At 42.7% G+C, this 144179-nt stretch overlaps 5 protein-coding genes across 6 annotated transcripts in view; all 5 read left to right on the forward strand.

The window, feature by feature from the left end:
- Nucleotides 1–38073: 38073 nt before the first annotated feature.
- Nucleotides 38074–55238, forward strand: LOC147302407 (sodium- and chloride-dependent GABA transporter 2-like). The gene is made up of 15 exons (XM_086284570.1): nucleotides 38074–38197; nucleotides 38327–38571; nucleotides 38737–38871; nucleotides 43427–43567; nucleotides 43674–43764; nucleotides 43844–43976; nucleotides 45269–45403; nucleotides 45994–46097; nucleotides 46894–47018; nucleotides 47835–47947; nucleotides 48046–48183; nucleotides 48264–48366; nucleotides 51467–51567; nucleotides 52991–53161; nucleotides 53262–55238. Coding segments are annotated over exons 1-15 (1875 nt in total). The 5' UTR covers nucleotides 38074–38195; the 3' UTR covers nucleotides 53400–55238.
- Nucleotides 55239–58079: 2841 nt separating this feature from the next.
- On the forward strand, nucleotides 58080–76152 carry adamts5 (ADAM metallopeptidase with thrombospondin type 1 motif, 5 (aggrecanase-2)). Its single transcript, XM_086281950.1, has 8 exons — nucleotides 58080–59514; nucleotides 67474–67606; nucleotides 67844–68011; nucleotides 68527–68810; nucleotides 70116–70299; nucleotides 70397–70572; nucleotides 70658–70833; nucleotides 71692–76152. Exons 1-8 carry the CDS (start codon nucleotides 58435–58437, stop codon nucleotides 72371–72373), a joined length of 2883 nt encoding a protein of 960 aa, XP_086138076.1. The 5' UTR covers nucleotides 58080–58434; the 3' UTR covers nucleotides 72374–76152.
- A 2978-nt stretch (nucleotides 76153–79130) lies between these two features.
- adamts1 (ADAM metallopeptidase with thrombospondin type 1 motif, 1) lies at nucleotides 79131–85145 on the forward strand. The gene is made up of 8 exons (XM_086281951.1): nucleotides 79131–80256; nucleotides 81091–81431; nucleotides 81532–81664; nucleotides 81757–82214; nucleotides 82309–82495; nucleotides 82615–82793; nucleotides 83022–83197; nucleotides 83295–85145. The coding sequence occupies exons 1-8, from the start codon at nucleotides 79632–79634 to the stop codon at nucleotides 84040–84042; spliced, it is 2847 nt and encodes a 948-aa protein (XP_086138077.1). The 5' UTR covers nucleotides 79131–79631; the 3' UTR covers nucleotides 84043–85145.
- A 14571-nt stretch (nucleotides 85146–99716) lies between these two features.
- Nucleotides 99717–109735, forward strand: cyyr1 (cysteine/tyrosine-rich 1). Its single transcript, XM_086283963.1, has 4 exons — nucleotides 99717–100109; nucleotides 103769–103868; nucleotides 105753–105916; nucleotides 108605–109735. Exons 1-4 carry the CDS (start codon nucleotides 100034–100036, stop codon nucleotides 108736–108738), a joined length of 474 nt encoding a protein of 157 aa, XP_086140089.1. The 5' UTR covers nucleotides 99717–100033; the 3' UTR covers nucleotides 108739–109735.
- Nucleotides 109736–110136: 401 nt separating this feature from the next.
- Nucleotides 110137–144179, forward strand: part of appa (amyloid beta (A4) precursor protein a) — a 35297-nt gene continuing 1254 nt past the window's right edge. The window contains exons 1-17 of one of the 2 annotated variants that reach the window (XM_086281942.1): nucleotides 110137–110382; nucleotides 128041–128208; nucleotides 129962–130091; nucleotides 130694–130806; nucleotides 130889–131079; nucleotides 131400–131713; nucleotides 132288–132455; nucleotides 135969–136102; nucleotides 136728–136802; nucleotides 136895–137053; nucleotides 137454–137582; nucleotides 137736–137835; nucleotides 138674–138886; nucleotides 139039–139092; nucleotides 140122–140213; nucleotides 143169–143315; nucleotides 143780–144179. The exon at nucleotides 143780–144179 is cut by the window's right edge and continues 1254 nt beyond it. In XM_086281942.1, coding sequence (XP_086138068.1) covers nucleotides 110323–110382; nucleotides 128041–128208; nucleotides 129962–130091; nucleotides 130694–130806; nucleotides 130889–131079; nucleotides 131400–131713; nucleotides 132288–132455; nucleotides 135969–136102; nucleotides 136728–136802; nucleotides 136895–137053; nucleotides 137454–137582; nucleotides 137736–137835; nucleotides 138674–138886; nucleotides 139039–139092; nucleotides 140122–140213; nucleotides 143169–143315; nucleotides 143780–143881 — 2349 coding nt within the window. In that variant the 5' untranslated portion in view covers nucleotides 110137–110322 and the 3' untranslated portion in view covers nucleotides 143882–144179. The remainder of the gene's footprint in view (nucleotides 110383–128040; nucleotides 128209–129961; nucleotides 130092–130693; nucleotides 130807–130888; nucleotides 131080–131399; nucleotides 131714–132287; nucleotides 132456–135968; nucleotides 136103–136727; nucleotides 136803–136894; nucleotides 137054–137453; nucleotides 137583–137735; nucleotides 137836–138673; nucleotides 138887–139038; nucleotides 139093–140121; nucleotides 140214–143168; nucleotides 143316–143779) is intronic. The other variant, XM_086281943.1, reaches the window with a different exon arrangement.

The following is a 144179-nucleotide window of genomic DNA, read 5'->3' on the forward strand; positions in this document are numbered from 1 at the left end:
TGAACTGGTGTGATAGGGTTCTTCCTTCTGGCGTATTCACGGTATTTTTATTTATTTTTTTGGTCTCATATTCCACTTGGCTAAAATCCTCTTTAACAGATTCAATTACACCGCAGTCTCTAACTCCTGATAACCTGAGGTGACTGTGGATGTTTTCTTGGGGTGACGCCGCGTTTGTTTCTCCCAGGGTTAAGCAGCATTTTTGTGGAGTGTGCATCCCCTATCTGCACCCACTGTCTGGCTCCGTGTCTCGTCTGCTCAAGGCGAGACTTTACTTCGGCGGTTTTGGGTCAAGCAATTTCTCTCACACGGCATTCCAGACAGATCTCCTTACATCCACACATTTTATCTTTTTTTTCCCTCCTCCCACAACCTCTGTTGTTACCCTTTGCCTCTGAGGGCAGCATACCACAAAATGACTGGCTGGCACACAAATAGATCGTGTTTTTTAGCCATTAATCAAAGAGAACGTACACATTCAAAGTAGCTATATGTGGGGTTTACGGGGTGACACATAAAGAGACGGAGCAAAACATCGCCCATTTTCAAAGCTGCGAAGCCTCCAATCGCAACATGATTGCTGTAATTAGAAGCTCCATTTGGAGGCCAACCCTTCATATGTAGGCTGCAGTGCTAACACCAACGAGCACAAGGGAGCTACAGCGCGATCCACAAGGAAAACCATTTTTTTCGGAGGTGTTTTATGAGGTGTTAACGTTGTGGAATGCTTTTCGACTGAGTCTTATGAGCTTAGATAGGAAAGAGGCCCTTGGTTTCAGGAAAAGAAAAGTGAAGAGCTGTATCCATCTGTGCTGTGCTAAAAAAGTATGGGGACACTTTTCACCATTCTTTGACAGATTTCTGGCTAAAGCAGCAGCCCAAAAAGAGAATCTGAGAACGACATGTATAAACCTGCATATTTCACATTGCATTCTCAAAAGTCCTAGTTTTCCTGGCCTTTAAAAGTGCCATAATTTTGGGGAAAGAAATGCGTCAGTGGACAACCTGTGCCTTGCTCTCAAAGCTGGTGAAAGAGAGTCTGAGTGAGAGAACCTGATCTTTCTTCTTATTAAGAATATGCCAAACATTTAACTTGACTACTTCTGAGGTTTTCGCTATCCCTTTATCTTAGGTTTATTTGGTTTTTCAGCCTAATGATAGCCTGCTTCACTCACATTAGCATCTGTTTGGAACATATATTCAGAGTTTCTCCCATCGTCTGTGGAACCAGCCCCCAGTTTGGGAGACAGACGCCCTCTCTACTTTTTGGATTAGGCTTAAAACTTTACTTTTTGATAAAACATATTGTTAGGGCTGGAAAAGATGACCCTCAATCTTCCTTTAGATACATATGTAATAGGCCTAAGCTGCTGGGGGCTTCCCATAATGCACCGAGTGTTTCTTCCTTACTCACCTGTTCATGGAGGGGCAGCTGGGGGTCGTGGTAAATGGCTGCCCTTTCCTCGGCCTGGTTCCGGTTTCTTCTGTTAAAAGGTAGTTTTTCCTTCCCATTATTGCCAAGTGCTCTCTCAAAGGGGGTAGTTTGATTTTGGGGGGGGGTTTCTCTATTATTGTAGGGTCTTTACCTTACAATATAAAGCTCCTTGAGGTGACTACTATTGCAATTTTGGTGCTATATAAATAAAACTGAATTGAACTAATCTGAACTGAACACTTTGATTCAATTTCAGATTTTTCGTATGTCTAATTTGTAAAAGGGTAGCAAGAAAATTGCTTTTCAGTCAACTAATTATTTTTGAACCTCTGAAAACAGCTATAAAAAAAACGTCAGCAAAACATAATTCCAAATCCTATTCTTTGATTATACACCCTTGTATTGCAGTATAAAGTCAGCACTTCAGTCACATTTGAATTGTTTTGGACCTAACTGTATGTGCAAAAATACAAGTGTGAACAACAGTAAATGAGAAGCTGAGGATAAAACATTGCTCAGGGTAGGGCAGTGTGTTGCTTGGCCCCCATTAGTCATATATTAATTAGCTTAATATAAATGTCTCATGTAAGCCTTAAACTATATGTTGTTTGCTGTTGTATTAAACGTATTATCCCACATCTTCCTTTCTCTCTCCTCCTCAGCTTGTAACAATTACTCACATGTAGCCTCCATCCTGAACGATTACATCCTGTGGGTTTGGCACTTTGATCCTTACATATTGATGTGTTTGCCCAGGTGTTTGCATTGCTCACTGAGGATATAGGGATGACAAAGGGTTCTCAGCCTGACTCAGTCCGTGGAGAATATGTTTCTTTTTTTGATGTTGGATAAAAGGCCTCGATTGCACCACCAAAGAGTTTTATAATGCAGGCAGCATGCAGGAGGTTATGGTTTTATTATGGAGTCCCTTTTGAAATGAAACACTTGGTCTTTTTATGAACCAGAACTCTGACTTGGATTAAGGCAAAAGGACAGAAACCACACAAAGGTTCTTAAAAATGAGGTCCCAGAGGATAATGAGGTTATGTGCCTAGATTTGGACCAGAGGCATGGGCCCACCCTTCAGCCCTCTAAAATGTTTCCTCTGACAGTTTGCTGCTTTGACACACTGTGGATGGGTCACAAATCCTATGTTTTCTTGGGGGAACTTTCTGCACGACAAAGTCAGTAAAATATGCAGGGGATTAAAAACACATACAGTCTGCAAACACAGCGTTGCCCTTGCCAAAGAAGTATAAACACATGCCTCACTCCATGACACAACCACCCACCCTGCTCTCTTCGGCTCTTCTTACCATCAGCAGATTTTTCCAGAAGAATGTTAAAACGCTGGAGTCGTGTCCTGGCAGCGCGACCGTGCTTGTTGATCACAGCCCTTTTGTTTACTGCCCAGGAATCCAAATGTGTCATTACAAGACGAGGCTCTGCTCCTCGCAGAAACCCTATCCACTGTCAGACTGTTCTCCCTCACCGCCTCTGTTAAATAAGTGTTTGGTGAAAGACGGAGGGCGTAATGAAGGAATCTCAGCTTGTGTTTCTTCAGATGAGGACTTATAAACATTTCACCATCAACGAGTTACTTATGAGCGGGTTTACAGGTGCTCTTGTGTTCTTCTCCTCTCGTTTTATTAGCAACAAATCAATCCTCACAATCTGTAAATGACAAGGAGGAAACTTTAATGCTTAAAGTTCCATTCAAGGCACAGCAAACATGCTACAAAACAACAGCAGTGTGGTAAATCTTGATTAACTGGTGTGAAGCTGACTTTTTTTGGTGTTAGCAATCATATCAAAGTTCAAGACACCATGTCAGTCATGGATCTCATGAAGTTGTGTTTGCCTAATTTAACTCTGTAAGCAGCACTTACGTAGTGTCCCCATTATCACAGAGAATTAAATATTTAGATACGATGGGATTGAACTAAATGAACTTTTTCCGCATTCTGCATTTGCATTCATGCAAACATGATGGAAGCACAGTCTGAACTCTCTCAGGCAGCTTTCATGTCATTTCTTTAAGGAGTCTTCAGGAATAGTTCTCGAGGCTTCTTGAAGGACATTCAAAGCTCTTCTCTGGATGTTTCTGCCTGTTGTTATCTGCCTGTTCATCAGAAATGTTCTCAGTGGAAGGGTATCTGTCAAGGAGGCCATTCTTAAGGAAGGGAAACAGGGACAAAAGTCTAAGGTATGCCACACTGCACAACCTCAAGTGAAAATTTGAGGCAATGGGCCTTAAGAGGTGATAACTATATATGAAATCTTTAGTTCAAATAGTCAATATGTAAAGAGGAGGTCAGGAGAGAGATCAGAGATCTGTAAAAGAAATTTTAGAGAAACTCAAAAAGTTTAAGTTGGTAAAAGTCAGATTAAGTTTCTACTTTTTAATGTTTAAGTTTATATTATGTGTTTCTGCTAAACTTCAAATAGACCTGAAGGTTTCATTTCAAGGGTTAACAATTGACATGATTGCATTTTACATTTGCCTAGGCATAGCTAATCAACAGGCTCGAAATAAAATGGGTTTTAAGCACTTAATAAAACTGCTGATTGAGACACGAATGCCATGCAGGATTTTCTGCCAAATCTTTGGCTGATTTGGAGACTGTCTTTCAGCACTAATGCTGATACCTAAGAGCAAGTGTGAAAAACCATTTGTCTCTGCTTTGTCAAACCTGTCATTACATTTGTATGTGCTTGCAGGCATGAAGGTGTGCGTGTCTTTTTCTAAGGAGCAACTCCTGAAATTCACCTGTGGGCACCGTGGTTTTCTGTTTTTGTCTCACTCTGGCTGACAGAAGGAGACTACACCATCAGATAAGCGTGACAGCATGTCAGAGTGTAGTAAACGCTCAGAGCAAAGATGCCTGGAATGCATTTCCTCCTGTCAGAAGGGAAAAGGGTGTGGGTGTAATTACACCACAAATGACCGTATCTCTTTTTAATAATACAGGAATTACAGCTGACAGATTAGCGCAGACACGTGTGTTTTGCGGGGGGATTTCTTTTTTTACTTTTTTTTTCTGTCGTTCTTTAATTTGTCTCTTTTTCCGCTCTGCCCCGCCCAGAAGAGAGGAGGAGAGGAAGGCAAAAGAGTTCGAGACACAACATTTGTATGTAGAACAGAGAGTGTGGTCCGCACTGAAAACTTCGTAGTTTCAGGCCTCAGAATCTGGTTTGGCTGCTTTCACTGTGCTCTTGGACAGTTCGCCACTGCTTTGTTTAGGACATTGATTTGAAATTGCCTCTACAATACATACTTCAGTTTTATTGTCATTGTATGATGCAAACTATTTAAAACCACACAATTATTGCTACAGTGTCCCCCTCTTTGCTTCCTCTCTGCCTTTTATTGACCAACCCAGTTTCTTTGCATATTTTTCCTCATGTCTGGCTCTGTGATCACAGCGCTGTGCCAAGTAGGTTTCGGCATCGTTGTCAGTCCGCCCTCATTCCAGCTCGGTGACCCTAAACAAGGAGAGACAGGGACAAATAAAAATGAGGTGACGCTGATTTCAGAGACTGGAGTTGAACCAAAAAGCTTAAACACTTAGAATCATTGACTTATTCATATTTTCCTGCATTACAAGGGACTTGCAATAGTGAGGATTTCGCTCATTTTAGAATACAGTACCTCATGTATGAACATAAGGCAAGTATGCATCTGCCTTGGCCTTAAAAAACAAGTGAAAAATCTAATTTACTGCCATCAGCACACAGTGAGCGGGTAAAATAACAGCTGTTTAATACGCCAGTCCATTACAGCCACAAATTATGGTTTCAAGTATCACAGTATAAGCAGATTAGTGCAATTCTCTGTTGCCGTGGAAAAAAAGTTTGGGAAATACCGCTGACAGGAACAAGTGTCTGTGTTGCACAGAAGTCTAACCTCTGGTTCAGAGTCTGGGAATGTCCTGAATAATTTAGTGTTGACACCAAATAATGAGACAGTCCCAGATACCAACCCTGAGCGGAGGTCACAGGATATGGTCCTGCAGGAATAAGGCAACGTGTGATGAGCGACACATGGAAAAAGACGCGGGGAAGGAAGTGTCATGGTCCTGAGTCTGCCGACTCCATGTTTTGTGTCTCTTTATGCTCTTGTTTTGTTTATTCTGAGTATGTATTCTGTTGTGATTTGCCATTTGTTAGGTTTCTGTTCTGTGCTTACCCTGGTCCCACTTCTGTGTTCTGTCTGTCTATGGTGTCACACTGTCTGTTTGTGAATCTGTCTGTTTAGTTCAGTGTCTTGTCTGGTTCTCTGTGTCTGAGTTTCCTGTTTTATTCTGAAGGTCCCCGTCTCATGTGAGTGTGTTCAGGTTACGTTTCCCCTAACCCGTCAGCTCTGACTTCTCCCAGCTGTGTTGCCCTCCTGTCTCTCGTCCCCTGATTACTGCTGTGTGTATTTAAACCCTGTGTGTTCTCCTGCTTGTTGCCGGTTCGTCTGTGTTCCATGGTGTTTTGTTCCCCTCTCTGCCCCATGTGTTCTCGGGTTTGTTATTTAGTTTTCCCAGTTTAGGTTTCTTTAGTTACTTGTCATCCCTCACTGCCTGTTTGCCATTACACCACCTTGTAAATAAATGTCACTCGAATCATCAGTCATCGCCTGCATTTTGGGTCCTCCTTTCCTCCAACACCACACGGCTCGCCTCGGCAGCCGTGACAGGAAGAGTGTCTGACAGTGTTACTAGCATATACAGGGAGTGCAGAATTATTAGGCAAGTTGTATTTTTGAGGAATAATTTTATTATTGAACAACAACCATGTTCTCAATGAACCCAAAAAACTCATTAATATCAAAGCTGAATGTTTTTGGAAGTAGTTTTTAGTTTGTTTTTAGTTTTAGCTATTTTAGGGGGATATCTGTGTGTGCAGGTGACTATTACTGTGCATAATTATTAGGCAACTTAACAAAAAACAAATATATACCCATTTCAATTATTTATTTTTACCAGAGAAAACAATATAATATCTCCACATTCACAAATATACATTTCTGACATTCAAAAACAAAACAAAAACAAATCAGCGACCAATATAGCCACCTTTCTTTGCAAGGACACTCAAAAGCCTGCCATCCATGGATTCTGTCAGTGTTTTGATCTGTTCACCATCAACATTGCGTGCAGCAGCAACCACAGCCTCCCAGACACTGTTCAGAGAGGTGTACTGTTTTCCCTCCTTGTAAATCTCACATTTGATGATGGACCACAGGTTCTCAATGGGGTTCAGATCAGGTGAACAAGGTGGCCATGTCATTAGTTTTTCTTCTTTTATACCCTTTCTTGCCAGCCACGCTGTGGCGTACTTGGACGCGTGTGATGGAGCATTGTCCTGCATGAAAATCATGTTTTTCTTGAAGGATGCAGACTTCTTCCTGTACCACTGCTTGAAGAAGGTGTCTTCCAGAAACTGGCAGTAGGACTGGGAGTTGAGCTTGACTCCATCCTCAACCCGAAAAGGCCCCACAAGCTCATCTTTGATGATACCAGCCCAAACCAGTACTCCACCTCCACCTTGCTGGCGTCTGAGTCAGACTGGAGCTCTCTGCCCTTTACCAATCCAGCCACGGGCCCATCCATCTGGCCCATCAAGACTCACTCTCATTTCATCAGTCCATAAAACCTTAGAAAAACCAGTCTTGAGATATTTCTTGGCCCAGTCTTGACGTTTCAGCTTGTGTGTCTTGTTCAGTGGTGGTCGTCTTTCAGCCTTTCTTACCTTGGCCATGTCTCTGAGTATTGCACACCTTGTGCTTTTGGGCACTCCAGTGATGTTGCAGCTCTGAAATATGGCCAAACTGGTGGCAAGTGGCATCTTGGCAGCTGCATGCTTGACTTTTCTTAGTTCATGGGCAGTTATTTTGCGCCTTGGTTTTTCCACACGCTTCTTGTGACCCTGTTGACTATTTTGAATGAAACGCTTGATTGTTCGATGATCACGCTTCAGAAGCTTTGCAGTTTTGAGACTGCTGCATCCCTCTGCAAGATATCTCACTATTTTTGACTTTTCTGAGCCTGTCAAGTCCTTCTTTTGACCCATTTTGCCAAAGGAAAGGACGTTGCCTAATAATTATGCACACCTGATATAGGGTGTTGATGTCATTAGACCACACCCCTTCTCATTACAGAGATGCACATCACCTAATATGCTTAATTGGTAGTGGGCTTTCAAGCCTATACAGCTTGGAGTAAGACAACATGCATGAAGAGGATGATGTGGACAAAATAAGATAAGATAAGATAAGATAAGATAACCTTTATTAGTCCCACACGTGGGAAATTTGTTTTGTCACAGCAGGAAGTGGACAGTGCAAAAGTTATGAGGCAAAAATTAGAATACAATAAGAATAAATACAGTACACAACTGTACAGAATAGAATAAAATAATATACTATATACAGTAGAATAAAATAAAATAAATATACAATAAGATAAAAATAGAATATAAATACAAATACTATATACAACTGAGTAAAAATACAACGATGACAGAAAGGATTATTGCACTTAGTATTATTGCATATGTATGGATGTGTGTGCTTGATCAGTTAAAGTCTTTATTATGGAGTCTGACAGCAGTGGGGAGGAAAGACCTGCGAAATCTCTCCGTCCCACACCGTGGGTGCCGCAGTCTCCCACTGAAGGAGCTGCTCAGTGCTGTCACAGTCTGCTGCATGGGGTGGGAGATGTTGTCCAACAGGGATGACAGCTTAGCCGCCGTTCTCCTGTCACTCACCACCTCCACTGGGTCCAGAGGGCATCCTAGAACAGAGCTGGCCCTTCGGATCACCCTGTTCAGTCTCTTCCTGTCCCCAGCAGAGATGCTGCCGCCCCAGCAGACCACACCATAAAAGATAGCAGAAGCCACAACAGAGTCATAGAAGGTCTTCAGGAGTGGGCCCTCCACTCCAAACGACCTGAGTCTCCGCAGCAGGTACAGCCTGCTCTGCCCTTTCCTGTAGAGGGCGTCTGAGTTATGAGTCCAGTCCAGTCTATTGTTCAGATGAACACCAAGGTACCTGTAGCTGTCCACAGCCTCAATGTCCATACCTTGGATGTTCAGTGGTTGCAGTGGAGAATGCTTGTGCCTGCGGAAGTCTACCACCAGTTCCTTGGTTTTACTGGCGTTGATCTGGAGGTAGTTCAGCTGGCACCAGTCCACAAAGTCTTGGGTCAGACCTCTGTACTCCTTGTCGTCCCCATCAGTGATGAGGCCGACTATTGCAGAGTCATCAGAGAACTTCTGCAGGAAGCACTGGGTGGAATTGTGGGAGAAGTCTGCAGTGTAGATGGTGAAGAGGAACGGAGCCAGAACCGTTCCCTGTGGGGCCCCCGTACTGCAGACGACCCTGTCCGACACACAGCCCTGAGTCCTCACATACTGTGGTCGGTCGGTGAGGTAGTCCAGGATCCAGGTAGTGAGGTGATGGTCCACTCCAGAGTTCACCAGCTTGTCCTTTAGAACCGAGGGAAGAATGGTGTTGAAGGCACTGGAGAAATCAAAGAACATGATTCTCACAGTGCTTCCAGCGGTCTCCAGGTGAGCGAGGGAACGATGTAGGAGGTGAATGACGGCATCATCCGCTCCAATGCCAGGCTGGTAGGCAAACTGAAGTGGGTCCAGTGATGAGCTTATTAGGCGCCGAAGCTGAGCCAGGACCAACCGCTCCAGGGTCTTCATCAGGTGGGATGTCAGAGCCACCGGCCTGTAGCTGTTGAGGTCCTTGGGGCGTGAAGTCTTTGGCACTGGTACAACACAGGAGGTTTTCCAGAGCTGTGGGACTCTTCCCAACCTCAGGCTCAGGTTGAAGAGGTGCTCCATCACCCCACACAGTTGGTCCGCGCAGGACCTGACGACCCTCGAGCTGATGCCATCTGGACCCGCTGCCTTCTTGCCATTAATCCTCCTCAGTTCCCTCCTAACCTGGGTGGTTGAGAGAGACAGGCTGGAGCCTTGTGTTGAGTGTGTATTGGATGCTGCAGTTGGGGGTGGGGGGGAGTGAGCAGGGTGAATAGAGGAGGTGTGAAGTGTCTGAGGCGGAACAGCAGCAGTGGGGGTGGGTGAGTCTGCAGCCGATGTTGCAGACTGCCTCATGGCTGAGTCAAATCTGTTGAAGAAATGATTCAGTTCATTTGCCCATCTCACATCCCTCCCAGGCAGAGAGTTCTGCTGTTTGTGGCCCGAGATGGCTCTGAGGCCTCTCCAGACTTCACCAACGTTGTTTTGTTGAAGCTGGTTCTCCATCTTCTGCCTGTAGCTCTCCTTCCCATTCCTTATCAGTCCCCTCAGCTCTCTCTGCACCCTTTTCAACTCCTCTTTGTCTCTGGATTTGAAGGCCCTCCTCTTCTGCTTGAGGACGGTTTTAATTTCTGGGGTAATCCAAGGTTTGTTGTTGGAGAAACACCGTACAGTCCTGGTAGGTACGGTGTTATCCACACAGAAGTTTATATAGTCAGTAATGCATGTAGTAAGGCTGTCGATGTCCTCTCCGTGGTCATCACAAATCACCTCCCACACAGTCGACTCAAAACAATCCTTAAGAGCCTCCTCGCTCTCCTCTGACCATCTCTGTACTGTGCGGGTGGCTGGTGGCTCCCTGCGCACTAAGGGCTCATACACAGGGACAAGGTGCACCAGGTTGTGATCAGATCTGCCCAGGGGAGGGAGAGGTGATGAACTGTATGCCTCTTCTGCATTGGCATACAGTAAGTCCAGTGTTTTATTGACTCTGGTTGGGCAGGTCACATACTGGGTGAAGGTGGGCAGTGTGGAGTCCAGTGAGGCATGATTGAAGTCCCCTGATATTATGAGAAGGGCTCTCGGTGATTGTGTTTGCAGTCTGCTGACCACAGAGTGGAGAGAGTCACAGGCTGCATCCGCGTTGGCCGAGGGGGGGACATACGCTGTTATCGCGATAACATGCGAGAACTCCCGGGGCAGGTAGTACGGACGCATGCTAACGGCTAACAGCTCAATGTCTCTGCTGCAGAGTTGCTCTTTTACAGTGATGTGCCCAGGGTTACACCATCTGTCGTTCACAAAATACTCATTTGCCTAATAATTCTGCACTCCCTGTATAATACTTTATTTACCTTATATAGCAATAAGGAGGTCAAATACAGTGATAACGAGGTAAAATGAGGTCAGGTTATAAGGGTGCACAGTTCAGTTAAGTCCATAACATCACATGTTTTGCTATCTCATGTGTGTGTTATGGTTCCAATGTCCACTGGAAAAATTTCAGGCCATTTCCAAGCAGCCTGCCCTACATACATAATGTTGTTGATTGTTTTTCTGATTTTAGGGATTTTCATGCCATTTGGTCACTTTAGTGTCTGAAGTGGTTTGGTTTAAGGCCAAATAGCAGCCACGTAGTCTTCCTGTTTGTTGTATGTGCTAGTACATGTTCAGTTGATAACAGACTAAGTTAAGATGCTGACCTTTGCAAATGCTTCAAGTTTTTACTTATGTAAACATTTAGCTCGACGCCCTAGCCGCTAGCAGAGCTGTACACTTTAACACCAATTCACAGGAACACCTTGACATCAATTAAACCCTCTTATTATGTAAGGGGGAAAGCGCAGTTTATTTATTTCTGATTTCAGACAAAGTTATTTATATTATATACATGGTATATAATATAAATAACAATGGCTACATTGTATATTGCAGACTTTCCCAAATTGTGGGGCCCAGGGCCATTGCAGGGGGGGCGTGGTTTGAAAAGGAAAAAACAAAACAAAAAAACAACGCTTGGACACTGCTAGCACAGGGCTCCCACACAAACGCAAAGCAGGAGATGAAGCATCGCTGAATATGTTTCCAAACCAACTTCATTCTAAGCCAAAGACTAGAAAATATGGTGAAGCGAACATTTTTCTTGTAAAACAAAGGGGGGCCTAGCAAAAAAAGTTTGGGAACTACTGGTATATTGTATATACCTTACCTTATTTAATCCTTTTTCACATTCTGAGTCGAAAATGTGGCTGGATATTGGCTGAAGAGATCAAAACTGGCTTTTCAAGCAGTTTTTTGTGTAAAACCAGTTATCTGGAAGAGTGGGTCCCATTAGCTTACTTAATAATCGTCACAAAGTGTGAATACCTCTATGAAAAACAGCTTTTTACACTTTATGCTCTACAGGCTTCAGTTAGCGTGTTAAATGTTAAAGTTCTTGAAAGCACTATTAGAAAAAGGCTGAACAACTATAGTTTGTGTAGAAGGTTTGACAGGAGAAAGCCTCTTCTCTTTAAAAAGAACATGGCTGCATGACTTGAGTTTACAAAGTTGCACCTGAACAAACCACAAGAATTCTTGAACAATGTCCTTTGGACAGACCAGAACAAAGTGGAGATGTTTTTTCATAATGCACAGCACCATTTTTAGCAAAAAACTAACAAATGCTATTGCCGCAAACAACACATTCCAGCTGCTACGCATGGTGGTGGAGGGGTGATGATTTGGGCTTGTTTTACAGCTGCAGGACCCTGAGCATCTTGCAGGCACTAAGTGGACCATGAACACCTTTCCTAAAGTGAAATGCAAGGCCATCTGTCTAACAGCTAAAGCTTGGACAAGCACAGCAACAGATCTACAACAGTATGACTGGAACAAAAGGGAACAAAATGTTGCAATGGTCCAGTCAAAGTCGAAGTTTCAATCTGGTTGAAATGTTGTGGTAGGACCTTAAAAGAGCTGCGCATATAAAAATGTCCACAACCCTCAATTAAATGATGCAATGTTGTAGAGAAGATTGGGCCAAAATTCCTCTGCAGTTATGTGAGAGACTGATAAAGTCATACAGGAAACAACTGCCTCATGTTTTTTGTTGTTATGTGGTTCTACAAGCTTTTGAATCATAGCATGATTTGAAGAAGCAATAGAATGGAATAGAAGCAATAGGCAGAAGCTGAGAAGGAAGGAGAGAGAAAGATCACAAAGGGGAGTTTTTATTAGACTCTGTTGGGCTTGTTTTGATGGGGCTAGTAAAAAGACAGACTGTCCATCAATCAGCATTTTTGTCCTTCTTGCTCTTCTAGAAAATCACAGAAGTGAAACAGAGGCCTTATCGTGGTTTTATAATCACATATGGCATGTGTGCACATGTGCATAACGTTTCCACATTCTAGAGAAAGGCTTGTCAGACAGGCGAGGCTTGATGACAGAGTGTTCTTCCAACAAAGCCACCAATTAAGAATCACAACTTTAACTGCTCGACACATAAAAATGGATATCAGTGGTGTTATACAACGACCGATCCATGATTGAGTTACACATGAAGCCGGAGACACACAGTTGTGTAACACATCTGTGTTTACAGAAGCACAGACAGCCTGTGAGCACTGAGATTAGCAGGCTGTAGGAGGGAGATGAACATGCCACAACAGTTTGGGATGACGTGCTAATAAGCGACAGGAGCAACCATCCAATCTAATGCGGAAGTCCTCACAGAGAGAGTTTGAATTGTTGTTTGTCGCCTCTGCCTGGCTTCCTTTGTGTATCATTTCTGTTTTCACTTTTAACATATTATTTGCTGCAGCAAGACTTCTGACCAAAACATCTAAGTATTCACATGTGACACCGTTGCTAATACAGCTGCACTGACTCCCCATTGAATTCAGTCCTTTCAAGATTCTCGTACTGACTTCTAGAGCTCTTCATGGACAAGCACCTGCCTACATCATTGAACTTCTTGTCCCCAGCAGGCTCTTAGGTCATGTAATCAGGGTCTACTTGTCATTCATCATACAAGGCTGAGAACTAAGGGAGACAGAGCTTTTGCCACTGTGGCTCCCAGACTGTGGAACTCTCTCCCACTGAGCTTAAGATCTCTGGACTCAGTAGCTTCTTTTAAAACACATCTTTTTAGAATTATGTGATCTTTTATCTAGAAAGGTGTTATATAAATAAAGTTTTACTTATTTACTATTTCTTTCAGTTCTTTGGAACAGTATTTTGTCCTAGCTACTGTTGACGTACTATTTGAATTAGTCATGACATATTTGTTTTGAGGTCCTTAAAATGACAGGTTTCCTCTGTGCATGCCAGACAACAGCATATTAACATGATGTACAGGTTTGGAGACATGCCGGGCTTCACTTGGCCAACTGACCTAGAACAGAGGCTAAAGATATGATTTGAGTGGAATAAATATCTTTTTTTTTTTTTGTGGAATGAAGAATCTCTATATACTTAACTTTGACATTTGTTTTATTAAAATTGATTCGGGATACATTCAATGATTGTGCAGTTTTTTTTGCAGATTCGTGGGGTAAGATTTGAACCCAGGCCAGCCGCCCACTCATCCCAGTGAGCTAATCCGGTGCTACGCTTTTGCAGTTTTAATTAGAATGTGTGACATGCAACAAACCGTCGATCAGATGAATTGTGCTGTGAACTAACAGTACCTTCGGCTTTACCTTCTGGATCCGCATGTTTACACCAGGTGGCCTTCCTGACGTAAAGCTGCCATTCCTCAGGGCTTGGGCCTGGCACTAGCTCATGATCCCCGAGACCTCACAGTTTCAGACCGGGGGATCTGTCACGTGTAGGGTAAATGTGTTAACCACTATAAACTGTAGTGTGAAGGAGTTAGTGTTTATTTTATGAGGAGTGTGACAAGCCACGCGGACTGGTTCTACTTCTGCTTTTTCCCAATCTTTGTTTAATCAGCCACTTACTCACCTCAGTATATTTACTCTGTGTCGTTTCCCCCTGTAGTCCCCAGATTGTCTATTTATCACTGACTTGTTGAGTAGTCCAGTAATTCCATGTGGTCATTAGGATTCTTCACCTCTGACTATTTCCTGTTCATGACCTCTATGTTTGCCTGAGCATTCTGGTGTTTTTGAGGTTTTGTATGTTTTCTTGTATTTCTGACTCATCCCTGCCTGTTCTAGTTGCCTCACCTGGCATAAGAACATCTTTCATTCATCTCTAGTTGGCTTCTAAATCCAAAATACACAAAACTAAAAATGTTTTTTCTTTCACACTGTAGTCTGTTATTTGAGTCTTTGCTATGGGCCTGGTCATAACCAACATTTTACTCCTTTACATATCATGATCTGATCTCAACCAGTTTACACCACAAAACACACCACAACAACAGCAAGTGAGAGACACAAACATATACCATGCATCACCTCTTCCTCATAACAGCTCTTAGCTGTGGCTGCTGGCAGGACTGTTTTTATTGTCGGTGGGGAGGAAACAATGCAACGTTTTGACAGTAAGTTAATATTGTCTCAGAGATAGTGAGAGAAGAGCTGAAAAAAGTGACTAGTCACAGAGACAAGTCGTTTGACTGCAACATTAAACAAGAGCAGCCTTTGACTCCAGTTCTCTACCAAGGTTGAAACTTTTACAGAAATTTACTTATAAATATGAAAGTTAGAAATTATAAACTACATATTCAATTCAATTCAATTTTATTTATATAGCGCCAAATCACAACAAAGGTCGCCTCAAGGCGCTTCATAGATACAGAGAAAAACCCAACAATCATATGACCCCCTATGAGCAAGCACTTTGGCGACAGTGACATAAAAACAATACTTTGTAAAAACCTAGACTGGATACAGACAAGATATACTGTAGATATCTATTAGAGATCATATGGCGTCCAACTTTGCCTAGTGACAATTCACAGGGGCCCCTCTAATCAGCATTTGTCAGTAACAGGTTATATGCAACTGTTGCTACATAGTGTAGTGGTTAACACATTCAGTTGGCAAGTGAAAGGTCTTTAATGTAATTCCAGCTGGATACAAATCCCCTGTGGTTTTGCATCAGGAAGGACATCGAGGTAAAACTCTGCCAAATCAAACATGTTGACGTACAAGTTGTGGTGACTCCTTATGACAAGGAAGCAGTCACAATAATTTTTTTCTACCTTATATGTAATCTGAGAACAACAGTAGGTGAAACATTACCTTGTATATATCTGAAACCACCTTTATTTCAGGAACAATGCTCAACATCAAGACAGCTGTAGTCCCCAACTACTAACGAGGTGAGATTATCTGACTCCTGGCCACGTGCCCTCGACTTGGCCACATGTCAGCCAGCAGAGTGGGATATTAATTAAAGCTGAATTTCAAAGGAAAGGAAAGAAATAATATGATGCTCGTGGACATCACATGATTCAAGTGTTTCTCCTCCATTGTTAAGGCTTGACTAGTAGCTTTTAGCTATTTAGTCCCTGTATTGCTTTTCGATATCCTCTTTCTCTTTTCAGTTTTCTTTTTGTCAGAAGTCTGAAGGAAAAAAATCATCTTACACAGAATCAGTGAGAGAGAATGGAGTTGAAGCTAGCTTCAGGGAGTTTTTTAAGTAACAGCAGTAAAGCTGCCTCCTTTAGTTAGTCCCTTGTCTCTCAGTCCGGCAGTTAGGTCCTATTTTGCATCCCACACAGCTGGCAGAGCAGGACATACCTGACAATTCATCACCTCTTCCTCATAACAATACAGTTTCATCAGTGATTTAATTTTGTCTCATAGCTAGTGAGTGACAAGCTGAAAAAGTGTCTAGTCATGGTGACAAGTCGTTTGAGAAAAGATGAAAAGCAATGGCATGCAAAATAAGAAAGAATACTCTGTAACATTAAACCAGAGCTGTTTGCGATTGCTTTCCTCTGCCAAGGCTGAAACTTCCCTCTAATATGCATTACTTGGACTTGTAGTTAGAACCTGGTCTAATGTCCATTTCTTGTGTTTCTTGGCCCAAACAAATACAAAAACAAAACAAACTCGTTGCTTTTCCTTAGTAGTTTTTTCTTAGCAGCTGTTTGACCATAGAGGCCTGATTCACACAGTGTCCTTTGAACAGTCGGTGTAGAGAAGCGTCTGGGCTCTGGGCTCTAATCTGAGGTGCTGCTAACTTGCGAGTTCTGAGGCTGCTGACTCAGATGAATTTATCCTCAGCAGCAGAGGTGACTCTTGGTCTTCCTTTCCTGAGAGTCCTCGTGTCATCCAGTTTCCACGTAGCAACTGCACTTGGGGACACATTCAGAGTTTCAGCTATTTTCTGAACTGACTGAGCTTCAGTTCTTAAAATATTGATGGTCTGTCGTTGCTCTTTACTTAGCTGATTGGTTCTTGCCATAATATGATTTCTAACAGCTGTCAAATAGAGCTGTCAGCTGTGTACCAACCTGACCAGTGTTGGGCAAGTAATCAGTTATAGTTATTTCTTCAAGTAACTGAGTTACAATATTATAAAAGTAACAATTACCATGAAAAGTAACTATTGTGTTACTTTAAAAATGTTTAAAGAACTTGAATCTCCTCTTAATGGAACTTGCTAAAATACTAAATTATAAATTACTAAACATACTTGAACATACTAAAATATATATTCAACTGTTTGTTATAAAACTGAATATATAGCTGAAGTAAATGGCCACAGAAGGAACTAACAGGAAACTATTAACTATTCAAATGTTGCTTTGTGATAATGTGAAATAAAACACCAATCAGATCAATTTTAATAATTGTAGATAGAATTAATTTTCTATTTGTAATAAATAATACAATAAAACATGTTGTTTTAGAACATTCGATATTATTGCACATCAACAGGATGCAACTGGCTATCAATGGTTGTTAAATTAAATTATGCTTTTAAGCAATGTAAACTGTCACAGCTTCAGACATCAGTGGCTGAACAAGGATTTTCTTCCACACAAAAGTAAAATAGCTGAAGTGATTTCAATGTAATACTGAGAAAGTACGTGCACTGTATAACATAACCAAGGTATAAAAATGTAAACAGGTAATACAAATGTAAACTCCATGGCTGTCGTTTGCCATTGGCAGTCCAACACAAGTCACACAAGTGTTGTTCTCACAGTAGATGTCTGTTAAAGTGACCTGTTTTAATGTCCTCTATTTTTTTTAATATAAAGAATTCTTATTTGTCACATCCCCAACCCTTTACAGCTATTCATTAAACCAGTGGTTATGTCTCAAAACAATGAGCTTCTCAAACTTCTCATCAGAGAGCCTGTTCCACTTTGGAGAGAAGACAAGCTTCCCAAGGCTAAACAGTCTCTCTGCCGAGGCACTGGAAAGCGTGGCTGCGCTGTATCTTAGTGAAATTTTCTTTATCAGTATCAAATAATATTATCTTTTACCAGTAGCAGAAGTGTCAGTCATCTCATCTTCAAAGGAAAAAAAGTCTCTGTGGCTGAGACTGTGCTAAGTTGGCGTGTTGAAACACCCTAAAGGTGGTTGAAAATGACCAAACTTCCAGATACAGATGGACAAACTGGTGATAGCTAGATATAGTGGTGGTGGACAAGAAGAGAAAGACGACCGTAATGATGAATGTAGCTACAGTATACCGAGTGACAGCAACATCTGGAAATGGTGACATGAGAAGAAATACCAAGGGATGAAGGACGAGCTAGAGAAGAGATGGGAAGATGTGGAAACTGAAAGCAACAGTGGTAACAGCTCTCAGGGCAGTAACGTCCAAACTGGGAGAGTGGCTCCAGCAGATTCCAGGATCTTTGTCCAGGAGACCGCAGTCCTAGGACCCTAACCCTATAGAGAAAAAGTTAAGCCACTTTACCTCAAGGTTTTAAAATACAGACCAATCTGAATTAAGCAAGTTTTGACCCTAGGTTTTTAATTTTGCTCGTTTGTGGTAGGAATAATGTTCTTTTCATTTAAAAAGTTCACTGCTGAGAAATAACACTGAACAGGTACACTTGCTCATCCTTAATTTGAAAAGTTAACTAAAAAAAAATCATAAAATCATCAAACAGAAAGCTAACTAACTCCTGGAGTCTCATTTTAATGTAAACCTGTCAAATTATCACCAAATATCTGATTCATCTCATATTAAGTAACTCTGATGATCCAAAAGCCTAAACATGGCATGAAGGATTTAAAGTAGGTTGAACATGACAAACAGGAGGAATTACGGCCAAAATGTCATCACGCAACCCTGTATTATAAAAATTAATGGCATTACTTAGCAATACAAAAGACCGTTCCACTGACTGAAGAATGAACACATGTAGTTTCAAAAGGAATTAATGGAAATAAATTTACTTGCTGACATATAGATATGCCTTCACACAGGAAAAGCTCATGAAAATCTCTAAAGGGCTTAGAAAGTAATGCCGCACCCAAATCCACTGCAGCAAGTTCACACAAGACACAGGTCACATATACAGATCAACTCAAAATCATAACTCACAAAGCATACTGCAGTCTCATTTATTAATATAAATCTATCAAATCACTCGTGATTTCAAGGAAGTTATAATGTGTCAAACAGAAGGAATTACGGCCATTTTTAGCTACAAAATGCCACAGGAAAAATATCGTTAGAGAAACCCATTTTATAAAAAAAACATGCGTTACTTAGGAATACAAAAGCCTCTTCAATTGAAATTGCACAATGAACATCATTGTGCAATTTCAAAAGGCTTTAATGGTATTAACCCTCTCAAGGCAGGCTTGCAGATTTGCAACAAGTAAAAATTAACAACCTGATTACCCCACATACATATTTTATGAGTTTTTTTTACTCAGAAGTACCACTGCAGGTAGTCTTTTGTGCATTAGCAACAAAAACTTAATTTGAGCCTGAGAGGGTTAAACATGCTTTCTGATATATCGTCTCCCCTTTGCACATGAAAAACTCACAAAAATCTTAAAGCCTGAGAAAACAGTGTGCCACTGTTTTTCCAGAACATCGAATCCAACACATACAAGACGAAGATCTATACGTCACATATACGCACCAGCGAAAAATCTTAAGGTCACAAAAAATACAGCTAACTAGCCGGTGCAGTCTCATATTTTACTATAAATCTATCAAATCATAATCACATAGCTCAAATTAAGTAGCAATCTAAAGGTCCAAAAGCGTAAATTTGCATTTAAGATTTCAAGGACGTGAAAATACCGTGCAGTGAAAGTTAACTACAAAATGCTACAGGCAAAATGTCGTTACGCAACCCTGTTTGAAAATATAAATGATGTTCCTTAGCAATACAAAAGACCCTTCCACTGACTGAAGAATGAGTGTCAATGCCTAGTTTCAAAGGGATTCATTACATTTAATTGCTGACATATTGCCACACCTTGACACATAAGAAGCTGATGAAAACCTCTAAGTCTTAGAAAACAGTGGCACACCCTAAAACCACTACATCAATTCCCATACATACATGACGCAGACGCATATGCAGATTATTTGTTCCAAGCCTTCTTCCCCCACAGTGACTGCTTCTCATCTGCTGCTCCACCTCCTGCACCTACACCTGTGATGTCCTCAGTATCCTCAGTGTACCGGAGGACAGGATGAGAGTTTAACTGTGAACTGGGAGCCTGCAAAACTCATATGGTGTTTCTACGTTTTGTGGCTCTTTATTCAGATTAATTGCTCAGGACAACGACAAACAGCAGAGGTCTAGTGCACCTGAATGATAGAAGCTCCGCCCACTTGATCCCTGAGTATATTTTGTCGCTCTCAGGCTGCTTTTTACAGTTCAGCACCTGGCAAGACTACAGAGAGACGCGTGTCAAGTTACAACCGGTAGGTACAAGACATTTATTCTCCTGTGCAGGTGTATCTGTGTGTGTGTGACTACATAGTTTCACTTGGAATAAATGATACTCTGATTTTGAAGCATTTTAAATATTGTGTTAGTTTTAGTCATGTTTTAAGGCACATCTCTAAGTCTTTGCGTATATCATATTTTAAAAAATTAGATGCAGAATAATTTAAAATGATGTTTAACGTGTGTTGAAAATTTTTTGATTTAATCTCAGGTGAAGCAAGGATATTAAACCCAATATTTCCATTTCCATTTCCTTGTGATATGTAAAAGAAACAGTGCAGCCTTATGAAAAGAAAAAAAGCTGAGTCATTCTCAGCACAAAGGCATGCTTTGCATACCCCGTCTCTGTCTTATAACTTTGGATCACATGTCCTGATGTGGCTTTATACTAAAAGTGTTCATGAAAAAGTCTTTCATGGAGTGGCCACATGTAAAGCAGGTTGGTTTACACACATGCTTCCAGCACTCGGATTTTTCATGCTTCTTTTGTTGACGGCTTCCGTCTGCTGCTCAACCACAATCCCCACGCCCACATGACACAGCAAAATATCCAATTATAAGGTGTCAGATTCCCAGCAACAGTAATGTGATGGAATTATACAAAATCAGCACCTGAAGTTTGACGCAGATACAAAGAAACATCTTTGAAAAGAGGTTTGAGGGATTTTGATGCTATGCTAGTTAGCATGTTGTTTTTAACTCTGTGCTTTAACAAAGTTAAGCAGCTTAGCCATGCAAAGGGGTTTTAACACCTATAACTGATCTGTCTAACATCCATGTCACTGAGGTCTCACACTTCAGCATGTTAATGTTAAAAATTAACCCTCACCACCAGCCTCCCTCCCATAAAAAAGAAAGAAATAGCTGTTTCCACAATATTCAGCTTATTTGTATCTATCTAGGAGTCGGTTAACAACAGCAACAACATGCTATTGTTTTTCTGTTCAAACACTGCCATAAATGGCATGGCCACCTGCGTGGTCTATACATCAGTCTATAGAAGCACATCTCTGTGTGCTTCTATAGACTGATGTCATTTGCGTTAAAGTGTGTATGTTATTTGCAGCCCCTATTTAGCTGGATGGATTTTATAAAGCCTGCCAAAGGTGACCACAAGCCTTTCTTGTGATCCTACCACAGTGCTGAGGCAGCTACTTGGATTTGGCACATGTGGTTTTCTGTCATCACCATTTGGAACTTTGGCTTGCATTAAGTCCTTTTGATGTGTTGTTGGCAAGAAAATTAAAAAGAATAACTGAAACCAGTAATGCGGGTTGAGTCCAACCCACCCACCCACCCTGAACTGTATCAAACAATGGCCAAGATCCCCGTGGTTCAACTGGATGTCAATGACAGGAGGACAACACTGATGCTGTTACGTGTTTACGAACCTTGGCTCTGTTAAGAGTGACTTCTGTAACTAAAGGGAGGCTGTTATGCGTTGTTCTTAATCATGTCCCATCACAGAAATGTGGAAAATTTCAAACACGTCTAATATTGTGTAATATAGGTAGCTTTTTATTAGCATGTTAGTTTTTCATTTTGTCAATCGCGCCAATGAAGTGTGCTTGCCCAGTGTTTGCAACCATATGCTTTATTACAAGTAGTTGTAACAACCAACTGGTCACAAAGAGGCTGGTCATGCAACACCCTCCCAACCTCTGTGCAAACACTTTCTATTGTACGGTCCACATAGGAGGCAATCTGTCACCAAACAAAGCAACTCGACCTGAACGCACTCCCAGCCAGACATTGTCATATAATTGCCATCTTATTTATAAACCCAGACAGATTTCTAACACAGTGCAATTAGTCTGAGTCAGTCTGCACTGATAAGCACAACTCACGCGTCTTGGCTATAGGGCACTCAACTCAACTGCCTGCCAGCTGGTTGCATTCGGACTTTAATCTTATATAAAATAATATTTTACAGTTAAATTGTCCTGCATCAACTACATCACTATTTGTGGGGAAATTCTGGTTTCTGTTTCGAACTTTAGATATAACTACGTTCATCCAGATTTCTGAAATCTGTAAGTAGTTAATGTGAATTACTGTTTATGCAGATGGTAGCAGAATTGCAATTTTTGCTGATTTATCACAGTTAATTGCAGTATTATCACAAACAGATTGCAACCATCAACTTGAACCCTTTCAATTTCACACCAGTAGCAGACTGGCTCTACCTTATTGCCATTTTCCTTGCCATCTTTGAAAGAACCACTTGAAAGACAACGAGAATACAAGTTCATTGCATTCAGTGTCAGTAATTTTGGTCGTGCTGTGACCTCCGACCACTGTTTTCCTGACTATAGCATTAGGTTGTTGCGCCACATTCCCTCATGTGGCACTAAAGGGAACTATAGCTGCAACTATGATTTTAACCATCTCACGTCAGATCAACAACTTGCTCTAACAAACAAAATCAGCATGGCAATTGTCCCAAATGTTTCTGTCCAAACGCCTCCTCGCTCTGCCCTGTTTTCCTGTACTCTGGTTGGTCAGAGACTTAAAGGGCCTCTTCACAAACTTCCCAGTGCAGCAGTGTGGCACTCCAAACCCCTTGACCAAGGTGCTTAACCTCAATTAAGTCTCTTTGCGTCCAGGCGTATAAAACGGTCGTCGATGGAATTCAAACCCCTCGCCAAGTCAGCAAAGAAAAGAGTAATAAAATAATAAAAAATCAGGTTGCAATGGAAGCAATGGCCTGTGATGATATAATTACTTCGCTGGTACCCTGCAACTTTTCATGTGCACAATAGCGAAGACATGTCGGGTGCAAGTCACCAGGAATTAATCAAGCTATTAATTTTTTGCAGGCTTTAAATAGCAGCCTCCATCCAGTCAATTCATGAACCTGCCGCCAAAGTTAGATCCCCACAGAGTTTTCTTCATATCTTTAATTCTTCACAGGGATGGAAAATCCGGGCCTTTTCATTTGCTGTCAGTGGTGTCAGAAGGGGGGCTTATTATTTGATGTTTTGAGATAATCCATCGCTACATTCCTCTCTGGGGCAAACTCGGTCCAGAGTGTGAAGGTCTGGCAGCCTCAGCCAGATTAGATGGATTAATTACTCTATAGCTGACTTGGTGGCTGAAGGCTTTGCTTCCACACTCACATCTATCCTCCTTTTGCAAAGGAAAAATAAACAATAACCCATTACCTTCAAACTAGTTCAGCTGTATCACATGTTATCCAGGCATCTTGTATAAAGTGTAATGTATGATGTAGTGGCTACTCTGTCTTTGCTCCCTCAGTGTTGCATTTAGTTTCCTGGATGTCACACTGGCAAACCAAAGTGTTAAAATATTCAGTTTACACATAAAGCCTACTGTTCTGGATGCTTGAGGCCATTTAAAGTAAATAAGTCATTATGAGTCCAACATCCTGACTTATAAAAGTCCCATGATATGATCATTTAGCCCCTGGTTTCAGGCTCAGTGCACAACAGGAATCCGGGTTTGTTTAGCTCTCCTAGATTTCCCTGCGAGCCCAGTTCATCCCAGGCAAAGGGCTGGATGGGGGAAAGAGAGACAGGGTCGTACTCAGTTCTCTGTAAAATTATCCACACGAACAGCGAATTAATTAATCAAGTACCATTAAGGCGCTACCTCGAAGGCTTAGTGAGACTTCACATCTGCAAAACAGGTAAGCACAGCACGAGGAGGAAGTGATGTTTGCCTGAGAATCATATGTCAAAATTATTTTGGAAAGTCATTAACAAATGAATTTATCAACCTTTTTAGCAAATAACTGCTTTTAACTAGATGGCTTTATCTTGCTGAGGGCTTATTTGACTATTTGGGATATCATAGGTGTAGGTGTTCCCCTGCTGCTATTCAACTATTCTGGGGCTACATGCAACACTTTGAATTGTTTTTCTGGATAAAATGTCTGAAAATGTGGGCCACAATCCTCAGTTTTAGATGAAGCACACTCTCTCAGATCTGACTAAGGTTTGCAAATTAATGTCTAATTTTTACACAGTGGACTCAGTCTGAGTCAGTCTGCAGTAATGAGCACAACTTGCATCTCTTGGCAATAAGTCAACTGGTTGCCAACATGTGTTGTGTTTATACTCCCGTATAACTAGGAAATGCCTGTGTTATTTTGCTGGTATCTGTTCTGTAGCAACTACACCACTGTTCATGGAGAAATGTCAGATTTCTGCTTCAAATCTATGAGATTCTGGCTGGAATCTCAATGTCAAAAGTTAATGTGAATTTTTGTGTATGCGGGTGTCAACAGATGGCAACAGATTTGCAGTTTTGGAACTAATTGCCAATTTGACCCCGTCTGAAACTAATAGCTGACTGATAGCCAACTGCCTCTGTCAAGATGCACCAAAGTCCCTTTGAAGGCAGGAATTCACTGAGTGGTTACAGACCTGGTCCTCGTCTTTGACGTAGCCATTTCAGAGGCGACAAGATCAGAAGTCCATTGCACAAGTTAGTAATAATTTTGTCTCCAACCACTATTTCCCCCAACTTTACTGTAGCATTGACTGACTGCACAAATGTTCTTGTTTACTGTAGACGTTAAATAAAATGGTTAATTTAATCTAAAGGCTAATTAACTGTAAGTAAGTACTGCGGAAACCTCTGGTTCTAACGTTGTCTTGTTATTCCTAGCAATGATTCTTAAAATGTTAGCTGAAGAGAAGTTTGTTTGCATTTGAACCTCACAAAAACACCAAAATATATAAAAAATATTTCCAGAAGCAGTTATTTAAATCCAAGAGGCTCTTGATTACATATTTTCGGTCAGTGGAGTGTTGCTGCCAGTGGTGAAGCAGAGCCATCTCTGCATTGTTGCTTTTTTAAAGCCAGACCACATTTCAGCAGGTTTGAGAAAGAAGGTCAGACGGTATTATGAAGCAGAAGCTGGGATAATTTACATAAGAAGAAAAACAATATGGAAAAAATCTGCAGGTTGCATATGTTAAATCAGCTATAATAGCCACTGCTGTCAGTGATCCCAACTCTGGGCCCAATTGTTTTGTGCTGCTGTTTCGCACAACTGTCCTCTCAGACAAGAAACTCTCAGGAGACGGATACCCTCTCTACTTTTAAGGTTGGGCTTAAAACGTTCTTTTTTGATAAAGCTTATAGTTAGGGTTGGATCAGGTGATCAGTTTTTTTAATCCTGTTCTTGGCAGCTTTTGCAAATACATTAATACAATGTCTAAGGCAGGACAGGCGGGGAAAAAAAGGGGGGGAGCAAAGAAAAGCAAAATGTATTGCCAAGTGCACCTGTGAGAAAACAAACATACAACAACTCAATTGCAAACATTCAAAAATGCATACATATGTTACATAAATCAACAGTCTTCTTGTGGTGCATGTGAGAGAGAGAGTGTGGAGTGTTTGTATGTGTGTGTCTTTATCACGAAATGCACTTGAAAATAAGGTTGGGAAGACACAATAACGCCCCCTAGGAGCCAGAGGCAGGTGGAATAGGATCTGGGAAAACCGGGCCATCCACAGCCCCCAAGAGTACTAATGACCTAAGACCACTACTCTCTGTGATGCCTGTGCACCCATCTCAGCAGAAGAAGGAGGGAGGCCCTAGATGGGGTGCCCACGTCCAAGGGGTGGGCGTCCCAGAGGACCCCAGGTGATGGGCAACCAGCCCCGCTATAGGCCTGCCACCCTGGTAAAAGCCAAGATCATGGTCCCAGGGCTCCAGGCGCCCAAAAACTGCCCGGTGCCCAGCATAGCCACCCCCCGTCAACACGGAAGAGGTAAAGCCACCCTGGACCACCAAAGGACTGGGTCAACAACCACGCCAGAACATCCAGCCACGCATCCCAGTACCAACAAGTACCTGCATTCCACTGAGGGGGTAGCAGCACCCAGCGGGGAGTAGTGGGGAGGAACACCACCTAACACCAGTCATCCACTCAAGTGCAACAGACACACACAGCAAAGTGACAAGAAAGACTGGCCTGGATCTGGGACAAGCTGCACCTAGCAATGGATACTCCCTCACCTGGACACCCCACCCAATGAGCCTGTGGGCAACAAGGAGCACCCAAGGCGCAGACTAGACTTCCCAGCTTCATGATTCATCAATTTTAAATAATAGCTTATACATTTTTGTATTGCAGATATTTAATAATTTTGTTATCCAGTATATTTCCAGACTCAGTTGATTGTGACTGAATTTTTCCTGTATGCATGATTTAAGTTGCTGATATTCAAAAGATGTGTTGTTGCTGATTCCTGCCTTGTATAACTTGCTTTAGGTTTTTTTGTCCCTTTTAAATGCCATGATTAAAAATTTAGTATTTCCTTTTTCTGACAAATATCTGGAAGCGTTCAAATTTGGCCATGATAGGTCTGGGTCTGTTGATTTCCCAAACGATGGACACAATGGAAGCAGATGATTTTAATTCCATCCTCTGGGAGTTTCAAGTGGACGCAGTGCTCCAGGACAGATTTCAAAACACAGACTGGAATATGTTCACCCACACAGACCTGGACCAGTACGCCTCATCTGTACTGGATTACATCTCCAAAACCACAGACAGTGTCACCACCCAGAAACGGATCACCATGTACCCCAACCAGAAGCCTTGGATGAACCGGGATGTTCGTCTCCTCCTGAAGGCCCGCAACACCGCCTTTAGGTCAGGAGATGCACACGCCTACAGTACAGCCAGGGCTAATCTAAAGAAGGGCATCAAAAAAGCCAAACACCATTACAAAAAGAAGGTAGAAGAACACTTCTCTAACTCCAACCCCCGACGCATGTGGCAAGGACTCCAGACCATTACAGACTACAGGACCACCAAACCCTCCCCCGCATCCTCTGATGTCTCCTTCCTCAACGAGCTCAACAACTTTTATGCTCGTTTTGAGTGAGGGAACCCCACAACCACAACCAAAGCAGACATGACACCAGACCACCAACCTCTGACTCTCTCCCCCACCGATGTAGGAGCAGTGCTGAGCAGGATCAATGTCCACAAGGGTGCAGGTCCTGATGGCATCCCCGGGTGTGTTCTCAGAGCGTGTTCTGGGGAGCTTGCAGGAGTGCTGACAGACATATTCAACCTGTCCTTGGCCCACGCTGTGGTACCGGCCTGATTCAAATCCACCTCCATCGTCCCGATACCCAAAAACTCCAACCCATCTAGCCTCAATGACTACCGCCCAGTAGCACTCACCCCCATCATCACTAAGTGCTTAGAGCAGCTGGTCCTAGCACACTTCAAATCCTGTCTCCCCCCCACCCTGGACCCCCACCAATTCGCATACCGCCAGAACAGGAGCACAGAGGATGCAGTCTCCATCGCACTGCACTCTGTCCTCTCACACCTGGACAACAACAACACCTACGCCAGAATGCTGTTTATAGACTTCAGTTCAGCATTCAATACAATCCACCCCTCACAACTCATCAGGAAACTGACAGACCTGGGCATCAGTTCCCTCATCTGCAAATGGTTACTGGACTTCCTGACCAACCGCCCCCAACATGTCCGGCTGGATAACTGCTGCTCATCTACAATCAAGATGAACACCGGTGTACCACAAGGCTGTGTGATGAGCCCTTTCCTCTACTCCCTCTTCACCCACGACTGCAGACCTGCTGATGGTTCCAACACCATCATTAAGTTTGCAGATGACACCACGGTGATTGGCCTCATCAGTGACAACGATGAGGCCGCCTACAGGGAGGAGGTGGTTCGTCTGGCTGAGTGGTGTGACAGAAACAACCTGCTGCTTAACACCGAGAAGACCAAGGAGCTCATCGTGGACTACAGGAGGAATGCTGACCCACATCCACCCATCCACATTAAGGGGACGGCTGTGGAGCGTGTGAGCAGCTTCAAGTTCCTGGGAGTCCACATCTCCGAGGATCTCACCTGGACGACCAACTGCTCCAAGCTGGTCAAGAAGGCTCACCAGCGCCTCTTCTTCTTGAGGACTCTGAGGAAGAACCACCTGTCCTCAGACATCCTGGTGAACTTCTATCGTTGCACCATCGAGAGCATCCTGACCAACTGTATAACAGTCTGGTACGGGAACTGCTCTGCCTCGGACCGGAAGGCGTTGCAGAGGGTCGTGAAAACTGCGCAGCGCAGCGCCGGAGCACCACTTCCTGCCATGAAAGACATCTACAGGAAGCGGTGTCTGAAAAGGGCTGGGAAAATCATCAAAGACCCCAGTCACCCATCACATGGACTCTTCACCCTCCTGCGCTCTGGGAGGCGCTACAGGAGCCTCCGGACTAAGACCACCGGGTACCGGAACAGCTTCTTCCCCACAGCTGTCAGACTCCTAAACTCTGCCTCCTGACATCTGACCCACGTTAAACTCATGGACTGAACATACACACACACACAATGGACAACCGTACCCTCAAACACACAATAATAACATGGACTGAACCACCACTCACAACCACTAGCACTTTATATAGCCTCTGTAGGAATTATATCTCACTTATCTTAACTGCACTACTGTATAGCTCTGTGTAAATAATCATTCTGTACATTCGATCATTTTTAACCCTACAACTGTTTACAACTTGCACAGTTCCCATTTCTGTATAGCTGTATATCTCAGATTTCTGTAAAGTTATTTATTTCATATTCTGTATAGTTTTTCATATTTATATCCTGTTCATAGCCTGTACATAGCTTGTACTCACTACAGCCTGTACATACTTATAGTTATAGAATATTCACAACATACTTCATACCGTGTACATTATAACATACCATAATAGACCCATTTCTGTAATATACTCACATATCTATATTATTGCTAATATATATTGTAATATATCTATATCACTAAAGCACTTCTGGATGGATGCAAACTGCATTTCGTTGCCCTGTACCTGTGCATGTGCAATGACAATAAAGTTGAATTCTATTCTATTCTATCTGGGTGAAGTGACTCATAAGGATCTTCTTCTGCCTTTGCTGGTATTCCTTAAAGCACCAAGTTCTCCCTCATGCTGCGGGCCTGGAGCTTGATGACAGCTTCCTTGAGTTTTTCGTTTGCTTCTGAGAGTCGGGTCCCTCATTGAGGGATTTTCATTGACTCTTTGAGGGTGGCGTTTTGAGCGTGTTTCCAACTGCTGCTAGCTGAACTCAATGGACTCATGCAGATCCTGAAAATCTTTATGCAGGATTTCCAGGAGGGACAGGCGTGCGTCAAAACTGGACTATTTTTTTTATCTATGGACACCAAAATGTCAACTATGTCACTGTTTTGTGGAGAAGCTGGCTCCAGTGAGTCTTTGAGGTGGCTTAATTTCGAGGACGGCTTTCCTTTGCTGCTGGAGGGAATCGGCGCCTTGTTATCTGGTTTCCCCATAACAACATGCTCAAAACACTCGTCAATATACTGCTGCAAACTGTCCAGGTCTTCTTTGCGATCCTCCGGAGTGGTAAAGTTGGTTAGAATGTGAGCATAGCTCTTCTCACTTACCTGACTCACTTATCTGTGACCCTTGCTTAGTTATACTGCAGTAGACCTAGATTACTGGGGACTTACCATGAAGGACTGAGTGTTTCTTCCTCTGTCAGCTCTTTTCACTTAGTATGAGTTTATACACCACTCGCCATTTAATCATTAGTTATTCTCAAACGGGCTCTCTTCTGCAGCCATGTGCTGTCTCTGGTCACAGCAGATGGTTGCCCCCATATGAGCTTGGTTCTGACAGAAGTTTCTTTCTGTTACAAGAGATGTTTTCCTTCCTGCTGTCACCAAGTGCTTGCTCATATAGGTCTGTCTGACTGTTGGGATTTCTCTAGTTTGTTGGGTCATCACCTTACAATATAAACCGCCTTATGGTGACTGTTGTTGGGATTTGACGCTATATAAATAATTTGATTCTTAGAGGGAACTACTTTAAGCGCTTAGAAATCTCCAGGAACAATTATGAGCACCAAATAATCCAGCCCACCACCAACCTCAGAGGAACCCACTATAGTGTAGACATAAGGCCATATGTTACACTCAAATGATCCCTCTTTTATGAGGTGTGTTTTTAACACAGGTTAAAGAGGAAAGGGTATCAGCCACAGGAATGCTTACCTATTTAAAACATGGGGGAGCAGAAGATCTCGACCGCATCGAGTCCTTGAAAATTCCACTTTGACAGGGTTCAAATGAGGCGAGATCACCGTTTTAACTTCTTCCACTGTGAGTGACCTGAAGGTTAAAGCGTTTGTTAACGCGTCAGACTGGAATGCCTCGGAAAAATAGAATCACTCTCAAAAAAAAAGAATTACACTCACCTTTCTGGTCTGCTAGCTGGAAGACTGTAATCACATAGATGGACTTGTGTTGTAAAACATTCGGATTAAGAAAATGGATCAGTTACAAAGAAATTCTGTCAAGAAAAACCTCATTATTTTAACTAAATTTGGTTTATTAAATGTTTTGTAAGCTGTCAAAGTCAATCTGCATTGGTTTTATTTATGGAAGCAAGTGATTATATCTCGACTTTATTTGACCAATCAAGAGGCACAGTAGAGATGGTGCTATTCATGTCTGCAGGCAGGAAGTGTTCAGTATATATATATATACATTATAATTTTATATATGAGATTTTATTTTTGGTTTTTTGTAGCTTGTATCTACCTTTAGCCAAGGCTTTGTGAACATTAATCCTTTATCAGATCTACCAAAAATCCAATCTTAACCCTATTACATTACAAACATACAGCAAACTTAATAAGCTGTATTTATACCAACCATTTATAATAACCTAATTCAAGAGTTCTTCTAGAGTATGTTTGTAACTGTTTCTCTGAGCCAATGGTGAACACACATAGTGTATTTGTACATCACCATGTGACCGACACCGTAATTTAGCTCCAGTGAATGAGCAGTCAGATATTAGTCAGATACCTGTATAGGGCACCTTTTGCAGGCACTACGTCAGCAGTGACTACAGCTGGGAAGCCCAGCGAATCTGACACCTTACATTATCAAAGGATCTCTGTTTACACTCACAATATGCGCATCAGTTACACACCCAACACAAACGTACCTGAAACTTCAATACCCATAATTCTTTTGTATTTGCCTGCCATGCAGTCCAAGTTTTGTTATTTGTCTTCTGTCAGTGTACGGGACATTTCCAGGCTGCAAGCTTTTCACACAGAGGTGTTTATTTGTGCTTTGCATGGAACTGTTGTGAGAAAAAAATCATCCTAAAATATTACTTTTTTCTTTCAGTCAATGCTCCCACTCACACCAGTTTAGGTATCTTTAATACCAGTAGCTACCTCTTTATATCTTTAACTTTTAGTTTTACATATCTAACACTGGCCCTGAATTAGGTCCCAAAATGTTTTAATTATTTTTTTAGTTGCTGTTTTTGTTGTTTTTGAAGTTGTTACCTGTGCTGCATGCGTGTAATATGAGCAACCACTTTACAGTACTTGTGAGTAACGTGAGCAACTGTCTCACTGTAATTATGATTGCATGTGTTTTGGACAGTTACCAGGTTTATATGAGTGCTCGGATTGTGTTCATAGGAAGGGCTCAAAGCAGACGGACCCGATAATCAAATTGTGTAATGTGAGCAACTACTTTCCTGTAAAGCCCAGGCTTGTGATGCGCATACACACACACTAACACACACACACACAAAGTGGCTGTGTATGGGTTCACTCTGACTGTGTTTAGTGGAAGGGCTCTAATCAGATGCCCCACAGTCACGATGAATCTGTGAATTTTTCATCCTTTCTTTAATCAGCCTTTTAAAAAAGCCTGGAAGTAAGCTGCAAGAGTTTCACAACGCCTACCACTGTACACTATATCAGTGACCTAGTGCCCTGGATACAAGACAGCAATAAAATGAGCTATAAAGCATTTAGAGCACCTGTATGAGTTGCATACCTGGGCTCCACATTCTCAGAGGCCACAGGTTTGCCGGTGACTGTATTGAAGGACCCTTAACTCTGGGCTTTTATTTGTCCCCTTGGACGCAAAGAATCTGGAGGCTGTGTGAGGGGTGCAAGCATGTAGTTAAGGATTTTCTACATTGTGTATGATTGCCATGCTTTTTTTACCACTTCCTAACTCTTGACCTTTGACTTTGCAATTTTCTTCAGGGAATTTCTTTAACTAATGAGGGAGACTGAAGTAAACTGTCAGTGCATTATTGTGCTTTTTATGTTTTACTTTTTATAATTGTAGCTGAAAACACAGTGATTCTGAAACGGGGTTAAATGTTTGAGTAAGAACTTTATTAGGTGCACCTTGCTTGTACTTTATTGGACTGTCTGTTCCTTCAGAACAGCCTTAACTCCTCATGGCATAGATTCAACAAGCTGCTGGAATCATTCCTCAGGGATTTTGGCCCATTTTGGTATCATAGCATCACACTATCATGATGCAGTTTTCTCAGCTGCACATCCGTGATGTGAATCTCTAGTTCTACAACATCCCAGAGGTGTTTTATTTGATTTAAATCTGGTGTCTGTGGAGGCTGTTTGAGTACAGAGAACTCATTGTCATTTTCAACAAACCAGTTTGAAATGATCGGAGCTTTGCAATAAGGTGTTTCTCTTGCTGGAAGCAGCCATCAGAAGATGGGTATACTGTGGTCATAATGGGATGAACATGGTCAGGAACAAGCAAGGTAGGCTGTGGCATTTTTAAAATGCTCACTTGGTACAGAGGGGCCAAGAAAATATCTCCACACCATTACACCACCAGCAGCCTGAACTGTTAATACAAGGCAGGATGGATCCATGTTTCATGTTGTTCACACTCTATCATCCAAATGTTGCAGCAGAAATGAAATATCATCAGAATCTGTTGCCCAATTTTGGTGAGCCCACTTAAGCTGTTGCCTCAGTTTCTTGTTCTCAGTGACCCAGTGTGGTTTTTGCTGCGGTGGCTGGGCAGATGGCACATTATGATGCTCTTCTCCATACAGTGCTTGTAACGACAGGTAATTTGAGTCCTATCTGCTCAAAGCTGTCCGCACATGTACCTCTGACCTCCAGCATTTTCACCCAGAGAACTGCACTCCCTGAATGTTTCCTCTTTTTGACCATTTTATAAAAACTCTGGAGTTGTTTGTGTGGGAAAATACCAGCAGATCAGCAGTTTCCAAATTACTCAGACCAGCCCCCCTGGCACCAACAACCACGCCACATTCGAAGACACTTAAATCACCTTTTTTCTCCATTCTGATGCTCAGGTTGAACTTCAGCACGTCTAGATGCCAAATTTCACTGATTTGCTGCAGTGTGATTGTCTGATCAGATATTTGCATTAACGAGTGACTGAACATGTGTACCTAACAAAGTGAGTGTAGCTGTATTTAGACAGCTTTATTTGGTTCATGTGGACAGTAGAGAACAGAAGACCTTCATATGTGTCTACTACTGTCTAATGATTAACCTTTATCAACATAATCATACAATTCCACAAGACGTAAACAAGATAAGATGTCCTGTTCTTGCCCTTAAATAACCTGGATTATTGCATTCAACAGCAACACTGGGAACAAAAAAAATGTGATGACTCAAACAACACATTTGTTACTGTTGTTGCACGTAACTAGGTGACTCTGTTATCTTGATCTGTTTTGAAATGCGTACATTTTTTTACTCCCACTTCAGAGTAAACCAAGCAGTGACTGTTCAGTAAACGTAAACTCTGTTTGCTAATCTGACCTTTAAAACACATATAATCTAAACCTTTGAAAAGTACACAGTCATGATCATTATGGCCACTCTAAAAGGTCTATGGATGTGATGTAGTCAGTTTGAAATGTAGTCTTCATATCTTGTGGTACGTTGATTGCATTCAGTCAAAATCACCTTGTATTCATTACGGCGTTCTATATTTGCAGTAATTAGTTAGTATAGGCTGTCTCATCACAACTCCCAGTGTTGTAATAGGTATGCAGCATAATGGAGTCTTTCGTATTTCTACAAATTGGTAGAAAGTTTGTTAAGATTTGCCCGAGCTCAGTCAGGCTTTACATCAGGTAATGGAGAAGAATCCAGTCGTTCCACCATAATACGCAGAAACCCCCTTTAAAAGACCTGAAACAGACTTCTCCCCGTCAGCTGATTGAATCAGCTGATCTGACTTCCAGCAGATCCTTTCCCTGACTGACCGATGTTTGCTTTCATCAACGCTGCAACACTTCACAAGTTCCAGATGCAACTCTCTACTTTATTTCATCTCTTGGAAAAATTTCCTTTCAGCAAATGTCAAATTATTATATTGAGCTTGCACTCCTAAATTTATTCTTCAAACTCAATAAATATGAAGCAATAGTTTGGGGTAAAATGTAACTGAAATATATCAAATCAAAGGTGTATACGTTCAAATAATTCATCCTTAAGGCAAATGCTTGGTTTAAACTTAATATATACCAGTCAAGTAAATTCTATTTGACCAGATTTCATTAAATTATTACTTATGTTACAGAATTCCAGGGAAAATTCATAGCTAATTAAGTTACATACATCAAGTTAAAATCTTTTTGTCTCATCTGATTATTCTGCTTTTTTTAAATTACCCTCCTTTCTCAGGGATGGTGTTATCTGTCTTCATTTTCATCTTATTGACTTTCTCTTTGGTTCATAAAAGTGTCTGTATAAAAGTCCAGTGGCACTACTGTTTATTGTTCATAGTTCAGTCCCTAATTCACATCTTATTGTAGTCCATAGTTTTTAAACTTAAAGATGTGCGTATGTCCTCCATTTATAATATCCACCAATTCTGCATATGATTTATACACCTTGTGTAACCTAATATGTCTCAGGAGGCAAATGTTATTCTTTTGAATGAAAAAGCAAAAAAGACAGATATTTTTTCTAAGTGAGGCTATATTTGTTCAGCTGAGTGAGCAGTGAGCCAGTGATGCAGCCAATTAAATGTGCTGACAGCTACTTCAGGTACCCTACACTGTTAGGGTTAGTTTAAATTTTGACATCCAAATTCTGAATAAATTGAACTGCTTAGAAAATCCGACTGCACTCAGACTGCTAGAATGAAGTTGCTTAAAAATGCGATGGTGGACATTGTTGACTGCAGAAAGTATGTAATCGATGCTTCACCCCATGTGTTCTCATTCTTTTGCTTAGTAGACATGTACAGCAGATTGAAAAATACCACCTCATGAACAAGAATAGAGAATTTTAAAAGAATCAAGCTAATCAGTCACAACAGTAAAATGGCCTGTATTTGTATAGCGCTTTACTAGTCCCTAAGGACCCCAAAGCGCTTTACACATCCAGTCATCCATCCATTCACACACACATTCACACACTGGTGATGGCAAGCTACATTGTAGCCCCAGCCACCCTGGGGTGCACTGACAGAGGCGAGGCAACGGGTGAAGTGTCTTGCCCAAGGACACAACGACCGAGACTGTCCAAGCCGGGGCTCGAACTGGCAACCGTCCAATTACAAGGCGAACTCCCAACTCTTGAGCCACGATCGCCCACAGTGAAATGAATGAGTCCTGTCTACTCCATCCACTGTAACTCTAGCCTTTATTAAGCCCTTCAGGTTCTCTGAGGTCTAATTAATTATTGATAATCCAAAGACTGGCAATACGGCAACGCCCAAAATGAGGACATCGTGAATGCAGACTGACCGTTTACACTGCAACCCTCACTTTGTTTATTTAAATATAGCTAATTATATTAGCTAAGTTGGAATACTCAAAGTTTCCTTTTGTGCTTCTCTAATTGTTGAAAGTCTAAAACATATTCATATAGTAGAAAGTTAGTTTAGTTAGGTTAGTTTAACTTTGTGTATAGTATTCATATCAAGAAAACAAGAGCAAAGAAAAGCCTAAGTACTATCCCTGAATATTACAGTCCATGTGATATATGAAGGCAACATAACAATAATTTTACATTTGGCACACTATGCACATACTACACCTTTACAGGAGCAGGTAGAAGTTGAACACTTAGCAAGGTCTACTCTTTTTTTCATAAAAAAGGAGAAACCTAAGGAAGTTATAGAATAGGATGGAAAACACAGCCTCGACTGACACTGACTGTTTTCAAGAACAAACACTCACTGAACATCCCAGTGTTACCTGTGCTTCTTCCTCTTTTGGCCGCTCGCTTTAGAGGTTCTCACAGTGGTTGCTCCATCCCACCCTAACCCTAGCATCCTCCTCTGTCACACCAACCGTCTACATGTCCTCCCTCTGTGTTCTTCCTCTTTCTCTCCTCTATCAAAAGAGGTAATACAACTGATGAACCTTTCCTCTTTAAAAAATTCAGCCAGCTCTAATTATGACATCACTTAGGTAGGAATCTCCCTAAGCCCTACTGTGAGCGACAGCAAGTAGTACAGCGCGAGATAAGGGTGTGGCAGATGATAGATGTGGTGAAATCAGTGCATTGCCAGAAACCCTCATTGCTGCTATTTCAGCTTATGCCATCACACAGAATGCAAATTTCATCAAGGAAAGAAAAAGCAGCTACAGTGTGGAAGGATGTGGATAATAGCCGCTCATTTGACTAGTTTTGGTGCTGTTATCATTATTATGAATTGCATAACCCATTCTTATGCATCACTCAAATATTATGGATAAATAAAACTAAGTGACTTCTAAGGGTGATCACATCTAAATTTGAGGTGGGTGGCAGCAAAATGAAAGCCTGACATAATGAAGACACAATCACTACTATATGTTAAATAGCTTAATAAATGTTAGCTTTTTTAATGGCCTACAAGCAACACTACTAAGGATGTAACAGCAGGAAAGACCAGTTTTCTGACTGATACAGGTAGCAAAAGAACATAGTGGGAAACAGGTTTCTGAGAAACGACCTAACATGACTCATATTCATCAGAAAATAACCCAAAATACTTGGAGGAAAGAGCGGGTTTAGTACACGCGATAGATTCTTAAGGTTGATAAGGAAGTGGAGAGCAGGTACCCAATAACAGTGTTGTAAGTCTTTTGTTGTGCAACGCTAAATTACACTACTCATTATCCATGATGCTTTGTGTTTCATTTTGTAACCTGCATCTTGCGGGTTAACATCCCCTCGCCACACCAGACCCAAACATAGTGCCTGTATAAATTTGGATTGAGACGCTGCACCGGCCAGCAGTCTCTCACACAGCAGCTCGTGCCCGGAACAAACCATTTCCCTGCCGGTATACAGGGGTGGTCGCGGTATTAAGAAGTACTGGAAACGTAGAGGTAGGCAATATCACCGTGAATTCTCTGACACATTTTTAAAATTATATGTGAAATAACAAGCGAGCGTAACGACACATGTTCGGGGAAATAATTACAGCCATTATTCGTTGAGCATCCTGAGTGTTAATCCCGCCTTTAACGCTCAGGTCCCCGCCGTTAGCTTAACCTCAGCATGGAACTGTTACACGGAAAGCATTCACTTCAAGGATAACCGAAGCTACACATGTGTTGTTACATTGTCAGCGTTTCTGCTTTTATGTTCGGTGTTATAAGCGGGCCAGTCGTGGTGGAAGGTTAAAAAAAGAAGTGATTATAAAAGAAAAGATGCTGTGTTAGGTGTGTTTGTTATATCAGTATTTGGTGGTCACGTGGCCTGACAATGTTTATGAAAGGAAGAGGGATCTAGGTTACGCAAAGTAAACGAGGAAGTGTCTCCGACACGTTACGAAACCTTAGCTATTGTAACCCTCACTGCTTTTGCTGGGATTTAACAGTTAATTCATATTTAAGAAATGTTCTAAAGTTTAGAGGCTCTACTTCAATTAATACTACATGAAAGAATAATAAAGAATATCATCATAAACTCTGGTGAGTCACAATAGTCTGAATATCAGAGATTTTTAACATAACAAGGAGCAGAGTGTCTTATTGCTGCTGTAATAACTTTATTAATTTACTAAAGGACAAATTAATAAAGAGTTTTACAAGTCAATGGATGGAGTTAAGGTAAAAGGTAGACATAGTTATTGAATGTTGGATGTCCTTCACCGTGTGTACATTTACAAAACACCTAAATGTATGAAGTAGTTCCCAGTTATGTTGAAACTGACACATTTAGTAAGGGGTAGTCCTGCAGTCCACAGATAAAGTACACACACCCACATTAGTTTGTCCTTGACACAAGCATCGTAGATAAGTGAGGCAGCCAAACCAACTGCCAGCAGACACACTCGGCTTCCTGTCGTTCAGGCTTGGCTGCGAAGATGTGAGATCTTTCGTGCCCCCTTCTTTTACTTTCTTGTACTTTATTTTTGCTCCAAATAGTCCGAACTAGTTGTGAGCTGTTATTTGCTTTCATCCTGATCGTCTCCGTTATCTTTTCCACCTTATTCAGGGTTGTGTTCGTATCACTGCCAGAACCTGCAATGCCCGATCAACTGCCTCCAAATCCTGCTGGGACACTGCTAAACAAGTTCCCCCAGGGGAGCCTGCCAATGGGAAAAGAAGCTACCAAAGACGGCCTACAAGCCAGAGGCCAGTGGGCCTCCAAGGCTGAGTTCCTCCTGGCCGTAGCCGGGCAGATCATCGGTCTGGGAAACGTCTGGAGGTTCCCTTACCTCTGCTACAAAAATGGTGGAGGTAAAGAGAGGAAGTAAAACTGGCATTGTCTAAAGTGTCTTTGTCTCTTTTTTCTCCTTTCCCTGTCCTATTTTTCCAGTCTCATTCTCAGAATCATTGTGACTTGAAATTAAGATTAAGCTGGTCTGGTTTGCTCCTTAAAAGCACCTTTTATGTTTGGCACAGGTGTGTTTTTTGTACCTTACCTGTTGTTCCTGGTGTTGTGCGGCATCCCCCTCTTCCTCCTGGAGACCTCACTGGGACAGTACACCAGCCTGGGAGGGGTCAGTGCCTGGAGGAATATGTGCCCATTATTTGGAGGTACTTTTATTTCCTTTTGTTTTATGTAGCCAACAGTAATATCAGCCAATATTTTTTTCCTCATTATTTAATCAAATATGTATTATTGTTACTATTAGATGCATATCAAATTCAGTCTTCCAAAGACAAATGTTTGTATAACTGCATGCACGAGTTTGTGCTTGCACCTCTTTAAAATAGATGTGTGTGCGTCTTTTCAGTCCAGTATGTTTTATTTACACAGAACTATACAGTAGTGCAGTTAAGATAAGTGAGATATGTGGATAATTTCTACAGAGGCTATATAAAGTGCTAGTGGTTGTGAGTGGTGGTTCAGTCCATGTTATTATTGTGTGTTTGAGGGTACAGTTGTCCATTGTGTGTGTAGGTGGTTGTGGGTGTGTGTGTATGTTCAGTCCATGAGTTTAACGTGGGTCAGATGTCAGGAGGCAGAGTTCAGGAGTCTGACAGCTGTGGGGAAGAAGCTGTTCCGGTACCTGGTGGTCTTAGTCCGGAGGCTCCTGTAGCGCCTCCCAGAGGGCAGGAGGGTGAAGAGTCCATGTGATGGGTGTCTGGGGTCTTTGATGATTTTCCCAGCCCTTTTCAGACACCGCTTCCTATAGATGTCCTTTATGGCAGGAAGTGGTGCTCCGGCGATGCGCTGCACAGTTTTCACGACCGTCTGCAACGCCTTCCGGTCCGAGGTAGAGCAGTTCCCGTACCAGACTGTTATACAGTTGGTCAGGATGCTCTCGATGGTGCAGCGATAGAAGTTCACCAGGATGTCTGAGGACAGGTGGTTCTTCCTCAGAGTCCTCAAGAAGAAGAGGCGCTGGTGAGCCTTCTTGACCAGCTTGGAGCAGTTGGTCGTCCAGGTGAGATCCTCGGAGATGTGGACTCCCAGGAACTTGAAGCTGCTCACACGCTCCACAGCCGTCCGCTTAATGTGGATGGGTGGATGTGGGTCAGCATTCCTCCTGTAGTCCACGATGAGCTCCTTAGTCTTCTCGGTGTTAAGCAGCAGGTTGTCTCTGTCGCACCACTCAGCCAGACGATCCACCTCCTCCCTGTAGGCGGCCTCATCGTTGTCACTGATGAGGCCAATCACCGTGGCCTCATCAGTGCAAACTTAATGATGGTGTTGGAACCATCAGCAGGTCTGCAGTCGTGGGTGAAGAGGGAGTAGAGGAAAGGGCTCATCACACAGCCTTGTGGTACACCGGTGTTCATCGTGATTGTAGATGAGCAGCAGTTATCCAGCCGGACATGTTGGGGGCGGTTGGTCAGGAAGTCCAGTAACCATTTGCAGATGAGGGAACTGATGCCCAGGTCTGTCAGTTTCCTGATGAGTTGTGAGGGGTGGATTGTATTGAATGCTGAACTGAAGTCTATAAACAGCATTCTGGCGTAGGTGTTGTTGTTGTCCAGGTGTCCAGGCATCCTCTGTGCTCCTGTTCTGGCGGTATGCGAATTGGTGGGGGTCCAGGGTGAGGGGGGAGACAGGATTTGAAGTGTGCTAGGACCAGCTGCTCTAAGCACTTAGTGATGATGGGGGTGAGTGCTACTGGGCGGTGGTAATTGAGGCTAGATGGGTTGGAGTTTTTGGGTATCGGGACGATGGAGGTGAATTTGAAGCAGGCCGGTACCACAGCGTGGGCCAAGGACAGATTGAATATGTCTGTCAGCACTCCTGCAAGCTCCCCAGAACACGCTCTGAGAACACACCCGGGGATGCCATCAGGACCTGCAGCCTTGTGGACATTGATCCTGCTCAGCACCGCTCCTACATCGGTGGGGGAGAGAGTCAGAGGTTGGTGGTCTGGTGTCATGTCTGCTTTGGTTGTGGTTGTGGGGTTCCCTCACTCAAAATGAGCATAAAAGTTATTGAGCTCGTTGAGGAAGGAGACATCAGAGGATGCGGGGGAGGGTTTGGTGGTCCTGTAGTCTGTAATGGTCTGGAGTCCTTGCCACATGCGTCGGGGGTTGGAGTTAGAGAAGTGTTCTTCTACCTTCTTTTTGTAATGGTGTTTGTCTTTTTTGATGCCCTTCTTTAGATTAGCCCTGGCTGTGCTGTAGGCGTGTGCATCTCCTGACCTAAAGGCGGTGTTGCGGGCCTTCAGGAGGAGACGAACATCCCGGTTCATCCAAGGCTTCTGGTTGGGGTACATGGTGATCCGTTTCTGGGTGGTGACACTGTCTGTGGTTTTGGAGATGTAATCCAGTACAGATGAGGCGTACTGGTCCAGGTCTGTGTGGGTGAACATATTCCAGTCTGTGTTTTGAAATCTGTCCTGGAGCACTGCGTCTGTCCCCTCTGGCCACATTTTAATTGTCCTCACAGCAGGTTTCACACGTTGGATGAGTGGTGAATACCTAGGTGTGAGGAACGGGGAGAGATGGTCCGATTGTCCAATGTGGGGGAGGGGTGTGGCTTTGTAGGCTCCAGCCAGGTTGGAATACACATGGTCTAAAGTCTTGTCTCCTCTGGTGTGGCAGGAGACATGTTGGTGGAATCTGGGGAGGACTGTCTTTAAGTTGGTGTGGTTGAAGTCGCCAGCAACAATAAAAGCAGCCTCGGGGTGTTTATTCTGGTGTTTGTTAATGGCTGCAGAAAGTTCTTTCATGGCCAACCTAGCATTAGCGTCGGGGGGGATATACACTGCTGTGAGTATGATCGAAGTGAGTTCTCTGGGGAGATAATAAGGTCTGCATTTGACCATTAAAAACTCCGCATTAGGTGAGCAGTGACTCTCAGTAGTAGTGAAACAATGAGTGAAAAAGCAGCCAATGTCCAAGGAAAAACTTTGAAAGATCTTCAGAAAGTTTGGAGAACTATTGCTAAAGACCACTTTAAAAAAATTACCAGAAAGTCTGACTCCTTGGAACCAACTTATAAAGAAGTTGAGGGGTAGCTCAAGATTTTTGCCCAGTGCTGTTTTCTGGTTTTACCCCTTGCCTTTTTTTCTCATTCTTCATCCATATTGGCACAAGCATTCAAAGCTCCCACGTTAATACAAAACCTGTACAAACAGTGTGTCTGCAATCAGAAAATGCCAGCTGTGTGCATGTGCAGTGGAGAGTGGAGCTCAGCTTGTGCTTTAAAACAGCTCAAGAGTGCAAAAGGCACCACGTTCCCTGCCGACCAAGAACAGCATGCAGTGTCTTGTTTTCTTTGTATCTCGCTGTCCAAGAGAGGAGTTTCAGATAAGTATTAACCAAACACACAATCACAACCCAACAAGTTCATCTTTCACCTTTAACACAGCAGTTGAAAAAAACCACGGGACAGATGGTGTGAGGGATAGAGCAAGTCTATGTTATATGAAGGGACCCTGTGATGAGACTGCTCTCATCTCCAGTGTCACATGGACACATCACGTTTTTCAAGGTGTAGTGTTGATCTTGTAAAGAACCATAACTAAACTCATTTTCTTTTTCTCCATAACCTACCCAAGCAGGTTTTAGTGCTGCGACCTTACCAAACACTAAGAGAAACTGCAAAAAAAAAAAAATAATAATAATGCTTAACTGGACACGAGGCTTTTGTCATTCACAGCTTTGTGTTCAGCACTGCCAGTTGACACCTTGTGGGCATTTTTGTGACAGCAGAGGCTTCTTACAAAACAAAACAGTCATATATTTCTTTCTCAGATTTAGACAAGCCCCGGAGCTGTTTCTGTGTTTGCTCAACACTTTAGCAGGGTGTGCAACTTTGGCATGCATGGGGAAAAAAAACAAAAAATACTTAACCTGCCACACAGATTCCAACCAGTAGTTAGCAAAGCAATGCAGCCCTGAGGGTAACTGCCATGTTTCTAGAGAAAGTGTGAAAGTTGCTGAAAGGGACAAAGAGCGTGTAGAAGAGACGAGACCCAAATGTTCCAGTTACGCTTGTTCATCTCAGCTAATGCTAGTAGCATGCTAGCTGCTGGACCGCCTCTGAAATTGGTGTATGTGTGTGTTTGTGTCAGTGGAGCTATGTTTGTTTTTTTTTATTTAATGAAAAATTATTCTTGTTCCAACATTTGCCACTCTGGCCCATATGGCCTGCAGATGCATGCGTGCACAAACAGACACACACACACACACATATCTGCGCACACTCTGTTTTTGTTGACAGCTAGCTGCATGAAGGCCATGTGTTTAGCACTGGAATAAACTCCTGCACTTCCTCGGGCACATGTCCTCGTACTTATTGCAAACTTGGACAAAGAAAAGCTTCTGTTGGAATTCCTCGCTGGTTTGTGCAGTTAGCGTGCCCGTCGTCAGATGCGGCCTGAATTTCATTAGCGGATACCACAGACAGCTATTTGTCTAGCCAAACAGCCTACACTTTGTAACCCACTCAGGGCCTCATAAGACTATCATTCATATCTAATGAAGATGTACTCAGTGTGGGCTGCAAGTCGAGTGTCTGAGTAACGGGATGCTTTCATCTCAAACTCAAGTGACTTGGAACTGATAACAGAGGGCGTGTTCATGGAGGCTTTGAAGCTCATTTATGCCACTCTTCATGCTCACATAACTCACCACACGTGTCCGCTTGTCTTCTCTGCAACTTGTTGTGTCTCCTTAGGTCTCGGCTACGCTAGCCAGGTGATGATCCTGCACGGCTGTGTTTACTACATAGTCATCCTGGCTTGGGCTCTCTTATACCTGTCCTACAGCTTCCAGGCGGAGCTGCCGTGGTCGCACTGTAACAACACGTGGAACACGAGTCAGTAAAAACAGGAAATCAGAAGCTGTCATCCTTGCAATTTGACGCTACCATGCAAAAGACTTTAAGAGGCAAACTGGGGTCTGTTGTGTGTGTCCTCCTGCAGAAGCGTGTTTCTCATATGACTCCTACAACCAAACGGCCAACGCGAGCAGCCTGCCGGAGAACGCCACTTCCCCTGTCATGGAGTTTTGGGAGTGAGTGTAACATCTTTAGAGTATTGATTATGAGGCTTGAAACAGTTTTGGTGCTAACACCTGCTGCGTGTGTTCTAAGGCGGGAGGTGCTCCGCCTGTCCAGCACTTTGGACGGGCTCGGCCCGATCAGCTGGAAGCTGGCTCTGTGTCTGGCCGCCGTCTGGCTTATCTGCTACTTCTGCGTCTGGAAGGGAGTCAAGTCTACCGGAAAGGTGAGGAGTCGACACATCAGCTTCATCAAGTTCCCTCTCTGTCTCAGCTACATGTCTAAGCTGCCACCATAGACAGTGTAAAAGATGGATGCATCCATCTTTGGTGTAAGATGTGACGAGTGCACGCTCATTGACTAACAACTTGTGACCAACAAGTTTTGGGAGTCTGGCCGAAATGAGGGACTGAGCCCATAAGCTCAGCAGTAAAGTGTTCAGCAGTCATGTCAGAAAAGCGTTAGTCTTCTGTAGCACCAGAAAACTTTTAGGTAACCATACTGAATGCAAGTTTTTAGACATAGCATTAGCATCACAGTTCCATCTGTGGTTTCCAGGTGCTCACCCACATCAAGTGATAGAAACAAGTGTTTGAGCTCTTGCGAATGTTCCACTTCTGACACTTTTTCTAGTTTTAGTGTTTGAATTTTAAAGTCAGCATTTTGTGCCCACAAAAATGGATATCATGAGAACTGCTTTGACCTCTGTGTGAAAACTGTTTTTACAATCCCCCAGAGCACAGGGTCAGATAAATATAGGTGTCACTGGAGGTGGTCGCGTCTCGGTAACTATTTATATGGTGTGCAGCAGAGCCAGCGCTTGCTCACTTGTCAAAAACAGGGCTTCTCTGCTAAAATATGAAGAAACTAGGCCTGTCCTGAATACTACTTTATGTACTTTATGTACTATTTAAGAGTGAATATTGGTGGATGTTGTCCAGCATGGGTAGGGAAAAGGTTAGGGGATTTTATAACTCTGCCTGGCTGATTTTGGACATATTTCCAAATCAAAAGGTCGCTTAGAAAGAAAGGTAGAAGCAGGAGAATGTGTGTGACTTTCTCCCTCTTACACAGTGCATAGCCAACATGCATTTTTGAGAAGAAAAAAGTTTCCAAAGGAACTATGAAAAAGTAATAAAAAACCAAATGCCTACCTCATAAACAAAACATGCTTACATATAATTTAATGGCACCCATTTATTTATAAAATTTTAAAAATATCTACGGCAGGAGCATTTTTATGGTGACATAAAGTCTTTTAAACAGAACCTCGAGGAGCAGTAAAGTCCAAAACATAATTCTCCTTTCATGTAGCAGATGAGAAATAAGGGCCACGACACTGCAGCCACTTTGTCGGACTTATTTGCTGTGCCTCCGCCGCCGTCAGTCAACAGATTTTAAGACTCCAACTTTCCTTCTTGTAGTATTTTCTTTCTTTTTTTTTAAAGAACATCACAGTCACATCCTCCCTGTTTGTCTCTGCGACCACATCCCTGCACGCTCTTGTGTACATTCTAGGTGGTGTACCTGACGGCCACCTTTCCATATGTAATGCTGTTTGTGCTGCTGGTGCGTGGTGCCACCCTGCCCGGAGCCACCCAGGGAATCATCTACTACCTCAAACCCAACGTTACCCGCCTGGCTGACCCACAGGTACAGCAACACAAACGCGCACTCGCTTTATGTGTCCGTAAACGGTGGCAGATTTTGAAAAGCATCACGTCGGAGGACATTTTTCTAGTCGTTCTTGCAGGTCATACGGCAGCTCCTACAGGTAGGAGAGCCGCACTGTCAGGTGAGTAAATGTCAGATCTGCCATACAGCAGGAAGGAGATTGGATTATTGTTGTGAAGCTGAATGTAGTTTACAACGTGACATCTGATTTGTTGCTCTGTGCCACATTTTCATCACTAGATCATTAGATCTTATTGTCGCTGTGGTTTTGCGCTCTATCAATTCAGAAGCGACTTTCAAACTCTTCTTCACTGGTGTGAAAAAGTGTTTGTTATTATCGTGTGGGTACGGTTTGACAGCATCAGTATCTATTTGTTTCTGTTAATTAGCCAAGTTTGTGTCATGTTACCTGTAAACTGTGTAATATAGAACATCTTGTACGGTGTACCTTTGACCCCAAAACAGCAGCCAAGGCTGATAAAGTATATCAGTCAGTTAGATATGAGCTTGTGGGCTAACATGTCCTTTCACTTTCTCCTCTCGCTCTCTGTTTCTCTTTGTTTCTGTAGGTATGGATGGATGCAGGTACCCAAATATTTTTCTCTTATGGAATCTGCTTGGGAAGTCTCACAGCTCTGGGCAGTTACAACAAATACAACAATGACTGCTATAAGTGAGACACTATGTCAGACACACACAGACATGTATGCATACAACCACGTAAAAACAGAGTCGGCCACACGGCTTCTCCTTCTTCCACTTGACTTGAGACAAACTGTAGTTGCTGAAATGTAAGATGTAAGCTCCCACTGGTCAGATGGCTTCCAGCAGGAATGGCTGGAATGGACAGAGAAAACACACTGATACAGCCACACCTTAAAGAAAAGCCCTCGCTGCCATGTTTCCCACACTGTAGGACTCCCCCACACACACACACACACACACACACACACACACACACACAGATCAAGTCCTCAGTGGGGTTGTGTTCTGTCTTTCAGTTTTCACAGGGTGTTTTTTGTGTTCAGCGCAGTGCTGTGCTAAACTCTTGAGACACCCTCTGTATATACTGCTTACCAGGAGCCAGACTGTTGTGCAGTTTTTTGAGTAATAGTTCTCCAGACTTCTGAAGGTCTTTCACGGTTCTTTCTTTGGACATTGGCTGCTTTTTCACCTACTTTCAGTCCAGTCCTAGTACCCGACCATTTTCACTATTAGACCTATTAGCCAAAAACTTCCATCTTCACATAAAGAATTAAGGTGGTCGTATCAAATATCGACTTTCAAGCTTGTCAGAATTGTACAAACTCCCTTTTTGTCTCATATCCTGGATTTTCATGTATGTTTGCATGATTTTACCACTCAAATATAAGGAAATGAGGGGTGGCTCAAGACTTTTGGGCAGCACTGTATTGAAATCTAATTAGTTAACTCAGATTAATTTTGTGTGTATTTATGTATTTTTCCAGGGACTCTTTTATGCTGTGCCTCCTGAACAGCGCCACCAGTTTCCTGGCAGGATTCGCCATCTTCTCGGTGCTGGGATTCATGGCTGAGGAACAAGGCGTGGACATAGGCACCGTAGCCCAATCAGGTGAGAGACTGTTTTCCTTCAGGACACAGAACTGTCAGCATAAGTCAGCAGACTTTGACTTTGTGGTGTTTTGTGCCACAGGCTAATTTAACTCTTAATTTAACTGTTAAAGCATGAGGAGGAAGTGTGAAACAATCAGAAGTGATAGTGATCCCAAACCAGATTTTATCAAGATGCCCTTGTGGTGAAAATAATAATGAAGCATAAAATTAGTCACACATACCAATCCGGTCTTTACGTCCGACGTCATTAGCCTGCTCCGGGTCCAAACTCTGCTTCAGGTCCCAAAGTCATAAGAACACTGCGGCGTCACTGAGAGTTACAAACTGTCTAAATTCTTTCATCTTCAATAAAATGATTAGTGTGGCTCCTCTATCAGGTGTAACAATGAAGTTTAACATCCAGGCATCCGTGAAAACAGAATTTATGAAGTTTAACGGAGTTAGCAGGGAGTTAGCTCGCTAGTTTCCATCTAAAGATGATATAGCATGTTCTGACTGAGGGATTTCTGCTATCACTTCCAGCATAAATGAAGACAGAAAACTAAACAGCAGTGACGTTTGTAGGGTTACTGAAGTTGGCCCAGCTGGTATTTAATGATGTGCTTCGTGGTGGCTACACAGACAACCCACCCATTAATAATCACTTGGCAACAGTGGGAAGGGAAAACTCTCTTTGAAGGAAGAAACTTCCGACAAAACCGAGCTCAGCTCTAAATGATAATGTGATAAAAATAGTAAATATTTTCCATTATTTTATGTCAGAAGAAACTTATATTAATTGTTTGTAATATCTTTGGTCTCATGGTCTTCTCAGGACCCGGGCTTGCCTTCATCGCCTACCCGAGAGCTGTAGCCATGATGCCCGTACCCCAACTCTGGGCTGTCTGCTTCTTCCTCATGATCATCATGCTGGGGTTGGACACACAGGTAGATGCAGACTAACACCCTCGACAAACTTTGAATTTCTCTCCACTGGCGTTGCGTTCGGTGTCATGGAAACACGCCGACATATGTGTCTCGTGCAGTTTGTGAGCCTGGAGGCCCTGATGACATCAGTGACTGACCTGTACCCTCACCTGATCAGACGAGGTCACCGCAGAGAGCTGCTGTTGCTGTTTGTCTGCATCGTCTGCTTCCTGGTTGGACTGGTCATGGTCACACCGGTAAGTCACACCGGTGGATGGATGTGTTGTGTTGGAGAAGTAGCCTGTTTTTAATGAGTCGTCTCTTCTGTGTGGTGCAGGGCGGTCTGTATGTGTTCCAGATCTATGACCATTTCTCCTGCAGTGGAGCCAGTCTGCTGCTTCTCTCCATCTTCCAGTCTCTGGCCATCGGCTGGGTCTACGGTACAAATCCCAACTCTAGCCTGCTCCTTGCCCTTTCATCACCTGTTTTCTGTCCTCATGATTCTTCCCTCCACTCTATATTTCCCATTCCTTTTTCTCTTCTTCCCCCTTTCCTTTTCCTTCCTTTTCTGATCATCTCCCTTTTTCCTCATCTCTTCTGTTTTGTGTGCCCTTTTACTTCTTTTTTCCTTCTCCTTCCCTTTCCTCTCCTCCTTTTCCGTCTTTATCTAATCTCCTTGTCAATCTAATCATTCATTTCCTTTCAATTTTAATCTTTTCCTTGTCTTCCCCTTTTTTCTCCTCGCCACACTGCTCTTTCTGATCCTTCGCAAACTGACTCTTCCGGTGTAACATTTCATTTCCCTAACCCCTCTTCCCCTTTTTCTTTTAAATACTTTTTTCAATGTTCTTATATTTTTTGCCATCCTATTTTCCTGGTTCTTTCCTTTATCTTGTTTCCACTCTTGTTTTGAATTCTCTTTTCTTTCCATTTTTTAGCTTATTTTCAATTTTCTTTGATTTTCTCTCTCTCCACTACTTTTTCCTGCTTTGGTCTCCTCTCTTCTTGTTTGATTTTTATTTGCTCTTTTCTTTTCTTTTTTTTAATGTAGCACTAAATTAATGGAAAAATAGTGTCCGAGTCATTTCTACTAGTCTGACTTTAATTAAATTCAGTTGGAGCTCAGGCAGTAGGATAATGAGATTATACATAATCTTAAGCTGGTTGCTGTTATATAGAAAATAAAAAGAACTTTTATCACTAATGAATATAAGTCCTCAAATCTGATAAACACACACACACACACAGTCTCGCTGTCCACTTCTTCCCCTCCTCCGGCATTCCACTTAGAGGCAGTAGACAGTATATTAACATGGCTGCAGCTACCCACTGTTGTAGGGAGACTGGCTCCTAGCCAGGCCCCTGTCTGTCTCCTCCGGGCCCTAAATCAGCCTCCGGGCCCTGTCGCCTCTCAGTCTCAGTCTGCTGGCCCCAGGGAGCCCCCACTCCAGCCAGACATGGAGGTCTGAAGCATTCACAAAAACACTGTTTGTTTAAAAGTGCAATGGACGGAGTGTTTTATATGCATACATCAGGACAATGCAGTAAACGCTCAGTGAGGTTAGACAGTCGACTTTAAGTGTTAGAAAAAATATATGTTGCCATTTCATGAGATAAAAAATAGGCTGAATACTCCAGCAGAGAATGTGTTTGTAGGTGTGGGTGCTTATGAGGGCCAAAAAGCCTGTTTTTATGGCTCTCCTTGAGTTGAGGAGAAGGGTTTTAAGTGGACTGTGCGACACAGCGTTCACAACTCAGCTGCACCTTTTCCCCCTTTTTACGGCTGTGGGAATTTACAGTTTTTTAAGGACTCTGATGACCACTAACACTCTGAACTGAACTGAACTGAACTGAAAGAAAAGCTGCAGACAACTTCCTCATCCGACTCTCCCGAGATTCTCCAGCTTTCATGTGTCAAAATTGCTTTAAGGTTATTGAGTAAGTCATTACAGTGTGGTGGTTTGTCCTGTTTCTACCCCTCCCTGAGCCTGGTTCTACTGGAGATTTCTTCCTGTTAAAAGGGAGTTTTTCCTTCCCACTGTCGCCAAGTGCTTCCTTATCCGGTTGTTCAGTGATGACGCGACGAATCCTACTTCCGGGTCTAAAGTAGTCTGCGTTTAATATGGCTTTTGTGTTGTTAACATGTTTAATGTTATGTATTTTCTTCTATTTGATCTCAAAAAGCTCCTAAAACAGTCAGTGATCCCTGTTGACCTCCCTCGGCTTTTATTACCGCTAATCATTTATTTAAGCTCAGTTTTTAAAACCTTAGGATGTAACTACAGCCCAGCCCATGCAGCAGTATATGAATGACTAACCTCGTATTGTGGATGGATTATCTCAGTTGTTCTCCTGGCTGAAGTTTGGTCCTTTTACAGCATCCTGCCATGCGATTACATTTGTTTCTGACCACCGAGAAAACTCACGTTAACTTTTATCGAGTGGAAAAAAAAGTTAGCTTGTTTATATTATGCTAACATAGCTGTGTCGCTAGCGGTCACGTAGCACATCATTATATACCAGCTAGCCCAACTTCAGTAATCCTACAAACGTCACTGCTGTTTAGTTTTCTGTCTTCATTTATGCTGGAAGTGATAAGAAAGCTGTACGTTTTAATTTGTTTCCAAAACCCCACAGTCAGGACATGCTATATTGTATTTAGATAGAAGCTAGCGAGCTAACTCCCTGCTAACTTCTAACTCCATTAAATGTCATAAATTCCGTTTTCATGGATGCCTGGATGTTAAACTCAATTGTTACACCTGGTAGAGCAGAACGCTGATCATTTTATTAAAGATGAAAGACTTTAGACAGTTTTTCAACTCTCAGTAATGCCACAGTGATCGTTTGATATATGGACCTGCAGCGGAGTTTAGACCCAGACACGGCTAGTGACGTCAGACTTAACAACCGGATAGGGTGTCGTCTGATTGTTGGAGTTCCTTTTTAATATTGTAGATGTTTCTTTTCTTACAATATAAAGCGCCTTGAGGTTGTTGTGTTATATATTAATAAAACTGAATTAAGTTGCAGAGTATGTGACAGTTTGTGCTCCTCCTACTACCACTCCAGACAGAAAAGAAAAGAGCTGTAGGTACTGATAGCATTTTGCTCACTTTCTTAAGCCTGCCGAGAAAAGCACTAGTGTGGATTTCAGGAGGGTTGGTAGTCAGACAGTTTGGTGTGTGTCCTCAGCTTGGCCAGTATATCACAAGATTACAACAAAATTCCACACAACTGCCCAAAAGGATAAAATAACATAATGGTATTTCATATCTGAAAGGTCAAAGGTCATTCACCGTGATGTCAGTGTATGAGCGTGGACAGGCTGTAAACAGCAGCTTGGCTGTTTGTCCTGTGCAGCAGCGATTTCAGTTATAATTTGTTTTTCTCTCCTTTTTTTTTTTGCTTGTATTTTCCGCTCTGGCGATGAATACCAGGAAGAAAAAATGTTCTCTAAGCACAGTTGGCCACCGTTGCCAAACCATGATGTGAACTGAACCACAACCAAACCTCACTGTGTTCTTGTTTTGGCCACAGGAGCAGAGCGCTTCAGCGCCAACATCAGGGATATGACCGGCTACAGCCCTCTTCCTTTTTTCAACCTGTGCTGGAAATACTTGACCCCGATCGTGTGCACTGTGAGTAACCTCCACCCGCTGACCTGCATTCCACTTTGTTATGAGCTGTTTGTTGTGAAGTAGGATGTCCATTAGCACAGGTGTGGGATTTCATACAGATTCCACCTTCCACCTCTCAGGAAAATATCAGGGTTCATCTGTGTGCCACTTGTTTGTCTCTCTATCAGTGAGGTTGGCTTTTTATTCCACCACCTCCAGAGCAGAAAATGAATCATGAGCTCCGTTGGCAGGACGCAAGAAGCACTGGATGCGAGCAGTTTCCAAAAGAGTTGAAACACTGTTTGACATGTAAATGGAAACTGAATGCAAATAATTTCAGGCTACATTCAACTGAAACAGAAGAAAGACAGCATGTCAAAAGTTATTTGGAAAAATGTAGTCTGCTTTTCAATTTGATGCCAGCAACACATTCAAGAAAGCTGCAGTTATGGACACACTTCCCGCTCCAGATACTCGTTTTTAGTTCCAGTCTTATTTAGTCAGACCATCCTTAAATCAGCTGTGGCCCAAAGACGGCAGCATCGCCTCTCTTGTTTGTAGAATTGTTTTGTTGTTGTTTGGTTGTGAGGGTTTCTAGATACTTTCTGAGGTTTAACTTGCAATTTTCAAGTATTTTTAAGCCCATGAAATGATTTCCACTACAGAATTGTGTCTTTTTTTAAATGCAGCACTGCCTTAAACCATAAAGATCGTTGGTTTTCAGCCTTGAGTCATTTAATGATAATCTGTTTGTTCTTTGAAATCTTATGTTGAGAAACTTCTTTGTTTCTTCACTTGTTAGGTTAAATATGGGGCTTCAGCGTTTTGGAGATCACTGCGTTCTGGTTTGATCCGTATTTTACGACCTTTCCCAGGGTCGTTGGGGTTTCTTTGTTTTTGTCCACGTAGTTGTAATTTAGTATAAAAATATAATCAGCAACTATTTAAATTCAAACACGTTTTGCACAGATGAAAATCTGGGAGAGGTACTTCATGTTTTTATTGTGCAGCAGAGGTGTTTTACTGCCTTTGGACAGAGCCAGACTCTTTCCCGGTCTCATATTTATTGAGAGCATTAGGAGACATCTCATCGACCGCATAACAGCGAATGAGTAAACAGCCACCTGTTCGTCTACATCCAGCAGCTATTAAAGGGCTCTCAGGGAGGGTATTTATCGCTGCTGCTGTTTAACTGGGAAACACTGATTTACCATTTTTGGCCTAAAATGTCTAAGCCTAAATGGTAAATGGACTGTATTTGTATAGCGCTTTACTAGTCCCTAAGGACCCCAAAGTGCTTTACACAACCAGTCATCCACCCATTCACACACACATTCACACACTGGTGATGGCAAGCTACATTGTAGCCACAGCCACCCTGGGGCGCACTGACAGAGGCCTAGACCTTTAGTATTTACCCCGTCCTCCTTTCTCCCCTCTTCAGGCCACATTTATATTTTCCCTGGTGCGCTGGTCACCACTGAGCCTGGGGAAAGGACTGGTGGCTCCAGTATGGGCCACAACGCTGGGCTGGATCCTTACCCTCTCATCCGTTTCTCTGCTTCCCATCTGGGCCATCTACGCCCTGGTCACTACCCCGGGAACCCTGACACAGGTGATACAATGTGTTTTTCCTGCTGTTGGATGTGAAACTGTCTTGTGCCTTTAATGACGCTGATCCACAGTCAACTAACTGCAACCTTTCTATCCCGCAGCGCTTCCAAATCCTGTGCAGCCCCGTTGAAACCCCGTCACTGACCTTCCACCACCTCTCCAACCAGTCAGCGATCCCCTCCAGCCCCAGTCTGCCTCTCACTGAGAAGTCAAAGGCACCGTTAAAAGAAATCATCTAGGACAAGATGACCCGACAGACACTTGACAACAATGTAACAGTGGCTGCTGCTCGGTCAGTCGGGTGTGTCAGGGCAGAGGGTCAACTTTAGAGCTAATGCTGCTGGATACCAACAGAGGGGCTGGATCCTCATCAGTCTGTACTTGTTGACTAAATGTTGTAATCAGCTCAAAAGGTGATCCTTCAATTATGGGCTCTCTGAAGGGATTCAGAGGACATCCACATCATCTACAACGGCCTTCATCTACAGGAGCATTCAGATGATAAAGCTGATATATTTTCCACATATTTAACTTTAGAAGGTTATTTTGAATTAGTTCAGTGAAAACGTCAGTTAAAGTAAACAAAACTAAACAAGACCTACCTGAACGCACCATCTAGCTGCTATTGGAATAGTTTCTTCAGGTTGGAGCTTTCTACAGAGGGTCCAGCCCTGAACTGGGACACAGTTTGTTTAATCTTTTGCACCAGACCCACACCCTGCCTGCCAGAGCTGGTTATTGTAAAACAGCACACCCTTCTGGCTTTGAATCATGTTATCTCTTTACCTGCTTTTTTTCCTGTTGTCTCAGTTTATTCATGTAATTAAGGACCATATAATTATAGCTTCTGCTGGCTGTCTGCGCGCAGGACTAATGTTCCCTTTATTTGCCAGCAGTCATACATACATAGAGCTATACTCTCTATGAGAGCCTGAGAGATTACTGTTTGCGTTAGCATGACTGCTTTGCTTTGGAGTCCACTAAAAGAGTGCATCGATTCATTGGGGTGAAGGTATAAACTGAAATGACTCCATGAGTCAGGCGTGTTATGCAGTAATTTATAGGGATGGGTTGTTTTTTTTTCTCATGCTTCACCCTCTGTGATGGCAATATCATGACATCTGAATGGATCATAACACGTCTTACCCTCAGACCAAGTAGAGAAGACATTCAGTCAAGTCCTTTTTATTGCTGCCAACGCACAAGTGCTTGAGATCAAGTGCAGCAATCGGTTTTTATCCATCACACGTCTTTGTTGTTAAAAAAGTTAATTACTGTTGTTTTTGTTTTGGGGGGTTTTGTTACTTCCTGTTGCAATTGTGCAGTTTTTATAAAGATTTGAGGCATTATTTAGACAGCTGTGCACTGCAGGGAAACATGCATACAGCCAGCATGCAGTAATGCAGTACTGCTGCTGCAACTGTTTTGTCAGAAAAATATATCTGACTTTATTTTTTAATTTTGTACATCACTTTTGAGTTGAAATGTTTTTAGTTCTCCGACCTCTTTATTGTGATTTTCTCTGCGGCTCTAACGTGTGAACGCAGTAGACTTCTTTGAAGACAGCGTGTAAATGATAGTAGAGATATGTTTACGACATAGAAAACTAACACCAGGAGTGCGATGAAGGAATGTGTCCTAGTTGAACAACTTCAGTTCCTTATGTTTGGACTTGAAATGTAAATCAAGAATATGTTTTAATTATTTACACTCTACTTTCCTTCCTGTTTTTTTTCTATCACCGTTCAGCCTAGTGGAGGCGACGTCTCCAGTAACTTAATGTGCTTTAGGACACAACCTGTTCTTCACTGGAAACGCTTCTTCTTGAGCAATTGTGATGTGTTCAAATGCAGTATGTTCGAAGATATAAAGAGACTCTTATGGAAACTTGAAACTGCTGTCATTCAAACCTGGATGTCTTTCTGATTGACTTCAGATTGATCCAAGTGTGTCATCATCTCTGTTTACAAGTGTATGCATGTGCCTCTTTATTTTGAAATCCTCCATCTGTACTGTTATTTTCTTTTCTAAATGACTATATATTAATATACATATATATATAAACATTGTGGACATGAGCATTTGTGTCGACTGTTTAATTCAGTTCGTGTGACAAGCCGTGTGTGTGCGTGCAGGTGTGTCGCCGGGAGGCCCCGGGAGGCGTCGCGGTCTCCCTCAGTGGGGCGATAACAGATGCTGAGGCCACACCTGGCTTCTACAAGGAGGGTGGACGAGCGGAGGCGAAGAAGTGAGGAGAGAGGTGGAGGAAAAAGGAACAAATGCCGTGATTAGTGTTCTCCTCATCCTGATGCGAATTGCTGGTTTAACATCCGTGAAAGGATAGAAGTCAAGGAGAGATGGAGTGTGTGTGTGAGGAGGAGGAGGAGAGGGTGTCATGGAGACTAAAGAGGGAGGGAGAGCAGCAGCGGGTGGGGAGGAATTCAGACAGCAGCACTTAGACAGAGTCCGGCGGTTATGTAAAAGGCTCGGTTTGTCAATTAACTGTATTGGATTCCCTCCCCCCACAGCCACCAGAGGAAGCGGGTTGGTCCTCCACACACACGTGGCTCAGCACGAAGGGTTCACAAACACACACATCTCGTTTTGGTGACGTGCAAAACTGAATGCAGCCTCCTTCTTGCACATGTGATCCGGGTTACTATGTAACTGTGTGTGTGTGTGTGTGTGTGTGTGTGTGTGTGTGTGTGCAGGGAAAACGGGGGAGGGTTTATGTCCATATGGTTGCTTTGGCATACGTCTCTGTTTCACATGATGTGGATTAAAAATGATCCAGTGGGCTGAGTGTGTGAGATTCAAAAGAGGAGAGAGGAAGAGGGAGGGAGAGAAGAAGAGAGGAGGACGCTGCAAGGATGCGAGCCAAAGCATGTGTCTGTGCGTTGTTTCACTGAATGCTTTGAAAGATGCTGGAGAAAAAGTTCGTTTCTGCTCAGGCTCACTGCCACCAGCTCGCAGCTGCAGCACTTTTTCATCACACGTATTTAAAAAATTTAAACATTTTGGCCACATTACTTCCCGGGACTAGATATCTGAAACCCTGCCCATGCACTTACAGGAAAAGTCACATCTCCGACACGTTGACTTGCAGATACACTGGAAATAGACAGCTCTCAGCCACACGAGCACTGACGGTCCGGCTTGTATCAAAGATCCTATAGTCATGCACACACTTTTTGCCGCAATACTCTTGACAGCTTGGTGTAAAGTAGAAGCACTTGGAGGGGGAATCGAGATGAAACTTGAGGACAGGGAGGAGAGAAAGGGTGGGGGGGTTGCATAACAGCTGGGTGATTTGCACGTGAAGTTGAGCTTGATATTGGATCCGCTGAGCAGTGGTGGTGCTGTCTTCAGGTCTGTGGGACTCTATAGCACAGGCTTTAACACTCAGCAGCAGAGCCGTAACAAAGATATGAGGAGGTCACGAGCCCAAGTCCCCCACCCAGCCGCCCCCACTAAACACACAACTTTGCACACTTTGTAACAATTTGTGATTATTCTCTAAATATTTAAGTTAGTCATTTACAAGTTTTAGAAAGTAAAGCGCTCCTCCGTGTGGGATGTTTGGTTCAAATGTGGATCGTACCATGGCGGGATTTGACAGGGGGTGTTCCAGGGTTTATGGTGGCGGTGCACTGTGTTCCCATTTTGGGCCGAGTTTCCGCTGTCCACCCACACGACCCCCACCCCCATCACACAGCTGCGTGCCAGCCAGCACTGCCCACACCACTCAGTTGTCCAGCAAGCTTTTGGATTATGGCTCTTTAGGAGGGCTAACATGCTCTCTCACCGTCCGACGCAGCAAAGTTGAAATGTAATATCTGTTCTCAAGTTCTGCACAGAGAAGGAAGAAAAGTAGGAGGGGGGGGGGAGTGTATCCACGAAGAGAGGCCTTTCTCTTAGCACACAGACACACACTGACCTCCCCCTTCGCTGGTGTGTGAAGGTAATAGCTGTTAGGTGAGTCAGCGAATGAGCAGTGTCTTGGAAGACTTTTTTTTTCTTTTCTTTTCAGAAAAGCCACTCTCCTGTTTGGCTGCCCTCTGAGAGCATGTTTGTTTGTGCATGAGTGAGACGTGGTGACTTCAGCCCCAGCAAGAGGCTAAATCTCTCTCAGCACACAAGTATGACATCCCATTTGCAATACCACACACACACACACACACACACTCCAGGCCCCTGAAAAGGTACAATAAATAATCAAGACAGGTCCTGGGGCAGTATCGGGCACAGCCACACACCTGCAGAGTCACACACACAACACACAACACACACACTTTTTTTCCTCTCCCACCACCTTTACATTCACAGAACCAGTTGGAGCAATACAGCACCTACTGTATGCACGCTCACAGATTTCCCTCCATTGCTTCCGTTTCCTCCTCAAACACACACACACAGCATTAAATGTTCTCACACCGGGAACAGTGAACTCCCAGAGTTCTTATTCAGGAGCGGCCATAAATTATCTATTCCGCTTTAAGTTTTTTGAAAGTCTCCTTTCAAATCCTGCCGCCCTTCAATTATTAAAGTAGTCAAAGTGGTAAAAGTGTTAAAAATAACAGGCTGGCATTTAATGGAGGGGTGTCGGAGTTCACTTTAAGGGGGGGAGAAGCAACTTGGTTTTTTGTTTTTTGGGTGAAGTTTTTAATGTAAACTGGAAGTTGGTGTTGAAAACTTAAAACTGATGAATGCATAAGTTTTAGATTTTCATTATTTCTTCACAGCCACGAGTGACTTAAAGATAATAACTGCCTCCTCATTCCTTTGCTGAGGCAACAGAAAATCCTCCAGTGACAGCATTGTTACGGTTTCCCTCCTCTCCTCTCCTCCAGCACTTGACTTTACTCTGATTTGAGGAAGAGAGCGAGAGACAGAGAAAAGAGGAGGGGGGTGGAGGAATGGTGATTGAGCGCAAAGGGGGCAGGACTTTTTCCTCGCCGGGTCCTATTAAGAGCAAACTTTGTGTTTTTGTTCTCCAAGTTCAGCTCGGTGCTCTCCAGCCTGCGCACAGTTCCTCTCTGCTGCTCTTTTTTTCTTCCCTTTTCTGTTTTTTTCTGTTTTTTTCTTGGGTTTTTTTTTTTCTTCCTTTATGGTTTTATTTGCCTGCCTGTTGGTGAATGCTGTGTGCTTTTGGATGAGAGCTGTGGACACCGAGAGGATGCGCATTTTGGAGGAACAAGCACTCAAAGTTGTCTTCTCCTCTGGTCCAGGTTTGTTTTAGTGGATTCGTAGATGTTTGTCACGTTGGAATGAACAATGGTGCAGCTCCTGGGTGCTCTGACCGGGAGCATGCTCTGGTTTCGGCTACTGCTGCTGTGCGTCGTGGAGTTGGAGCTGGAAGCCGGGCTTGCCACTTTCCAGGGTTTCTATCTTCCACCTGCGAGCGGCTCGCCTCTGACACCTGCCCGGAGGACAGACGGGGTTGTGCGGACTATTGACCGGATTTACCACGGGGGAGGGAGGGTTGGCTACCTGGTGTACCTGGATGAGAGCCGCTTTCAGCTGGACATGGAACGAGACGAGTCGGTGCTGTCTCATCACTTCAGCCCCCAGTATGTGCTCGCCATGATGGGACAGAGCCCTGCGCCTCTGCAGAGGGAGTGCGTGTACCGCGGGACCGTGAACTCCAACCCGGAGTCCCTGGCCGTGTTCAACCTCTGCGGAGGAGGTCTCGAGGGCTTCTTCGCAGTGAAGGACGCGCGCTACACCGTCACCCCCATCGTCAGGGCAAAAGGACACGAGCATGACGTGCGCGCCCTGCAGGACAAGGATGCGGAGAGCGCGCTCCACGTGTTCACGCGCGAAAGTTTCAGCTTCGAGGAGATGAGCGAGGGCCGCGAGAGCTGCGGGACGCGCGACGGGCGCAAGAAACGCAAACGCCGGCGCAGAGGTCGCGGGAAGGGTAGACGGGAACGCGAGGGGCTCGCTTTGGAAGCCGAAGATGAGCGCGGGCGGAGATGGTGGAGCCGGCTCGCCACGGCACCCTCCCCGGAGCCGGGCGCACGGCGCAGGAGGTCGGTGTCTCGCGCCAGGTACGTGGAGCTGCTCCTGGTGGCGGACGAGACCATGACTAAGAAGTATGGAAAGGACTTGAACCACTACTTGCTCACGTTGGCCTCCATCGCCTCTAAGCTGTACGGGCACGCCAGCATCGAGAACCCCATCCGGCTGTCGGTGGTCAAAGTGACCGCGGTGACCGACAAGGAGAAGGGATTGGAGGTGACCAAGAACGCGGCGGCGACGCTCAAGAGCTTCTGCAAGTGGCAGAACCAGCAGAACCCACTGGACGACGACCACCAGCACCACCACGACGCCGCCATCCTCTTCACCAGGCAGGTAAACAGACAGCCCCCTCCCTTATTTATTTATGTTTCTCTTTTTTATTTTACGCGCCTCCACCTGCCGCTTCTCCGATTGCGCGCTCGCATAGAGACCGAGGCAGCTGTTGGAGTGTGACGACACAGTTTGTTTTGATTTCGATGGCGCACGCGGGGGCAGCTGGTTCACTATAACCAAGGAGCTCACACACGTCACATATTCGTCTTTGAACATGAAGAAATGTCACGTTATTCTGTGTTTTAATCGATTTCCCTAAATATAAACCCCGAAGGTCGAAACAGCAACGACAGTTTGCCCGCGTGTCTCTGTGTTCACACCCCTGTAGTGTTTATTTTCCTGCTCCTTGTGTTTTCCTCCCATCTTCTGTTCTGCTGAAACTCGCGTGCGTAAATCGAGCGCAGCGTGTGTGAAAACGGCCATAAAAACTGTATTTCCTGCCCCTGGTGTTTTTCTGGGCAGGCCCTTCTGTCTCCATCCCACCCACCCCCATCCTCTCATCCCGTAACCCTCCCAGTCCCCTGACAACCCCAAAAAGCCTCGCAGTCTGTGTGTCCCAGTGTTGGAGACTTGAAATCAGCTGCAGGGTGCAGAGCAGAACTATCCCTAAAAAAAAATTCTAAATTCCCCCTGAAGCAGCATTTAATTAGGTAGCTGTCCCAGATCCCCCCCCCCCCCCCTCTTTTTTTCTTCTTCTTCTTCTCTTTCTCTCATCACTCCTGCCTGCACATTTCTTTCCCCAGTTACTTTTCCAGTGTCTGTCAGCTGGAGCCTGGGAGCTGTCAGAAAAACAAACACATCCACCCTGTGAGAAGCCCTGCGCTTTACTGAGACCACACTCTTCTATCCCTTCTTTCACCATCCCTTTCTCTCCTCCTACTCCTTCCCTAAATGTCTGGCCTGAAGCCGCAGGGCAGCAACAGCAGATCTGCATTTTTCACCTCTCCGGGTGTGGCTTTGTGGTGGTTTTAGCTGCAGTGTCAGATGGCTTCGCCTTGGATTGCGGTGGGTTTAAGTCATGCAAGGTCTTGTCATGGCTTGGGCTAAAAAAAAAAAAAGAAAATAGCATTGGTATTACTTCGGATCTCCTGCACAAGACAGCCGGTAGTGCATACCTGAGGTCAGCACAGCTGGCAGAGTGGCACAGTTTCTGTGCGCCAGCCACCTCGTGGCTCCTCTGCCACTACACCTGCAGGGGTGTGATTGAGAGAGAGCTCAGGCAGGAGGAAGTGGCATCCTTCGGCGCTTGTGTTTGGCAGGCTGGACGGGCACGGAAACACTAATCCAGATACTCAGGCAGACTCGGGACAGACAGGCAGACTCAGAATGAACAGGAATTTTTTATGAAACATGACAGGCCGTGTACTGTGACTTCTTTCCAGCTGTTCTGCTGCTTTGATCTCATTAAAATACCCATGCTCACACTGGCATAACACATCCATCAGAGTGTCAGTGTACTGGTTAAAGTCGCCTTTTCATCTCCAGCATGCTATAGATAAGATTACAGTCATGCACAGTTTGAAACTTCAGAGTTATATCATGTACATTCAGTCCATTTCTGTTCTCACAAGTTACAGTCCACATGAATGCACCTCCCAGGACTAATTATCAGACTTCAAGACAACAAAATTTCCCTTTTCAAGGGATGGAAAGGCACATGTATGTTCCTAAAGAGCAAAAGGTCCATATTTCCACAGTTTGTTCTAGAATTTAAAGTGCAATATTAAGAGAGAAACACAAAAGAAAAGCATATGTGTATACATATATGTGTGTGTGTGTGTGTGTGTGTGTGTGTGTGTGTGTGTGTGTGTGTGTGTGTGTGTGTGTGTGTGTGTGTGTGTGTGTGTGTGTGTACATATATATTTATTTAAGTTTGAACCTTTATGTCATTCCATGTGATGTGAGATAAAGCTTTGAGTCAGTCTGTACTCCCTCCACTGTTCAAGTGACAAACCACTGTATACCTAAAGGTTCAATAACATAGTTCCAATATGATCCTCACTATATCACTCAGCACAATATTTTAGTGTCACCTCTCACGGCTCCTGCATTATTCACAAACCTGTCTCTGGGTCTCTTTCACACCCATCTCACCTTCACTGCTGAACCTGGAGGTCATACAGTGGGTTCAGCCTCCCAGCAGTGCTTTTAATCATCCGTAACATAACGAAGTCCTCCGATGAACTTCATAAGGTGGGTTCTTGATTTCTATCTGTCTCACCTCTGCAGGACAAATGAGCCCAGTCGCTGCTAAATGCGGTTAATGTGTGCGGTGAGCATTAGCACAATCAGGTAATGCATGACCTAGCTTTTGGTGGGTCGTGATTTTAACAAGCCAAAGAGAAGTTTCTGGCTATTAGAGTTGTTATGGGACAGGTCGACAAGCAGGGCCACACTGCTGCAGAGGTGCTGCAAAGAGTGAAAAGATGCTGACATCATGAAAAATGTCTGCTTCGTGAGAAAGAATATTTTGCTGTCAATTGTTGCATAAGAATTGAGCTTAAGAGCAGCAAATTCTACACACAGAATGCAGCTATTAATGTTTCCACTAACTGAGGGGGTGCCAGCAAGAAAATAATTTGATTGGCCTCAATTACTTCATACCTTGTTGCTTTTTGCCTTGAAAAAGAAGAACTATTTTCTCAGGAACAGAACTTGTAGGCCAAATGGAAACGTCACGGGGAAAGACAAGTTCGAATGTGGCTTTGACTGAGCTCAAAGTTCCTTGTAAGCTCCATCTCACCGAATGTCAGAGGTATCAAATAATAAGAGGACGCTGGTTTTCATGTGAAAATCTTTCATCTGTGTATTCAGAGTGAAACTGTGATGCAGAGCCCAATTATTGCCGTCCGACAAAGTAGAGCCAAAGCTCACAGTGACCGCAGAGTCAGGCCGCTCCATTGTTCCCACACGAAAGGGCCAGATCGCACGGGGGCCCCTTTTGTGGTTGGGTCCAATTACTCCAACACCCAGTACCCGCAGTGTGCTGACCCGTGTGGCCGTGTCACCCAGTTCCACACATACCAGCACAAGAATAATACAACGGCTACATTGAACGGGACTTTGGACACTTTTGTGTGTGTTTGGCTGTGTTGTGTACAGTAGACAAAGCAGTACTATAAGGAAAGCATGAGCGCAAAACTGTGGATATACTGGCGTGCATACGTGTTCATGTTGCCATTTGGGGGGTGGGTTTCACTCACTTCAAACATTTGTAGCAATATTGCTCCCACCCTATGACCAACACTTGCCGACAGTGGGAAGGAAAAACTCTCTTTTCACAGGAAGAAACCTCCAGCAGAACCAGGATCAGGGAGGGGCAGTCGTCTGTCACGGCTATTGGGAGGGAGACAAGAAAAAAAAACACTGTGGAAGAGAGCCAGAGATTAATAACAACTAATGATTAAATGGAAAGTAGTGTATAAACAACAACAAGTTAGATAAATGCATATATTAGGGGAAAGTACTGTATGATAAATGTCTTAACAGCATTAATCCTCATGTGCCAGTGAGAAAGCTCGACGTAGAGACACATTACACCATCTATTCCCTCCACACGGTTGTAGTCATTTGCCCTCTGGCAGTATAAACATGTGTATAGTTTGGAGCCCCCCACCCCTTTCCTGTGCACTTGCCTCCACTCCTCTCCAGCGTCCATACATTGAAGTGTACATTTCCCAGCCCTCGCCCCCGTCACAGCCAGTTACTCTATTTGTTTTCAATGCTCTTGATATTTCACATGTGCTTTACTTCGTCTGGCATATGTTGACAACCTGCAGACAGCTTTTAGATTCCAAACTTTCGACCCCCTCGCAACCCCCCGCCCCCCATGTCTGTCTGTCGACATTACATAACTAGCCCAGGAGTTTGGTTTGTCCCATGCCAACAAACGAACCTCGCCCTCTTCACCCTCAAGATGCATCGGTGACTTTAAAACACACTCCTGTTTGCAGTCATTTCCTAAAGTTTCCTTTGATTCTGGACTAAAGGCCAATTCATGTGACACAACAAATTAAAAATAACTCCATTTATTCACTCCACCAAACTATTTATTTTCTCATTAACTGATAAGCAGTTTTTCTTTTGAACTGCACCAAGTGCAACTTAATCCGTCATGTGTGTTTCTTAACTCTTATCTGCCTCGCTGTTGTGTGCCACCTTCAAAAGCAGGGACTATGGCATCCTCATACTGGTTATTTATTTCTTTAAAGTATAGAACTGAAGTGCTTCTGTTCTTTGATTTACTATGGTGTTCCCCAAGGATCATTACTGGGACCACTGTTGTTCAGTGTGCAAGTGCTGCCACATTGTCAAATCCATCTACACTGATGACACACAGACATTTCTAGTAGTTCTTCCTAGACTTTGAAAGTAAAGGTTTACTTGTAAGGAATCATTTGGGTGCATTTGAACATTCTTCAGTCAAAAGTTTTCAAGGATGTCTCCATTAATCTCAAGGTAATGGATCTAAATGGATCTAAAATCAGGTGATAAAAATGTAGCAACTGTTGAGATGAGTCTGTTTCTGATGGGATGTAAGAATTTTGGAGGCAAAGCCTTGCTAGATAGGTCATGCACATGTTTGGGGTAATTTTAGACATGCTAACAAGCTCATTACAAAGTATCTCAACTGCTTAGTTGAAAGTCTTTAATGTGGTTGCAAATCTTTTGTACTTAGCGCAAAGAACCATCAGCTAAGGCCGGGGTGAATGTCAGTTTTCAAAGGTGTTTGGTCATATGTTAAAGTGGACACTCCTTCCTTCTTATATTTTATTCTATTTTCAAGAAAATCTAAATACATAAGGACATTTTTTTTACTAATCATGAACATAATGACTGTAAAATAGTCTCATTTTGTGCATATCAAAGACTATAAAGAACAAGAGCAACCTATTAAATGGTTATTATTTACCTTTTGACGAATATGTGTCAGCTTTTGGTCAGCGTTACTCACTGGTGGCGAATCATTCGGAACCATTACGGTCAGTGTTTGTAATTAGGATTGCTGGAAATCAACCTGCAGCAGGTTTCACAAAGTGAGCTGAACTCTCTCTGCGAGAGGGACTGCTCTGTGTGTTTGGGTCTAGCCAACTGTTTGTTTAGCCTCGGCTTAGACTGCAAGTGGTCTTGTACCTCACACACACACAGAAACATACACACTGACACACTGCTCTGATCGCCTCTTGACCTTTGCAGCCAGCTTGCCACCTGTTCTCCTGTTATTTCTGCCAATATTGCCGTAACTCCTTGTCCTCTCAGTTCTTCTCCTTAATTTCCGGCAATCCTCCATCCTTTCCCAGCTGTGAGTGATTCTTGAACTTATTTTTCTTTACCCGCCCTGCTTTTCTTTTTCTCTACATGTCTGCAGAGGCCTTCGAATGAAAGCGAGTTTAGGAAGTCTTGGCAGAGGGAAGAAGTAGAAAATATGCTCAGTTTTGGGGGGAATTTCCTGTATTATTCACTCGTCACTATTTATCAAACAGGAGATTCCAATTTTTCACCCGCTTGTTACACGGGGTTATATCAATGAAAGGCATGTACACAAAAAAAGGAGCGGAACAAAAACAGCTCTCACATTAATATCTGGGAGGGGATGAATGAATAAATAAATGAAATGGAAAAGGGGTGTAAAGCGCAGCAGGGTGAAAGAGTATGGGAAAAGGGGAGAAGAGAAAGCCAAAATATGAAGGCTAACTTCTCTATAAGTCCTCGGTTTCTGAGCAAAATAAACAAGCTTCCTTTTGTAGTTTTCAGGCCTTTCCACACACAGGCAGAAACTTCAGTTTTGCTCTAGTTAGCCGTCCGTGCAGTCAGAATCAGCCTTTGTTTGCTTCCTCTTTCATCCAGCAGCTAATTGGCAAAAGCACATGCGGTCTTCCTGTATCTGTGTGCATTGTGAATTTCCAGTAAAATGCTATATATGTTCCATGTCCTTAATTGTATGCACTTACAGCTATCTGAGTGTGTGTTTCTGTGCGAGCAGGTCCCACCCAGTCAGTCATGTGTGTGAGTGCAGAACACAAGGCAGTTTGTTCCAAACCGATCGGCCCGGAACGGGTAAACACCCTCCCCACAGAGCCTCTCACACACGACCCAGCAGGCCTGTCAGCACCATTTAACATGACAATTCATCCTCTCCATGGGACATGTGTGTGTCTGCGCGTGTGTGGAAATGCATGAATCTCAGTCTCCATATATGTATGTGCAACTATGTGCCGAACGCATATTTTTTAAGCATGTCCCGTTGGACTGGCTCATGTGCAGGCCTGCTTGTACTGATGGAACGGTACGATTTGCCGATTGATTTTAGCACTCAGTGCAGCCAGGCAGCGCCGCCTGAGGCATCATCTGCATGGACATGTGTGGGAATCAAAACAAAGATCAATACTGTGTACTCTGGCAAGGCAGACAGACAGATGGTGGAGGAGAGAGTGAGCAGGGAGAGCAAAAAAAGTGCGTATTAAAATCATTTTAGCTTGAAGAAAGGTGCCAAAGAACAATGACAGGCACATCTTTAATCTGGATCAGTCAGCACACTGGATTTAACAACAGCTTTTGAGAAATTAACATATTGTGTTGTGGTTAAAGACATTAGAAGTAAATTGTGAACAGCTGGGACTTACTGAAACTTTTGTGTGTTGTGTTGCAGATACATCCACCATAATTGGAAGTCACCTTGTACACTTGCACAATAATACCTTAACTATCCCATCTAGAGGTACAACCAGTATAGATGCCCTCTATCCAAGATGAGAAGCAGCAGTTCTTCTATACAGCCTTTGGTTCAAACAGGTAGCTGGTGACTGAAATGGGAAACGCAACGACACCTGTAGCTCTTGCCATAGACTGTAGATAAAAGATGGGAGTAGCAACTAGTATCTGAGCTTCTCATTTTGAAACCTTCAGCATTTTGCCTCCCGTCATGTTGGTGTAATGATTCACAATATTTGGACAAGAGGACAAAAGACTTCATAAACGGCCTACACCAAACAGCAATCCATATTATTTGTCAAATAATTCCAGTGAAAGCAAAATGGAAAACGCAACAACACCATAAACCAGGCCCAGCTCAGTGGCTAGCGGGCGCGAGGCCTTGCAGGTGACATTGGCCTGTGTCGACACACCATAAAAAATAGTTCAACCACGATACAGTTGTAGAGTTGGAAACTATCCACGATGAACAAAATCAAGCTGTAAATATGCTTTTATAGTCTTTATAGTGGGGTATTTTAACATGCAGTTGGCTTCATTCTGTAGCCCCATAGGTAGCGTGTTGGTTTTGGAAAGTGAAGAAGAGTGACGTAAAACCAAACAATCATATGACCTCCTATGAGCAAGCACTTTGGCGACAGTGGGAAGGAAAAACTCCCTTTTAACAGGAAGAAACCGCTGACAGAACCAGGCTCAGGGCGGGGCGGGGCCATCTGCTGCAGCCGGTTGGGGTGAGAGGAGGAAGATAAAAGACATGCCTTCTCTAAAATCTGAGCAATAAACTGTAATTCTGAGATGGGTTTGTTACTGGCAAGAGGAGAGAGGGGTCAACCTTGGGTTTTTTTGTTTTTTTGTAAAAGTGGTCGGAGGACAGCATTCCTAAAATAAGCAGGGACTTTGCTAGACACTGGTGAAGCGTTGATTACGGCGAGTACACGGGGACCAGTAGATTAAAAGGCAGTTTTGAACTCATGGAGCTTCCTCCTACATCACTCGTAATTTCTCCTCCCCCAGCATGAGAGGACTGGTCCCGGCAACAAGCCGACCATTTAGCTTCTTCAGCAAGTGGATGATTTCTATGCTGGAGCAGACTCGAGATCCAGAGTTTCGAAGTAGCTTTACCTATATTTCATTTAATTGTGATGAAATACAGATTATCTTAGACCTCATATCTTGAGATTGAGTATGAAGCCCATTATTTATTTGTTATTAGCTTTTGATTTAAATGTGCAGTATTTTTTTGTCCAGGACCTCTGTGGCCACCACTCCTGTGACACGCTGGGCATGGCGGACGTCGGCACCATCTGCTCTCCAGAGAGGAGCTGCGCCGTCATCGAGGACGACGGGCTTCACGCCGCATTTACCGTCGCCCATGAGATAGGTAGGCATGGATACACACACACAGCAACACAAAGATGTAAACAAGCCAGGGCTTGCACATGCACATCTGTCAGCACTCTGTCTTCCTCTCGCTGATTAATCTCACACCAGTGTTCCCTGATGTCATACCACTGATAACATTAGGTGTGTTTTCTTTTCTCATTCTTGCTGCGTGTGCAAATCTGAGACAAGTCCTTCAGGGGGAAAAACAAAAATGTCCTCTCTCGTTGCGACTCAGGTCACCTGCTTGGTTTGTCCCACGACGACTCCAAGTTCTGCGAAGAGCGCTTCGGAGTGAACAGCGACAAGCGGCTCATGTCCTCCATTCTCACCTCCATCGATGCCTCCAAACCCTGGAGCCGCTGCACCTCAGCAACCATCACCGACTTCTTCGACGACGGCAACGGTGAGCGTGGGAGAAGATGCACGACAGCAATGCTTGTAATTTCTTTCTAAAAGTGAGAACTTTTCCCAGGCTGCCACCTCCAAATTGCATCCATGTGAATTTGACTGGTGATAGCTATCACTGAGAGCTGTTTACTACCAAGCAAAGCAATAATCTCTATTAATAGAGGCTTATTTACAATCCTGTTAAGTTCTTTAAAGAGCAGTTGCAGTGCAGCCAAAGATCAGGATGAGTCATGCTTTGCATTCCAGTTTGATCAGGCAGTTTTATTCATGACAACCATAAAGCACCACAGTTTGCTGACTTTTTGCTCAGCGTTTCCATGGATTTCGGCGTATTTCATGTACCAACAGCATGATTTAAGGCTTGACAGCATGTGCTGCTGCTCCAGCACTTTTATTGAGTGATAGGTCATAATGGCCTAGTTTATCTGTCAACTGAAAGAAGCATTCGTACACCAGTGCACAAACAGTATGCACGGCACAGATCTTTAAAAACACCTCCTTCCTCCACAGCCGAATGCCTCCTCGACTCGCCCCGCCAGGCCCTCCTCGGCCCCGAGGAGCTCCCGGGGCAGAGCTACGACGCCGTACGCCAGTGTCGCCTGGCCTTCGGCCCTGAGTACACGGTGTGCCCGGGCATGGACGTATGTTCGCGGCTGTGGTGCGCAGTGATTCGCCAGGGACAGATGGTGTGCCTGACCAAGAAGCTGCCGGCAGTGGAGGGAACGCCCTGTGGGAAGGGTCGCATCTGCCTGCAGGGAAAGTGCGTGGACAAGACCCGCAAGAAGCACTACTCGGTAAGAGGGATGGATGGATGGTGTTGGAGTCTAAGGTAAAAGACGCAGAGACAGAAGGAATTTGTCAGGAGAGACAAAAGGGAGTCGATAGAAATAGAGTTCTTTTTATAGCTCGCAAGCTGATATTTTAGGATCTCATTCCCACATTGGACAAACTTGTTTGTAGGAGACAAAGAGAAAAAGTATACACTTCATATGTAGAGCACACAGGGGTGCTTTGGAGAGCGCATGGAAGTAGAAAGTCAGTAAAAAAAAATGAAAGCGAGCAAAAGATCAAATTCATTCTGTGGCTTTATTGTGTGGTCTGCTGTATTCAAGACACTGCTGATCTGTGCTATTTGTTCCGTCGGCCTTACTCAAACAGGCCCAAATTGAATTTGGCCTTTATGAGTTAAAGGATCCAATCTGTTCTTGGCAGACTGTCGACCCCGCGTGTGTGTGTGCATCAGGGGAGGAAAAGAGAGGGAATGTCCAAAAAAGAAAGATTGGGAGCAAGGAGAATATTTTCTCCTTTTGTGTTTGTTTGTCACATGACATTTGACGAGAGCGACTGGATCCTTGGCAGACGGCTGCACGGCTAGATGTGGCTCAAGTTCTGAGTCATTTCATTTTCACTGCTTATATGACGAGCAGTTTCCTGCTCGGAGCAAGCTTAAACCCACTCCCTGTATTTTAGACTTTGGGATCTTTTAACCTCTCCGTATTTCTTGAAGTATGATTGCAGATTGCATAGCTTTTACTGTGGAAAGAATTGGTTCAAGTGCCATAAAACTCTGCAGTGGAATTAAATGGAAAGCTATTTCCAAAGAAATAGGGGGATTACACGATCCAGTTTGTCTCATAAAATGCAAAGAGCTACTTATCCAGTTGTTTTTATCGCCAATGAATCATGTAAGGCTGGTTGGAAAGACACAAAAAAATAGTCATGTTACCTGAAGAATTTCATTCAGGCTGCTCCTCCGGGGAAGCATGTGAGCTCTGACCGCAGATAGAACCTCCTCTGCTGCACTAACGAGTGGCTTTTAAAAAGAGTTATTATCACATGACCATAGTCTCCAACCTTTTCCCGTCTCTTTTCCAAAGTGAACGTCACATTTTCCTTTATCGCAGATCTCTCTCCAAACAGCTTTTCCTATGACACGTGATTTGGCCGACTCCAGCTTCTAGCATGTTTGATAAGCACTAATTGTTCTCTCTCATCTCCTTTTTTTCCTTCATCTTTTATACCCTCTGATCTTTCCTCTGCTGTCATTTTTGCCTCTTTCATCTTCCCTCTCCTCTCTACTCCTTTCGCTCCTCTGCCAGGCGTCCAATCACGGTAGCTGGAGTTCTTGGGGTCCTTGGGGTCCGTGCTCCAGAACTTGTGGGGGTGGGGTGCAGTTTGCCCAGCGCCTTTGCAACAACCCACCACCACGGAACAACGGGCGCTACTGCACAGGAAAGAGGGCCATCTATCGGTCTTGCAGTGTAACACCGTGCCCAACACCAAGTGAGCGTGACAGCTTAAGAATGCATAAGCTATTAGTGCACATCTATTAGTACGTAGTCATTAATTTCAAACCTCTTTTTACTGCACTTTCCTGCAGACAAGAGTTTCCGCCAGGAGCAGTGTGAGGTGCGCAACGGTCCCCAGACAGATCCCAAAGGGGTGAAGACCTTCGTTGAGTGGGTGCCTAAGTACGCAGGAGTTCTGCCTAAAGATGTGTGCAAGCTAACTTGCAGAGCAAAAGGAACTGGATACTATGTGGTGTTCTCTCAAAGGGTGAGTTACTTAGACGACAGCGCTGTGTATTTAATGACGGGGGAGATGTACACGATTGATCACGATAGCGACTTTGTGTTTTCAGGTGGTAGATGGGACAGAGTGCCGTCCGTACAGCAGTTCGGTATGCGTGAAAGGGAAATGTGTGCGGACAGGATGCGATGGCATCATTGGCTCCAAGCTTCAGTTTGACAAGTGTGGTATATGTGGAGGTGATGGCACAGGATGCATACGTGTGGTGGGAAACTTCACCAAGAAGAGGTAAGGCAAAAGCATTGTATGCATTGTAGCTCCATTGCATACATGCATGAGCAGGACTGTTAGTAGCTGGTCAGTTTGTACATGGAAGATGTCAACAACTATGTCATATTGCTTCTTGTCATGATACGCTCTTGTCAGTATTTACATAACAGCATCACTACTTCATAACTGCTGATGGTGGCGCTGCAGGTAGAGCAAATCGATGTTAATTTGTAGTGAAGCAGTAAAATATTAGACATTCAATTGATTATCTAACTCAATGGACGAATTACAACTTCATAATTCTATTCACTAGCACTAACACCACAATACAATGAAAAATTCCTGATTTTTGGATTTTTTTGTGGTGTTTTCCTTTAGGTACACAGATATTGTGGTCCATCATAGATAACTGCCTTGCAGGTTATCAGTCTTGCAGAATCACTACATCGTGATACCTTTGGTGTATTGTTATAATATCGTACCGTGAATAACTATGCGATACCCAGGCCTAAATGTTAACTCTGATTATATCTAATTATCAGTTGGCTTAAGACTTTATTTTGTGTTGTGCTAATCCTACTATATGGCCGGCGTAACAGTATCTAGCGTGAAAAAAGCTCACGGACTTAGCTACAGTCATAGTACAAACAAAAATGTATCCGCACATGACTATTTAGGCAGATATCCGTTGACTGTTGCTCTTTAACTCCCTCTATTTGCATTTGTTATTAGTGTTGCTAAACAAGCCTAAATTTATTCTGATTCTATAGCATGTGACAGCAGGTCTAAACACTGAAAACAGCTTTTAGTTTTATAAGGACAAGATCATGTGTTATTTACTGAACTGACCCCTCTACTTTCTCTCATGCCAAACAGTAAGGGCTACACTGACGTAGTGAAGATCCCTGCAGGCTCTACTCACATCAAGGTTCGTCAGCACAAGGCCAAGGACCAGACCCGGTACACTGCCTACCTAGCTCTTCGACGGCCCAATGGAGACTACCTCCTAAATGGCAAGTTCATGATCTCCACCTCTGAGACAGTCATCCCACTCAACGGTTCTGTGCTCAACTACAGTGGGTGGAGCCAGAGGGAGGAATGGCTTCACAGTATGGGCCCCGGGGCTCTTCAAGAACCCTTGGTGGTTCAGATTCTAGCGACAGATGCCAAAAAGCCTCTGGATGTCCATTATAGCTTTTTCATGCCCCGTCGGACAAATCCACAGCCACGGTCACTTCCTCTCATCCCCAATCCAAAGTTAACTACAACACTGTTAACTACGACAAGAACCACCACCACTACCACTAGCAGTACCACTTTGTCTTCCTACGCTCCTCCTCTTCTTGTTCCAGGGCCATCCACAGCTCCAGGTCCCTCAACCCCGGCTCCAGGGCCACAGTGGGTAACGGGGCCGTGGATGACCTGCTCCAGGACTTGTGACACTGGCTGGCAGAGCCGGACAGTACAGTGTAAGGACCGGGATGGGAAACTGTCTAAAAGATGTGTGCTGGGTGCCCGCCCCTCAGCCTTCAGACACTGTCTGGTGAAGAAATGCTGAGGCGGCAAGAGGAAAGTGTCAATTGATTAAAGTCTCAAGTGCTGGATGTAGAACTACGAACCAATGAATTAAAAATGTCGAACCTTAAACAGGACAGTGAATGTTGTCAGATAGCACCCAGAATAGACCCAAAGAGACTCTGAGGCAGATCGGCATGGATGTACCTGACCATATGGCAGAGGAATTATCTGGAATAACAATAGCTATGCAGAATCGAGGACAGTTTTGATATGAGAGTGATGACTGTTGCCCTGCCATGGCTAAGTTGCATGCCACATGGACAAATAACTAACTGTCTTTACTTCAGTCTCCAAATTCTGGAGGCCTAGTGTGTGTTGCCCCGTAATGGCATGCGTGTCGTGTCTTCTTATGATTCCATGTGTTCATCTCACTGTGGGAATTTGGAAATCGTCTTTTGTCCTAAGACAAGAGCCCCAACCAAGGGAAGCCTTCGTTACTCATCTCATCATCAGTCACACAACTTTCACACCACATGTCATGAACCTAGATTGTCATCTCCTGTACATTCGACATTTTAGTGTCTCTCACAGAAGGCAGCCCTGACCGACAAAAAGGTCTCTTCCATTAAACAGGCTTCCATTCTGTTAAATAGTGGTCCATAGTCTTCCAATCAAAGGTTCTTTGCTTATAAAAATGTGACTGAAATGTCCATATTACTGTAGCTGCAGACAGATCACAGCTAGCCATATATTTGACTTCAGGCATTTGCGTCTTTCTTTGATAGATCCAACTGACAACCAAAAACACAACAGATAGCTCATGAATACAGTTTCCAGCTGAAGGTACATGGGGAGATTGGCTCGATGACCAAGAACAAACGTGAAAACCCAGACATCGATGATACATTGTGTTAAAGCTCTATATTTAATCAAATGTACCAAGGTCAAGACAACTTTTGAGTGATCACTTCACTCAGAATGAGCATAGGAAGAAAGTTTATCCTAAAGACACCAGTATTGATTCTACTGACTTTTACAACTACCCGTTCACTGCAACAGCAGCATAGCATCTTAAAAAAGAAGTTGAATAAGAGGCAAAGTGACCATGACACTCCTTAATATTTATGGAGAATGATAGTGACTCACAGGTCTGGGACAATGCTTGGTTTTAATGCCTGTGCAGTGTGTAAGTGTGAGCATGTTATGTGCCACTACCCAGTCCTGTGTTTTAAGCACATTGAGTATATACCGTGAACATGTTTTACTACGTCTTGAAACTTCTTCACTCTCAGCTCCACATATGTCAGTCATTATACTGGTGCTGAAAGGGTATTTTTTGTGTTAGTTAATGCCTGTTTGTCTGTTTATCTGTTTAGGAAATTATGCTAATATGACATTGTGTGCCCTGGATACTCGCAACGACAGCAAGAGAAATAGTAATGCAGTCATTATTGTCCTTTTGCAATTCAATTCTTTTTTTCATCACATTTTACTCTTTTGCTCATTTTACATGCTGTCCAAGTCATTTTTTCAGGACTGATGGGTGAAGTTGGCTATCATACAAAAATATATTGATGTCACAAAAAAGTCCTTTGGAACAAGGATTAAATTGTTCAATCTGATTGCTGGTTTTTAAAAGCTAATGTCTGACCTTTCGTCAGTAACCTTTTGCTCTTTGCACAAGTCTAAGGACCAGTCGGAGACTATCTGGCAACACCAGTTGCCAGTGAATGATATGTATTGTGTATGTACAGCTGGTGATTGGTTGTTGAAGGTTGCTAACAGTTGCTGTGAAATCAATTGCTAAAGCCGCTGTCAACTAGTTGCTGACTTGTTTGCAAACACTTGCAAACTATTTGCCAAGTAGTGAAACTGTGCAATGCAAAGCAAAAACAAAGACTGCTCACCTTCAAAGTCAAATTTGTGTTGGTTGTAGTGGTATGGCACAACTTTTACTGTAAAGGCAAACATTCTACCTTTTTGGTTTATACTGGTGTTTTTCTAAACTTCACGACAGCTCAGACAGTTTTTAAATTGACATTTTCCACAAAAACTACAGGCAAGTGCAGCAATTTGCTAGTGCCCAAGCAACGATAAGTGCCCTGTACAGTGCCCTCTTTGTGACCAACAGCCAGCAACCTCCAGCATCCACTTGCCAACGCATTTTCGCATCTTTCCTCTGTGCCCAGCGGTTGCCAAGGGGTTACTGACCAGTTTATAGGTCTATGTGTCTGAGGTCTTAGCTTGTCTGGTGTTTCCACCAAAAATATAAGTATAGTTTGATGACAGATTTTTTTTTAATTCAACAAATGGTAGCATTTTATATGGAATCTAAGGAGCTTGTAAAGAAAAATGACTGGACTTCTTTAAGTTCTAAAAGATGTTTTATCTCTCATCCGAGAGGCTTCTTCAGTTCTTAGATCAAATGTTGGAGAGTTCCAGGTATTTAAGCCCTAGTGGGAGTAGTACCTTAAGAGGGTCGTCAACCCATATAAGTGGACGTCAAGGCGCCTGGGAATTTTTTTTTTAAATTTTATATTGACTCCAGGTTCAGCTGTCATTAATGTCATTGGAACTATTTTAACTAACTACCGTAGAAATTGTTATATGTTAGCTAGTAAACACTGATTGTACAAAAAGAAATTGTCATTGAATTGTAAAAAGAAAACAAAGACAAAACACTTGTCTTTTGTGAAATTACACACATAGGCATCTTTTAAACAGAGTAGCGCACAAAACTAGCATGGCTTGCTTTATGCTAATTGTAGATCAAAAATACATTCAAGAAAGATTAAAAATACACACACTGGCATTTCTAAAGTAAAAAAATATGTCATTATACCATTCTTATTCATGTTTTACATAAACTGGAGTGTAAAGTTGTATTCAAATTTGCCTATGTTTGCTGTCTGAATGCTAAACTACGCTAACAAGCTGTTCCAAGACGACTGATGCTTAGCACCTGGCAAATAGATATTAAAACAATTCATTTAGGCAAAACCTTGCTAGTTAATACTTAATCTACTGTAAGCTTTTGTTTAATTTAAATAGACCAACCCCTTAAAATATTCATTTTGGGGTAACACTATATGAACAGCATTAATGTTTCCATAAGAATTTAATACCGAGGACTTTAATTACCTCACTTATTGTTGATAATATTTAATCCCTATTATAACAAAGTAAAGTTAATTACATATCTAATGGGCTTAAAAAAAATACCTTCCTGTAATTGTATTAAAGTATCTGGCACCTATTGCATTTTCCTGTGTGACCAACCTCACCCATCTGGCATCTGTGCAGGAGAAAACAAAGCATGAGAAGAAGTTGCTGATATGACATGACCGAGGTCACTCTTAAAATGTTTTCTCTTTGCCGCTCAGACATTCACATTTATTTTCGCAATGTAGACAATGTTTGTACAATGCATAGATCATTCATATGTGTTAGTATTCAGCCATGTTGTAACAGTAATGTACACATGCAGTCACATTGAAACAATCCATCATTTGCACAGATTTCAGCCATAAACTTCGCAGACACAGACTCCACACACAACCCGACTCTGACTCCTGTGGGGAAAACCCCTCTCGCTGAATGACAGAAACACAGCACTGAACTTGTAATTTATTGTTTGTATAACTGGTATGTGTGAATAAAAAGCAATGAGATGAGTTTTATTTATTATAGTAATTTTGTATCAAATTACTATTTAACTTAGGAATATGACTGTGCAGAATCATTCCTTTGTAAGAATATAGTGTTTTCTTTTCTAGTCACCCACATGAATATATGTATATAAAATCTATATATTTAAAAGTCTTTGTGTCTGTGTCGTTTTTGTCATGGCATCAGTGTATATACCTGATGGTAGAGTCAATAACATATTGTCTTCCAATTACAGATTTAGTAAACTAGACTAAAAAATGTGCGAATGACAAATACTCTACTATAGATATTTGATCCATTTTAAGGACATACTACTCTGACCTCTGAAGCTGGACTGTTGTAAAGTAATTTAAGTAACCACTTCAGGTTTAAAACAAGAGCCATGATTCAGTTGTAGAAACCACATGGTTTTAGGACATGTCTAAAATCCATTGTTGAATACAGATTGTTAGTGCATCCAACCATGCAAGTTAAGCTTCTACCATGTAAAAATACATGTAGAAACACTCCCACTGTCTCTGGGCCTCAGTCGGTTTAGAAACAACCAAAGTGAATTAAAAATCTGTCCTGTTGATGGACGAGTAAAAACTTGACAGTCTTTCTAGAAATCACTGCGATCCTTCAGGTTTTATGTGAAAGGGAAGATTTGGCTTGTTACCAGTTTCTAGTTTATTACATTGCACACATAACTTGCACATCTGTGAAGGCACCATTAATGGTGGTTGATATATACAGGCTCTGAAATATTGTATCCCACTTCCAGATGACGTCTTTTGCAAGGAACACCCTGCTTACCTTGCAATGATGCCCAGAAATATTCTGCATATATTACACCATGGTTCAAAGGTACAATCAAGATCTGAACCCATTAAGTGCATCTGGCCCAAACTAACAGCTCGAATGAAGCATCATTTTCCTTTAAAACTAGAGAAACTGGTCTGAGCTTCTGAACACTTACACACAGATCTTAAAGTGGCCCAGAATGATCCATAAATCACTTTAAGTTAATTAAGATGTTGTGAGTTCAATTAATGAGCAATTCGATGTAAAATGTGGGCTAATGCATACTTCTGTGGAATGAGCTAATGTTTTGCATGTTACAGCATTGCATTGCTTCCTGCATGGTAAACTGGTTAGTTGGCAGTACCATATAGAGAAGATTATAGTGATGCTTAAGCTAGACTGCTACAGAGCAGGCTATCATGTTCATGGTCCAGGTTAGGTTATATTCGGGTAGCAGATTTCTATTTAATACGATGATGCTTAATTCTAACTTTAAATTAGCTTTAGACTAGCTTTATAATGTCCAGGGATTGAAGATCAGCCTTATAACTCTCCTGAAACTGAAAATCACATCTCATCTGCTTGTTGAATTCAACTGGCTAAATCCACAAAGAGCAGTGAATATAGAGTAGCAGCCCAGGTCAGCTGTACACAAAGAAAAATCTACTGGAACTAACAGAAGAAATGATTATGTGACTTATTTTTAAGTAATTATTTTCCCCAAGCACTGATGCACCACATCGGTCAGTCCCAGTATTTATGAATCATATTCCTGGCATCAAATTCAAAATGAGCATTTATTTTACAATAAACGATTATATCTCTCAGATTCATTTTTTTGTTTGTTTGTTTTCTTTCAATACTACTCAATAAAATATAGGATTTTGGTGAATTTGTTCATTTATTCACTTCTGACATCATTTCAAGCTACACTGTTAACTTTCCTACACTGCATCTGGCTTAAGTGGGCGAAAGCCCATCTGGATCACCAATTAATGCTGTTTCAGGTGAAAAGTTTCACACCTCACGTTTTTCCTTGAAAATCATTTATCTCCCGTTTCTATTGAACATTTATCATCTCATAAACTTTCTGCGTTGCATAATCAGCACCCTAAATCACAAACACCGTTCTCTACGCAGTACTTTCATATTGGTTTATGTGGGAAGGCTGCCCCCTCGCGTTCGGCAGCTCACCCCATTTCTGATGCAAGAGCACCACCTATCGGCCACGCTTATGGTTGCTCTATGGGGTCATGGAAAATTTCTCCAACTGCCTGGAGACATTCCTGAACAATTACCTGCCATCTACTGGAAGTAGCCGAAGTTACAGTTATTCTTTTTTTCGAACCTGTTGCTTTTAAGGTGGAATTCCACAATCTGTCCATTCACACTCATCACTGATGTTTGCTTCTATAAGTCAACAGTAACAACAAACAGAAAAAATAGATACAGAGAGAGAATAAGCAATGTAGGAGCTATCAAACTTGGTCCAAAACAATTAATTCAATCATTTCACACGTGTCTTTAAAGTCGTAACATTAATCTAACCTTAAAACATTTAAGGGTAATATCAGTATGTTTGCCTTTAAAAACTGCATAATTATTTTGATGATTTCTTTAAAAAGATGTATGCGGGCTATTTTCATTCATTTCTGACGTGTCTTGCAAGCACTGTAGATAACAGGAACCTTGCTTTGCCAGTTACTTTTTAATGAAACTCCAGCGTAAACTCTTCCTGTGTCTAAGAGGAGATCAGCAGTCGGTACGGGCGGGGGAAGGAGCCCGAGGGCTGGGGCTGTGCCTGCCGTGGCTGTAGTGCAGAAACAGCACAGTGGAGGAACCGCTCCACCTTAAGACCTCGGCGGCCCCTCTCTGCTCCCTCTCCCCGGGGAGCAGAGCGGTGGAACCTGGCCACGGCGCACCACAGCCGGCTTGGCACAGAAAAGGTGAGTACGGCTTCTGGAGCCCAGGCCAGCACGATATTGTTCCCATTCCCCAGCTTCCCTTCTTCAGCTGCAGTGACACTTCGCCATGCTAGAAACGGATTAACGTCTAATGAACGTTATACAGCTCTGAGAAAGTAGAACACCGCTTCTATAACAAAGCTTTATCAGGTATACACTAAAAGGGGCCTAAAGACGTTTCCAGTGAAATTCTTCGAAAGTCTATATTATAAGGTGAATGCTAATATAACCCACATACAGCAATGATACCGTGAGGGGCTTTAAGAGTAACTGTTCTGACAGATAAGCACGGACCAAAGAAGAAAAGTTCCTCTGCCAAGAGCTCTCTCCTCCACAATGATTGATTATCATGGCAACGCTCCAGGTCGCTGGTGCGTTTTCGTTGCGCACGGGATTCTGCCCCACTCAGATCAAAGGGCCCTCAGGAAAGGGGTGGTCCCGGGATATGGGGATAAATAGGAGGGACCGGCTCAGTTCTGACAGAAGGCAGAACAGACCAGACGGTCCTGCAGAGCAAAGACTTGCCTCTGACCTGACAGCTAGATTTAGACACGGAGACATCTCAGTTTTAAAGAAAGAGATAGAGAGATAGAGGCGACCTGTTGGATTTTACTGCCGCAACCCTTATTGTCCTTTAATGAACGGACTTCTTTGCAACAGTTCAAATCTGCACATAACTTTTAAATTAGTTTTGCACTGGATTTGATTTTTTTCTTAGTTATTTGTTTAGATTTATATACGTGTGCGTAATATTGGGTTTTGGGGGTTTTGTGAGTTCAAAGACCTTTTTTTAGTTCATGGTGGATTTTTAAAGGATTTACTTCTTCATTGTAAAGACTTAACTCTCAGTTTATCTTTCCACTTGTCGGATTCCACAGTTCCATGATGTCGTTTTTACCCATTTCCATCAGTTTAATTGCCGCTCTGTGCGTCTGCGCAGCGCACGGTGCTTGGGAGCAGGGCACCGTTGTGCCGGTCAGGTTAGACCCGACGGCCCGGTCGGAGAGCGAAACCGAACCGTGGCGGACTCTTTCCGCGGAGGAGAGCGAGAAGGAGGCGGAAATGAGGGTGTACCGGTTGGACGTATTTGGCATGCAGCTGGTTTTGCGTCTAGAGCCTGACCAGACCTTTTTGGCGCCAGGTTTTGTCTTCCACATCGTGGGGACTCCAGTGTCTGAACCGACACCGAAACCCAATAGCGGAGCCGAGCCGGGTTGCTTCTACTCGGGCACGGTGAACGGGGATGAGCGCTCCGCCGCTGCGCTCAACCTGTGCCATGGACTCAGGGGCGGATTCTACTTCAAGGGCGAAGAGTACTTTATTCAGCCCCTTAACTCCACTGATTTCTTGGGCACGGACGAAGATGTGCATACGATTCGCCGGAGAGGCCGGGCAGCTTCGGCTGAGGAGAGCACCTCCAAGTGCGGGGTCAACGAGGATGAGGAGAGGGTGCCAAAGAATCTGGGAAAAGCGGCCAGTCACGGAGCCCCTAACGCAGACCAGACAGGTAATGCTGTGCGCATTTTACACGCTGTTACTCATTTTTATGACGGACTTAGCTGAAATGCGGAGAGCAGCAACATAAAAGAAGCAAAGAAAACCCAACAAGGTTATTTATGTATTTTTAAAAACGAAAAGTATTCAGCTTTAAATATTAAAAAAGAGAGCAAAGATTAGATTTTATGTTAAACGTGTAAATGTAGCAAAAGTTAATGTGTCAGGGTTGCACAGCGTGCGCGATGCACTCGACTACCTTTTGACAGCTCTGTCAGCGCACTGCCAGTGAGGAAGGGAGGGGAGGAAAGGTGGGGGTGGTGTGTGTGTGTGTGTGTGTGGGGGGGGGGGGGGTAAACTACTTTAAGAGGAAAGAAGAGGAGGAGTGTGGGTGAAGGGGGTTGGGGCCAGTCAGAGCCCGGTATCGCTGAGGCGTGTAAACTCGCCTCCTGGTACAACTCTCACCGGCAGACACTCTTCCCCCCACCCCACCCCCAGAAAGGATTTTCTCCCTTCGCTCTTTCTCTCTCTGGCATAATTTTCCACCAGAGAAGGTCAGTTTAAGAATGCGTGGACCCCGAGGAGGAGGAGCTGTTGGTGGTGTGACGCTGAGTCATGGCAGCCAGGCTGCTCCAGGCACATCCGGAGCTCTCCTGGGAGCCTCTATCCCTCTGAGAAGAAAAAAAAAATAACGGGTCCCTGTAGCTGCTATTTAGGACACTAACTGCCCTCTAGCATTTCTTATAATTGAAGTCATTCAGTTTATCTGGGGCAACTTGCACACTGCAGAACTCAGCAGCAAACGTTGGACTAACAGAATAAATGCTCATTAAACCTCTGCTCTCAGCTCACCACAGGGCCAGGCGTTTTGTTTCCACCCCTCGTTATCTGGAGATCATGCTGGTGGCTGACCAGTCTATGGCCGAGTTCCACGGCACGGGGCTCAAACCTTACCTCCTGAGCATTATGGCAGTGGCGTCCCGCCTTTACCGCCACCCTAGCATCCACAACTCAATCAGCCTGGCGGTGGTGAAGCTGCTGGTGGTGTACGAGGAGGAGCGAGGTCCTCAGGTGTCATCCAACGCTGCCATGACTCTCCGCAACTTCTGCAAGTGGCAGCGACAGCACAATCCTCCAAGCGACCGCCACCCGGAGCACTACGACACGGCTGTGCTCTTCACCAGGACGGTAAGTCAGAGTGTTGGTTTTATGGTAGAGCATATAATAGAACAGGTGTGGAGAAATGGGGAGTATTCACGATCTTGCTCTCCACTTTCTGCTTTGTTAGGACCTTTGCGGTGCCCACTCGTGTGACACTTTGGGCATGGCGGATGTTGGCACGGTGTGTGACCCGGACAGGAGCTGCTCGATTATTGAGGATGATGGACTCCAAGCAGCATTTACAGTGGCACACGAACTGGGTAAGTAAAAAAAAAAAAGTTTGGCCATGATGTAAAATCTTTTTAATCACATGCATCACTTATTAAATAACTTATTTCATCTCCTCCTTCAGGCCACGTGTTTAACATGCCTCATGATGATGCCCAGCTGTGTTCTGGCATCAACGGTGCCCACTGGGGTTCCCACATGATGGCCTCCACCCTGTCTAACCTGGACCAGCAGCAGCCTTGGTCTCCTTGCTCCGCCCTAATGGTCACCACCTTCCTGGACAACGGCCATGGTCAGTGTCTGCTGGATAAGCCTGTTAAGCCCGAGCCACTGCCCCAGCCCCTGCCCGGGGCAGTCTATGATGCTGACCATCAGTGTAGCCTGACCTTTGATGAAGACTCCCAGCACTGCCCTGACCTGAGCACCACTTGTGCAGCTCTGTGGTGCACTGTGACTACATCCAATGGTTTGCTCGTGTGCCAAACCAAGAACTTCCCATGGGCTGATGGGACACCCTGCGGGCATGACAGCTACTGCTTGGCTGGGCACTGTCTCACTAAGAGCCAGGCCGCTAAACAACAGGTATGACCCAGACCTGATTTAAGCACTTTTTTTCTACATGCTGTTAGTCTGCTGGACCAATCGAGCTATAATTTTTAAATTGCCCTGATTTCAGACTCCTGTTAATGGTGGATGGGGTCCCTGGGGTCCCTGGGGCGACTGCTCTCGGACCTGTGGTGGAGGAGTGCAGTATTCCTTCCGTGCCTGTGATAACCCTGTGCCTGAGAATGGGGGAAAATACTGCGAGGGAAAGAGGATCCAGTACCGCTCATGCAACACAGAAGTGTGCCCAGACACCAATGGTAAGAAATTTTGGCGATTAATTAGAAATAATTCACTTCCCACTCGTTACCTGGGTGTGAATGCTGGCCTGCGGTTATACACTAGCACTAAAGCTGACTTATCCTTGTCTCTTTGTCAGGCCTGTCTTTCCGTGAGGAGCAGTGCTTGGCCCACAATGACATGTCAGCTCAAGTGTCACTGGGTTCAGGCGACGGCGTCGAGTGGGTCCCCAAGTACGCTGGAGTTTCACCTAAAGACCGCTGCAAGCTGGTGTGCAGGGCCAAGGGGACCGGATACTTCTTTGTCCTCAAGTCTAAGGTGAGAGTTTCTAAAGGCTACAAAAAACAATATTTATAGTGCACAAGTTCATTATTACCCTCAACAGTCCTCTAAGTCATGCAGACATCCAAGTGAAAGGATTAATCATTGCACTTTTTCCCCCCACCCTCTGGGTTTCAGTCTCAGCATGGAAAAGTCACCTTTTACCTTTTGAATCTTACAAAGCAAAACTTTAATGTCCCATTTGTGCTTCTCTGCTGACCCCAGGTGGCTGACGGCACACCATGCAGCCCTGATTCCACCTCAGTCTGCGTCCAGGGCCAGTGTGTGAAGGCTGGATGTGATCGTATCATCGGCTCCAACCGGCGCTTCGATAAGTGTGGCGTGTGTGGCGGAGATGGTTCGACCTGCAAGAAGGTGTCAGGCTCTATGGAGCGTGCCAGGTAGACATCTGACCTTAAAATATTCATCACTCTTGTATCAGATTCTTTTTTTAATATATATGTTGCTAAATTTACCCTCCATCTGTGTCTGTTTCAGGCCTGGTTACCAGGATGTTGTAACTATCCCTGCTGGTGCCACACACCTCGACATCAAGCAGCGTGCTCCAGCCAGTAGTCGTCACGATAACAGCTACTTGGCAGTGCGGCGCCAGGATGGAACCTATTTACTTAATGGTGATTACAAGCTGATGACCATGGAGACGGACATTCCCCTCCCAGGGGCACTCTTGCGCTACAGCGGCTCCTCAGCCACTCTGGAGCGCATCAGGAGCTTCTCCCCGCTCCCTGAGGCCCTCACAATCCAGGTGCTTTCCGTAGGGGAATCCCCGAGGCCCAGGGTTAAATACAGCTATTTTGCCCCTCGTCCCAATCATGCTGCTTCATCCTCCAACAACAACAACATTGGAGGCCGTCGGAAGTCTATCAATGCCATCCAAGAGGTGGGAGGAGCCGAGTGGACTCTGAGGGAGTGGGGTCCCTGTTCCCAGACCTGCGGAGAAGGTGTGCAACAGAGAGCGGTCGTGTGCCTGGACTCCCAGGGACATCCCTCTGGAGACTGCCCAGAGGAGCTTCGCCCTTTGGCCTCACGGTCCTGCGCCCTCCATTCCTGCCCCTCCTGGCTCCTTGGAAAATGGTCACCGTGCTCTAAGACCTGCGGCCGAGGTTTCCGTAAACGTGCGCTGCGCTGCATCGACCACAACGGGCGCACGCTAACCAACGACAGCTGTGACCCCAAAGACCGTCCGCGACCCCTGCTGGAGCTGTGCGATCAGAGTGCCTGCTGAGGACTGCATATGCAATCTAACCTTCTGTTACACCAGCACTCAGAAAGACAGCAGATTAAAAACTCTGATCTTTTCTGCCCACAGAGGCTAATGAATGTTTACATCCAGAGTGAGAGTGCTGCAGAATTCAGTGTGTCCACAATTGTCACTGTAACTATCAATATTTAGCCATTCCCTCCATCAATCCGGGGGTTAAATGTTGAACAGTAGGACTGAACATAGCTTGCTGCCTGTCTGTCCTCCTTGTAAAGCAGTGGCACATTTCATTTGCGTCCCATTGAGGGGAAGAACGCATGGACATTCCTGATTTCCCTAAAAGAGGATGCTGCTTATCATACCAATGTCACACCTGTGTGTGTGTGTTTGTGTGTGTGTCAGACAGTATGTGTGTGTCATAATTTTAATGCATGTATATAATGTTTGTCCAAGCTGGGCTGGACAGATAAATAATGGTTGGAATGGGGGAGGAGCTTAATCGCACAGTATATAAAGAGACAAAAGGAAGAGAATAGCTCATAATCTAACTGCTCACCCCATCAGGTATGGAAAATAAGATGGCTCATGGTCATGTCCAAACTTCAGTCTGCATTTATTTATCATAAACCTGAAGCACTTCATCTTCTTTTCTATTCTTTTGTTTTAGCCAGCGGCACATTGTAACACCCAGTTTCTCTGAATGCCTCAGTATAGTGTTTTTTAGCCATATCTTGCCCTCGTCTACACAGCCTTCCAAGAGGGAATTCCTCAAAGACCAAAGAGGTGTGTGTGTGTGTGTGTGTGTGTGTGTGTGGGTGGGTGAACATGCGTGTGCGTGGAGGCCTAAAGAGGGACGTGTCTCCTACTACTACTTCATAAGTAAGTCTCTCCTGCCTTCTGTGAAGACACCATGTTTTGTTTTGTTTTCCTTTTGTATAGAATATCCAAACTTTATTTATTTTTGTACAGCCTGTTAAATATAACCATGTGGCTTTTTAAAAAAATATTATTTTTTATTTGTTATTGAGGTCAAAGAAGGAAGTAGAATATATAGAGTATTTATACAGTGTTTTATATATATAAATGGTCCTAGGTTCATGAATAAAACATCGCATTAACTTGTTCAATTTATGTGTCCCGAGTTGTTTGTCTGACTCAAAGTTATGCATTATTAGCAGAGCCCAACGTTTATCAGCCGATATTAGCTATTTGCTGAGATCTCAGTACTGGAATTTATGATGGAGTAAAGAATAAACAAGAGAAACATCCTTTAGCCTTTTTGTACGTGTTGATATTGTTTTAATCTGACAATCGACTATTGTGCGGGCAACTTCCCAACCAGCTCATACAAGTAGAGTCAGGCACAGCATAAGCAAGTAATTCACAACTACATTCTTTTTAAACTGCATAGCCGTATTACCTCAATAAGGACTCTAAAATAACTAAACTTAACAAATGTTAGGGAAATTCCTCTATGTTTCGTATGACTGAAAGAAAAAATATCAGCTAATATGTATCAACTGCTTAAATCAATAAATATTGGTTGGTATCAGTATTGGTCTTAAAATCAGGCTATAACAAATTATAAAAGCAGGCTGTAGCTGCCAGCTGTTTGCTAGGCTCCATCTCCACTAAGTTGACAGGACCTCTCGATTGTGTTTATGGTGTCTGTGGCCCTATGAGCATTTTTAATGCATTTTGTATGACAAACAACATTCCTCAGTGTGGGAAAGTCCGTCCAAGACATCTGTGCGACAGTTGTGGTCAGTGAAAGCATGTTACCTCGCTAATCCAGTCTATTAGGGTCAGCTGATGCACTCCAATACACACATGCACCTTAAAAAATATCTAACTTTAAAATGAGACTTCACCGAGCCGCTACATTCATCTGTTACATACAGCCCATGGTTCCAGTGAGCTCTGGGGGCCTGTTTGACAACTTCTTCTTTATTATTTATTGATGGTTGGCAAACAGCAAAATGGAGTTTGACGACTTTTGATTTTTGTGTCTTTGTGTGTGATTCAGAGTTCATCCACTAGATGGGACTACATAAATTTTTTCTCCTCCACTATGACTCCATAAACCACTATATTCCATAACTAACCATATAGTGGTCTGTGTCTCAGAAACGTTTGGGTTGCAAAAGGAAAGAGGGAAGGGCTTTAGTCATTTGGGTGAACTGGCCCCTTTTAAATAATGGTGTAACTGGACTGAAGACTGCAAAACAATCAGTTCATTAGCTGTTATCAGCCCAAATCTGTTTGAGCTGCTCACAAAACCTTTTTATATGCTCATTATTATCAGAATCAGAGTACTTTATTATTCTGTGAGGAAATTATATCATCACAGTTGCTCCCCGAGCTTCTGAAAAGACAGGGTGAAATATTTTTTCTCTGAAAAATTAAAATCAATGCCAGAGAAGCTTAAAATAATTATAGGAAAAAGTGAATTCCACAACAACTGCAGGACTGACATTTTAATAGTAAGACAGCAGGAATAAATAACAAACAGGAGAGGAGGCACACATTAGAGAACAGGTCACATGACATGATATCATTTTCTCTGCAATTTCTACTCGTAGTTTTAACTGAATAACAAATAACATGTATTTTAAAGTCACAGACAATGAAAACTAACAGAAATCTGTGCTGAATTTGTTATGTTGTAAGTTCAATTCACTTCAATCTGTATAGTGCCAAATAGAATGAAATGATGGCTTTCTCAAGGTGTTTCACTCTGTAAGGTAAGGTAACAAGCTTACAGTATTAAAAAGTAACCCCCAACAGACAAGCCCCTTTGAGCCGAGCACTAGGCCACAGTGGGGAGGAAGAAACCTCTGGCAGAACCAGGCTCAGTGAGTGGGGGCCATTTCACGACTGCTCCAAGGGTTTTCAAAAATAACTTGATCAATTAAAGAGCCATTATGATTTTAAAACTAGCTCATTTAAAGTCTCCAATTAGTTTTAAAGAATGTTTTCAGTGGATATCACAGTTTCCCTACATTTCAGAAACCTTATTTTGTCTGCTGGTGCAGTTGTTCCACCGAAACTTGTATTTTTCTTTCTTTTCTTATGCTAGTCTCAACATCATGGGCTCTTGCATTGCCAGTGCTTCACAGCATTGCAACAAAGAAGTGGATCGCAGATGATCATAAGCATATGATGCCAAATGAAGCTGTGCAGCAGGAGCACGCCACAGATGAATTACAGGAAGCTGTGAAACCAAATGACAGTGCATCACAGGTTGGAGATAGAAATGATGCAGATCATAGCTCACGTGGGTCTCAAGTGAGCCATCTTGAGACCCACATTACTACCAAATTAGTAGAGTTTCCTCCACTCGTGCTAAACAGGAAGCAGGAGCCATGCTGGAACGTGTCGCAGCGTTGAAGAAAAAGCAACAACTTGAGTTTGAGTTGGCCAGGATTAGGCAACATCTTGAGCTTGAAACAGCAAGAGTCAAAGCTGAAAAGGAAGAGTTAGAGCTGGAGACTGCATTAGCTGAAAGCCAAGCAAAGTTAAAGGTCCTTAAAGAATATGAAAGATCTGAAGATGGTCTGAGAAGTTATGTAGCAATACAAAGATCGCAAGGTCGAGGAGTTAAAAAGGAAAGGGTTGGCATGATGCTCCCCACAACAAACTGATGTTATCACTGAGTTACTTGTGAAACAGCAGCAGCTGGCTCAGTAGCCAACAAAGGACAGTCCTGTTTTTAGAGGTGATGCACTAGCCTTCATAAGAGCCTCCGAGCATGCAGTAAAGCAAAAGACTGATAACAATCAAGATAAGTTGTATTTCTTGGAACAATTCACTGCTGGCGAACCACAGGAGCTAATTCACAGTTGTGTACACATGACTCCTAGCAAAGGTTACCGTGAGGCCAAACAGTTGCTACATAAGCACTATGGCGATGAGCTAAGGATCGCAAATGCATTCATTTAGAAAGCACTCAAATGGCCCCAAGTGAAAAATGATGACAGCAAAGCATTAAATGCTTATGCTATGTTTTTGACTGGATGTAGCAACATCATGAAGGATGTTGAATTTTTGGAAGAGATGGATAATCCTACCAATCTACGTACAGTGATATCCAAGCTGCCCTACAAAACCCAAAAACGGAGTGTTGAGGCATTTGAATTCCAAGAGAAAAGGGGTAAAAGAGCAAGATTTGCTGACTTCATGAACTTCATAGACCGCCAAGCTAAAATAGCTATGGATCCACTCTTTGGTAATATCCCAGACAACCATGTAATGACAAGTGGAAAGAGTGACCAAAGGGAAAGGTATCCAGCAAAGAAAGAGTTTCGGGGAAGCAATTTTGCCACCAACATTCCACTGAGAACAAAAGACCACAAGAAACAAACATTAAAACAGAAAACTTCATCAAAACAGTGAGTGCTTTTGAGAAGCCATGTTTGTACTGTCAGCAGCCTCACGCTCTTGTTTCTTGTGGCAAGATTAAGAATCAACCACACAAAGAACAAGTAGACTTGTGGAAGTCAAAAGGACTCTGTTTTGGATGTTTGGTTTCTGGGCGTCTCAGCAAGTTCTGCAAACGAAGAATGGAATGTAAAGAATGTTCACTAAAATCTAAAATGAGTGTTAAATACATAGAGACATACGCCTTTTTAGACCCGGGAAGCACGGCAACATTTTGCACTGAAGATCTGCAAAGGAAACTGAATGTTAAAGGAAAGCGTACACAGATACTCCTAAGTACCATGAGTCAAGAAAACCCAGGAGAACAGAAACTCATGAATAGTTTTGTTATATCAGACCTGGAAGTGTGTGGGTTGGAAGATTCCAAGTTCACTGACTTACCCAAGGTGTTTACTCACACTAGTATACCTGTGAGTAGTGGAAACATACCCAAACAGTCAGACATTCATAAATGGTCGTATCTACATGAAGTGAGGCTACCAGAGATAGAGGCTAATGTTGAGCTGCTTATATGAGTTAACTGTGCAAAAGCAATGGAGCCATGGCGTGTCATTAATGGACAAAATGGAGGTCCTTATGCAGTGAAGACTACCATTGGTTGGGTTGTGAACGGACCCATAAGCAAAGAACTAAACGGCACAGAAGACAAAGAACCACATTTCTCAGTAAGCAGAATCTCCTTGGTGGAAGTTGAGAAGCTTCTAGTCCAACAGTACAATATAGATTTTTCAGAACGTAATTATGATGACGAAGAGGAAATGTCACAAGAAGACAAAACAGTTTCTAAGATCAGTAGAAAAGACAACGACCTTTGAAAATGGACACTATAGCATTGGATTGCCGCTCAGGAATGAGAATATCCAAATGCCAGACAACCGTTGTGTTGCAGAACAGCGAATAGCATGTTTGCTCAGGAAGTTTAAGAAGAATCTTCAATTTTTTGAAGAGTACAAGGCTTTCGTGGAAAACATCATCACCAAGGGCTATGCAGTTCATGTGCCAGACCACCAGTTGAGCCATGATGACAACAGAGTGTTCTATATACCACACCATGGGGTGTATCACCCGAAGAAGAGAAAGTTGCGAGTCGTGTTTGACTGTACGGCTTCATACCAGGATATGTCTCTAAACAAGGAGTTACTGCAGGGACCGGATCTGACTAACACACTGGTGGGTGTTCTTTTAAGATTCCATGAAGAACCAGTAGCGCTGATGGCAGACATTGAATCAATGTTTTACCAAGTCAATGTACCAGAACGAGATGCTGATCTTCTTCGTTTTCTTTGGTGGCCAGATGGCAAGCTGGATGAGCCCATGAAGAAATATAGGATAATGGTGCATCTCTTTGGAGCTACTTCCTCACCAAGTGTCACCTCATATGCACTAAGAAGAACGGCAGAAGATCACAAGGAAGAAGCGTCTCCAGAAGCTGTTTAGACAGTCCTGTGCAACTTCTACATAGATGACTGTCTGAAAGGTGTAGCTACAGAAGAAGCTGCAGTGAAATTAGTCAGTGATCTTCGTGCTTTGTGTACCAGTGGAGGGTTTACATTAACAAAGTGGACAAGTAACAGTAGGAAAGTGTTGATCTCAATTCCTGAAGAACACAGAGCAAGTGAAGTGAAAGATCTGCATCTTAGGCATGACACTGAGAGAACTCTCAGTGTACAGTGGGACATAGAAACAGATACCTTCACTTACACCATAAAGCTGCAAGACAAGCCAATAACCAGAAGAGGCATTTTGTCAGTCATTAATTCCATATGTGACCCTCTTGGCTTTTTAGCACCAGTCATCTTGCCTGCGAAACTTTTGTTGAAAGATCTCTGTAAAGAGCAGCATGGTTGGGACAAAGAGATCAACGAAAAGCATGCAAAATTTTGGAGAAAATGGCAAGAAGATGTTGTACTTCTCTCTAACTTCCATTTGAGTAGATGCCTAATGCCTACAGGTTTGGATGCACTGTTGTTGTGCAGTTGCACCATTTTTCCGATGCTTCAGATTATGCATGGAACTGTCTCCATCAACCTGTTGATGGAAAACAGACGAGGCAAGAGACATTGCGCTTTACTCATTGGGAAATCAAGAGTTTCTCCACTCAAGAAAATCACAATCCCCATGCTTGAGCTGACTGCAGCAGTGATTTCAGTGAGGATGGACAGATTACTGCGACAAGAGCTTCATGTTCCTCTGCAACAGTCAGTCTTCTGGACAGACAGTACAACTGTGCTTAGATACGTTGCCAGTGAAACATCTCGCTTCAAAACCTTTGTTCCAAATAGAGTTTCGCTGATTTGAGAAGCAACCAAACCATCGCAATGGAAGTATGTGACATCGGCAGAAAATCCTGCAGATCAAGCAAGCAGAGGCTTAATGGCAAAGGATCTGTTGGAAGGAGGTTCATGAATTCACAGGCCAAACTATCTTCTAGATGAAAATGAATGTCCAGAACAGCCAGTGAGAAAGAAGGAAAACCTTCAAAATGATCCAGAAGTCAAGACTTCAGCAAGTGTTAATATACACTTAAAGTTGAAGAAGGCATGGAACCAATGAACCGTGTGATTGACTACTATTCAGACTGGAATAAACTGAAAAGATCAGTGGCCTGGATGATGAAGCTAAGGGAGGGGCTGTGGATGTTAAAAGAAGAAAGTGAACATTTCTCAAAAATAATCCAGAAAAATGAAAATGATCCTGAAAAGCAAAAATTTAGGTTGCAGGTGCACATGGAGAAATTTAAATCTGCAATGGAAAGAAAGGCACTTGCTTTGGAGGATCTTGAGGCTGCCAAATCAGAAATTGTTCGCTTCACCCTACAGACAGGAGGACATCTTAGTTGTGGCAGTCAGTTGTTCAAATTAGACCCAGATCTTCGTGATGGGATGCTGAGAGTTGGTGGCAGACTCAATACATCGGGCTTGCCAGAAAATGCTAAGCAACCAACAAAATCTCTGAACTCATCTTGACAGACATCCATCAAAGAACTGGTCACTGCGGTCACAATTACGTGCTGGCGCAGCTGCGATGCAGATATTGGTTTCCACAAGCCAATTTGGCTGTTAGAAAGATAATCAACAAATGTCAAACTTGCCGTAGGATTTCTGGAAAGGTTGGTGAGCAGAAGATGGACACAGATTCCTGTATCAATGCGATTTGACGTTTCATTTGCAGAAGAGGTCAAGTCACCATAATGAGGTCAGATAATGTCACAAACTTTGTGGCAGCTGAAAGGGAGTTGAGGGAAGCCATTCAACGACTGGATAATGACAAAATAGAAAGAGTCCTACAACCAAAAGGTATAAAGTGGATTTTTATCAGCCCAGCTGCTTCACATAAAGGTGGGGTCTGGGAGAAACAAATTCAAACAGTGCGGCGAATTCTCACCGCTCTATTTTTTGCACCTGTACCGTTTGGTTCTTTAGTTGTCAGAATTGTTGTCTGAAGGCCAACAAAGATACCCAACGGTCCATTTGATCGACCTTTGTTGTTATTATTATATATTTAATTTTATTTTCAGTTGTTACAGACGGGACAGACATGGTTGGGGGATAGGAAAGGGAGAAAGAAAAATGAAGGAAAAGAGGGGAAGAGGGAGAGTGAGAAAGGGCACTTAAAAAGAAAAAAGAAATCTCCCGGATCACCTGTTGAGAGAGAAAAAAAAGAGAAAACAAGCACAAAAAGAGAGCAGCGCAATAAACACAACACCATCGCATTTATCTAGCCAAGTGTAAATAACAGTAAATACTAATATTGAATGTTGTTGTGCAGCATGCAGGGCCAACAGCGCACAGTGTGCTTTGAGGTAGCAGCCAAGAAAGGTGTGGTTTGTGTCTATGGACAGTGAACACCCGTGTGTACACCAGTGTGCACACCTGTGTGGATGAGCACGCTTGTATTCAAAAGGTTTCTCTATGTAACGATCTGCTAGAGCAGTGGTTCCCAAACTTTTTTCGCTAGGCCCCGCCTTTGTTTTACAAAAAAATCTTCGCGCCCCACCCCCTCCAACCACACAGTCATATTTTGCTTTAAACTCCCATCCAGTTTATTTCACACCTTAAACATTTAGTAAACAATGAAACTAATAAAAGTAAACTGCAATAAATTACAGGCAGCAATAAAATAAACTACTTACTCTTACGCCACGTCCACACCTACATGGGTATTTTCGAAAATGCAGCTTTTTTTCTATGCGTTTGGACCTTTCGTCCACATGTAAACAGCGTTTCGATTATTAAATGTTATATTTTTTGTTTGTCAGGTGTCCTTTTTGAAGAAAACACATAGGAGCCACTTGAATGAATGTATATAAACACATTTACATGACGGAAAATTTCAAGGAAATAAAAATGCTCAAATTTGAAAGTTTATACAGTGAAGAAATTTAATTTTACGTTTTATAGCTGAAGGAAATGCCTGTAAATAGTACAGAGAATATACTGTTAATCTACAGAATTTTCCGTTTTATCATTTACGGAAAAGTCCTTCAACTTCCATAATAAAAAACTGAAATTGTACTGGCAGAAAATTACCAGGACATTTTTTTTGTTTTTCTATGGAATTCTTTTTTACAGTGTAGCTGTGTAGCTTGTCTTTGACTTGGACGTACTTCTACCTTGAAGACACAAAACTCAATCTATGTTGGCGTTCTGTACATGACCACAGACAACATGGTTGTATGCACTGAGTGACTTGTGTGCCTGAAATTTCTCTCTGGTGTATACACTGGGTTGCTCCACCAAATACGTGTATATATCTGCCCACTGGATATTTTGCCATCTACTAATGTCTTCCACTCAATCTGTAATATCACAAGGAAGTAATTTACTGGTCATCAAAGTTTATTTGCTCAGGTAGTTTTCCCCGTTTTTGGGGGGATAATTGGTTGATTATCTATCTACCTATTACACTCCACTATACTTCAGTTTCCAAATTACACATGCATCCATACCTACGTCATCAAATGTTAGTAAAACAATTTGCGTGCTTATATGAAATATCCTCCTCCCTCCTTTTGCGCCTTGAGAAAGGACCTCCCCAAAACACAACATATGTAACAGTAGTGATGGGAAAATGAAGCTCGTATCACCACCAAAACACAGCACAAATCCTGCCAATGATTCCATTTTTTTTTAAACTGCAGCAAAACCGCCATAAGTCCTTGGCGAAAAAGGTGAAAAATAGGGCTTTAGGATTGAGGGTGTAACTATTGCACCTATTGTAACTATTAAATATTGTGCACTTGTGCTTTAGATGGAGAAGTTGTACAGCGAGCTATCCACAGGCAGGAGTGATTTCCTGTGTCATTCAGCGGTGTATTTGGGTAATCTCAGTCTATCGCCGTACGTGCTCCTGGGACTGGCCACTATGTCATGGAGTGGGTGGGGTGTGTTCTCCGGCATTGCCATTAACCTGCCAGTTCAGGTTATTGTTTAATTTCTCATCTCTGTTCGCCTGTGTTTTTGTTTTGTGGTAGTTATCAGCCTAAAGAAACGCTTCTTTAGTTTTGTCTCCCGTGTGTTCTGCTTTTGGGTCCCCTCCTCAAACACACCAGCCATTCCAGCCATGACAACCTCTTAATTTCAAATTAATTAAACCAATTAAACCATATCCAAACTTTATTTATTTTGGACAGCCTGTATAATTATTTGACTTAATAAAATGTTATTTATACATTTTGTTATTAAAGTCAAAGAAGGAAGTGGAACACAAAGAGTATTTTTGCTGTGTTTTATATCTATTTGACCCTTAGTGACCTAAACAATCAGTGGCTTCTAACTGTAACCATCACATCTAAATGACAGTTGTACAGGGGGTTGCTAAAGACTCAGAGTTATCCATTATTAGTAGAGCCCAGCTTATATCAGTCAATGTTAGCTATTTGCCAATATAACAGAACTGCCATTTATTATGAAAAGAAAGTTTAAGAAGCAAAGGAGAAGCAGCAGAAATACCCTTCAACCATGTTGTGAGTATTGATGTTGGATAATTCATCCATCATCTATTGTGTTGGCAACTTCCCAGCCAGTTGATCCAAGTGAGTAATCCACAACTTGATTATATTTAAAACTGCATTTCCATATTATCTTTGTAAGGACTCGCATGTATCTAGACTTAACAAACATTAGGGAAATTGTTTTATGTTTCATGTGTCAGAAAGAAAAAATACCGGTTAATATATTGGATTTTAAAAATCAGGAAATATTGGTATTGGTATCTGTCTTGAAGTCAAAGGAGCTTGCAAAGAAAAGCGTCTGGACTTCTTTAAGTTACTTGAAGACGTTTCACCTCTCATCCGAGAAGCTTCTTCAGTTCTAAGGTCAAATGGTGGAGAGTCCCAGATATAAACCTAGTGGGAGTTTCCCCCCACAGAGGGACAAAAGGACCCCCTGATGATCCTCTAATCGCCTGAGCCAAGGTGTGTAACTGGGTGTGGGTCCCAATCAGCCAGAGTTTCGGGTGTGTTCATTGTGAAACCTGGCCCCACCTTATCATGCGAATTCCTGAGGTCAGATGGCCCAGGATGTGAGTGGGCGTTAAGGCGTCTGGGAAGGGATCTCAAAACTGGATTATAGATGGCAGAGAGTTGGTGTCGTAAACCACCGCCTCTGTTCAAAGATGGTCGCTCACAGTGGACATAGATGGCTTCTTTCACTCCTCTTTCAAACCATCTGTGCTCTCTGTCCAAAATGTGAACATTGGCATCCTCGAAAGAGTGTCCTTTATCCTTAAGATGCAGATGGACTGCTGAGTCTTGTCCTGTGGAGGTGGCTCTTCTGTGTTGTGCCATGCGCTTGTGAAGTGGCTGTTTGGTCTCTCCAATGTAGAGGTCTGAGCATTCCTCGCTGCACTGTACAGCATACACCACATTGTTAAGTCTGTGTTTTGGCGTTTTGTCTTTCAGGTGAACCAGTTTCTGTCTGAGCGTGTTGCTGGGTCTGAAATGCACTGGGATGTCATGCTTGGAGAAAACTCTCCTGAGTTTCTCTGATACACCGGCTACATAGGGGATGACAATCATTGTCACGCTCAGACAAAAACTGGTTCACCCGAAAGACAAAACGCCAAAACACAGACTTAACAATGTGGTGTATGCTGTACAGTGCGCACGCACACACACACACACACACACACACACACACACACACACACACACACACACACCAGTAGGTGAATTATCTATATTGGAAAAGTAAGTTGCAGTACACGAGTGAAAAGAACTCCTTGTTTGTGAGTAAGGTAAGGATGGGTCTGACATTATTCTGTTATTATTCCCATATATATCTGTTCAATTTCATACTTAGATGTAATATAACAAATGTTGTGCTGAGTACATTGACGTCACTCTGAATAAGCCGAGCACCTACCTTCCTCCTCTAAAATTGGTCTAATCAAAGTGAGGCGCTACTTCAGATCCGGCTTAAAAGCAGTCATTGTCATGTCGAGCTACAGTGCAGGAAGTGGAAAATACACTGTCCTTACTGTACGGTCCGGTATGACAGGAAATAACTTTTAGGAAGCCACTGACGTCTTTTTTGCCTCAATGAAAAGTTTGATTGCCACCTCGTCTCTCCTGAACTAGAAGCTGGAGCACATGTGGCACTTCCTGTTTGGCCCCGAGGAAGATGATTTCCCGCCCTGTCGGCTTCAGTGCAGCACAAAGGAAATGATTATCCCCTAATTATAGATGGTTGAGAAGAAAATTGTCTGTCTCTGTAATCTTGATAATAGCATAATGTGTCACCAGCCCAAACAACTGGTCACAGTGATGTTTTGACTTTTTTTTTCCCCTCTCAAATTACAGCTAATAGAAAATCACACAGTTATGGGGGAGATGTCACCTTCAGTGTGAATGTCTAAAATGAAAGCGATGCCTACTTTCTTCCTCTTCTTCTTCTTCTTTTTTTACCTGCTTGTTTTTACATGTCTTGCCGTCACATCATTACAGCTTAAAAGAAACATCTGGAAGGCATTATGAATCATCGCTGCTCGATGTGGGTGGCATTTCCGAGAACTAAATTACCTTCATCCTCTTGCCACCCTTGGTTGCTTGTAAAAGTTTGTTTAAATTATGGCAAATTTGATCCAGTTTTCCCAACTGCAGAGGAAACTGCATTCATATTTTGAGGATCTAAACCCATTATGGCCAAAAGAGGACTTCAGTAGGCCCGTGCAGTAAGTGCAATATGTGTGCAAGCACAGATATGAAAATGTTCATAGTCCTCTAGATAAATTCATGCAATAAACTCTACAGTTTAAGTCAAATTGTTACAGATTACTTCTGAAATCAGGACTGGAGTTTGCACATTTTTTCTTTGGCATGTAGTGATATGTTTCCATCCACGCCTTTTTTTTGTGACTTAATATATCAGCTATAAAAATGTCTGGAGTGTCTTGAATATATAATATGAAACTATTTTATTTCTGCTCTCTACATCCACTAACCAAAAAAAAAAAGCATGCTTGAGGTTGGGGGTATATTAGTGTTCACATCCTGTCATGCCACTGCTAGCATCTGGCCACATGTCTCTTCGCACTGCTGCAGAGTGATGTGGATGGTGCGTAGTTTGGTGGAAAGGAAAACTGGATCTGAGGTTTCCATATGTATTTTTAACACATACGACCAGTGCCATTTAGCTCCATTGTATTCAAGTGTAGGGCGGCACGGTAGACCATCACCTCAAACTGGTACACATTTTAGATCAGGGGTGTCAAATGCAAGATTTGGCCCAGCACTCCAATCTGGCCCACTGAGGAGCTCTTGAAAACTTGATTTGGGACTTCTTCTTTTTTTTTCTACTGATAAAGGCCTCCCCAGTGGCCATTCATAGTACATCAAGGTGAGTTCAGGATTTCATTAGAAAGCTGAGACGTGCAGTTGATGTTGCACTTCTTTCTCTGTGGTGAAGTCAGCAGAAAAGGATAACTGTTGTGTCTGACCAAATTTCCTAGCACAGTGGGGGGTGCATGGGGGTGGTGGACTTACCCTTTTGGCTAAAGGTGCAATAATGTCCCTCCCCTATATATACTGCCTTTACTCTGCCATGTGATCAGATATATATAATCCCTTAAATAAATAATAAATAATGTTTTCTGCTGTCATGGCCATAATTTTTCCTGCACACAATACTCAGAAGGCAGAGGCCTTGAAACACAGACCAGATTTAATCAGAATCAGAATCAGAAAGACTTTATTTATCCCCAGGGGGCAATTAACATACAATAGAGGTAGATAGAAGACAAGGGTAATAAGAACAGGCAATAAGAGTGAGATATACACAGAATATCCAGTATATACAGTTTTAAAATTAATGGCTCTCTGTACCTATAATGCGCCCCCTACCCCTGAGTTTGAGGGGCTGTGCAACTTTTTGTGTTCCCCTGTCCCTGACACTGGTCTAAGCGTGTGTGATTCGTGTTGTTTGGCTTGCTGTAAAAAAAAAAATCCCCTGAGTGTTGTCAGGCAGGTGTGAAGCGGTGTATCGTGCCGCCGTGGGTCATTATCCTCTTTTATCTCAATAGAGGTCGTGATGTGACGGCAGCACGAGAAGCTGCGGCCTGAGATGAGTGGAGGACAAGCGTGTGCGCGAGCACGTCGAAACACGTGCACCTTTCTCTCTCCGCGCCAGGCTGACGGTCACAACGAAGATAAAACAGGAACCCAGACAGTGCCTTCAAAGTAAAAGCACCAGTGGCTGTAAAATTCATTGTATACCAATATTTTAACTACATCTCATTCCTACTCAACTCTTACCACAGCGTGAACACCTGAGTTGCTATAGTTACCAGACATTTGAACCATAAACTACTAAAATTCAGTAGTGATGATTTGTATGGATACGTGCTATAGAGTCAAAACAAGTCTTAAAGTGCGTAGGTTGACAGTATAGGTCTACATTCTATTAGTGGCACATGACTAGCACAGGGTTGGACCATGTTTTGTCTTTAGAACTGCCTTAATTGTTCATGAATCAAATCTCCAGTCTCCAAATCCCTAATGTGCCCGATTGAGTTGATACTTGGTGACTGCGGGGGTCAGTGAGTGCAGTGAACTCATTGCTCTCTTTAGGCCATTCTCTGTAAACCCTATAGAGGGTTGCATGGGAAAATCCCACCAGATCAGCAGTTTTTTAGAATATCATACAAAGCATGCAAATACCAACAACCCTGTCATGTTCAAAGTCACCTTTCTCAGTTTGAGCTTCAGCAGGTCATCTTTCAAAGTGAAAATTGCAGAAAATGTTGTTAATTATGGCAATATTTTCAATAAAATGCATGGCTATTCCTGGTTTGGTGATGCTAGCCTTAGACAGGAGTCAGAATTAACTGAAAATGAAAGTAATTATTAGAGGCATGTGAAATGATCCAAACATTGATAGTATTGATACCAATGCTGGTACTAGTATTGGATCGATACTATCGCGATAGGATCGATACTTTGTTTCTATCCTCTCAGTTCAGTATGAAGCGCACTGAATTGTGTTAAAATAGTTATTTTTTGTTGCAACATCCATCTTTTATTTATAGCCTATAGCACATTTAAATAACAGAGCGGACCCAAAGTGCTTCAGGGACAAGCGCATTTTAATTCCAGCTCTTTCAAAATACAAAAAAAGCTGAAAGTTGTGTTTTATTGTTGTAACTAATTATCATGGAAAATAATCATCTCATAAATCATGACACACTGCTCTCCCCTGCTTAAGCTGCCTTTATAAGTTAAAACTATGGGTATCGGTATTGATATCTGGAATACAGGCCTTGTATTGAACTGGTAACTAATTATAGAGCTAGAAAAAAGCTTGTATCATGAAGACAGAAAATAGGCCTAATAATGTTGTTTCACTCAAAAACAACAACAAAACTCAAAGGCTTTATGCCTTTATTCTGAAATCTTTAATTTTTTATATGATAGTACACTCAATGCATATGGAAAAAATAAGATATATTTCTTTTTGAAATGTATTTTTCTTAAGACCTCTCGAGCTAATTAATACTTTCGCGTGAAACGTTTTTAAATGATAAAAATCGTATTTTAATATTAACAACCACTTTCTGTTGTCTGGCAGAAGTGAGATAAAAGGGTGTCTTCCACTTGGGCTTATGGTTTTAGCTTGATTTTTTATATATATACTTCGGGTGAAGAAAAATCTAAATAAATAAACAAATAAAAATAAAAACCATCCATTAATTTTATTTTGAAAGTCTCGGCCAGAAGCTTTTATATATAGCCCGTATCCCTCTGTAATTTGAGAAAAGGGGGGACGGCAGGAGGGAGGGCAGGACAATAAAAAAAAAACCCAAAAAAAACCTTGGCGATCAGTCGGAGGTGTGAGAACGAGACCCAGCAGGACAGGAAAAGACGCTCACACGTGGAGGAACAAACCGAGCGCTTAAACAAGTAGCCTACCCAACTAACTGCTGTCTGTTTCGGGGGGAATGAAGGGATAAGGCAATGCTACTGGGAGAGCCGTATAGGTGAGGAGACCAGGCAGTGTAAATGAGCGCTTTTTGTTATATTTTGTGATTGAGAAAGTAAGAGCAGAGAGGGAGGAAAGTGGGCACCCGGTGAGTGAAGATTATGGAAACCCTCTGGAGGAGGAGGACGCAGGCGGTGAGATGGAAGTGGAACTCGCTGCTGCTCTGTTTATTCACCGGTGAGTTTCTGCTTTAATCGTTTAAAACACTTTCATCTCCCAGTCACCTTTAAGGTGGCTGTAGTGGCTCTTCCAGCCGTACAAATAAGCCACTGGACAAGCGCAATGAAACGTTTGGAAAGGAAGGAAACGTGTTTAATATATAAGCACATTTGGGGGGGATGGTTGTTTGTTTGTTTTTTGTAGAGATTTTCAAAATCCGAGAACAGTCAGGACTTGAAAACTGCTAGAAACTTCTCATCTTGAGTTAAAGTGTGCCTTACAAGGCTGCTGTGGTTGGGGGCAGGGGAGAGGACTGGCTGGAGGGGTTGGTGTATGTATTTGAGAGAAGGAGCAAAAAAGAAAAGAGGTGGGGGTGAAGGACATGGTCCCATTGTCTCCCAGCGTGTGGAGAGACAGGAGCCAGGATCTCAAGAGGGACCACCCAGATTGAGCACACCAGAGGTCTGCAAAAAAACCCAAAAATGGGACCTCCTATTGATTTGACATGGAAGTATTTGATTCAGGGAGGTAGTGTGTAATTAAAAGGATGTGTCACCACTGCAGAGACAGCATCTATTAAACTAAGATAAATAAATAAATAAATAAAGGCTTAACTGATTTGGAAATCCACACTTTCACTGCACACGCCCCTGCCACCCCACCCTGCCCAATTTTCATATTACGTTTTTATGACATACCTCCATCTGTAGTAATGTAAAGCCACCCCTCTCTCATCTACTTTCTTTGCCTCCGTTTGAACCCATGTGTGGAAATATGTGTGTATATTCCCCTTGGGCAAACACAGTCTGAGTGTGAGTGACTGCTGAGAGAAAGCAGAGCCGGGTGTACACACATGCTTGTTTTTTCTTCCTTTCTTTTCCTTTTTTTTTCTGCATTGTCCTTCATCTGAATCATGTCCCCGGCGCGCTCTTGGTTGTGAAAGGCTCCCGACCTTCTGCGCGAAAAAGCTGCAAATATCGCAGAGAGCCTTCGGGACGAAAAGGGCTGGTGTCGTGGCAGCAGGTTGAGACGAGTATACAGAGAGGCACAGCTGTGTGCACAATGCTTTTTAGCTGAGCCCTGGGAGGGGGGGGGTTAATAAAGCACATTAGTCAAACACACACACTAAAAGAGATCCTGCCAGTGTCACTCACTCAAATGGGTGTTAAATTCTCGTTGTGGATCATGAATTGCGTCGGCGCAGAAGGAGAAAAGCACTGAAACCATCTTAATTTGATCCATCACGCATACACAAACACTTGTACTGTATCTTATTCTAATGGTCTCCCACTCAAAGGGTAATTAATTCAGCTGGTGGATTGCTGAGGCTCACGAGCGTGTGCTAATTTGAGAGCCACAGTCATGAGTTTAAGAGCTTGGGGAGGGAAAAAAAAGGGTGACTGGACCTCCCATCCGAGAGGCTTCCTCAGTTCTAAAAACAAAAAAGGTGGAGAGACCTGCGTATTTAAACCCTAGTGGAGGTTGTCCCCTTTGGACACCCACTATTGATCATCACATCACAAGACTGCCATGAGCGTGACGACTGAGAGCCTAAACAGTTCTTGAGGACTCTTAAAGTTTGCCTGAACTCCAGCAATGTGGCTTTTCTCAAAGCTGAGGGGCTCGTAGGAAATAGGTACTTAAGGTAATAGCTAAAAAACTAATTTTAGAGGTTGAGACATCTTCGGTGAACTCCCCAAAACACTGGAGTCTAGGCTGCCTATAATAAGACCAATCTTTATGCTTCATTTGTACTAAATGCATTTTTCTAGCAATTTGCAGTCTCTGAGTCAGAGCCTGATGGTCCACAGAGATTTTTTTATCAGTTTTGGTAAAGGCTCGGTTTTATCTCCCGGAGCTTGAATACAGTGGAAAAACAGCTGAGGTGGGGAAAAAAGGTTTGCAAGTGGCTTAAGTGTGTAAAAGATCTACTTCTATCCGGTCGAAGTCATGGCAGCCTCGACAGAAAGAGCTGCTAAGCTAGGGGCGTGCTATTATTACTGATAAACTGCATTGTTTGGTGCTTATTCTCAAATCTCTTGTTCAAGTGCAGAGCCAGTTCTGCTTCAGTTCCTTTTAAAAACCATCCCTCATTTGATCACTTCTGAGAACTGAGCCTTGTGTCCCTTAGTGGTTGCCTAGTGCCGCATTGCCTGGGTGTTGCATACCTGTACACAGGCTACACAATGGAACGCAGCATTGGAAGAAGTTTGTGTAATTTTGGTGGGAAGAAACCGAGAGTGGACTGAATATGGATCTGTGAAATCAGCTGTGAGCTCTCAAACAGAAAACCACAACAGCGGTTTCATCTTTCTTTCTTTTTTTAATGCTGCACAATATAGGTGATTAATACAAAAATATTGCCTCACACAGTTTTGGGACAACAACTTTGTGGTGGTGCCGGTTCCAGATTAGGCACCAGACTACACCCAGAGTCAGTGGAGAAGAGTCGATGGTGTCCACCGTGTCCAAATGCCTCACCAAGATTTAATGCCAGATACTCTCCATGACGCAGCTCTTCCCATTTATCCAGGCTTGGGACTGGTGAAGTACCAAAAGGGATTGCCTGTATTTAAACCGTTGTAAATGACTTGTTGTCTTATAATATGTCAAACATAGATGTCATGAAGGATATCAAGTCATTTTAAGCTAATCAAAAGATTCTTGTCATCAGGTAGAAGCTGCAGAAACCACTGAATTGATTTTAATGTAGGTACAGTAACGCAGCGTCATAAAAACACTTACAAAATAGGTCATTTCTTTATTTTACATATAGTTTATTAACCAGTGGCTGGGTTATATTCAAGCCCATGGAATAAGCTTTAAAAACCTTAACCTTAAGACAAGGAAGGTTCTGGTATCCTAACACGATCTAAATTTAATATTACTGGTACGTCATCACATGAAAAGTGTTATGTTTTTTTGCTGTGTCACAGATTTGTCTGTCATCCTACATCAGCCTACAGTGTTTGATTCAGCCGGTGGGACACGTGGGCTGTTTTGCCACCTCGGTCCAGCCTGCGTGTGGGAAAATAAACCGTGCACATGTAGTTTTCAACGGTGAAACCCTGAACGGCACGTGGCCTTGCTGTTTTATGCCATCAGGAGGTTCTTCTTTCATAGGCCATTGTGACATTTTTCTTTGTAATTGAAGACTGAATTAAAATGTTTTTTGTCCCCGCTGGCTGTTATTAAGAAACGTGATGGAGGCAAGCAGGGCTGGCTGAGTGCACTGAAACAAAACCTTAATGTGTGTGTTTCTCTTTTTCTTTTTCCCCTGAATGCTCCGCAGGTGCATTTAACGCAGGCAGTGCCTTTAAATCAGTCTTGAAATATAAATAGAAGCTGCCAGTTGGAGGTTGTGTACTTAGGGGTTAGTTCATAAGAGGTTTCATTATAGTGTTGAAGTTTTTTTTTTTTTTTTTTTTTTCTTTTTCGTGATGGGAAAGGATCAAAAAGTGTTGGCAAGATCTGAATGAAGAAGTTTTTGAAGTGTACACTGGCAGCTTAACACCTTGACAATGCTCTGTGACTTTTTATTTCCACTATTTCATCGAAGGAACTATCTCTCAGGCTTCACCTTTTTGTCCACTCGCACTTCTTTGGCTCCACAAACCTATGACATCCTGCATTAGCAGTCTGTAACCAGTGTGTGGTTGCTTTTGTGTGTGTTACAGGTGGCAGCGAGGCCCAGTGTGAGGGCTGCGTAGAGTACTGCTGCGATGGGTCGCCGCCTTTCTGCTGTTCCTACTACGCCTATGTGGGAGACGTCCTCTCGTAAGTAGAGGTGGGGGATTAATCCAAATATCGATACTAATGGTATTGGTACTGGATCGATACTAGCCCAGCAGGATCGATACTTTGTATTTACTTGATATCGGATCGATACCACAATTTACAGTATCACGTCACCCCACATACACAGGAAGCAATCCAGAGATATCAAAGACAGTGTTTTTGTTGGAGTTTCCTCAAGTTTTAAGGTCCTGATTTCTGTAAAGGCAAAAATATCTAGCAGTGGTGTTAAGACTGCCATCATCCTTTCCCTTTTTGTGTCTAAATATAGCTGATAACAAAATGCAGGTGTAGCCGCTGGCAAATCTGTTTGTCAGACACTTTCATCATAAATGAAGGACTGACCCGAGGTCCCGGTGTAGCTGTCCAGCCTTTAACAGCCTTGGTTGCCGGGAAGCCGCAATTATATCCCATCAGTTCACGGTCACATTACATGTATTGTGTCGGATCCTACTGGAAATAAGAGAACGCATTATCCGATGTCTGTGTTTACTGTTTTGTTGTTTTAGTTTTTCTTTTCTTTTGCTGTCACCATAAAACTAAGAGTGGAAGGAAGAGCTTGACGTGCTTAGGTAGTTTGGTGCTAAAAGCGTAAAAAGGAGGTCAATGATTTAATCTGCTCAGAGTCAGTAAATGCTGGCTAAGAAAGCCCTCAGTATTTGAATCTCTGACTGGAATCTGTGGAGTGTGGAGGTTATTTAAAGGAGAGAGAATTCATTCAGGTCAGAGCTATTCAGAAGACATTCAGTTGATCTGCACAGCACAGCTGCTTTAGCGCATACAAGGGGACCTGAGGGCTTTTCCTATATTTTTATGGCCAGTTTTAAATCATGTCACTGCATGTGCAAATAGTCCCCGCAAGTGAAGGGCGGGCTTCAGACAAAAAATAATAATAATTGGCAGTTTTAAAAAAATATTTGGCTCAATGTGATGTCAGTAAGAGCAGATATCCCTAATATGGTCAGCCCAGTTCAGATCTTTTGTTAATGAGGGGCAGCCGATCAGAAGTACATTGGCTTAAAGTGAGGGTTTAACATGTCCCCTTTAGCTCTGCAATAGACTGGTGGCCTGCTCAGGCTGCATCCAAGCTCTCATTAGGCTCCAGCCCCCCGACAACCCTTAAGACAATGGAGGATGGATGTAGGTCTCCTTTAACATATCTTTCAGACCTTTAAAGTCTTAGCATGCCTTTTGTCCGGTCTTTCTCCCCTCACCTCCAACTCATCACGACAGATGGCTGTCCATCCCTGAGCCTAGCTTGTTGCAGGTTCCTGTTAAAATTGAGTTTTTTCTTTCCTGCTGTCACCAAGTGCTTGCACATAGGGGGTCATCTGATTTTTGTGGTTTTTCTAGTTTTTTTTTGTTTTGTTTTGTTTTTTTATCTTCCAAGATAAAGCGCCTTGAGGCAACTGTTGTTCTTATTTGGTGCTATATAAATAAAACTGAATTGAAATTGAATTCATGGTAATTGTAAAAAAGTAACTGTATCCTTCTTTTTTTTTTTTTTCTTTTTTTTTTTTCCTCCATCTTATGTGTATATTTGTACCAATTCTATCTGATAACCTTTTAAGGCTTGATTATATTCAGAATTTGCAAAGCAGCCTTGGCTGACATGTTGACTCATGCTGACCACGAAGATGTAACAAACCTGTCAGCGATGAGTCCTTTTTCTATTTTCCAGTGCCAGTTCACAAGATCTTCTGCAGTCACATGGTCACAGGCACACGCATATCACACACAGCTGAGTTACATCAGATGCTGCAGTTTATCTCCATGGCAGCACCTTAGAAATATTGGGTAGCATGTCTGTTGGAGACAGCTGCCTCCTTTCTCACGTGTGTGTGTGTGTGTGTGTGTTTTTTCCAGGGGCACTGCCATCTCTGGTATTGTTTTTGGTGTGGTGTTTTTGATGGGGGCCGTGGCAGCCTTATTCCTGTGCGTGTGCATGTGCATGAAGAACGGGCGTGGTGCACGGGTTGGCGTGTTCAGCACCTCCTATAACATCAGCACTGTGACCCAGGGCTATCCAGGTGGGACAATATACACAACCACACAACTTGATGTGTCCTATACCATGTCTATGTTATATATATTTTAAAATACATGAAGTTAATTGGATTTTAACTGCATACAAGGGGCAAGAGAATTAGATATTTACTCTTTAAGACAGAAAGATTTATCAATAGGTCAATATTGTCATCTATCATCATTTTCATCAAATGGTAGAAAGTAAAGCAGAGAGGAGAAACACCTTTCAACTATGTCACAAGTGTTGCTCTCAGGTGTGCTCTCCACCAGAGGGCAATGTTTGTGTATACCGGGAAAACAAACAGGCATTTGCTTAGGTAAATGTCAATTTGTGTCTGCACCTTCAGACTTGATATGAAGGATCATAATATTGTTTTATCAAAGTGAAAACGTAAAGGAAAGGGACATGTTATTAAAATGTCATCTTCTTCCTTCTCGCCTAAAGCCGCATCTCCAGAACTGAAATCATGTGCATAAACATGCTTATGTATTACAGATATTGTCACAATTACTTACTGTCAGCAGATTAGACATGTGACCCCTCCCTTCTCTGGACAGCTGACCACGAGCCGGTGTTGTGCCACTGCGGTTTTGTTGTCTTAGTACACCCAATACAGATGAACAGTGTTCAGACTTTTCGAGGTGACTCTGGGGTAAAAACGTAAAGTACTGCAAAATATTTAATTGATCGAATCTGTTTTGAAGTCATTGCTAAGTGTTGGTATTATTTAAATATGTTATTATATAGTTTGTACAAACAGTATTAGAAACATGCTGGCTGTCTGTGGCCATTATGGGGATCTAAAGTTAATGTGTTTGTAGTATAGCGGCCACCATAACTAGTATTATCTGCCTGTATTGGTAGCGGTAAGAAAACAGAGCTTAGTTGACTACAGTCTACTGACATCTAGTGGTGAGATTTTACACACGTCAGCATTAAATCATTAAATATTGGTATCGGTCTTAAAAATCCTATATCGATCAGGCTCTACTATTGTTGAACACTGATAGCTGTAACTATTTTTTTTTTTTTTTAAACTAAAATCATTAATTAATGTTAATGATGGGTTTGGGGTTTCAAGCTAGTTAGTTGTGATCCTATTATACTACATGTGCTGTAGGCAGTGCTGAAAGCATATTGGAGTTGGAGCATTTCTTCTGGGCAAACTATTGCCTTTTTTACACCAAAATGGTATCCCTAGTCCCGTTCTGAGTTTGCTCCATATCAGAGCTGGTCTGCTTTTCAGCGTGATTAGCACGCAGCATTTGCACCCAGAATTGGGATATTTCCCATAAGAACAACATTAGGACGCATCTTGTGGGCTGCATCTGCCGGTTCTAGATTGGGCACCGGAACAATACTATATACAGAAGCACATGTGCACTTTTAGTGTTATAACTATTAAAGGGCAATACTGAACAATAATAAAAGCGGTACAACCAAGTTAATCAAACATTTTAAGGATATTTATTAGTTAATGCTGCTCAATTGTTTGTAACAAATCTTTCATATATGAATATATTATTAGTATTAGAAGTTTATTTATACTATAGTTTATCAGGAAGCAGTCTAAGTAATTCATTTGGGTCTACATGATGACTTACGCACAAATGAGGCTGCTACACTGATTTCGGTATGGTGAAACCTTATCTACTGGCCTCAGGCGACACCTGAAAATAAAATTGAAAAAGAAAAATGAAGGGGCATATTATGTTACAAGCTCCACCGGGACCACAAACAGATTTACCATGGCCACTATTTAATCATTATAGACAAATAAGTACTTTTCTTTAAATAGCTTTCATTATCTGCTAGATTCTATGCTTGTTTTTTCTCCCTGCTCTCAGCGCTCCACATCTGATACTCTGTTCCTGCTTAAGAGGGAGAAAATGGCAACAATGTTTCCACCTTGTTCTCACAAGGTACATTGTCTGCGCATCATAGTCTGTGTTCTATGATACTCTCCAGCCTAAGGAATGCTACTTTGTTTTGTTTTTGTTTTGTTTTTTTCCTTCTGGGGCTCATTATTTATTTATCATGTTTCATTCTTCTCTGCGTATCACCTTGATGGTACACTGGCCGAGAGCTCGCCGCGCTGCCCTGCAGCTCTGATCATGTTTCATGAATACAGCACAGTGCAATGTCAGTGCATGTACTGTATAATGAACGTACGCTTGTTTCTCCATTGGGTGTGAGGAGTATTTGCTGCTATTACTTGCTTACTCCAATCCCATAAGTGAGTCACTTTCGATTGATATTCATTTTTTAATTTATTTTCCCTATCAGCACTAGTCATTTTAAAATAAAGTCCTTACTCACCACTATGTGACTGTTTGCAAGCTCTAACCTCTTAACCCCTTTTCTGTTATATCTGCAGCTTTGTTGTTCTTGTGAATAATGCAAGTTCCCTCAGTGAAATTGATAGACGGGGTCAACTAAAGTGCCTTTTTACAGTATTTCCATTTCTTCCTTCATTCAGCATGGGCACCAAAGTATGTGGTTTCTCTATGTAGCCACTAGAGGGTGCAACTGTCGTGTGAAACCTGCAGTAAAATTGGGGCAGGCATCCTGAGCTTCAGTGGGCCTCATTCATATTGAATATGGAAGAAATGTGAAGCCTGCAATTATTACAGAATAACAGTTGTTTTTTGACCAGCCTGCTTACTGTCAATTTTGTTCTCACACACAGGTCCACCGCCTCCATACACCTACGACTGTGAGATGTACCCTCCATCCCTTCATCCCCCGCCCTACACCCCAACACAGCCTAGGTCAGCTAACTACTCCCCGCCGCCTCCTTACCCTGGATACACCCGAAAGTGAATCCCCGCTGCACTAAACATGCTGCCACGGCCCAGATTCGCAAACACAGAGACGGCTGTGCAAATCCGAACTCCGAAGCAGCGAGCTGGTGTTGCAATTTGGGTGTGACCACCAAAAATTTCCACACTGAAACACAAACCTAACTGGCAGGCCAGAGCACTCGGTTCAGCTTTCCTGTATTTCTGCTGCTCTGTAGTTGAGGACATGGCGGGGAAGTAATCATTTGACAAATGTGGGTCAAGCTGGCCAAAGAGCCTCAACTCATCTGATGATAGACTTAACAGTTAGCAGCCCTGCTGGCCTGCAGCTGGTACTTTTTTGCCCACTAATAACCGATATCCCTTATCCGTCCCCCACACCTGTGCACATTAAAAGCATTCAAATGATCATTTTGTCAGCACAGAGGGGAGAAAGCTCGTATCACTTGAGGCAAAGAGTCTTTCCTGGACACAGTGTAGACTTACAGAAAGTTATCAAGCCCTCATGGGTTTTTCTTGTTTGTTTTAAATCTTGAGTTATGTCAGCGTCTGAAGTGTACATTGATAATTAAGGCTGTTTTTAAATGCAGGTCTGGACCTGTCACATAAAGACTTGAATATAATTCATAATAATGCCCGTCTTAATGGCCTGGATGGCTTGTAAGGATTAATGAACTGTTTTGGTTTGTTTTGGTTTTTTTTGCTTTTTTGCTTTTATATTGTCTTACTTGAAAAAACATGTTATGAACTGTGGTCACACTGAAACAGAAACATGTCTTTCTGTTATGTTTTATGAAACTGTTGAACTGACACAGTAACGGATTCATGGTGGAATTACAGCTGAAGGCTGATTTAAAGATTTTAATCTAGAGTGACTTCAGCCATAGCACAATGAGGTCGCTTTGCCAGGCTGACTGTGAATGATGGAAAGGATTTAAACCATGTAATAAATATAGTGAGGTAAATAAAGTGCTTTGTTACTGTTTCCAATAACTGTTGTAAATAAAATGTGTTTAAAGTGTTAACTCCAGTATTCCTTTACACTATGATTAATAATACAACTTGTTTTATTGGGGTTTTTCTGTTTAATATGTTTTCCTAATAACAAAAACTCATAACAGGAATACAAATATTCACAATATAATCCAGTGACTCATAATAGCAGCATTAGTTACTCAATATAGTGAAGTAAGCTAGAAACAAGGCTAACATTAAAATAAACAGAATAATACTAATCATGACTAATACTGGGAGATTTATTTTTCTCAGTTAAACGTAATGCTTGGACTTTTTTTGTTTTGTTTTTTGCTCTAAAATAAAAAAGGGAACATGCGCGCGCAAGTAGGCTATGTGCGCGTGTGAGTAAACTCAACGTGCGCGCCGGGAAGATAGCGCGTGAGTGTGTATGTGTGTGTGTGTGTGTTAATCCCACTCTGCCGTGGTCAGGTGATCCGGCGCTGAGCAGCTGTACAGCCTCGGTATCGCTCACCATCAGACAACGGGAGACACCGGCGCTGAGCAGACTCGTTTTCTCGCCTGACGCAAAGCTTTAGAAAACGGTGCGGTATAACGCTAGCCTGTAGGAGCGTTGTTTTAGCGAAAAGGCATGGGGGACCGAGTAGCTTTACTGCTGCTGGTTTTAGCGGCTTCGGCTCTGGCTGTCGAGGTAAGAGAAAAGCTTCATTTTTTCCCTATGTGTGAGAATTTGTAGCATTTAACCCCCTCCACCATATTGTTGATGTCGGCTGAGTCAAGCGAGCTAGAGGTAGCTAAAAGGAGACCGGAAGTTGAACTGTTGTTCCTTCAAATGTAAAGCTTAGACTAGATTTGTTTAATTGTTTTTTAAAAAAAGAAGGAATTGAATCTTTGTAGGTAAATGTATTGTGTCTACCGATCCATCAACAACAAGTTGTTATTTCTGTCCTATAAAACTGCTCCTAACACGGTGTGTTTGAATATAAATGCGCAGTTTGTTTTGTGTTGAAGGCTGTAACCGGAAGTGTAATGTAAAACAATCAAGCTAACTTGAATGCTAAACATGAATTCTTTTGGATTCCTAAATAAAGGCGACGTTAATATTTAGTACAATTTCGCGTATCCACTGGGCTATTTCGTTACAATGCTTCACTGTCTGTTGTTAACAAGTACAATTTGAAACAAATGATGTATTCACGTAGTTTAATTTAAATACCCTCGCTTTAAGTGTAATTTAATTTCATTTACTGAGTCTTTGTGACAAAGGAGACAAGCGCCGAAACCTTTGACTTAAACCTGTAGCCTATGTGTTTCCCTTTCCCCCCCTCACTTTGCGTTAAAACTGAGAAACTGCTCGTTTTGCTGTGATTTAAAACGTTACAAACCGGTCAGGTTTGCCAGCGAACCATTTCCAGCCAGTGACACTGCGCAGATGGTTACGGAATCTGTTCCTGTCCAGTGGTCATCTGCGCTAATTCAATCTCGTTATACTAGTCACGGTGAATAAACGTAAAAGCGTATTGTCTCATTTTCTATATCCCCGGGGCTAATTTATTGGCAGTGGGCGTGTTTTTTGTTTGTTTTGTAAGTGTAAGTAAAAACGTAATTCTCTCACGTTAATAATAATAAAAGCTTGGGATGACGGGGCTTTAAATACAATAAAAATGTAAAAATAAAATAGCGAATATGCGAGCTTCTGCGGGAAAACAAAACGCCACAAACGCCCTCCACGTATTAGATGGGCGAGAATAGAGAAGTAAGATGGCGGCGGTGCACTGCAGCATTTATCGAGGGGAAACTGGGAAGCCAACAGGAGCTTTGACTGGCATTGTTGCCTTTCATTGCTCTTTCTTTTTAAGCCATATAGGAGAGTTTAACATGCGAGCAGTAACACTGGTTATGTATTATCACGGAGCTCTACATAATCTGTTTATGGTTTTTTTTTTAAACAGGGTCTTTGCCAGGAACAGCGCTTTGTGACTGTCCACTGCGAAAATGCCTATTTTTACACGCCATCTACTCAATCCTGTGCTGATGCCTGTCTGATTTCAGACATGTTCAGTGGCCTACGCGTTATAAAAAATAAAAAAAAATCATCATTGTCGTCATTATTGTCTATTGTGGCTCTGTCATGACAGAATTACTCATTTCCTTGTCTCAAATAAATAAATCACAATCCCCTCCCTAACGATGAAATTTTCTGTTATTTTAATCGGTAATTTTCATGAGAATAAGAATGTATTAAAATCTTGCTTTTTATGATTTGCGCTGTGGCTTTGTTGTGAGAGAAATGACACATTCCCCTAGCCACATTGAATGTCCAATTGTGGAAAAGGGGGATTGGGAGCTCTTAAACATGATAAATCGACTAATGGTGCCAGCAACCTGTTAGCCTGGGTCCTTCTTTGTATTAAGGATCAGTGTTTGAGGTGAAATTAGGCAGCTGATCTTTGTTGTTTCCTGTAAGCATACGCTGCAATCAGTGGACTTGAAATGGGGAGTTTGGACTTCTTTTTAAGCAAACCCTTGGCTTTGTTGATTATCCAAAGCTGAGGTCAGTCCAGACAATCCCTGGCCTTTGAGTCCTGTGTTTACATCAAAGACACAAGCATGAATAGAGCGAATTTACCCAAGATGAGATAAACGAGATAAGACTTGAAAACGAGATGTTATAAGTTTTTGATCTTGTTATGGCTTGCTTTTTCTTGGCCCTTGATGACTGGCACATACAAACGCTTCTAAACACTTAGCCCGAGGAAGCAGCTTTTCCTGACAGACCCGCCCTGTACACGCTGGCCGCAGTGTGGAGCGTGGGAGTTAGATGCCAGTCTTTGTCTATTTCCAAATCCTTGGGAAATGGCTCTTGGATGGGTGCTGGTAGCCTGTTTGTGTGCACACTGCAGTGTTTCAGCCTGGGGGTGGACCAGCCCTCTCCCTTTATTAGCAAACCTTAATGCCATTATGCCTGTTGGCAGTGCCAGTGCTTCGCTCTCTGGCATGCTCTCCGCTGCTCACACTGCAGTTTGAGGTCTTTGAAGGAGAAATCCACTTGACACTAATGTGTCCTCTCTCATTTTCCATTTTCTTATTTTCCGCTTTCTTGAGCTCAATTTCACCTGCATGGCATCCACTTCTGTTCCAGTTTGAAGTTGATATTTTGCAGAAGGCCTTTTTGACAGCCCTCACAGAAGGAGGGGGTCGTTTTGTGTTTAACCCGGTGTCTCCAGCATATTTGTAGACTGAAAAGCAATTGCAAGTGAGTGAGTTTTAACTCTGAGAAATGTGCGTGATTGTCGACTGTCAAATTGGTCTGGGACTGACACCGAAAAACCTGCTGTAGTTTTTTTTTTTTTTTTTTCCTTTGTATGTTAATCTAGAGCTTAGACAATTAGTCCATTAATTGATCAGTCATTCCATGGAAAGCATCAACTACTCGTAATTAATTAAAATCCTCTGTTTACAGCCTGTTTTACAATGAATCGTATTGATTTCTCATAAAGCTGTTATTTGTATACGAACCGGGATTACTCGATTTCATGAATAACCCTTCAAATTAATTACTCAGTACAGATGTGCACTCAAATCAGTGGTTTGGATGTTTTTGGAAACAAATACTTGAGCTCTTAAGTGATACATTGGCTCATTGCTAAGTGTAGTGACCAAAATAATCAGTTTAGATTTTTCAGTTCTTTTTAATCATCAAGAATTATTTAAGTGAACTGCCAAGCAATTGAAACTAGTGCTAGGCTGTCAGGCTGTAACTTTTTTTCCTGGATATTGTCATATGCCCTTCTTTTATCTGGCTTTAATCCCGCCTCTCCTACCAGCTGTGATAATATTTGGTTATGAAAAATACTGGTGCAAACAGCACATTGTCCATCCTGGTTGTGTCAACAATGACGACGTTGATACCGCAGCACTCCCAGTTAATGCCTCTCCCCTCCCCGTCTGACCAAGAGAAAAGAATTCCTGACCTTTTGTTTCTGTTGTGGTAAACTGGGATGACACCTATCTGCTTGTTGTCTTTTGTAGCTTTGTGTCTGTCTCCACCTAACAAAACCTGAGACAGCTCATAGGGGTTTTTCTTTCCAAGTAATGCGCTGTCCAAAACAGCAAACAGTGTTCATTTCCCATTGTATCAGAAATGGGTGCAGTTCACCAGTCACTCTGTCAAAAAATGGTCCTCATTGAATATAAGTGAATAGAGCTAAATGGCCAAGGCAATTACAGCTGAATGTAGACAAAGAAGCCCAGATTTTAGTAAATTAAGATGTGAAAGGAAAGTCAAACATGCCCAAAACACACCAGCACAATAAACCTTTAGATGAGTTGACTCAAAACTGAAAGTTAGACACGCATGCTATCAGGTGGCTTGTGGTGCTGTGACGTACCTAATACTTAAAGAGAAGTCTCTTACTGTGATCAGTTTTGCTTCTAATAAAGAAGACACTGTGAAACTGTAAGTTTAAGTATAGGAGTGTCTGTTTAGAAATGGTCTGCCTCAACCTTATTCTAGCGTTTTCCTCTCTAGGCTCCCTCCTTTTCAAAGCATGGTAGGAATCCGGTAGTGCAGAGGCCAGTAGCGAGGTCAAAGGCTTGCATTGTGTACTTCAGCCTGCTCTCTGAATGAAATATTGTGGACAACCACAAGAAGGTTCGAATAAATCCATCAAGTATCTGATGGTTGGACTTCCTTTGAAGTCTGCAAAGTATATCTCTGCAGGTGCATTAGTACTAGTAGTCTCAGGGTTTTTCCATCTAGTTTTAAGTTTAGGATTGAGTCAAGAACCTGCTACACTGACTGTAATGAAGAGTAGTACGAGGCATAAATTGCCAAGTTGTATAGGGGAGCTTTTGTTGGTTTTCTTTTTGGTTAATGTGCGGTTGTGTTAACCTGACAGTTTTTGATGACTCTGTCACACCACGGCGCCTTCATTTTCAAGACATTGTGTCTCGCTAATGCGATTCTGCAAGTCAGTCCTCCAGAAAAAGCCTTCGCCTCTTCTTCCTCCGCCTCTTTGTGTCTGGCTTATAATTAGCTCTAATAGGTCAACATGTACTTTATTCTCAGGTTGTCTTCAGGGAACATTCTTCCTCCTCCCTTTTTTTTCCCACTACACGGCAGCACCATTCATCACTATTCCACTGTTATTTCCATCTGTAAATATCAACGCGCCATGAAGACAAACTCTTCATTTCTCTGCTGCTGAGTAAGCAGCTGTTTGGTACAAAATCTGAATAATAAGCTGAGAAACAAGTCGCCCTGACCTGCACAATCATTCAGCAGCTGCGCAGAGTACATCCAGCACAGTAGTCATGCCACATCTGAAAGTGCATCCCTGCCATTTCAATGCGTCAAAGCTCCATCGCGAGTGCAGCATCGGTTTGGCTGTGATTTGTTGTATGGAACTGGCTTTCCACTTAGATATGACCTGCAGTGTGATGATCTGACCAATGATAATCATGTTTTTCTTTTCTTTTTTTTACTGCACAAATGCAGCCCTATCAGAGCAGGATGGATGACTCTGCATGATAACTGAGTGTATAGTTTCACAGTGGTGTAACACATGGTGCTGCAGTCATTATGTTACTATATATGAAGTCCTTCATTATCATCATCATCATCATCACAACTATCATGACTCAGACAGGACTCAATGTGTTTGACAGGCTGCCTTGCTTGGAGGTTTGTAATGAACCAGAGAGGATCTTCTAAGCTAACCTCAATACTCGGAGGTCCAGCTCCCATTTTTGTGCTGGCGAGGTTTGACATTTGCTAAGGGGTCTTGACATATATACTGCAGCTCTATAAACTCAGGTTCATTAAACTAGAGTGCCAGTTTAATGGTACTTGTCTTTTCTACCCCACTATGAAGGATGGTGGGGTAGAAAACATCTGTCGCCAGAGACATTTTAAAAGAGACAATTCTGCAAAAGGAAGGTAGGTGGTGGAATAAAACCTTTTTGTGGTCTTGGTGACGATTTAAAATTAAAGTTAATTTAGACAATGCTTCAAAAAACTGTTCAGTTATGTGCCTGGAGGCCTTGGTAAGAAGCCTGCTGAGAAGAGAGACTTGCTTTGCTAGGACCAGGTTTGATTTGCAAGAAAGTCTTTGTAAGGTTCTCGCTGCCTCTCTGCTTGCTCTCCTGTTTTCTTATTTGCCGACCATCCAAAAACATGCTGCACCATCACAAATCTGACGCATCACGATTACATTTCAACTTAAAAAGTAAATGTTCTTTAATCATGAACTTGCAGGGCACAGTCCAGAAATGGCATTATGCTTGTGGTGCTAATAGTTTTCTCCTTGCTGATGCTGTTGACAAAAAAGGTCAGAAACCTTTCGAACGCACAAATTAACAATCAAAAATTCAGGTTGCAGTGATTAAATATGTCCTTTGATAATTGTGGATTAAAGATTTGATTTTTGGCCTATGAACTGAATTTTAAATCATAATTAAATATGCATGCATCTTATTTCAGCTCCTGACAAGGTATACACAAGCAAACTAATGAACAGCAGAGGCTGAATCTTTAAAAGTAACCGTTCAAATGTTTCCCAGAGCCACAGTGCGGCTGGAGATGGAGTTTCCATCATTCTCGTATGCAGCTTTTTTTTTTTTCTTTCTTTTCATTAAATGAATGTAGACTAAGAAAGTGCTTTGCCTCAGTATGTGTCTGATTACTGCAGAGGTTGTGGGCTTTTTCTAAGATGGGTGAATCTTCTAGGGAAAGTTCCTTCCTAAGGAATGGGGGGGGTTGTTCTGTTTTTGTTTTTGGTTTCACCATCTCTGTCGATGCATAAAAAGCCACAAGGGTCCTTGTTTTTAAAGCTTATATTTCATCACTTACAGAAATGATCTCATCCTCTCCTGTCTCGCTTCCCCCTTCGTCGTCTTGGGTGTTCATGGTTGCCATAGCAGTACAGCCTTCTCCCAAGTGCCTGGTATAATTAGGCTTTTCCATGTTATTCCCGCTGTTCTTCTTCTTACCCGTGTCTAGATTTTCATCACAAGAATTTGTCACTTTTTCTTTTATTCTGAAAAACCCGTGCTTTCCATGTGTTACTGGTGTGCTTGTACATGGAATGGGATGGAGATGCACAGATCAGAGGGTTTATGAATCTAGTACCTCTTCATGTCAGGCGGCACGCCATCAATTGTAGATGACAAGTGCTCTCGGAGTCCAACTGTGAAATTGGAACACTTGTTTCAAATGCCGTGTGTGTGTGTGTGTGTGTGTGTGTGTGTGTGAGTGTGTGAGAGCATGATTTGTGCTGTGTGCAAGCATAGTGGAGATTTGCACCAAAGAGCGAACGGGAATTCTTGACGGCATTGTGCTATTTCTGGATCCCTTTCCTGTTTGGACTCCATGATAGAAGCGGGCTTCCTGCATTTGTGCAGTAAACCGGACCGATGCAGAACAAGCCATGTGTGTTTGTGTTTTTGCGTGGATGGTGGGAAACCACTCATTAAAAAATCCCAATTGTTTGAAATGACAATGACAAACCCTGAGCTGCTTTCATATCCGTTTGAGATTTTAGAAACAGAATTTGCCCACCTTGCTAAGCTGGTCAGTTTGTTGTCCTCTGCATGTAATGCAGTTAAGGTTAAAGCAGGAAAATAAGAACACTGTATAATACTAAAATCTACATTGCAAATACTGGTGTGGTGCTTTAGCATGTTTGTCCCCCCCCTTCATTTACCTCCTGTCTAGAGATCACCAAGACCCCAGGCTCCTCACTAGAACAAATAAGACATTTCTTTTTAGCTGTGATTTTTTTTTTTTTTTTTTTTTTTTTTTTGTCTCCCATCAATTTTGTGCCAGCTAAATATGCAAACATAATGTTAAGAGCTAAAAGAGACAGATAATTTCTGTTTCCCCAGGTACAAATCGGGGTGTTTTTTTGTTTTAAAAAAAAAAACAAAAAAACCCAAAGCAGAAGGACAATCAAATACTAAATGAGTATCGACAGCAGCCAGCTGAATTATTTTAAGCAGTGTCCTCTAAAATTGATGCTAATGAATACATTACGAAATGTTTTTTTCAATGGGTGGCACAGTGGTAGCGGTTTTGTCTGCATTGTCGTCTCACAGCAGGAAGGTCCTGGTTCAAATCCTGGCTCTACCCTGGCCTTTCATTTCTATGTGGTGTTTGCTTGTCCTCTAAGTGCTACCAGTGTCCTCCCACAGTCCAAAGACATGCATGTTAAGTTGATCCATAAATCTAAATTGGCTGTAGGTAGTTCAAGTCCTGAAAGTGTGTATATTGACTCTTTTTGGTTAAAAGTGCACAAGTTTTAGTGTAATATTCTTTGAGACTAAACAAACCCCAGCAATGCCCGTCTATTTCCATGCCCATCAGTTATAATTGGAAATTCTGTTTTTCCTTTGGTCCATTTGTGACCACAAGGCTTTAACTTGTTGTGGGTTGGTTGGTTTTGTAATTCTGGCCACTGACAAAAAAGCTGACATGGTGATAAAAGTCAATAACATTCAGAAATGTTTGCCCACATAATTAAACATTTTAATTACAAGAAGCTGTAAAAAAATAAAAAATAAATTCCCACCGCAGTCCTGCAAAGAAGCGTTTGACAGAAATATTTAGTGTATTTGTGCATATTTCTGTTGAAGCAAAAGCGGTTTTGGTAATCTCTGATCTAAGTTTATAAATTAGTCACCGTATTTGTGTGTCTGTGGGCATCAGCGATCAGAGGTCCATCTGTTTATGTTGGCATGTCGCTGCAAAGTGACTCCTGCCTGAGTGGTGTTGAGGTCAGGGCCAGTTTACCAGGCCGGTACAATGGCTTAACGTTTAACACACACAAACGCATGCACACGCAGTGATGTGCAAGTTACAGATCAACCAACCCACTTCCTTTCAAAGCTAAGTAACCAGATGATGAAATTCCTGCTCCCTGGCGACTTGGATAATGGTGTTGCCGCAGCCAGAGGGAGGTTATAACAAGCTGTTCCCCGGGGTTGAGACCAGCCTCTGTGTCCATGGTGATTATAACTAAGGAAACCAAAAGTCCTTCCATCACCTCTAGACAAATTAAATGGGCAGAAGTTAGATGTGTGTTTCTTACACACTTCTTAATCAGATTTTAAACAGATTTGTCTGAGATGCTAATTCCAGGGGAACCCCCCGAGACAAAGCTTAATCGCACTGAATATGAATGAAGATAATTCTTCAAACAAACTTAAATTCTCCTCTCAGACTGTTTGCAAACTTTTTAAGATGAGGACTGTGGGATAAGCCGCGAGTAAGGAAAAAAATAGATGGCATGCACATGAAGAGAACATATCAAGAACACCAGTTAGGGTGTCGTTGTGAAGGTCATCGACACAGACAGACGCGCTTAAAAGGAATTAGCCGTCAGTCTTGATCCGAGGAAACATTTGATTGTGTCAGTTTATTCTTTAAGCAGAAATCAGTAAGGAAATCTATATTTATCCCATACTGATGCACATCTATCGATATTTTTGTTTTTTTTGTTGTTTTGTTTTTTTTTTTAAGCAATCCCTGAATGGACATGATGCACTGTTGTTGAGGTGCTCGGGTTTCATTAAAACCTGATTTAGCTCCATATGCCCCACCTGAAGCTATTGGAGGATGAGCTAAGCAATCATCCTGCTCCCAGATTTTTTTTTCCCTGTTATATATTTAGATCAGAGCTTCTGTCCTGAATAACCTAAAAATATTTGATGACAATGTTTATTTAGTTTTTTAGATCTACTCTGTAATTGAATTTCTGGTCGACAGGGAGGGTGAGGGGAGGGGAAGCAGGCCTGACTGCCCTGTAATTGGTGAAACACTATCCACTAGATGTGCTTCCCAAACATCAGGTACTGGTAATGTTATATACACACCAGTATGATGGGATGCCATTCTACACACACTTTAGGGCAGGTCAGAGGTGATCTGGGGGTTTGGGTAACATCAAGGCCAGCTTGTCGTGCCGATGCAGACTCGCACATACTGCAGCACTTCCATTACCTCGCCGGTCTTATTTAATTCAGTGATGCATCTTGTAAGCAAGCAAGCCACAGACAGCCGGGCTTCTGCTCGATTCCACCGCAGCTGATTGATTAATGACTGGAAGGAAAGCCATCTAAGTTTGCAGTGCATCACACGGCATCTAATCTGAATCTCAAATGCTGAAAGCTTCTGAGGTTAATGCAGCAAAGTCATTATTTGCATTGTTAAGCTGCCATTTCTCGTGTATCTAAGTAATTGTTAGGCATTTCTAAACACTCACCACTCGGTTGACGTTATCATTTGTCTGTGGAACATTATGTACCAGCTTGGACAATAATGCCTTGTTTTGTTTGCTGCTAGCCTGGACATATAAAACCAAAGATGCCTGTAAAAGATGCGTCCCAGAATGTGTGTGGGGCTCCTGCAACACATTGTGCACTCCAGGGAGTCTCCCCCTGGAGGGAGAGCTGATCTAAGACACCCTCCCTCTTATTCCCCCCCCTCCTCCTTCCACCAGCCCCACCACCTTCACCCAACTCCCCGTGGCAGGCCTGGGCCACACAGATAAGACTGCACAATTAATAGCGCTTCAGGACCAGTGCCCATGGGGGACACTTCAAAGATTGCGTTTGTGTGTGTCTTTTGGTGCGCTGGAATACATTAAACTATTTCCGTGAGTGAGCCGCGTGCGTGAGAAAATGGATTTATTTGCATTTTGTATACATGTGATGTAATATTTCTTTCTCTGACACCAAAGGGGTAATAAACTTGTCCCTGCTTTTCTCTGCTATTAATGCAGATAATCACATCAGTGAATGCAGCAGTCACAGGCGGCTCTGAGACGGGAACGGTTGGGCAGTTTACCATAAAGCGGAAGAATTTATTTAAGAAGTTATGTCTTTATGACTCCCACGTGTGGAGTGGCGTGCAGTGGTATAGATCGCTGGGCATGTTTGGTCCTCTGAGAGTCGAGGAGCAGATAGTAGAGTTTACACCGAATTTGTTTTTTCAAGGTTGAACTAATTATTTCAAAAAGAATTTTTCTTTTAAAGGAGATTTAAAAACAAAACAAGATTTTGGGACATTTTTAAGACTGTATGGTGTTTTAAAGTAGCCTTATTACCATTTTCTATTTTTTTTTTTTTTAATGTTTAAAAAATAGACTCTGATTAGCCCATTGGGAAGTGAATACACTTATATATTACTTATACAATAAAGCATAAGTGTGTGTGTTTTTCTTATTTTACAGATGTCAGCATTTCCCTGTTAATTAAAAATGTCTGCTATGCTTTAATGAATAAAAATCCAATAAATAACCAGGGGCTTTTACCCAGATGTCTATCACATAATTTAAAAACTGCATTTTGTAGGGAAGTATCGTTATTTTCAAATAAAGTTTAACACTGGATCTTTTTAAAATTCAGATGTTTTACACTCATCATCCAACTATATTATTTTATGTTACAATAAATCATCATATATTGATCATTTCAGACAGAATGAGGAAGGAAAATGCTGGAATAAGACAGGGTTATGATGCAGATATTTACAGCATTTTTTTTTTTTTTTTTTTACAAGGATACAACAAGTAGATAAAAATAATTCAAAAAGCTTTTAAAGTACATATTGTGCATTTAAGCCCCCTTTCCATTAGTACCTACTCAGATCAACTTGGCACGGTTTTGAGGGTTTTCCATTAGGTCGCAGTACCAGGTACTAAAATAGTACCTGCCCGGCCGGGGTTCCAAACGATCTGATCAGATACTAAACTGTGACATTGTCGGACTGCATGCCACCGATTGGCTGATCACTGGCGTCACTTGATGAGTCATGTGAGCATCTCGTTGAGGAAAAGCAAAACTGCCATTTTTGTAACCCGACAATAGGGCTGCCACAAACGATTATTTTGATATGACGTAATCGTGACTAGTCTGTTAATCGTGGCAGCCCTACCCGACGTCTTGGTCCCAGCAGGTATATTGTTTCCTCTATGTCCACCTTTGTTGCAGCGTTCATGTTGCATGCTAATTACGCAACGGGATGCTCGGTAGCATTGCGGTGATGACAACTACGAATATCCTGGTCGTACTAGATTGTAATGGAAAACCATTCGAGTCAAGTTGTGGCGAGTCAATCCGAGTAGGTACTAGTGGAAAAGGGGCTTTAGAGATGCTCTCCTGCAGACCTTGGTTGTAACTGTTACCTTCCCATCGACACCTGTCCAGCCATTCTTCACTTTCTGTGGGTGAAGAGGTCTTGGATATTTTCTCTTTTAGGGTCATTCTCTGTAAACCTTAGAGATAGTTCTGCATGAAAATCTCAGCAGATCAGCATTGTATGAAGTACTCAGACAACCAAGGCACATTCAAAATGAGTTAAATCACCTTCCTTCCCCATTCTAATGCTCAGTTTGAACTTGAGCGAGTCATCTTAACCATGTCTACATACCTAAAGGCACTGAGTTGCTGTCATGTGATTGGCTATTTAGATATTTGTGTTAATGAGTAGTTGAACAGCTGCACCTATTGTAGTGGTCAGTATAGACTAGGGGTGGGGGGGGGAAATCGATACTGTGTAGTATCGTGATATTTTGTTTGCTAATAATGTATCGATACAGGGACAGCAGAAATCGATACTTTGTTACAAAAAAAGTTTTTGTGGACTGGAACTCTGACTTCAGAGCATGTTGATCCTTTTTCTGAGCAAGAATCCTGACATTCCTTCACTGTCCAAATGTGTTTAACTTGTTTTTTGGCAGCAATAAACATGACAGTTTACTTATTTTAATTTAAGACATGTTTTATTTTAATTAAGTTTAAAACTTTTTTATTTAATGTAAAATTATATTTTATTTTAATTTACTTTCAAGTTCTTCAGTTGCTGAATGGGCTGCATAGTTTTCATAAATTGCATAGTTCAGAATAGCTATAATTGTACCAGATGGTTGCATTCAGTTAAGTTGGACTAGACTGTAATGCAAACCGTTCAAGTTTGTCAACAATAAAACTGACTGAAATGAGAGAAAGACTGAGTGTGAGACTTTGATATTAGATAAAATGAATATTGATAAAGTTTACCTTTATGTACAGAATCTGAATATTGCAAAATATTTAAAAAATTGCAATAATATCGTATCGTGCGCTAAGTATTGTGATAATATCGTATCGTGGGATGTATGGCGATTCCCACCTCTAGTATAGACATACATTTGCAATAGACCTATGTAAGCATGACAGTCTTGTGGCAAGGTTCTCATTTGTTTTTAGTCTATAAAGGTTTATATAAAGTTTTAATTCTGCTTTTTTAATTCTCTTTTTCTAAACTGTGCATGCTACTTTGAATTTCTGTAATAAATTAAGAGAAATAAGCAAGTCTTCCCAACTGAGAACCTGTAACTTTAATGTCTATTTTTGTTGGGGGGGGGGGGAAGGCTCAATCAGTTAAAACAAAAAAATTTAAAATTAAAAAGTAGCAGGTTTTCTGTTGATTTATAAAATGGTTCATCAGTAATTAGTTTTAGCACTAATCTAACTACTGATCTTTAAATCAAAAGTGGGTGAACCAAAAAAAAAGACCACGACCAAATCAATTATCCCTTAAAGCAGAACATTTGACAGTCACACGATGAGGACGACGATGATGATGATGAAGCAAAGATCACGTTGCATGAGTCTAAGATTTGTCAGATGTGATGGAAATGCATCCATGTGTGATTTTTTTACATCATAGCGTGACAGAAATGTGGGCCGGTTGAGGTGAAGCGCCGCACTGATCTTGTCACTCTCATCAGAACCCTCTGTGGGGTAGCACACCACTCTAGAAAATTGCAGCAGGAAATAATCTCACTTTAATTGCAAAACTAATATAAACTTGTATGTTATTGCATTACATTATTGGATTTTTTTTTTTTAGCTTGTTTTTTTTTTTTTGTGCATTTCCTTTTTACTGGAGGGTTAACAATGTCCTTTTTATACTTAGATTATCATGGTGATGTGCTTTTTAGGGCTCAGTAACGAGCTGTAACAACCTGAACAAAAGACTACACACAACTTAATGTTGCTGCGACCGCGCCCGGTAGCTCAGCTTTATATTTTCTCTACTCAGTTGCAGTAATTTTGTCGTTTTTTGCTGAGAAAAAGCACATGAGAAGATTTCGTCTTCTTTTTTTCTGGTATTTGTTTGACCTCTTTGACTGGAGCTCTCGAATTTCTTGCTCTCATTTTGATCATACAATAGGCTCCTTTCATCAGTTAATCTGATTAATAAAAGCAGCCTGAAGCTGAAAGCTGCTTTTTTTTTTTTTTTTTTTTTTTCGATGGATCACTGCTTTAGTTGCATCACTTTTCAGGGAGAAATAGCATACCAAGCAGTATGTGACTGGATTTTCTGCTGACTTTAATTGAACTATCTTCACAGGGTCAATCTCCTTTCCCCTAGCTTATTCCCTGTTTTTGCCGTGATGCCTATCATGCCAGATTGAGACCAAAGGGGGATATTTCTCCTGGCCGTGCTGGCGTTCTAATCCTCAGTGCCCAGATTACTGCTCCCTCCCCTCTGTGCCAGTCTGACCGGCTGGCAGACTGGAAGGACTGTGAACTGGAGACGTGATAGGATAAAGACAGAGCGAATGAAGGAGATGAGGGAAGCCTGGTGTCTCCTCGTATAATGTGCAACACTTTGTTGCTGACGTGTGTCACCATTTTATTGTGACTGCCTTTTATTGAGTCCATCTGTTGCCTGCTCGGGGTAGATTCTAGCTCACAAGGTTGTCTCTGAAACCAGAAGACAACAACAAAATAAAAAAGAATGGCCTTTTTTATTCAGCCCATCTTTCATTTAGAGAGGATTTGTAAACTGGAAAATGTGTGCAAGTCATTATTTATGTAGCTACTAGAAGATTCAGCATGAGAAATTCAGTGGTTCTTTCTAAAGAACTGATGTAATCGACTACAAAATTCTTTTCATCTTCTAAGCTTTTCCTGACACCAAAGCTTCACATCTTATCATCTGTCTCTGGCCCTTCATTCTCGCATCCTTTCAGTTTTACTAAGAGCCTGACCTGCTCGAGCCTGAAGGCTTATTGTCCAATTCATCTGCCCTCCCATTTCTCTCTGTCTCTCGGTATTGTGGTTATTGTTCTTTCTCGCACTTGCTTCTCTCTCGATCATCCAGTGATTCTGATTTATAAGCTTGCTGCGAAGCCTTGGCCGACAACCCACTTCCCCTCCTCCTCCATCAACAGAAGACGGAGCGGTCGAGATATAGCAGCGGCGAATGAGAAGGAAGAGAGCATGATTAGCTGGGGTACGATTTGCCAACCAAAACAGTTCTACACACAGAATTTAAATGCCAGCAAGCAGTCGGCAGTAATTTCCCTACCTATGCCCCAAAGCAGAGAGGAAGTCGGGCTTTTTTTTTTTTTTTTTTTTCCCCTTTTCTAGTACGCGGTAGAGTAAGGCCAGAGGGTGGAGAGATACGGTCAGAATTGAATTGGGCACCCGGAGTTTTAATTAAAAGATAGTGTATATGAACTACTTTTTAAAGAAAAGTTTCCATTCTTACTTTGCCCTGGGATTTTACTATTAGTGAACAGGGCGGACTGTGATCTGTGTCTGATGGCTCACAGATGGCAGTGTGGGAATCGAGCAGCAGACCCTTAAATAACCCTGGGTGGTGCAGATGGCTTAGTGTCAAGACCAATGGCCACCAGTGTTAAGCGTCATTTGTGGGAGATGAGGAGGGCTGCGGCTAATGGGGGACTTTACACCCTACTCCGTGTGTGGAGATGGGGATTTACTGACTTTGGCGCTACTACATGCTGCCACTTATGTTGATGAGTGGGGGATGTGAACTTTTAAAGGTGTGCATATTTGACCCATGTCAGTGTAACCTGAAAAGAGAGAGCGTGTGTGCGTGTGCGTGCGTGCTGTGGTTTCATTTCAAACACATTATTACACTGTTTTTATTCATTTGGTTTCTTTTTCATTGTGATGATAAAATGATGTTACTGTTAAGTTAAACGCCTCAAAACAAACGACATTGGACATTAGCCCATTGGTCTAAAATGCTAAAGCTTCAGTGCATTTGACAGCCATAAGACGCCATATTTGGACTGTAGACAGTATAAAACATGGATTAAGCCAATCTAGAAGTGCGTTAAAGCTGCATTCTGTCTGAAGGCCACCAGATGGCGATAGTTGTGGTTGCAAAAAGACTTGCGGTCCAATAGACGCCTATTTGAAAACCATTAAATTTTAGGAAAGCCCTTGCACCTCGGGTGGAGTTGCTCTCTTTGCATGCCCTTGTATTTTTCTATGTTTTATGTGTAAAACAGTTGACAAGAACAGGATGCTAATGATAAAATACATTGGTTAGCCTCATCTCACATGTTTGTAAGCAGCAAATAGTAACTTATAAACGCTCAGAATTTAAGATTGTTTATCATTAATTACAATGTGTAAGTGCGATCTTGCAGAAATGCTTCATCATTTTTGATCAAGATTATAAATTTCTACTTAATCCTGCTTTTTGTTTTCACAGTAATTGTATTTACTGAAATAAAAGGGCTGCAGATAAATAGGGGTAAAATCTAATTAGTTTTTCGCAATGAATGCACTCTTTGTATGGCCCTTTAATGGTTTCAAGTCTATAATTGAGAACTACCAAGATATGTGATCGCCTTCATATGAATCTGATTAGTGTAAAGCAAAACACTCTGTTTATACTATTTGACAGATGGATTTACTACTGCTAGCACCTATGTATATAACAGTTTTCTTTTAACGGTACAAGTTTTTGTTTTGCTTTTTTAAAGAGCCAATTGAATACATTTCAGCTCGATATGTTTCAGATGTTCATTTCCCAGCTTCACAGCAGCAGTACTCAGCTGCATTACAGCTTACAGGTAGATTTTTATTGCGTTTGTGTACCTGGCAAGCTTTCTTTTCTGCTTTACTTGGCTTTTCTGAGCGCCATCAGGTGAGAATAGAAAATGAAGTAACGGGTCCAGAGAGGGCTGCCATCTTCTCCTCCTGCCAAGTGTGTAAATACAATATGTGTGTAAATGGGACATAATGAAAGCTGATATAGTTCATCTCTGTGCCGATAAACCAGATACTCACTCGCTAAATTGATCCAAAGGTTTGAGTTTTCGGCTTTAAATTGAATCCAAATTGATGGCCCCCACCAGCCATTCTCATATTGGAAGAGAACTTTATGCCCCTGGCTGCTTGGAGAGAATCAAGTCTGGAGGGGGGAAAAAATATGCTATCCATCTCACAAAACAACATTTGTTTGCCTGCCAGTCCCTTCAAAACCATTAACAAGATTAGGGGAGCACACAATGGCAACAGCCCCCTCTCTCCTCTCTCTCCTTCCCCACCCTCCTGTATTCCCTCCCATTTTGTTCTAGCTCATTTGCCAGTACAATGCAGACATTCAGAGGTTTGTCTGCACCTCCTCTCCTAGGGGAGCTCCAGCACAAAACCTCCTTATGCGGGCAAGTCAGCAGTGGCACACGCAGAGGAGAGGCACGAATCGACAAACACCCAGGAGCGTAAATTAATACAAAAATTAATACAGTCATGCCAAAGGCAGACTTTCTCTGTTCCATACACGAACACGCACGGACACACACTCCCCGTGCCTGCAGCCAGCTTGTTCCCAGAGAAATGAGCCAAAAACAAATCAACAGAGGGTTATATAAACACTATACTGTCCTGGAAAAAAAGGCAAAAACATGAGCAGAGATATACCCGTGAATAGGGTATAGCACAGGGCAGTTGAGTGGGTGTATGTGCGCATGTGGCTGAGCATCATAGACAGCAGAGGGTGTATTAGATTGCCCCAGGCCTGTTGTCTGAGGTAATTTATTCTTGTAAAGATATTGATTTTTATTTTTCCCACCACCAAGTCCATCACTTTTGTTTCACTTATTTAGATCTGTTATTTTCATCGTTTCTGTTCAGCAGGATCTTTCTGAACAGTGAGCAATACTGCAGCAATAAGTGTTTGATTGCACTGTTAAGGGTTTTATGGCCATAAACCTACATTTTTGATGAAATCTGACGGGGGTACAGAAAAAACTTGCTCCAGCGCTCCCTTCACGAACATCTTATCTTCGGCTTTCCTCATCTTCCCCTCATTTCCCACTTCTCATCTTAAACCAGCTCGTCTCATCTTACTTTTCATCTAACGCACTAATCTCTTCTCCTCTCCCGACCCTCCTCTATCTGAGTAATAAAATTTAATTGCATCCGTCTCGCATTTTTCAGCACGAGTGCTCAAGGAGCTTTACGTGAGTTGTATATCTCATTAAATCTCTCGCTCTCTGTTTTCCCCCTTCACCCCTGCCCCGCCCACCCGCAGGTGCCTACAGATGTTTCGATGGGCCTGTTGGCAGAGCCCCAGGTGGCCATGTTTTGTGGTAAACTCAACATGCACATCAACGTCCAGACTGGCAAGTGGGAGCCGGACCCCTCGGGCACAAAGAGCTGCATCGGTACCAAGGAGGGCATCCTGCAATACTGCCAGGAGGTAAAGTGTGTGTTTTTGTGGGGCGGAGGTTTCCTATTAATCAACTGATATAAATCTTTATTGTTTTAATTGTAATAAAAAGGCCCAAAGGGGGATACTAAAGACAGGGGGATACACACTGTGAATGTCAGGATAGTGTGATAGAGGGGAAAACGTCAACGGCTATGTGGTTATTTTGTTTTGAGTGGGGAATGAGTCTAGATGATGATCTTGGGATGTGGTGACGTGGGCGATTTTTAGTAGATTTTAACCATTAGATTGACCCTCTGAGAGCACCGTGTGTAACCTCTGTAGGGTCCAGATATCACCTCATGCTACCAGTAGTGACAGTGACCCCAGCCAAATGCAAAACTAGTGAACAAACAGTCAGAAAAGATGAGGAGGGAGAACATGTTAGCAGCCTGCACCAGTAAAACCATTCCTGTTTTAGTGGTTGTCTCATTGTTGCCTTGTCTAGGTGTTAGTTTCGTTAACACCAAAGATGAAACTGATGAACAGACCCCTTCTGCTACTTAACTGACCTGATCAATATCCCACAAGTTTAACTGGATTGAATCCTGTAGAAGTGTAATAGAGAAGTGAATAGTGAACAGAGAAGTCTGTCACGAGTGGGCTACACAGTCGGCAAGCAGATTTGTTTTTAGTCACCAAAATCCCCAGTTTGGCAGGATGACATGATGCCAAAACTCTGCTCAGTAAACAAGCTGCTTAAGTTCATGTGACTTGGCTTGTAATTAGGCAGCTTGAAAGTGAACTAACCAAAAGTTTAACGTGAGACGGTGAGCTCTTTTTCGTTGCCGTTGCTGTGGCTGTTACATTTCACTGTGACTTTTCTGCAAACACAAAACAGGAGCTTTTCATCTGGATAATTACAGCAGTCTCACTTATCAGTGTGTAAATAATCTACGATAAAAGCAATTCACCTGATAAAAGGAGGTGAGCAGTCTCTGGGGGGGGGGAAAAATTACAGCAAAGGAAAATAAATTTACCCTCCCATTGTTTACACTGATAACAAATCTTGTGATAAGAAACAAATGCTTGCCAAGTCCCAGCTTTTTATGCAGTTTGAACTGCTGATATTAAAGACAAAAAAGGGAAAAGATTGAGAACCTTCCTCTTATAAGCTGAACAGAGGAAAAAGTACGACTTGTCTACGGTGACAAGGAACCAAGAAGGTTATGGAAAGACTTTTTTTTTTTTTTTTTTTTTTTTTTTCTCCCCCCATCGCTTTTGTGAGAGGCGTGAAGGCAGAGAAAATAGAAGAGGAGGTGTCATGAAAAAGAATGAAGGGAGAGGGATGACATGCCAACTCAGAATATTGTGTAGAGGCAGATGTCACGCATGGCTGAGAATATAGAGGTAAACACAGCAGTCCTGGTAGGCAGGAACAGCATCGAGGAGCACTGCAGAGCTGTGAAGATTGTATCTCGGGGGGATGGAGAAAAAGCAAAACTATTCTGAAAGGAAAGGTGTGGTGGATTCTTTTTTTTCTTTCTTTCTTTTTTAAAGGCAATTTAAAAAGGGAAGGATTGATAATCTTTAAAATAGATTAGCAAACGCTTAATGGCTGTAACTATGTGGCTAAGAAGGCATGACTAAAGATGAGCTCAGCATCATCAGTTTGAGCTCACTGTGGCCAAAAGTGTGACAAGCTGACTATTAAGTCATTCAAGCTAATGTTAGGAAAGCAGGTGACACGTCCCTGCTCAGTAGATATAGTGTCCCATTGTAAGACTTAATGTTGTGTGTACAGGTTTACCCTGAACTCCAGATTACCAACGTGGTGGAGGCCAATCAACCAGTCAGCATCCAGAACTGGTGCAAGAAGGGGCGCAAGCAGTGTCGCAGTCACATGCACATCGTGGTGCCTTACCGCTGCCTAGGTGAGTCCACTCAGTTTTCACACAATCTGCCAGATTTACTTAACACAAGCAACATGGTGTGTGAGCACAATCCCAAAGCAGCGCTCATAGGTGTGGTTAGTTACTTCTAAACCCAAATTCACTGTAATCCTCACAGTTTTCCTTGGGTAGGATATATGGTTTGATGCATGCAGATTGCATGGCAATGATGACTACATTATTGGGATCAAGACACATGAGGACAGGAGTCAGCTGCCACAAATCATCTTGATTTTTATATTTTTCCACGTAACGTCAGTTCTGCTTTCCTGTTGGCTGGTCATGGCAGCAGTCAGATTGTGAATAGGATCTGTCTTTGTTCACAAGACTGGTGCAGTGGCCAGCTTTGAACCTCCCACTTTAATGGTTTTAATGGGCAGAAGAGTTCCCCACTTTTTGTTTGATGTTGGTCCTCTCTTGTCTTATAGAGGCCAAAAATCTCTCGGTTTATATGAAGCTCTGATTTTACTCAAAAGAGCTTTTTATGAGATGAATCAGTGTTTGTTGAAATTTGTCTGCAGCCAGTCGGACACAAGATTCCGATTATGTGTTAAATCTAAATGTGTGTATGTTTTTTGCCGCAGTGGGAGAATTTGTGAGCGATGCTCTGCTTGTTCCTGATAAGTGCAAGTTCCTGCACCAGGAGCGCATGGATCAGTGTGAGAGCCACCTGCACTGGCACACTGTAGCCAAAGAGGTGTGTACACACTTGCACACACAACACACCCTCCTTTAATGACTTACACGAGCATGTACTGATCCGCTTTGTCTCGTCTCAGTCCTGCGGAGACCGCACCATGAACCTCCACGACTATGGGATGCTGCTGCCGTGCGGCATCGACCGCTTCCGAGGAGTGGAGTTTGTGTGCTGCCCCGCTGAGGCGGAGCGTGACGCCGATAGTGCTGAGCAGGATCCTGATGATTCTGATGTCTGGTGGGGCGGAGCGGAGACCGACTACTCTGACAACAGGTACGCACTCGCACAAATAAATGAGGCCAAGGCAGCAAAGAGCAGAGTGATGCGTCAGTGTTTAGGTGATCGGAGGCGAAGCCGATTTAATTTGTAGCTTTGCCACATGGGCACAATTTCTCTTCTTGAAGGGAAGCTGCAAAATGGTTATATCATAGTCTCCGTTCTTCTGCCTCCCTCATCCTTCTCATCTACCTCCTCCTTCATTTTTTATCTCCTTTCCCCCATCCCACTTTTTTTCTTTTTTTTTTTCCACCATATGTCTCTTGACTCCCTCCTGCTTCACCATTTCCCCTTTTTCTTCTCTCCTTTTCTCCCAGTATGGTGCGTGAGCCAGAGCCAGTGGAGCAGCAAGAGGAAACAAAGCCATCTGTGGTAGACGAGGATGAGGACGAGGAGGAAGAGGTGGAAGAGGAGGAAGAGGAAGAGGATGAAGAAGAGGACGTGCTGGACAATGACCAGGATGGAGATGGAGAGGAAGATGAGGAGCTGGTGGACGACGAGGACGAAGAGGAAGACGATGACAATGATGACGACATCCTCGACTCGCTCATCGACGGTGAGCCGACTACCAACGTTGCCATGACGACAACCACCACCACCACCACAGAGTCTGTGGAGGAAGTTGTCAGGGGTGAGGATCATCAAGTGTTTTTGTTAGTCTGGTAAATAAAAGGCTGGAATATGTGAAACGTGCTTAATAGAGCCGTCAGGTGACTTGGAGATTTTGCATTTAGATTAATGTGGAACAATCGCACAACAAGCTAAACATGTTTTGATTTTTTTCTGTTTTTATTACCCTGCAAAAAATTTTTATGCTTTGCTGAACGCGATTGAACCTCGTGTTCTTCACCAATTAATTTCCTGCTGTCATTTTTCTCAGCGTGTTCATTTGTCATCTCACAGCTTTCATTAGCCACGTTTCACTAGAGTCAGAATTGGTTGTACAGCAATGTTTCTACATTAGCGTTAAATTGGTCTAAAGATTCAAACCCAGGCAGCATCAATAATGCGCAAAACTTAACTTTTTTTTTCCAGATGCTGTATTTATTTTTGTGTCCTTAAATTTAAATCTTTTTTTTTTTTCTTTGCAAAGACATCAATCAACGATGACACTCCAGCATGATTAACTACAGAGGTTTTCTGGGAATTTGTGGTTGATAAGTGTGTGTACGTGTGTGTGTGTGTGTGTGTGTGTGTCCTCCAAGATGTGTGCTGGGCCAGTGCAGAGACAGGTCCATGCCGGGCGATGCTGCCCCGCTGGTACTTTGACCGCGAGGAAGGCCGCTGTGTTCAGTTTATCTACGGCGGCTGTGGAGGAAACAGGAATAACTTTGAGTCAGAGGCGTACTGCCTGTCTGTCTGCAGCAGTGTCAGTAAGTCCAGCCTAAGGCAGCGTCTCGCTGGCTCAATTGCCAGTTGTTTTGTCCACAACTCCTCACTCTTTTTTTTACTCACCCGGTCTATCCCAGCTGTCTACTAGCCGCAAAACAAGTTTCTGAAGTTTCTTGCTCGCTGTGCCTCTCCTGCCTAACCGTTTCCTCACACTCTCCGTGTGTGTGTGTGTGTGTGTGTGTGTGTGTGTGTGTGTGTGTGTGTGTGTGTGTGTGTTTTTCCGTCAGGTAAATAAACATGTTTGCACCAAAAACTGACTCTACCTCTCCCGCACTTCTATTAAAAACACCTGCCTGACTGCCTGCACACTCACTCTTGCCTTTACTTTCACACCCACCGATGTCAGTGAGCAGGTTGGGTCCTTCTGGCGTGTCACGCCGAGCGTTTTGTGTGGGTGCACCTGTGCTTTAAAGCATTTCTATTTTCCAATACATTTAACTTTGGAACAGGTTGAACGTAGTTTTGTTTTGAAAGCTGTTAAGAGCTGGACATGCCTATTTTTTATTTTTATTTTAGCAGACAGCGCTGGAGCGAGGTGCCAACGCCTAAAAGCTCCAGTAACTGGTTAGATACACAGGGCTTATTTTCATGGACAGTTTGCTCCATGAACTAAATGGCATGCTTTATATTGCAAGAGCTGCACTGCTCTCCCCCTATGAAGCCTGTAGGATAACCAGTATAATTTCTATAATTACAGCTATTTCATGGCCATCATCTTATATATGACACTGCAGCATGAATACGATGCATAAAATCATCCAGGCACAAATAAATTTTGCAATAATCCTCACTCCGTTGCTTGTTACGCCCTCGCGTCCCTGATGTGGTGTGGGCTTGCTTACATTATTTCGTCCTCATCGCTGAGGAAAAAAGTTAAAGTTAATTCAGTCAATTCACCGAAATCAGATGTCAAATTACCCTTGTGCAATTTTGCAGAATGTGACACATTCCCCAGGTAGAGGTAAGGGGAAAAACTCATCAATGCAACATTACACGCTCACAGAGCATACCTGCCTCCCATCTCCACATTGTGATGATTGATTATCAGTGGTATCGCTGAAAATGGGGATGATTGCTCAATTATTTATTCTATATTTTGCTCCCACCTTGATGATACGTTGAATCGTCAGAGGTTTTTAATGGAAACTTGAAACTTGGGGGAGGAAAATTATTTATTTTCTGATTTATGTATTTTTCAGCGCCTCTGTGTTTGGTTAGACGCAATCACTGAGTCACAAACTGATTGGATTTCAAATGGTAACTCAGCCCTGGATTGCCAAATTACTTCCCCCTTGTTGTTGTTTACAGGTGTGCGTTTGTGTGTGTGACAGCGTGACATTGATTTCGCTTTTTCACTGTGTAAGGGTCAATGACCTTGCTCAATATGTGTGTTGGTGGTTGTGTGCATGTGTGCCCTGCGGCATTCTCTCTTTCTCCCCGTATTGTGATCTAATATAATCGATCATGTGTGTGAGTTCAGGATTTCTGCTCTGCTCTGAGCATGGTTTAGGTAAGAAAATGATGCACTGTAACCTTTGCCCTGAAGTCACACACATACACAGGCTCCCCACTTGGATGTTTTCTTAATGAATTCATTCACATGCAGACTCGGTGAGGCTGACATCGTGAGTTCTCTGCAGGGGACTGCAGGAAAACAATTACACCAACGCTACTGCACTGACAGATCAGTTTTTAGCGAGACATATAAATCCTAGCGTGCATGTTCCTGACATCTTTGCTCTATTCAGTCATCTCCTTTGTTACAATGCTTGGGTAACAATGCTTATAGTCCTGTCTACAAAAGAGCCTATTGTGTAGTGAGAAGTGGGTATTTTTGAAATGGCTCATATTGAAATTGGTTAGTTTCCCGTCCTTTTTTTTTTTTTTTTTTTTTTTTTTTTTTTTTTTCCTTCTTCTTCTTATCAGCCCTTTAGTGCAGTGCATTGATTTATTACTTGTCCAGGTAATGGAAACTAGCTATTGTAAGAGGCTTTATTTGGAAAGCACTTCATATTTTTGTGCAGCTATGAGATCAGTTAGCAAGGAAAACAAGGATAGAAATCAGGACTTAGCTGTTGAGTTTATAATGAGCAGTAAATCGATGCCATTATTAACATTATTATTATTATTAATTTATACCCCGCTGTAGCCTTTACAGCGCAGGAAAAGGCCACACCAATAAAGTGGAGCAAACGAAGACTAATTAAAGGGAAAAGATCACATTGTTATGATTACCGCAAAAACAAAGAATGCTGTAGAATCACTGCAGACGTGGATTATATCTAAAGAGGGAATTACTGGATCGCCACCCTAAATAACATCAAGGAACATTAAAGGGACATTTCATCCTGCATTCACACACAAATACATTAGAATGATGATTTGAACTGAATCAGTGGGGAACTGCTTTACAGGGACGTCTCCAAGCCTCTAATCCTGACATTTGGCCATCATAACAAACCCTCACCTCTACTCTAATTCAAAATTCAGCCTTAAAACCAAGATTTAATTCTTAAAACAGGTCTTAGAAAAGCTAAAATCTGGTCAAAAAGTGCAAACCTTCACAACATTACATCAGTATGATGCTCCAAAGCTCTTACAAATACAGCCGGATAAGTACAAGGGTATGTGACAAATGACTTCACTCCCGAGCTGTCGTCTGTTCGGAGCGGCACGTTTGCTTGTATGTGATGCATTTAGTGGAGATCTGTAGCTGTAATAAAAAATAACCTTGGCTATACTCTCGCTGAATGGACTTGATTCTAGTCTGTTTTAAAGGCAAGAGAGAAAAGTGCTTTTTGTAATTTGGGTGAACGAGGCCTTTAAAGGATTTGCGAGACCAGAGGCTAAGAAAACGCTCTGCTCAGGGTCAGACTGAATAACATCTCCCTGTTGTCTTTTCTCGCGTGTGTGTGTGTGTGTGTGTGTGTCTTGCGCAGTCATGTGCTCGCCTCAGACGTAACCAATTTCACATGATGCGCGACCTTCATGCGATCACACCGTCTCGTGCACTCAGATTCTCACACAAACCAACAACCGCTCTCGATGGCGCGTTTGTGAGAGATAATCAACTTTCCACTGATTAAATCCAGGTTTCACGCAATAACTGATCCAATTTATTTTCTTGTTGGTAAGACTATCACAATTTAGTGCGCGCCTCTGAGCCCACAGGATAAATTCCAGCATCTGTGGTTTGGCAGGAGAGCTCCATCACGCTCTGAATGAAGTTATATAAATGAGAGGGGTTTTGTTTCTCTTCTAGAAAGCACTGCGGGTCATCTGAGGGGCTCGCTCTTTCCCTTTCGAAGGGGGCTGCTTCCAGCTACAGCTGCTATCTTATATTCTTTCTCTCTTGAGCTCTCACTAACCCTATTAACCCTTTCTGAACTTGAGTGTTTGTGTGTGCTGAGACAGCTCTGCCAAATGAAAGTGTGCAGCAGCAGTGAGAAGCGTCGCTTAAAGTCTTTTTTTCCTTCATCTCAAATTCCACGCAGTTCCCACAGCAACGCCCAGCTCCTCCGATGCAGTGGACCACTACCTGGAGACGCCCGCTGACGAGAATGAACATGCACACTTCCAGAAGGCCAAAGAGAGTCTGGAGGCCAAGCACCGTGAGAGAATGTCCCAGGTACTCTGAGACTGGAATTTATTTATTTTCCTCATTAGACATTCATTTTAATAAATGTGATGTGCAGGGAAAACAGAGTATCAGGACAAAGATTTCACAGAATAGAAAATGGCAAGAGAAGGTATGTCAAGTAAAACAAGTAGGTGCGTTTGTTAATCCCTCCTGAGTGAGCCGACTGAGCCATTTCAACTTTAATTGTTTTCTTTAATCAACCGGCGGAGAGCCAGATGGCCCGCCGCGATGCGACAGCTTCCAGAGTTCCAGACGAGAGAGGCATCGTTTCATATATGCTCACACTTTGGTAAAGGGCTGAATAGGATTGGATAATCCCCCAAATAAGTCAGAGAGGGCAAAACAGATGTAGGATTTGCAATAATCGTTCTGGAGGGGATGTAACTGACCAAAAAAGGGGGAAACAAACTGTTTTTCATCCTCACCACACCGGTCTTTAAGCAAGCATCCACACCCTGTGATTTTTATCAGGGGAAACTCCTTCCTGCTGATATTCTGAGCACCGATATCGCACCGAAACCTCACTTGCATGTGAAGGATAAAAAGATGACAGTAGATTGACAGTTTGTTTTATTAATTTTATTTCATCTTTCCCTCCTTTGTTTGCCTTCAGGTGATGAAGGAGTGGGAAGAGGCCGAGCGGGAAGCCAAGACTCTTCCACGTGCTGAAAAGAAGGCTGTGATTCAGGTAAGGCGAGCATGTTCTGCCTGTGTGCTGTGTCATTGCCCCCCTCCTCCTCCTCTGATGCACACTTGGTAATTTCCTTTGTGTGTTTATAGCGTTTCCAAGAGAAGGTAGAAGCACTGGAGCAAGAGGCAGCCAGCGAGCGCCAGCAGCTGGTGGAGACTCACATGGCCCGGGTGGAGGCTCTGCTGAACGACCGCCGCCGCCTGGCTCTGGAGAGCTACCTGACTGCATTGCAGCAGGATCCACCCCGGGTAAGCGGCACGCACAGCTCAGCAGTGCTCTCCTGCTCGTATTAAAGCCACTTTGTAATAAACTGTGTGTCTTGTGGAAAAATGAACCATCTCCAGGTTGCTTTTTAACACTCCCGGCTCTTCATCTCTGCATCTCTCGTTCTGTTTTCTTTTGAAGTACGGCTCCCTTTTATCTGACCTGCTGCATAAATAAATCCCCCCGCATGTTTTCTGTTTTGCTAGACCTCTGTGTTTTGTTACAGTGCAACTGCACATTGCCAGTTTTTATGGAGGCTTTCAAAATTAGATTTCTAAAAACAGAATCAAAATGAAATTTTTAAAAGGCTAGGCTTGAAGTGACTGATTTCCTTCTGCTTCCTCTGCTCTTAACCAGCTGTCTTGTTTCCGCTGTCTCTTGCAGCCCCGTCATGTTTTCAGCCTGCTGAAGAAGTACGTGCGCGCTGAGCAGAAGGACAGGCAACACACCCTCAAACACTTCGAGCACGTCCGCATGGTGGATCCCAAGAAGGCCGCCCAGATTAGACCTCAGGTAGCATCAAACACGCTGAAAAATGATTGGACTTCTTTATTGTTTTTAGTGTAAAGTGTTGATTTTGTGCTTCCTGCTCTTTCAGTTGAATGGTTGTTTTTGTTTTTTTCTCTGGGAAACATAAAAAAACATCATATTTGATATGTTTAAAAGGTGCTGACCCACCTGCGCGTTATTGAGGAGCGCATGAACCAGTCTCTCGGACTCCTCTACAAAGTGCCCGGTGTGGCTGATGATATCCAGGACCAAGTCGGTGAGTTCCTCCACTGAAGACTCACTGAACTTCCACTATCAGCCATTTAAAATCAGCACAAGGAAACACAATGCAGACCAGGCAAATGTGATGGAACTACAGGGAGTGACGCTGACGTACATTTAACCGAGACTCAGTGGAGATGACCCGTGGGTGGGAGAAAGGCAGGGGAAGACGCACTGGTCTGATTACATGTAATAGAGATTGAATGCTCTAAATTCCAGCCTGCAAAACGCTTTTATTTTTTTATTTTTCCCCTCTCTCTGATGAGGGCATTGGAGCCATTTGGCCTAATTCTTCTGTTAGGAGTCAAATGAAACTGTTCGCTGGGAAGATAAATCCCCCTCCCTCCCCTCCCCCTCCTCTCCATTTGCTAGGTTTCTGTGGGTTTTTGGGTTTATTGGAGTTGTGTGCGTCATGTGGCCATCTGTGTCTCTATCTTGGAGACACAGTCTGTCACAGTCTGTACCGCCCGGCCAAAAAAACGGGAACAAACACACAGAAGAGAAACCCCTCACTTAGCCTTTGCTAAACATCAGGTCTGTTAAAGGAAGATTTCTCCTTCTGACACAGAAACATTTGCGTAGGTAGACAGTGTGAGATTTCATATTTAAAGAATCATTTAGCAAACAAATTAGTCTCCCCTTTAATTCTAACTGGCATCGGAAATATTCTCACCATATTGTGTTGAAACAACAATAGAGTCACATGACAAGTGAATAAATGATGCTGCTTCCTTTCTTGTTTCCACCTCCTGTTTCTCTCCCCTCTTGACTCCTGACCTCTATCCTTCCTTCCTTCCCGTCTTCCTGCCTCCCTCCTGGTTGTGTTCACACAGAGCTCCTGCAGAGGGAGCAGGCAGAGATGGCTCAGCAGCTGGCTAACCTGCAGACAGACGTAAGGGTGAGCTATGGAAATGACGCCCTGATGCCCGACCAGGAGCTGGGAGATGGCCAGACCGACCTGTTGCCGCAGGAAGACACTCTGGGACTGGCTGGAGTCGGCTTCATTCACCCTGAGAGCTTCAACCAGCCCAATACCGACAACCAGGGTACTTTCTGAAGCACCGCATTGTCATAACGAGTGGTAGCTCTAGTAGCTAACAAATTAGCCTCCAAAATGCATCACAATGATATTCTAGCTCCTTTTTTTAGGTTGGACAACGACTGAAAAGTGAAATCTCTCTGTGCCTTCCCCTTTTAGTTGAGCCAGTAGACTCCCGCCCCAATCTCGACGGAGGCATTCCAACACGACCAGGTTGGTGCTTTTGTTTAACAATGACCAGTAGTGATGTGTTCAGATGACAGATCAAGAGTCATTTTAGGTGGAAGCCGACAGCAACGTGTCAACAGTGTGTTAGGAAAAATCCAGCTATCCTCTGTCCCCTCTAGTGTAAAGGTAGCATAAGGTGTAAACAGCTGATTCAATTACAAATGTGCAGTATGGTCTTTAAAGACCATGGAGGACTAGTAATGTTACCAATTTATAATAACTCATGCAGGCTCTTTGTAGCTCATCATTTCAACTACTTTGATGCTTTTTTAACTTTCTGAATCAGCGATGCCAAACTCATTTTACATCGTGAACCACATGCAGCCCACTTTGATCTTCAGTGAGCCGGACCAGCAAAATTCCTCTTTCTGTCAGTGTGAAGGAATTTAGCTGCACAGCAGACAGCTGCTGACGCCCCGGCTCTAAATGATGTGTTGTAACTAAAATGGTAACGTTTGATAACATTAGTGAATATTTTTAGGTGTGACTAATTTACAGTGTGTGTTAGAAAGGGATGTGAGCATCTGTAGTTTGATATTAATGTTATTCAGTACATAATGATTCCCTCGGGCCTGTAAGCCATTTCCAGCTCGGGTATAAATCATAAAGTGCTTTAGGTCATGTGATTTGGTGCATGCGAGTGCTGAGCTGAAGTGGTTTTGAGGCTAGCAGAAAATATTTGCTCAGGTTATACAAGATTCTGAGATTGTTTTGAAGTACACTGTAGAAGTAAAGGCACCACAGCATGTTCTCCTCAGAGTCAATATTTGCACACAGCCGGCTCCACTTGACCTCCATTGAGGCGCAGGTGTGGCTGTTAAGAGATTGGTGGTGCAGCTGCACGCGGTCTATGCATCCTGCGTATGCCGTGCTCTTTTCTATTCGTACTGCTGGTGCAGTCGGCTCTCCGCTATCCAGTGTGCTTCAGTCAGAGCTTTTTATTTCAGCAGGAGAACGAGAGAGTGGCTTAATGTCACCATCTATAATAGATTGTACTTTTTCTTCCCTCGCCAGTGACTGGAATGAAGATGGAAGCTATTCCTGAGATGCGGATGGAGACTGAGGACAGACAGAGCACAGAGTACGAAGTTCGCCACCAGAAACTGGTGAGCAAAGGCGGAGCCGTGCAGATATGCAGACTTGTTTGGGATTCGCTGATCTGAATATTCAGGCTGCTTAATAAGCCCACAGAAATAGACGCAGGCATGCGCACACACATAAAAATGCATATTACTCACACATGCGGGTTTTGCACTCTGCCCCCTTCTCCTCCACGCACATACACATATGCTCCACTTTGTCCTCCTGGTAAACTTCCCAAGGTTGTCACCATGGAGACAGGTGCCCATGGAGACATCCGTGATAATGCGTGCGTCACACTCGATGTGCTCCTCTCTGAAAAATAAATAAATGAATCCTGTGCCCTCTGATCGGGGAAGTTTGATGCTGTTAATATCGCTAAGTTCTGCACGCACTCATTAATCTCATCCAGTGTTGTAATCCCAGAACAAAAAAACCCCCCTCAATCCATCCTCAGTCAAATCCAAATCCACGTACCTTATTCCTCTCACCTAAAGGCTTCAAATCCCTTAATCCCTACATTTTATTACATATCACATTTTTGGCATTCACAGTGAGCAGTCAGTGTGTCAGGCTGCCTCTTTAACTCGTCTCCTTAATTTGATATTCACAGTAGCAAAATTTTGTGCCGGTTGAGGAGGTTTCTGTCCCGTTATCCCTGCTGAAGATATCAGGAGGTGTTTTTATTTTCTTTTTTTCTTTCCCATTCAGTGAAGGTTCTATTTATCATTGTAAAATGTGAAAAATGAGTCCCACCGAGCACCCGTTATTCTGTGACAGATGTGCTGAAGCTCTCATTTTGTTTGGTTATTTATTTTTTTAATAGTTTTGTGTTGGAGCTGAGTCATTGTGCATCAGTGCTGTGCTCTGCTTTCAACCCATTATTACTTTTCTATCCATTTGCTTGCTTTGCTTATAAACAACCAAAGTAATGTGAGTGTTAAAAATCTCAAATTGGAAGTTAATGACCTTAAACCAAAGACGACTTATAAAAGACGGCACAAGTAACACGATGGGAATTCCTGTTTTGGAGCGACCAGGGTGCAAAATTACCCGCTGTTTTTAATAAGAGGTTTGGTTAGAAATCTGCATCCTTAAACTGCACAGGTCCATCACACAGGCACAGATATATGGCAGTTTGTGCTGGAGAACTATGAGGGGACTGTTAGTTCAGGTGACTGTACAGAAATTATTTATGTGATAAATCCAAAAGGCACCAACACCACAAATGTGGTCAGAAGGTTCAGTTCAGTGACTCGCAAGCAGTTATGCTACAGCTACTTGTCAAAGTGGACACACCTCTAATAATGGGTGACTTGGCGTTACGGAAAATCCAGTTGTCCCTGTAGGGCACTCTGTAAATTTCTTGATCGCTGTGATGATGCGTTTGAAATGCCAAAAACGACAACAACCAGCTAATCTAAGGAGACTACATATGAGTAATCCATGACCAGCTGTGACAGTAGAATAAGATTACATTTAAAATGGACTGACGTGCTATCTCAGTAAGAAACCATAAATAACTACACACAACACATCATGTTTTTTGTGGCTTAAAGCAAAGAAATATCGACCAGTATATCAGATTTTTTAATCACCAGGCATCAGCATTGGTCCTATAATAGATTGGCTCTGTCGCTGCCAATCATTTTAACACAGTAGTTTACAGTGATATACTCACTCTTGGAATCAGCCTCAAGTGACCATTCAAAGAATTGCATGTATCCATAAATCTGCAAATTCTGTGTGATGTAGCATAACTTAAGCAGCAAGGAAGGTGATAAGTAAATAGCATTAGCAGACAATTGAAGTTCTTTTTAAGCATACTTTATTGCTAGCATCTCCCTTTTACCATAAAACAATCAATCAGGCATACAAAAATCCCACTGGCAAGACTTTGCCCACACCTGACCTCGTTAGTCCCTACCATTGAAACAAAATAGGTCAAACCAAATAATACAATTCTAAACAAAGAACAGGAATAAAGTCATGCATGAAACTGACAAACTCATTTACTCAACTAAATGGTTTTTAAAGTAAAACACTGCATACAATATAACTCAAAAGGCTACTTTAAAGAAAACAAACAGTACTATACAAAATGAAAAACCCTCCATTTGGTTACACCCAGTGATGCAATCATTGACCTCATGACCCTATATAAACAGGAAGTAGTGGGCGGCCCTTCCCATACACCTGTCTCACATATAGGACCTGAATGCACAACATGGACACCATGGTAAGTATAACCAAAGAAACATAATATAACAGACATGTGCCTGTAAACAGAAGAAAATTCAGATGATCTGATGGTTAGTAGTGTTTGCTTTAAAACACATGCATGGATGTAAAGGATGTAACTACTGCTACCACAAACAAAACCCAGGATAGTGTGTGTTAAGAGAAGTTACACCAGCAATGTCTAAATTAAAGCATTATGGCTGACTGTAAAAATAACAGAACACAAAATAACAATATATGCAAGTGACAAATGGCAAATTAATTCTGTCCTAGCCACTTTGTCACACTCTGACAGAAGTTAGTTTTCGTGTGTGTGTGTGTGTGTGTGTGTGTGTGTGTGTGTGTGTGTGTTTTTAAGTGTTCTGTTGGTGCTGCGTCATTGCATTGATGCTTTTTTTTTTTTATGCTGTGCTATTCTTTCTGTAAATCACTCGACATCCGCAGTAAGAAAATATTTCCATCCAAAAAAAGCTGCCCACATCAAGTCGTCTTCACTTTTTTTTTTTTTTTGTGTGCGTGTGTGTATTGTCTTTGTTCCCGAGCAGCTATTCTCAAGCTAAATTTGACTCCGTAATGACAAAAATGACAAGAAGAGGTAGGAGATGTAATTAAACCCAGCAAGCACAGCAAAAGATGTGAGGAAACGAAGCGAGTGCTGACCTCGAGAATATCGCTTAAATTCACACAATCTGTTGTGTGTTGTGCCACTGACTGATCACCTGACCGCTCGGCACCCACAGGTCTTCTTCGCAGAGGATGTGGGCTCCAACAAGGGCGCCATCATCGGCCTGATGGTCGGAGGCGTCGTCATAGCAACCGTGATCGTCATCACCCTGGTGATGCTGAGAAAGAAACAGTACACCTCCATCCACCACGGAGTCATCGAGGTGAGAAACAGCTGACCCGCGCGTTCGTCGGTGTGGCGTGTGAGGAGGATGCTGTGCATGCACTGGTGCTTTTAAGCCATTTGTGCAGCACCACGTAGAAACAAAGTATCCAGATTTTTGTGTCGCTGATAAAGGCTTTAAAATGTGCTGCACGAATGCTAAGCTGTGCAAAAAAATTAGTTTTAATTATATCTGCTTGGTAAATATAATTGGATTAAAGCCTGTTACCGATTAATTTCCTGCTTTTCTTTTTTTAATTATCTGTGTTTATCATTTCAGAACTTTCATTAGATGTTTAATTAAAAAAAATACGATAGCCAGCGCAGCCTGGTTACTCTTAATGTTTTCCCAGAAGCAGTAAAAAGGTCTTAAAATGTAAATTGTGTTTACATTACGCCACAGGACCTATTTTGCTTGTAACCTCCCTCCCCTTCTGTCTCCCCCACCCCTTGGCTCTCCTCCAGGTGGATGCTGCCGTCACCCCCGAGGAGCGCCACCTGTCAAAGATGCAGCAGAATGGTTACGAGAACCCAACCTACAAGTTCTTCGAGCAGATGCAGAACTGAGGAGGATATCACATGTACACATACGTAAACACACACAAAAAAACAACAACAAATGCACACAAACCATTCTCATCCCACACATCGTCACCTCCCCTTACCTTCCCTCCTCTTCCCTTCCCCAGCCCTCCCTTCAACCAAAAGACGGATCTTTAAGTGACTGAAATAGTCAGTTACGAGCACAAGGAGCGACTGTAGCATGGGTCTTTTTTTTTTTTCTTTCTTTCTCTTCTCTCTCTCTTTTTTTCTTACACTGCGGCCAAGCCACTCTGCACCAAGTTTGTTCACTTTACTGGAGCAA

Source organism: Aulonocara sp. 'chitande type north' Nkhata Bay, linkage group LG23 (assembly GCF_057382095.1).
Source record: "Aulonocara sp. 'chitande type north' Nkhata Bay isolate Kocher_YH1m ecotype deep benthic linkage group LG23, A_spYH_male_GT1.1, whole genome shotgun sequence".
Lineage (NCBI taxonomy): Eukaryota > Metazoa > Chordata > Actinopteri > Cichliformes > Cichlidae > Aulonocara > Aulonocara sp. 'chitande type north' Nkhata Bay.

Bases quoted from the DNA above. Each gene is read 5' to 3' on its own strand.
- LOC147302407 (XM_086284570.1), top strand. The intron at 45,404-45,993 runs GTACAGCAACAC...TTGTTTCTGTAG, and splicing joins CCCGCCTGGCTGACCCACAG to GTATGGATGGATGCAGGTAC. The intron at 48,184-48,263 runs GTAAGTCACACC...TGTGTGGTGCAG, and splicing joins GACTGGTCATGGTCACACCG to GGCGGTCTGTATGTGTTCCA.
- adamts5 (XM_086281950.1), top strand. From the start codon at position 58,435: ATGGTGCAGCTCCTGGGTGCTCTGACCGGGAGCATGCTCTGGTTTCGG. The intron at 59,515-67,473 runs GTAAACAGACAG...TTTTTTGTCCAG, and splicing joins CCATCCTCTTCACCAGGCAG to GACCTCTGTGGCCACCACTC. The intron at 70,834-71,691 runs GTAAGGCAAAAG...CATGCCAAACAG, and splicing joins GGAAACTTCACCAAGAAGAG to TAAGGGCTACACTGACGTAG.
- adamts1 (XM_086281951.1), top strand. From the start codon at position 79,632: ATGATGTCGTTTTTACCCATTTCCATCAGTTTAATTGCCGCTCTGTGC. The intron at 81,432-81,531 runs GTAAGTCAGAGT...CTGCTTTGTTAG, and splicing joins CTGTGCTCTTCACCAGGACG to GACCTTTGCGGTGCCCACTC. The intron at 82,794-83,021 runs GTGAGAGTTTCT...TGCTGACCCCAG, and splicing joins TCTTTGTCCTCAAGTCTAAG to GTGGCTGACGGCACACCATG.
- cyyr1 (XM_086283963.1), top strand. From the start codon at position 100,034: ATGGAAACCCTCTGGAGGAGGAGGACGCAGGCGGTGAGATGGAAGTGG. The intron at 103,869-105,752 runs GTAAGTAGAGGT...TGTTTTTTCCAG, and splicing joins TATGTGGGAGACGTCCTCTC to GGGCACTGCCATCTCTGGTA. The intron at 105,917-108,604 runs GTGGGACAATAT...TCTCACACACAG, and splicing joins TGTGACCCAGGGCTATCCAG to GTCCACCGCCTCCATACACC.